A 144,179-nucleotide genomic window follows, 5' to 3' on the forward strand; every position below is an offset into this window, starting at 1 on the left:
CAGTATCTCAATTGTGCCGAAATTATGTCTGTGTAAACGTAAATCGAGGCAATCATAGAGATATTAATTTGTTACCGGTACCCGGTTGAACAATTAACGTTATGTTATAATAATTCAAAGTCGCTAGATGTCGAATTAATGTAAAACAAACGTAAATTTCTTCTTGGGCATTGTTACGCAGGCAGCAAAATTCGTTATTTTGCATTGACTTCACGTCTGTAGACGTTGAATCAATGTAAAAATAATGATTTTTGCTGTCTGGGTACGCAATGTAACCCGCCAGGAAAATTAAATAGATTTGCGCTGACTCGAACGTTGAATCAACCCAAAATTAACTTACTTTTTCCCCCTGAGTTATTCAACGTAACAGCGTGCGTATCGCTACTTTTGGTATTATTACATCACTACAAATCAAACAGTGCGGTCGTGACTCGTGGTAGACTACCGTACTCTAGTTAACAGTGCTCTTCAACCGGTGTGCACGGTGCACCCTAGGGTGCACCAAAATATGCATGGGGTGCACCACTACGAAAAGGTATACACGGGTGCATCACAAACTTGTCACACTAAACAGATACTTTTTACAAAAACTTTCTGTGAGCAAAAATGAACCATTAATATTTGACTTTCAGGATATTAAAAAAAAGATGTAGGTTTCAAGTCATTTTGCAGCAACTGAAGGACTATCAGCGGTCGGCAACCTGCGGCTCTTTTATCTCTGCGCTCTAGCTCACGTGATACTTTTTTGTACTAGTTCGTGTCACAATTAAACCATTGTGGTGCAATAATCAAAAACCGAATAGTTGCGACAAGGAGACGCAACTACTCGGGAAGAAAGGGGATATTTTTGAAAGCATGTTCAAAGTCAATGCTATAAAGAAGAAACTACCACTGTGGCAGAACCGAGTTGCATCATACAATTTCTCTGATTTTCCGCTTTTCCTCGACTTCATGGAAGAACATGGAAGCAATTGTCAAGAGCAACTGTTGCCACTTATTCATGCCCATCTTAATTTGTTGCAAGAAAACTTTGAGAAATATTTCAATGCTAAACAGAATGCCACACTTAATGCCAGTTCTTGGATATTACAACCTTTCATTTATGACGGGCCTACTACAGAAATTGAAGATTTGATTGATCTCCAATCGGATTTTGGTATGAAAGTATTATTTAAAGAGACACCATACACTGACTTTTGGGTGCACCTGTTAAATGTGCCAGAATACAGAAGCATAGCAGAAAGGGCAATTTCCGTACTTATTCAAATGCCAACAACGTATTTATGCGAAAGCGGCTTTTCTTGTTTGTGTGAAATCAAATCTCGAAAGAGAAATTCAATCACACACATCGATCCATTGATGAGGGGAGCAATTGAAAAAGATATCATACCTCGTTTTGAGTTGTTAGTTAATAATGTGCAACAACAAAAGAGTCATTAAATAATGATTTTTTATATCGCTTTTACCTCAGTTTACCTTTTAAGTAAACAGGGTGCATGAGTTCGTCACAACAACTTTAAGGGTTCACCAAACCAAAAAAGGTTGAAGAGCACTGCTCTAGTATATTTTTCGCTTCTCGTTTTTTCGATTCCAACGTCTGCAGACGTTGAATCAATGTAAAAACGACGGGTTTTGCCAGCTGGGTTGTGTGCTTTTGTGAATGCAAATGCAAAATCGCCCATTACGTAATCACAGAAACTCTTTTAGTAGATGGAAGTCAAGTTGCAGCCGTGTTTATCTATCTACTATTCTTTATTCATAAACAGACATAACTCAGCAACAACACTACATTTAACATTATAAAAACAAAAAACAAAAAGCGAACGTTTTCGGCTAGTCATATAGCCCTTTTCAAGCCTATAAGAAAATACATTATTAAAATAATATTAATTATTATTAATTAAATACATTATAATGTTAAATGTAGTGTTGTTGCTGAGTTATGTCTGTTTATGGTTTAAAAGAGTTACCTCTCTACCCAAATTGTATTCTTTATTCACATTGCAAAACATTTCTGCAATCTTGGAACAACAAGTGCATAAGTCAGACATAAATCCTAACTTGCAAACACGTTGACAATTAAAGTAGCCTACTTCGGTTATTTTATCTATAAAAGAAACCCGTTGTGTCGAATAATACAAAACGTGTGTGGCGAAATGTTTGATGCCAGGCGTTGGAACTTCAATCAAAGCATTCTCCCGCAGTGTTGAAAATGGCGGCGCTGACGCCTTGGGAGTTTCTCGTGTGAAGCGTCGCTTTTAGACCTTGCTTTGAAGTACCTGGCGCAAGAAAGTTTACGTAAGTCAGCACTCTTATGATTGCATCACGTGATGCCCCCCCCCCCCCCCCGATTGTTCCTCGACCTGACGACGTTTAGTCCTCTCTCAGTTTTTTTTTTTTCTTTTTTTATTCTCCTTTTTTTTTTCGTTTTTTTTTTCGTAAGGCACGGCGTTTGTCGAATAGTGATGGCGCGTGTCGAGTGACCTCGTCACCGAAAAAGGCAAAAATCGCAGCCCTGCCGCTGGAGAAATTTTGGTCCGAAGGAGAAATTTTGGTCTCCTAAAACACCTTATAAAATACACTGCACGTATGTATGCACAGCAGTCACTGCTGAATGTTGAAGACCCTATTTTTTCATGTGAATTCTTTCGTAAAATCAATACAATTCACACCACTATAATATGTTTTTTTGCCCATATACTGAAATCTGTGCTACTCAGGAACACCATTCAGTGTTTGTTGTAAGGATTATGTGGTTTCAGTTCTTAACATATATGTTATCAGTGTACTGGGTCCTGCATGGCGATGCTGAAGGAGTGGCCGAAGAGTAAACATCAGCTTGTGTGATAAAGCTGATATGCAAACACTTTTCTCTTTCTGTTGGTTTTGTTTTTAACCTTTGTGGCAAGTTAATGTGTAATCCTTTTTATCTTTCTGTAGCTTAATTATCTTTTTGCGTCCATTTGAAATCTGTTGACATAGCTCCAATGTAAAACAATGCAAATTTGGTGTAAAATTTCAGAATTGATTTACGCAGTGTGGTTTGCAGCTATCCAATGCATTCAGATGCCATAAAGTCTTTATGGTTCTACTTTTTAATTTTCTTAAATATTTGAGACAAAGCGGATAACTGCAAACGAACAGCTTTTCTTTGATTCGATAAGCTCGGTTTGTTGAGTTGTAGTCACTGTGAGCTTGAAAACTAACTGTGCTTGATAGTTCGTCTTCTTAGATTTTTAGTAACTGGTTTTAGGTGATTGTCATTGAAACAGTTTGTTGAAGTTAATTTTCAACACAGATGCCACAGATTATTTTTACTCAAACACTTATAAGAAACATATTCTCATCATACACTTGTTGCTTTTGTCAACAAAGCAAATCTGTCAAGAGACGTTAATTTATTATTTAATATCACTATTTGTTCACCAACGAGTGTTTACTTTTGCCAGCCTATTTTGAAAAAGAAGTCAATTTTAACATCTCTGTCAAATTTCGGTGTTCTTGAGTCGACTATGTTCGATGTACGTTCAATCGCGCACGCTCGCAATGCAATCGTAAACTACTGAAACGAATTGGTAACTCAGATAGTAAACTTCGGTATTTATGATCAATGAAGCTAATTAGTTTTTACTTTGATGTATGAAAAGTCATCCATACAATGAACTGGAAGTTAAAGTCAGAATTTCCAAATTGCACGCTATTAAATTAATTGCAAACGGCGGAATAGAAATTTATGAGTTTAAGACAAGGTATATTTTTGTATAATGAGTGTGTGTATCGGTCTACATGAGCAGTTGGAACACATATTCTTAATTTTTGATTTGTGCTTGTTGTCAGCATGTCACAGTGATACTGCAGTGCATAAGGTGATTGGTCGCTTTACTCACGACTGCAGGTTACGCATACGTTACGTTTCACATAGGTTACGCACACGTTACGGTTACGTTACGCATACAGAAAAATACGAAGCCTGGGTTTCAAAATCACACAAAAATAACTAACATAAATTTTCTTCATTGAAATGCTCGTGTTTCCCTCACCGTTATGTAGGCTTTCATTTTCCTTGGAGTTCAAGTGAGTGACAATCAAAAGTCATTTGCTCAGAATCTGACTTGTATCGATCGTGAAATCATTGGGGAGATACCGTGAAATGACATTTATGATGGGATAATAATTAAGTTTTGAGACTTGATCTTCAGTTTAAATAACTGCACATCATCATCAAGTTTGTTTTCTAAGTCAATCAGGTTCTTTTCAATGCAATAGCCATGGCCACCTAGTACAGTAGAATTCTAGTATGGTCATTGGTCATGCAATAGCACATTTATCAATTGCATACGAAGTTTCATAACACTAATCAATGGCACTTTATTCAAAATTTTCTGCTTTCATGTTTTACATATCACTTTTTTATGAAGTTTTCTTGATGTTCGAACTCGTGTTGTTGCCAAGGAGTAGGCAAGGTTGGGTTAGGCAAGTGTTGGGAAAAATGTTACTGTGGCAGTTGTACTAAGTTTTTCCGTGGACGTCGCTATAATAGCATCTAGACTGGACGAAGATACTGTATGACGCCAGGCCTCATTTTTGCAGCAAACAGGATTGCCATATTGGCAGTTTTAATCCCAACTTTTAGAAATTTGACGTTTTTTTGGTAGATTCTCAGGTTAAAATATTTCACAGTCGCAACACCTTAGGGCTTAGGCTATGGTAGTAATCATGTTGACAAAATCAGCCCTAAATTCAATATTTATCAAGATTCGTGAGAAGTTGCTTTTTCAAATCTGATGTTTTGTAATAGTCTACTGCGCTTTGATAAAAGAGTTTTTAAAACTATTTCCAATGCTTAGAAAAAAAAAAAAAAAAAAAAACGCTAAAAGTATATCAAAATGCCAAAGTCAAAATATCCTGCCAAACGCATTAAAAAAACGCTAAAATTTCTAAAGTTTACAATCCTGTTTGCTTCCAAGATGAGATCTAGCGTTTTAGCTTTCAGTCGAGATGTTATTATAGCGATGTCCACAGTTTTTCCAAATACTTTTTCAAATCTAATAGTGTATTTGTATTCTGAAATACGTTTTGTGGTTTTTGCTTTAGAAAGAATAATGACGGATGATTTGCTTGTCTTTCAAAAGTTTTCTGTACATTTATCTTTTCTGTAATGTGGAAATCACATTTGCAACATAGAATTAGCGGAAACAGCGTAGTTTGCCGATTGTTTGACGTTAAGGAACGTCAAGTGGTGCTAGATTGAAGTTATGCAGCCAACTTGCTTCAGAATTTGTGTGTAGTTATTTTCACTTGGATGCGCATGGGTGATTCAATAGAATGGATATAATACAAGCATCTCGGCCATTCTCCGGTTCCAAGTATGTTATTTGACTTGATTTGTGTTGAAACAGTTTGGTTTTTGTGCAGTTGCAAGTATGTGGAAATATTTCATGAGGTTTTCTTCACCTAGACTTGAATGTTTTCCACGTAAATTTTGTATGCAGTTGAAAAAAGTTTCAGAAAGACAAAGCATTTCGAGTGAAAGCGCATTATCTTCTCCTTCGAGGGCTGGTCAGCGAAACACATTCTGTTTCTCGACATATGAGAGGACAGAGACAAAGCAAGCCAAGGGCATCGTAAGATATATGAACAACTTCCCATGGCAGTACTTTAACACAGTTATAAGTTTTAAACCTGTTTCAGTAAAGGTTTTGCATTATATTTTTTTCAAGTGTACTGTTAGTAACATATTTTTCGGCTGCAGTTTTTCTTGGCATCATTTTCGTTGTCATCAAAAACCAGAGGTTTGTCAACTAAGACCGTGATATATTATAGCTCAGACAATGATGTAAAAATGGATTGAGAAAGATGACGACTTGCGAAAATACTGTATCTAAAAAATAATCGGGTTTACTGACGTTTGCGTCATAAGTGGCTTAGCGCTCCCACGTTTGTAATAAAATATTTAATCTGCAGAACGTGGATTGTCACTGTTGCGACAACGTTAAAACTACATAAGAAGCTAAGCCAATGTACATTGTTTGTTATTAAGCCATGTGTTGAGTATGCGCGTCTTGGACTGTTTGCTCATTACTTAGTATTAGACGATATCAATCGTGTTTCCGACATTTTGGATCAATATTACAATACACGACTTGTATTTCACTTCCTGCGCTTTGAAGCTCCGCCCTAGTGGCCTCGTGGTTCAATCACACAATCTCTGCATCACTAGACTGGGGTTTGATACCTGTCTATTCATTATCAAAAGACTTGAAATTTTTGTAACTGCAGTTCACTGTAGACTTTTTGATTGTTTGAAAAAAGAAGTGCACAGAAGACCACTTTTTTACCGTGACGCATGACGTATACCGTGTTCTTTATGATACGTATTTTGCATCGGCCTGTGTGGCATTTGGGTAAAAAAATTGGAGAAGCGTTTTACTCCGCTCAATTGTCTAAACCACGAGGTTAATCCTTTTGATTAATCCTTGCATTGGTTCAACGTCTGCAGACGTTCTAAAAAAGGATTGATCCACTGGCTGGGTAGGCACAGGAAGAAGGCCTAGGTCGCTATAAACTGAACCGAGCAAGAGTATTTTCATAGTAGGATCACATTAAACACACAAAATGCTTTCACACTGTAAAACTGCTTTTTCTTTGGTTTGACATCGACGGATCGAGAACAAACGCGAGAATAGAGTTTTATTAAACATTTCACTTCGCTTGGTCATGGCTTGGTCTGTTTTCACAGCACTGTTTGTAGAAAATGACGTAATGAAGAATGTGCGGTATTTTTGTGGCCTGTGGTCTCATCTGTTACTCAGATTTAGCGAAGACTTGTGTTCTTTCAAACTGTGGTTTTGGTTGACTGGTCACGGATTTCTTCATTAACTTCGCTTAGCCAAGAAGTGACGCCCGATTTGAGCTTACACTTTTTACATCATTGACATGACTTAGCCCAAATGTGCACATATTAAAGCGGCTTAAAACATTTTTCAGGTGGAAACGAAGCGAAAGTTTTCACAAAGAACTTCGTTTCGAAATGAAACGAAACAAACTTTTCTGCTGAAATAAAATGTATTTGTGCTAAACAGTCGCACGCTTCATCAATTACCAAATCTTTCATATATGCTTCGTTTTTAGTTTGAGTCCAAATGAATCGCTTGTGATAAAAAAGTTCGAGTTAAAATGAAACGAAATTGTTTTGTTTCGAACAGTGCTATGATTGTATTCTTTATGTTATCAATCATTATTCAGTCAGCAAAGCTCATCATTTTTACATTGATTTAAAGTTTGCCGACGTTAGTGGCTGCCTGACTGGGTTAACCGATGTGAGTTTCATGGAAACTCAAAACGTTCGATCTCGGATTCAAAGCGTTTGTTCAATTTAAATAATTCTAATCTATGCAGGGCTACCCGGTTTTCATTCTATTTAGTTTAAAAAACGATTAATTAAACCAATTTTAGTTATCCTAAATGTTCAGATTTAGAAATGCCGTTTGCTGCTTCATTTGCTTTCAACCATTCTGCGTTTTTTGATGCATTTTTCTTTTAAATAAAAACGCTAGAAAAATGTACAAAAAATCAATTTAGATCTACCCAGAAGAGACCATGTAAAGCTTTACGACGCATAGTATTCTGAGCTATAAATACATGTTCTTGGTGCTATTCAAACTGCACGTTTTCTCATAGCTCTTTTATGTCGCCGTGGTGTCAGAAAAAGTACTATTGCTAAATATTTACGTTTGCGAAAGAAATGCTTAAACGAATAATCTTTAACATCGCAACACGAATAGGTTTTTAATTTTGTCGTTCCCGTCGAAAAAAGATAATAACCTACTTCTTCAAGATGCTAAGCCTAGCATCAGCATTTGTCGGCGATACATTGTAATTCAACATTATTTTTCTCCAACTACCATATTCAATTTATTTCTTTGTGATTTTGTATCGCCTCGGGCAGTGACAAGATTGAATTGCGCTTAACGAGCCAATTTTGCAAGCTTGTAAACGAGAATTTTGTCCAAACTGTATTTGCTACAAGTCAGCCCTTCTTTTAGTGTAGCAGCTGCTATCAGTACAGTGGTTTCTCGATGTTGCGGTTAGATAGAAATCAATGACAGCTATTTTGTTCTTCGCGCCGAATCGTATCTTTTTTTACAATTGATCTGAACCGCAACAATTTCGATTGGTCATTAAATCAACATCAAGAATGAAAGGAAGCTGTTATCACTTAAATTTTACTTAGTGAAACTTACACGCTTCTGTTTTAGTTTATTATCTAAGTTTAGTTATATTGGAGTAGGCTAGATGGAAATTAGCGCAGATTGAGCCTAGAAATTTTGTTGGATGTAGTCAGGTAGCTTTAGTCACACTCTTCCCTATCATTCAAGAAGCATGGGTAATGAGAATTATATATCTCAAGAGGTTGTCTGCTGAAGACTTCTCGTTTTGTTTTTAGATAGAGATTTACAAAGACAAAGAAATTGCTTCTTCCATCTGTAAGCCTTGATTTTAGAATTCTTTCATTCTTTATTCTATTCACTTTTTTAAAATGACATTAGCTGCCTCTATCACTAAAAATGATTTATTTTATTGCAAAACTTCATTGGAAGTGCAGTTTGCAACATTAAACTAGAACTAAAAACTCTCATTGTATAAGAATATCATTAGTAGCATGCCTTCTGTGTTACAGGAACCATATAGCTTTTCAAGAATATTTGTTACTATCATAGCATTAACGTAATTTGCTTTCTGTACATTTATCTTCATAAGAACTTTATCATTGAGTGTGCACTTGAACTGGGATAATTTTCGAGCCTAGATGGAACATGAGTCACTTGTCCAGCAATGCTGCCGATGTGACGAGAATTGAATTGACTCCAGAGCTTGTGTTTGAACGAATAAGCGAAGTTGGATCTCCCCCAAGTTCAACACTATCTGTAAGTACACTGTTGTGTCATGTTGTACTGCTACCCAGCCAGCTCATTAGTCTTTTGAAAAACGCTCTAATTGGTCTGTTAGTTATGTGTGTGATTTTTGATGATTTCTTGTCTAACATTGTTTGAGACTAGTTCTTCATCAAAATAGAAAGTGACCGATAATTAATTTTTATATATTTTTTTGTTATATCGGTATTTTGCTTTTGCACTTGTTAAATGTATAGCGTTAGAGATGAAGCTCTAATTTAGTCAACTTTTAATTGACGTATGCACCACCGCCAAGTACAAACTTGCAATTTCTGCCAGTTCTTGATACGATTCTTAGGCACCTGTCCTTGTCATTTCTCTTTAATTACAATTGATTCATCAGTCATCACTGCACTGTTTTGTCTTTGCAAATTGAAATCATGCTTAGGAAACTTTATGTTTTCATAGTAGCTTACCGTACTTTGTTGCTGGAAGATAGCTCAACAATTGATATTTTATCAATAAGTGGCTTTTGTTACTTTTTGCACTGCAGTGTGTGAGTTTTTAACCTTCAGATCTTTCTGTATTTTTTTTATTTTTATTTTCACCAATGTAGCCTATCAAGATAAATGTAGAAAGTTTTTTCTATTAAAGCTAGTTCGTGCAGCATGTCCATCTACAGTGCTGACAGTTCATTTGATAATATGGCAATTATATACAAATAAGAACTACAAATCACAAAACTATTGCTGAATTCTAACGTTTCACACTCCATGTCAATGCACATCCTCCGAGCAAATAGTTCGTCATTTCAACGTTTAGAATTTTAAGAAAAATTTTCACTGTATTTTCCTACGTTCAGTGACTAATCAGTCAGTTTTAACAATGATGTTTGAATAACTTCATGTGCTGAGATGATTAAAATATTTCATTCACACCACCGCAAACACTACACCCCAGCAATTGCACTTCTGCTATTCAGGTGAATAACAAAGTGGAACCTAATCTCAGACGGTGTCATTTTTAGATCTTTTAACGCCTGTTGGCATTAAAATGATGTAAAAATGAAAGTTTTTGCTGGCTGGGATATTGGCTCACAGCGGCTTAACTATGATTAACCGTTCAAAGTTTACAAAAGCCATATTTTTATCATTACCTCAAAGTTGCCACCAATCACATTGCTTTTACTCTTAATGACGTTGAACTAACGTTACTGGTATAACGCTAACTTCTATTTTGCTTGTTTTCCTTGTTTTTCAGGTTTGTCTCCGCAAGTAACTTTTTGTACCGAAGAATCAATTTATAAAGGCAAATTTTTAATCCATTTTAACTGCGATTACTAACTGTGGCTACAGCACATAAACCTTTGTTTCATCACTAATCTGAATCTGTAATTTGACTTGAAATGTTCATGTCAAATTTCAGGTTCAAATGGGCTAGATTCGTTGCATGTCATTACTAACCGCTAACTTTTATTAAGTGTTTCGGCATACCAAATGAACGTCATACATTTCTCAGTACGAAACGTTAATTTGGATGTGATTGTACGCGTTTAAAGTTTCAACCACCGTTGGTTTGTAAAGGGCCGGACAGAAGCGCTATGCAGCAGTAAATTTGTATGTTTGAAAAGTGAAAATTAGCTGCATCATTGCTTGCTCTATACTGCTTTCAATTATTTAAATTAAAGTTTTTTTACGAGCTTAGTTTGAATTTGGTCAATTTTCAATTGCATTTCTCGGGGAAATTATGGAACTAAACGGATTCCCTCATACACTATAAATGTATGTACCCAGAAAGCAAAATCCGTCGAGTAGTATCCGTCGGATTTTGCTGTCTATAGTTTTTTTCATCTTCTCTTAACTTTCTGCAAGAGCAGTTTGCATTAGGTTTTTAAAACGAAACCATTAACCATCGCCTTCTTATGCTTTAACGAAGTTATCCCCCTTCCAAAATTGTAAAACAAAAAACAGTTTCTATATTAGATCATAGACTATATACAATTAATCTTCCAAACAACTGGGGTGAAAGACAGCTGGTGTTTCCGCACCTAACATTGAGCGTTGATTGTATACCCCAGACGTGTGAGAACATACCTTTATCATTATTGTACACTAAATGTTTGGTATAAATTATTTATATGCCTTTATTATGAAAATTATTAAGGTTTAACCACTGTCAGCCTTTAAGTTCTTACATGGAAACAAATTGGTGCGCTAGCTTTACGAAGTGATTAAAGGATTGCTTGCAAACATTCATGAAGGGCCAGACAGGATTTGTTTAATCAGGCCAAGATAAGACCATGTCATTGAAATCGAGTTGTCAGAAGCCACTATCTCAAGTTTTGCATACTCAGCAATCGTTGTTATCAGCTACCCACAACTTTTCTGTACGACAGATTTGCACCTTCTTTGATTCAAAGAAGTTGAATCTGGTTTAAAACAGTTAGTTTGTTTTTGCCATGTTTTCTAATTAACTCACAACGCAAAAATACGAAAATGACCTTGCCAGTTGAATGAGCTTTCTTAGACATTTTTTGAGACATATTTCCTCTCAGAGTTTTTGTAGTTTTTAGACTTAACGCTAGAAGTACCGAGCTTTTTTCATCGAATAGTTAGCGGCTTTTCATGCCTTGCTGTCTAATGTCTATATGTTGCTTTAAAAGAGCTTATATTATATATAACATACATAACATGCAGTCAGTGTAGTTTTTAATTGTAAATTTTAGAATATTGATTCAAAATTATTCACGAGATATATTACTGAATAATTGGCACTAATATTTTTATCAAAATAACTACCGTAATGCATTTAAACTTAAAGCTGCTAACTTTGACTACACATCAGTTTTTAGTTATTTTTTACATCAAGAAAAAGGGCTAATTTATATTGGTTGGAGATTCGTGCTCATTTTACGAATTCATGAAGCTTTTACTAGAGCTGTAGTCAGGGTGTTTCAAAAGTCTTACTCACGTTTTCACATTAAATGTTTCGAAAACTATCAAGAACATAAAACGCATATACTTTGAAAGCCTGCTATTACGTATCTTTTTGTAATGGAATATTAAAAGGTGTTCCATAGGTCACATGGCACACGTCAAGCTGATAGTCTAATTCATTCCACACGCGTTCCACCATGGCGTTGTCGATGGTTGCAACAGCTTTCATTATTCAGACCTTCAATTCACCCACGTTTTTTTGGAAAATGAGGCACATAGAGCAGTTCTTTCACAAACTTCTACAAAGAGAAATCGCCGGGTTTCGCACCTGGGAAACCAAGGCATGGGAACGTAATGACCTCGCACAAACCGTCCAACTCCAACGCATCTGTCTGGCAGTGTTGTGTTCAGATACTGTCTAACTTGAGCCTGCAGTGCTGTGGCACCCTATCCAGTATTACAAAAAATTTATGAATTTATCTTTAAAATGGCACAACTTTCATTATGCTACCAATCATAGTCCAGCAGATATTATGACTTAAAATGTGCACACGACTTCTGTAACACCCCATACAGTGCAACACCTTTTTACATCAAACTACATGGTTATAACTATGCTTTATTAGAGCTGTTAGATTTGTAGCATGCTTTGTTGATGCTTTATTAATAATTGTTATAATGTGCTGCTGCAGATTCTAATGATTGCGCTACTGTTGTGTGTAAACAGATTGGTTTATTATATAACTGGGACACTTGTTACAATAGTAATGACTATTTCTAATGATCATTATTTTTGTGATTTATTTTTCGCTATCCGAATCAAAAAGATTAAATTCCAAAAAAAAGAATTGTAACCATTGACCACGCATTAATTTACCGTACATATTTTTGTATTTTTATTGTGTTTTTTAGGTTGAAATTGATGTAGACAGATGTTATTAGCCAAGCAGTTTATTTTTCATGAGATTCAAGCAATAGAGTGATGCAATTGCAAACAAAATATCATTATTGTAAAGCACAATGGTATTTGAAAACCTACTTCGATGTATTCGCTTCCCAGCCACCAAATCCGTTCTTTTCACAGCGATTCAACGTCTACAAACGATGAATCAGTGTGAAAAGAAATGAATGTGTTTGCTGGACTGAGGCGGATAAGCTTTTGCGTATTTCCTACAGAGTTTTTCTAAAGTTTAATTGTGCCTTTGCAGTTTAATCCACGTGGCCAAAGCTATTCAGGAGGAAACCCCACTCCTCGTCCTCGTACAACTCTTCCTCCATCTGGGATCTCTTCAGCATCCACGTTACCAAGGCAACGAAAGCTGACCTCGCCTGAGATTGCGAACAGTGATTTATCAAATAAAATGGATTCTCACAATGATATGGCGATTCGCCGAAATCGGGGATACTACTCCCTTGGATCAGGGGTCGCAAAAGCAGCCAAACAAAACAAGCTTCCACCTAATGCCAACATTTCTGACTATGGTGTTGCTATAAGCATTAAAGGCATCAAAGGCAAGTGCAGAAAATTTGAGTTGTTGCTAACTATATTCGACTTTTCTTTTTATTTTAATACAGTAGTTTAATTTTGAAGAGATGCAAAGCGTTCTACTTGCCATAATAGTCGATTTTTTCTTATCTTTGTTAGTTTATTTTTGAAAAGGTTTTAAGCGATGTATTGATGAATGAAGAGAAGAATTTTCTTTCTATTGGCTGGAGGGAGGGCCATGCTTTGCTACATAATGCAGAATTTTTATGTTCTGTCAGCTATGGTCACAAATTTTGATGAAGTTTTAAAAGGTTGTAGAATGTGCTTTTCTGATTAAAAGTAGAAAAATCGTAAAGTATTTTTCAAGTTTCGGCTCTTTAAGCATGGAGTGTTTTGTGATAACTCAAAAAACGAAATTGTTTGACAATTTGAAGTCAGATTTTCAAATTGATACAACACATGCGGTTGGGGTCTTAGAGCAGTCTTGTTGAATGTTGAGTGATGACAAAATCGCAGATCAGTCATATTTTTTATGATTGTTAGGTCTCCCATTTGTGATATTAGAAGATAAAGAGAATCACCGCCACATGGTGCCAGCTCCTGATCCGTCGGAAGGGAGCGATGTTTCTTCCGGCAATGACCGATTGCAAAATGGCACCACACAAACAGGTGAAACACTTGTTTTTCTAATAAAACTGGTTTTTAAAATTGAATAAAAACAACATTAACCAATAGCAATCCCCTCAACTGAGCACTCAAACTAAATTCTTGGTGGTCATAACAAATTGCATTAATGCTTCACGCTCTGATCATGTATAGTCTTAGTATGCAAAGTACTATACCGTGCAATGCGTTAACTGTAAATTTGATATAATTGTAGTAAAATGTGTGCATTGAGTAATGTCAAAACATTGTAAATGAAGTGGTGTATCAATACCATTAAGTTGTCAATATGTAAAACATCAGCATTCAGCATGACATCTTGTCGTATTCATCAGTCGACGTAGCTGTGGTTTCCCTAATCTAAACTAAAGGATGTATACTGTTGCACTGAGACATAGGAAGTCGACTAGCCATTAAGGAAGTAAATTGGCAATATTGCTTCCTAATTTTAACCGTTAATTGTAGTGTGACATTGGTGTAGTATAAAAGTTGTACGTCTGCTTCTGTAGCTCTTGTAGCTTTCAAGATTTCGTATGTTTTGAAATTTTGTTTCATCATTTAGATAACTTCCCTTCTCAAGCAAGTCCCAGAAAATCAGGAACTCTCAATAAAGACTGGAAGGAGCGGCAAAACGCTCCAGATGTCATTAAATCCTCCATTGCAAAAACGTCAAATGCTCCTCCAAACAGACGCTCGCTGAACGGGCCAAACTCAGGGCCCCAGAGTGAAACTTTAGTCAAGGTGAAGCTAAATAATAATAGATTGTATTTTTTTGCATTTATGTTTTTATTTTTGTTGGCATTTTATAAAAAAAGATTTCTTGTCAGATGAAAAAATTTTGTTAGCTTGAAGTTATCGAAGATTTGTATGAATTGTGACTTGTTTTAGCCCTCTGAGATCAAAGCTGCCCAAAAACCCTTTTCCTCCCCATCTGCTCTTCATATGCGCTCTCCGAGATCCCGAACTGCACACGAGCGCTCCCGAACACTTCCAGGAAGAAAATCCGACACAGCAGTCCGGTCAAGGAGTCTGTCTCCAAACAGAGCTCTTGCAAGTATAAAGCCGAACAGGTAGGGTTGCTTGGACAAAAATACGCTGTCTTTTTGACGCTGCCTCCTCGTTGAGAGATACAATTCAGAATCAGTGAAATGGCTTGTACTATTGGCCTGTGTACTGTAGTGAGCTTTGTAATCCCAACTTGCCGAATCTGCCGCTTGTGTATTGATTCAACGTCTGCAGACTAATTTGTGATCTACTGTGTTTATTTTCTCTATACAAGTTATTAAATTACTTAAATGTAAAAAGTAATTATTTCACAATCAATTTCAACAGGTTTAGTATGATGTCCAGTTTCAGATACTTCATGTCATCATTCTATACACTATTCATCATTATTTGCTAAACAATTTATTTTTTCCCACAAAATTTTGTCAATAAAATTACGTAATTGCCAATAAAAAGCTTTCTTGTCATTCCAAAGCACATAGGAATTTGTAAACTTTCATTGATGCATTTGTTCAACTGCCCCCCTCCCATCCGGTTGTCAAGTCCGTTCTACTTACATTGACCCCACGTTTGCCAACAATGAATCAATGTAAAATTTTCTGATTGTGATATGGAGTTTACTTTCCAGGTCGAGGAGTGTTTCTCCACCTAGAAAGAACAGAGCCACTCGCCGTGTTGATGATAACAGCATGCAGCCTGTGTCAAGTCTCATCGGCTTCTTCGAGGTCGGCCCAGATGAGTCCGCACCTTCTGTGAGTCTCAATCATGTGAAATCTTTCCTTTTTTCCATTAATTTGACAACGTTGTCATATGGCAGAGCATTTGATATTCTTGTTTATTGGTGATGTTACATCGAGAAAGTTTCCTTTAAACTTTTAGAAGCCTTAAATTTATTTGCCTTGATAACACCGGCCCCGAGTTGTGGAGAGGAAGACTTCGTTCTCTCGACTGACAGACAGGCCACACCTTCAACATAAGGATTAATTCATGGCGTGTATTATTGTATAATCAAAATTGGTTGACTTGATTATGATCAATACTAAGCATAAAATGTTCCATTTCAAACGTGGTAGCTAATAGGGAAATAAAGCGATCTATTTTACCAAATCTCCAATTTTATTTTCGATTCTTCTTCTCGTGTTGATTCAACCAAAAGCTTCCTCTTTTTCAGTTTCCAACTAATTGTTATACAAACCATGTTTTCTAGTCGAACTCATCTTTGTCTGGCAAGATACCACTTTCACAAAACCGATCAATGGAACGTGGTTTTTCTTCAAAAGCAAACACGCCTTCTTCTGTCAAGTCTCCTCGCAACTATACATTGCCAAAAGCAAGGTATTTCGAATTTCGAGGTATTTCAGTATGAAATAAAAAAAGAGTCAAAAGTCATGTAAATTTCACTTTCTGTGGAGCTACATGTACTTGAGAGGTTACTGTTATTTTTTTATTCACCTGTTAATTTATGCATATCAGTTTATATTCTCTTTGGATCCTTCTCTTATATCACTGGCTCATTGGCCAATCCTATAGATGTTTGCTGGTATACCCCTTCATTTTCTTTGATTATTTCGAATTTGGTTTGTAAATAGTTGATGGTTAGAAAAGATGTAACCACCCTTAAATGTAATCAAAAGATCCACTTTTTAACTTGAAAATTAGTTTTAGCATGACTTCGCTGGATACGTCGTTGATTTCTGGATATGTTTTTTTTTTTAAATTGCTGTGCTTCTTTCATTCAAATCTTTAAAACGCAGTGCTATGCCTCATTTCAATGATATGTTATTTGTTAATGCATAACTGCTACACTGGCTGTTTCAAAGCAACGCAAAGTAGACAAATGAGTTGTAGAGTGCACGTAAACGCAATTTATGCAACTTACCCATCAACGCTTGGGTGCAGTGAGCGACGTTCACGAAGCCCTGGACCTGTGCATAGACCCAGAAACGACAGCAAAGAGATTGAGGTGACTTTGGACTCCCGGAAGCCAAATCTGACCGTGACGACCGCAACTGTAGCCCCGAGAGCCGGGACTGCCCCTCCGGGAAGGTAGGCTTCATCGTTTACGAAGTAAACATTGTGATTTAAGTATGGCGGGTTGGATTGCAAACCTCTCGTTTCCGTAATCTTACGTTGTTTTCGTGTTTTTTCAAAGGTATTTTGCCATCACGTCTCCTGCAGCCACATCGCCGAAAAAATCTCCCAATTTTTATCAAACTTCTCGCTACACTCCTAAATTGGCTCCCGTTAAAAGCAAAGACTCTGATTCCTCATCATCTTCTGAAAGCGGAAGATCTACTGAAGAGAGAGAATCAAAAGTGAACAGAGTTGCTCCGACCAGGATTACTGGAAGATCGGTGGAGAGTGACGGAAGATCGGTTGAGCGTGACGAAAACCGTCGACTTCAACGAATCAAAACCAGTGGAGTAGCAGCTGAAGCTCTCGTGAAGCCAAGCTCTGGTTCTTCTATTTTTGGGCCTACAGAAAAGAAAGGTAATGAGATGGCATCCTTCATACATCAAATAAATGAGTATAGTTTGTACTGCGGATGTGGCACTATATACTTATATACTGTTTTTATAATTTTTATTAAATGGCTCGTAGCAATGTTTTACTGCATAGTCGCCCTCTTATCATCAAGCTTCGTCACAGTCTAAAGTAGCTGATGTTGTAACGTGAATGTAGAACTTGTTGTTATCTGCTTCTTACAAAGCCCCAAGTTGTTCGTGTGAAGTCAAATAGCTTTGTCAACAGTCGACACGCAAGTCCTAGTGTTACTGATGTAGTCCAATTGTTGGCTGAGACTTTCCATATTCTTATTGGGCCCATAAAAAATTGAGGGAAAATACTTTAAATTGTAAATTGCTGTTCACCGCTAAAGGTTAACATGTTTTAACCGAATTTTAGTTAGTGTAGTTTTATGATTGTTTACGTGGTTTTACTATCTTAGCAACAGAAGGACATTCCCAAGTCTTGTCCATTGCCGTCAGCGACAACAGGCCATGCAATTTTCAGCCCATACAAGTTATCATTGCGGCCGAGGCACTCAAGGGTAGCATAGGTATATAGCATACAAAGAAATGGTGACAAGTTGCAACGCTTGTTAACGGCAAGCCTCATTTTGAAGCTTGCATTACGAAAATTAAGACACATACTATGATTTTCGTGAGCTTGAGCCGTTTTAGCACCTGTTTTTATCTTATCTACGGGGTTCTTCTTTCAAAGATCGTGTTTGATGCGATTGACCGGACAACAGGCTTTGTATGTGCGAATGGTTTAAGTTTTAAAGTGAGGAATGTGTGTGTGGTTTGTCATCTATCGGCTTATGCGCTTTTTTGCGCTTATTTTGCTTTGGATTTGCGTAATATTTATACAAGGTTCTAAAAGATATTTTATATCTTTTGAAGGCATGTTAACACCCTCCCATGTGACTGAGTGACTGTTTTTTTTATTACTTAGTTGCGTAGGAAAAATAAGTCATAACTTCTAGAACAGCTTTTAGCAAAAAGGAAAACTTATTTAAGTTTAGTTAATACGAAACCAAGGAAGTTTCCAGAAATATTTGATAAACTACCATTTAACGTTTTATTGGCAGAGAAAACTTTTTCTCAAACCGTTGAAAATTCCATGATCGGATAACCGCTGCAATGGGTGATGAAAATTATTTAAGTTTATGAAATACGCAATGCGCAGTATCCAGCCAGTTTTAAATTATTGTTATAAACTGGTGAACCGCAGGTGAACACACCGCTATTACCAGAAGGTATTGCTATTACGCGTGTTCTACGTAAGTTCGTCAACGTTGAAAATGTTTGTTTGAGTGGAGGCTTTGATTGATGTGACTCACATAAATCAAATTTGTTTTACATTAATTTTAGTAACTAGGCACAATCCTCTCCTATGTACCTTTGCACTACTGCTGAATGTTTTCTATTGGTTTCAACATTTTTGCAATGGCAAGCTTTGTATCAATGATCTTGGTGCTGTACTTGTTACCAAAGTGAACGGATTTTGATGAAAGAGCTACGGTACATTTGAAAATCTATTCTTTCCAAGACAGGAATTTGCCTTCCATCTTTTTTTCATCTAAAACACCATCAACAGACGTTGATTCGACGATATTAGACGTCAGATTAACCTGTCGATTGGAGAGCTTCATCTCGAAGCAATTTCATTGTTTATTTGCTGCATTGTTGTAAACTCGAGGAATTCTCGTTTGCAAAAACTTGAATGAGATCACCCGGGTAAACTTATCCTTTTCAGATGTTGCTAAACAATCGACAAAACGCGACTGGCAGACCGTAGCGAATAGAGCTCTTGTCAGAGAAGAAGAAATCTTGCCTAAGCAAGTGAAGCGTGATCTTCACACAAAGGCAGATCCATTCAAAGGTGAAAGATAACACTGATGGATCAAATGATGGCCATTTTGTGCCATTTATATGCATTTATGCGTCATTTGCAGTTTCAATAGCCGAGTCAAAAGCCAAGGTTGGCGTAGGTATTGATACTGAATTACTAGAAGCTTTTTTTTAGCTTTTAACCAACTTGAAAAGCGTCTTCTTCGTTGAAGTGCGTGTGATGCAAAGAAAAACGGGATTTCATTATTTTCATCATTGATGTATTGACTGATTAGATTTGCGTAAAGCATTTGAAAATGGCCAGACCCTGGAGGAGCCCATCGTGCCGAAGGAAGCGAAGAAGGAAAGATATCTCTTCACATCTTTACAAGGTTTCTTGTCGCACCACTAACCTTTTTATTTTACTAAATGAATCTTCACAGAAAAAAAAACGTACCTTTATGTCTTTTCATAAATTCATTTTAAATGTCTTTTCAAACGTTAAAACAATTCATGATGTCTCAAGGCACTTTTGAAATTTACTCTTTGAAAGAGTAGACTCCAGTTTTTAATTGTGATCATTGCCATTACAAACATATTCTACTCGGAGCAACGTTGACAACTGCATTACCAGCAAGCATATGCGATGTCATGCATTGCTTCTACGGCTTGCACGAAAGTTAATGTAAGAATGACGTTTTTTTTTTTTGTCAAGATTTCAAACCTTTTTGTTCACTAACACCTGTTTTTGAAAATGGGTTTAGACAAGAAAAGGGGCTCTCCTGCTCTCAAGGATTTAGTGGATCAAATGACAACTGCCTCAAAACGAGAAAAAAAAGACCCAAAGCAGAAAAACGCATCAGCTTTCGCGTCTTTTCTTGTGTTAGGTGCAGCCACATTTATTGTTTGTAACCAGGTTTTGTAGTGTTTTTAAGTAGTTTGTTGATTGATTGGCTGGTTTGTTGTTGGTTGTCAAATGTAGTCTAATCGCTACTGTAATGTTCTGCAGAAGAACAGGTAATTAGAAATGATGTAGTTAAATGTGCAGTTTTAAAAACTAATCCAAAGGCCAATATTTGATTTATAATTGATCAATGATTTTGTTACTGTGGCATGTTATAGTAAAAGTACTAATCTTATAGTACCGTAATTCCAATTTATTCAGTAGATTAGTTGTGATGATGTTATTTATAAATAGTGAAAGTTACTATAATACACGTAGAAATACTGATATTGCATATCAACAGATAGAGAAAGTCCTGTGAGAAAAGATACGAAAAAAGGTGATGAGTGCTTATTTGGCTTTGTAAATTGTAGGTTATCATTTTGGCTATGTGACGGCTTTTAATTTATCAGCTGAAACAAAACATTCATAATTTTAAAGCTTCATGCGGGGGTTCATGCAGGAAGTTTGCTTTGTCTGCAATGCTCTTGACCGTCAATGCGCATTTCAACAATGACAGAATGTTATGTGATAAAGCTGTCTGCTACAGCAAAACACTGAGTATGCGTTTCAACTTCAATTTGTGTACGCGACAGTTGTTTTCAATGAACCCAGATAAGATGCACAACTTACATTTACACAGGTTTTTGTGGCGTAAATTTAACGTTACATTACGTCAACTTATAGACAACAACAAACCCAACCGCAGTGGTGTGGTACAGGAGGAACTAGTTAAACCGAAAAAGGCGAAAGCAAGCAGGATCAGTTACAAACCCAAAGGTTTGGCTTGAGAAATGTCTCAAATGCATTTGCCACTGAAATGTGCACTGTCAAGCAAACAGCTTCACAGCATCCCAACTAACATCTTCCTACCCAACAAAAGTTGCCTTTTTTTTTACATCGTTTCAACGTTGTTAGAAGGTACTTTTGCTGGCTGGGTCATTTTGTTTGTGGTAGCTTGAAACAAGGTTAAGTTGCGGCTACACTTCCCACAAACAGCAAAATCCGTCATTTTTACATTGATTCAACTCTTGCAGACTTTTAATCAATGTAAAATTGACGGATTTTGCGTCTTGCTCTTGTTTCTATGGCTTGTTGTACAATAGGTGATGACTAACATATCAACTCTTGTTTTCTTGGTGACGTCATGTCAACTAAGCTTGTATTGTAAACTTGATGCGTTTAGAACTTGTTTGCCAAGCGTTGTGTTTTCACAAATGACAGGCTGTTTGCTGTTCAAATAGGTGGTATCTTTGTATTGAACTAAAATATAGGTTTGTTCTCAATACTATCTCTTTGTTGACGTTGGTGAAATCTAGTAGATTTTTGCTCTGGAATGCTTTGATGGTGTCCTGAATATTTCCAAAGTCTGAACTGTCCTTTCTACAAATCGTTTCCTTCAATTTGTGAACTTGCAACGTGTTCAGTTAGTAAACGTTAAATCAATTAAAAATACTTTTTTTGTACTGGTTGGCGTAAGGCCATGGTAAGCTTTCTCAATGCTATTGGTACGCATGTTATGGTGCATTGGACCCCCGAGATCATCCACACTTACATTCATGAGTGGTTGCTTCTTTTTTTATCACGTAGTTGTTGTAATTGATGACATTTTAGAGAAGCTGGATAATGGAACGCCAATATTCGTTTCGATATTAACATATCTGACTTTTATAACTGTTTGTTAGTTTGAAAAAGTGAAGAAAGGTTGCTTTTGTTTGACATTTGCTGCAATGTGCCTCTGTGCCTAATGAACATACACGACAGCCTGCTCTACACCAAGCCAGCAAAAGCTGTCATTTTTACAATATTTCAATGTCGGCAAACGTTGAAATTGTGCAAAAATGGCAACTGTTCTTGGTTGGGTAGAAGACCAATTGGTAAGGGAGCAAACATGCTGCTAATGCATTATTTTTACTCCATTATTCGCTGCCTATAACCCAAGCGTGCACGTTTCATGCTTTTCTAACGCGGTGCACTGCTTTGCGAGACGTATCATGCTTGGAATGTTGCTTTTGGATTCTGCTGGCATAGGTTGGCTGCTACTTTTTTTAGATTACGTCACTAGTGTACGCTGCACAGAAACGTTTGTTGTTTGAAGGCGCTGAATCAACGTCGCTAAATGTTGACGCCTTTCAAAAATGTTGACTTTTTGTCCGTTTTAAAATCATTTTAGTGATCTTGCATTCTAAACTAATCTTTGTCTGCACGGGTGGGAATATGGATCACGTGACTTTCATGCAGACCAAACATTGGCATTCGGCCATTTAAGCCGAATGGAATGAGCTTGTGTTTAAAACAGCTCATATAGTAACGATACGGTACACTATCATTATATATTATAACATAACAATATTATATATAGTTATATACACAGTATGAGTATTAAGAAGTCCATGATACCATGCACCGAACAGTAATTTTGTCAACAAAATTTTCCTAACTTAGGTCAATCCTACATTTTTAAGATGCACAGTTTTTCTCACTCTTTGTTTAACTTTAAACCATTTTGCCTTGCTGGTAATATCTCGAGGCAGGTATTGAGACTTGGCTTTTGTGGTCTGTAAGAAATCTTAAGAGGTGGTTATAATTTACAGTTGTTTGGACTTGAACTAGCAGAAACTAGGGAAGGTAGATTCTGTTAGAAAGAGACAACTTTAACCTTAGTACTGTTAAACTTTTAGGGTTAAACTTGGTTACCGCGTACTCGAAGAGAAACATTTTGCAGAGATCGTATTTCACAGCAAAACGCCAAGTTAGTTTCTCTGTCAGCACTTCAGCACAACAGACTGTAAAAATGTTTAACTTTACCTACTTTTGACGTTAGTGTTGCATCAAAAGGCACTGATCGCTTGACTTGTTGTAAGTGCAAGGTTACTTATGTTGCTGTTGCAATGAAGGATTGTTAACTATGCTTGTCAGTCTTGGTGTTACAAACTTCACATTCAGCATGCAATAACAATTATTCCATTAAGTTCGTACATTGATTCAACGTATACTAAAATTGAATCGATGTCAATGCAATGGAAATGTCATCTGGGATACAATACCCGATGATGGTATGTTCGGCAAGGTGTTAATACTCCTAGTCCTAAACATACATTTTTGATTTGTATGGTGCCAACAACTGCTGCAGTTATAATTAATCTACATGCTTAATCGGCTGAAATAGTGCCGTCTGCGTGAAATATCATTGATTTTCTTGATCGCAAATTTCTACCGAATCCGCTGCAAGTTATGCGGCTACATAGCAATTTGCTTCACAGCCTAGGTTCAAATCTCAGGATGATTTGCTGCACGTATAAGGATCTTTGCATTGTAAACCTCTTTCCTTTTGAGACACTGTTTATTGGTACTATATTAAAATTGAGTTCATCTTTCGTAGGTTGCTTGTCCGCATTCTACTGAAAAACTACAAATTCTTAGAAAGGTCTTTGATTTATTTTAACAACGATTTGAAAAATACATTTCCCTTAATAAGCTGCTTTTTACGATGAAGACCATGTTAAATCCTCATTTGTTTTATGTGTCTGCCTCTGAGATGGAGTATTTTCATTACGATTCGTTTATAGACCCGGCTTCATCGCCCATGCAAGATAGTGGACTTTCTACTGTGGTCAGCAAGGCGAAGGTGATTGGACCAAGTCAGGAACTCCTGAGAAAGACGAGACGGAAACGAAATGCAAGAAAAATCTCCACTTCCAATCCTGGCAGCAGAGGTAAGTTATGGAAAAGTTTTGGATTTTTGTTTCAAAATGACCAGCTGTTCTGTAATTTTTATTGTTGTATGATGTAAGTTATTGATCTCAAAATGTATCGAACACGCTTTTTTGCAGCCGTGCGCCTTCTGGCCATCAATATACCGTGTCCAACTGTCCATGGTAGCAAGGGCCAAGTAACTATATGTTGCGACTATTGTGGCTCACAAATATTCGTCATGCAGTCGGTCACGCTTGAGTAGTCAGTAGTCACCGTTGTATTACATTGCTTGAAGAACATGCTGCGTGGGCATGTCCCAGACTGTAAATCAATCGTTTTTTTACATTGATTTGCTGTCTGAGGTTGAGATCCATTCACAATATTTAAGGTTATGTGAAGTCTCGTTTCTTGTCCGCGAACTGTTGCTTGGTTGTGAGCTTTCGTCGTCATAAAATTGTCGTTTTCAGCTGTGAGCGGAAGTGAGTGGAGCGAATCTGAATACTCGGACGCTGAGTCTCTTGGAATGACCATGCACACTACTGACGATGAGCATGAAAAGGTGGATATTATTGAACTTTTTCTGAGATCAGATGGCATTGTTTTAACATAGCAAAGATGTTATGGAAATGATTCAGTAATAACAAAAGTTATTGCAATTCATTTGGGTAAAATGTTTTGTTTTCTAAATGAGTAAAGTTGACGACACTTAATATCATACACTTCTCAGGGATAACTGGCCATAATCACTCTTATAATTACACAATTTTTATGCTGTCTTGCACTATCAACTTGCTGCACCAACTCATTATTCTACCAAGGGCTCTTGACAACTTCTTTATAAGCCTTCGGACTAAATTATCAGTCACAAATCGTGTGCAGCATGTTGTTCATCGTGCTATTACACTAGTACCCTGCTGTTGCAAAGTTACCGAGCGGTATCTGTATATTTCAAAGGAACGTTATTACTACGATGAAACCAACTCTCTGCCAGACATCTCTTCCCCAGTCAGGTATTGCATGATAATATGTGCACTTGCTGTTTGATGGTGTTTCCAACCTATATTTGTTTGATTGGTTGTTTTTCAAGTTCCATACGCAAAATTAAAAGGGTTTGAAAAGTTTTGAATGTCTCTTGTCTATTAATTTACTATTTTTACAAAGTTTGAATGATTTCATTAAATACGTTCGTTTATTATTTTTGGTTCATAATTCATTTAATTTTAAGCAAACAAAACCAAGCAACAACACCGCATTTAACATGATATGAAAGAAAACAAAACCAAAATCGCGAATGTTGGTGGTAGCGAATGACTGTGATGGTCTCAATTTTGAAGAGTTCTTGTCTGTTGACGCTTTGTCATAGCTATTAGCATTGAGATTTCAACAAATGCTTGACTTCGTAAATTCGTTGCTTAATATGTTATTCAATGAAAGACTCTGTTGTTTATGCATAAAACAGCTTCACCAACAGTGATGTTGATAATAATATTTCTTTTCGCCACATTTACGTTACCTGTGACTTTAGCTTTTATTTTTTCGGTTATGTATTGTAATAACAACGTTGAATTTTTGTGCAGTTTCTGCAGGCTACACACACAGCATTGTAAATATTTTTTGTAAATTTATCGCTAATCTCTCTGTCGCTTCATATAATCGCTTTGATTGGCTACTTGACAATTTGAATTGGCCAATTAACAGCCACTCACGGCTTCCACGACGCTTGGAAGAGCTCTTCAGTGTAGACAGTGATCTCTTTGTAAAGCGAACATTTGCTTCGTCAATCCACACCATGTTGACAACCATAGCTTGAAACAAGCTGTCTTTCTTATACCAATAACAGCATAAAAGTGCTTATTTAGTTTAACTATTAACATGACAGAGCACTGAAAGAAATATTAAAATCAAAACTCCAATTTTCTTATATTTCATATCAAGAATGTGAGAATTAATTCATTGTATTTGCGTGTTTGTCCCATCTGGAACAAACGTTTTACGTTTCGCCATGGTTGTAAGATTTAGACGTTTACTATAACGTAGTGCGGTGTTTCAATCAATTACCCGAACAGCAAAATCCGTCATTTTTACATTTATTCATGTAAAAATGACGGATTTTGCTGTGTGGGTAGTGGTGACATTAGTTCAAACATCAAAACTTGAATGAAAGATGCTAACATAGAATTCTGAAACAGATTGTAAACTCGCTCATGTGATTGCAAAGCACTCGACCCCTTTACACCGTCTCGAAGTTTTGTTTGAAATTGGTGTGGTCTGCATTGATAGTGTTGACTCTAATCTTTCCTTTCAGCACTGCTGGAAGTGATACAAGATCTCATAAGAAGATTGTGTTCGGGAAAATAGCAAGCCAAGACGTTACCAAAGTATAGTCTAAATATAAGACAAAAAATATATTATCCTAGATCTTTCACGTATTGACAGCAACATCGACCAGAAAATTTGTTATTTTGAAAGTTAATTGTATTTCTAAGTTTCATTAAAGTTTACTCAACATTACGTCAATCAGATGCAAATTTTATTGGCAAAACATATTTACTTACTTGTTTTTATCAAGTCCCACCATATCTCAAGGCTATTTTTTCCATACACATGTAGTTTCTGTTCCTTAAATACAACGTTGTATTTTCGAAACCAGATAAAACAAAGCTTTTTCAGCTTGAGTGATGTGACACGTGCATTGATAAGTTAAGCATCTTGACATATTACAGATTTATTTTACTCAACTAATGACTTCGTCTCAGCTAGTGACTTTTGAAGTCTATGGAGAGTGGCTGTTTTTGATTCCATGGCATTGAAATGACGTCAACGTAACGCGCGCTCTAAACCAAATGATAAAAAAATATCTGATATTTTCAAATCTCTTTAAAACTAAACGTTAAACAATTAAACATGCAACATGCAAGTAGATTTTTTTGTTTATTTTGACAATTTCTTTTACCTAGTGTGCTTTTTCTACATGCATACTGCATTGTCATTAGTGTTTCATCAAGTTATTGCATTGCTACTAACTTTATTAAACGTATGCTGGTCATTAAAAATTCATTTTTTTTGCTATTAAAATTGTAAGCGCTTCACATTAAATAAATTATGCAAGACGTAACCAATGTCGACTTTTGTAGATTAATTTTGTTTTTTTACGGTGGTTGCGTACCTATTTTTTGGGCATTCAGCAACAGAATTAAATTCTATGACGTCTGCAACAAATGGAGTTTGTTGTGAAAATACTTTGAATATGTGTATGGGCTATAACGGTGCAATGATGGTTCTATTTGCAATTGCATTATTCTAAATAAAAAGGAAGACTAGGACAAAGTTTTCCAAAAACCTACGTTTTGTTATCACCAGACACTGTTTTAATTTTTCAATAAAATTTTCTAACACTGTATTCTTTTCTGACATCGGTTTTCTGAAGTAGTGATATACTTTTATCATCTTTTGTATTAAAGGAACACATAGGCATCTAATTCAAATGCAAATCCTGATACGCGTGGGAATTAATTATGTTAACAACAGACTACACTTGCGATGGAGATACAATTCTAAATCCTACTCTTGCAAGATAATATTTTACAAATTTAATCATGTCGTGATACGTTTCTTTTACATTGTTATGCGTTCAGTTTGCAGCCAAGTTGACTCTTTCTTGACCAGGTAACACCTTCGAGACTTGATCATATGGATGGACCCGTCCAAGCACAAAACTTGCAGAGTTCTGCCGCACCCACAGTCTCCGAGCTGCAGGAACATATCAGCGATTTGAGAGCAACAGTCCAAGAGTTGCAGCAGACGACTGACGTAAGAAAGCTGTTCGTGTTGTTCTGGGATAGGCTAGCTTTGAGCTTCAAATATACTTGGGTCGAAACTGTTGTCGTTAAACGTTGTAGAATTTTTATGACAAAATCTGGCAGAAACATCAGCTTTCAGCAAAGGTTTGTCGAACTCTGTTTCATCATTTTGATAATTTAAAGTTAAAAAACTTTACGGGATCCTTTTTTTTCAACAGTTTTTCATCACATTAAAGGTATTCTGTAGCCACTGCTTCCACGAACTGGAGTTATGTTGTTTGATCACATTTCAGGATAATCTTCAAAACTATGAGCTCCTCAGTGAACTCCAGAACAAACTACAGGATGTTGAGAAGGAGAAAAACATGCTTGAAGAAGAGATTATTGCCGGGAGGAAGACACTTAAGGATTTAGAAAAGAAGTTGGACCTTGCCCAAGATCAAATCTCTGATCTAAGAAGGAAGTAAGTCAAGAAAGTAGAATCTCAGAATAATGTGTGTTGTGTGAGTGACTTTAATTTTTTTCACAAACTTTTATACCGTATTTATATCATGTTAGCTATTTACGTTTTTAATTTAACAAAATTGAGTTTTATGTTGTATGTTAGATTGTTTGTGGTCTTTTTAGTCTTGTCTGCGTCCATACGTTACACTCAGCAAATAGTTACTGCTACAACAAATGAAAGTATAGATATTAAAAAACGTTAGGAAAGGTTTATCCAAATTAAATCGCAATGAGTTTTAGCTTATCAATTACCTGCTGATCATCCTTTTTGAAGTAAAGTCAATTGAATAGATTGCATCTGACAATTTGCTGCATGCAAATAACATTCTGATTAAGCATAGCTTACATAATCTAAGTTAATATTTTGCTATTGTTAAATATGAAAGTTTTAACCAGATCATTTAAATTTACCATGACACAAGGCAACTCATGGCCATCTAGAGATGTAGCAAATCAGACCGCTTTTCTAGATCCGCATATTTAACTTCGGTTCTAATTATGTCACTTACATATGAATAAAACTGTAGGTTGTTTCACAGCTAGTACAAAACTTTAGTATAGTACATTTTTACATTTCTGCATTTATGGAGTTTTTTGTATAAAACTTATTTGAGATTCACATGAAAAGTATAGTCTTGCCTCGTGTGATTTCACCTCTGTTTTAAACTTCACTAAACTCGCTGCTTTATTGTCAGTTTTTATTCATTTCTTCTGGATAGACCCGTGACGTAAGTTGCAGTACGTACGCAAGGTGTATACATGTGTAGGGCGTTTCTACCACGTTGCAATGTTCTGTAGTTTTCATGTGAGTGCCATTTGTGTCGTGTTAGTGTTTCCTTTCTCATTTCATTCCATTTGTGGGTAAGAGTCTGTTATTTTTTCACTTGACATGCAATTCTACGGAGATGTGCTTCCAAGCATGCCTTGTGATCACGTATGTTGGTGTTTACAGCTTCTTTTCAAGTGTAACTTATATATGTCCTATTCTTTATTTTTCTGTTCATAGTACCTTTTATCGTTCTCCGTTAATTTACATTCTGATGGGCCAGTTGTAATTTTTTATTTTACAAGTTTTATTTCAAATCATCTTCCCGGAAAAGAGATCGATTTTAAACTATTCATCCCGTGACTGAGAAAGGCTCACCTGATGCTCCTCGCTAGGCATATTTGCTTTCCCCAAATTACTTTTTCAACCAATAGTAGTTTGTTGAAGGTGACAATTTGTTTCTATTGGTAGAAGTTTTGCTGCCACTATACTGCCAGGCATTGGCACACACCGAGACTTGAATCACTGCCTCTCGGTCGGATTAACTTTATGCGTGCAGCATGAATTTAATTTCAGAATAGATATAAAATGTAAAATGATACTTTTGTCAGTGAAAGATCTGATAGACGATTGAAAGAGCAACAAAACCAAGAGCTGGAGGATTTAAAGTCTCAATTAATGGAGATGAACGATGAGTTGGAGGGAGCAAAATCCACATCAGCTGTACTCGCTTCAAAATCCCAAGATGATTCCCATTTGTTAGAAGTAAGACTCAATTTATTTATTTTTTAAATCTACAAGCTATTTTAAAGAGTTTTCATGTATGACAATTGAGTTTCAAAGTTGCTAGCTATTATACTCACCTAAAATAAAAATCTTGACATGATAAAAACATACGTTTGTGTTGGTTAGTTTTGATCGTAAACCCTGCTACTAAAATGTATATTTTCTTTCACTTGAAACAAAGTCTCTCTACGTTGAAGTGAAATCCGCAAGTTTGGTTTGTAAATCTATCTAGGCCCACTTGGTGCAGAAAAGTTGCATAGGTTCGACTCTTACACTAGTATTTTTCTCAGAAACCAAATGCGATGTGAATATTGTATTACTGTACTATGATAAATTGAACCGAACCCGTCGATCAATTTGAGATCGTTCATGGGATATACTCCCAAGTACTTCTTATCTTACAATATGCAGGAAACTTGTACAATATTATCCAATTTCCAAATGCTATCTTGCCGCGTGCAAATTTTATTTCCTACTCTTTACAGGACTTGAATCATCTCAGAAATGAATATGATGAGCTCTTGTTAAATCAGAAAGAAAGAGAACAGCTCTTATTAAAGAGGGAAGAAGACCTCTTGTCCGCTAAAAAAGTAAGAAGCAATTGACTTTTGAGTTTTAACTTTAAATGATGTTATAATTATGCAAATTTTGTTACAAATTTTTGTTACACACTTGTCCCATGTTACTGCACTGACGCGAAATAACGCGAGTATTGGGTCTGATTTTATCCAACTTGTAATGCAGAACTTCTTTCATTTTTCAGTTACTCCGAGATGAAGCTGTGGGTCACGATGAAGAAGTCGACATGATGAGGAAGATGCATGAAGATGTTCTCGCCAGGCTACGTGATGAACTGGACACGCTGAGACAGGTTTGCCGGTGTTTTTCTTTGCTGTATTACTTTGATTGTCTTCGCCGGACGTGGTGTTTTATATTGTTGCTTTTAAAATAGATACCTTCTGAAAGCTTTCTCTTCTTTGATCTGAACAGTTTGACTCCTGTCCAGTACGTTTGCAATGCTTGTTTGATAAACGCCAATTTCACGCATAATATAATCATTTCCTAGCGCATTTCATCATTGAAAAAGTTGGCCAGGGAAAATTTGTTGCACTGAAAAGTGAAAAAAACTTGACTTGTTGCAAATTGCATTTGAACATTTCAATTCTAATTGTAGTAGTTTATTCATTTGATTTATGCACACACAATATCGAATTTTTCTCAACATTCTTTATTTTGAAAAGCCGTCTGAAGCTGTAAGAAAGTTGCAGCAAAGTATCCTAATGATCCACGCGAGACTATAACTTGATTGACGTTTCACGAGTTGTATCAACCTGCATCTTCACTGATAGTGAAATGAAGTTGAAAAGACAGCGATCTGTTTATTAAAGATACCGGTAGTAGTTTAAAACTCGCCGATATTTAGGACTTTTTATGAATGCTGTTTTACAATAAACTGTTATAGTTACAAACTACTGTTATATTTTTTGAAAGTGCTTTGCGTTATCCTCTTCCTTTATCCAGGAGAGTGTGAGTGCTGTGGAAGCCAGACCCCGACTGGAGGAGCAGATCGCTTCTTTAAAGAGCGAATTAAGCCGTTTAAAGGATCAAAGGAGCCAGGAAAAGTCTTGGGGGAGAAGATCATCAGGGTCGAGTTCTGATGAAGATTTTTCCTCTTCCGCTGCAACAAGAGCAAGAGAAGAAGCAGCGAAGAACAAAAAACTTCTCCTTGACGCTCAAGAAGAATTAAGAGTATGTTCCTCAAATATTATTATTTGTCATTCAGGCTTCATTAATAACATAGAAATGCTGTTAAGGTTCTATGATATATGGACTTTTTTACAATATTTTGATATTATACTGTATTTTTAGTTTTATAAAGTATGTGCTGCCTGGCTTCACTTTGTTTACAACTTAGCGTTATTCTTTATATTCGTTTATTCAATTAGTTGCAAAGTAAAATTCCAATAAAGTAATTAGATGTGTGGTCGAACTTATTAATTTAGCAATTAGAAATGTATTTAGCTGTGAAATCATTAGTGGTCAGTTGAAGTTGTAAATTAAAAAAACAAATATGACCGAAATATTAAATATGCTCATTAGGCAATTTTCTTTATTAATTTACAAAACTTTAATTTTCTCAGGCGTCGCGAGCTACTACGGAAGATCTTCGCAATGAAATTCGTTCATTGAGAAACAGGCTCAGCGGCTCCAGCATCAGAGATAATTATGAAGAAGAGAGACTGCAGCAGGTTGTCTCATCCCTTGACCAAGCCAAAGAGGTATGCAACTTGCACTGTACTGATTAAGATTTCAATTTGCCTTTTTCTTCAGTGTTGATGTTATTGCTAGGGGATACAAATATAGCCGCAGAATTGCCAACTTTAGCTAGACTGGTTGATCTTTTTTTTATATCGTCCTTTTGTGTCTCGTTGTAACTACTTTTGAAAGTTGCTGCAGTTCCACGTGATTGAAAATTAAGCCACGGACAAGCATTTTGAAATCCTACAAGTACAAGACTTAGATTTGTTAGAAATGCCATACGACTATACCTGGAAAATTCGAGAAAACATCTGAGCAATCAATAATGGATGTCAATAAACATTTTTTATTACGCAGCAAGCTTAGACTTTTCTGTTAAATTCAGGATAAGAAATCTTTGGAGTCCAACTTGAGCTCTCTGGAATTTCAACGCACAACATTAAGAGGACAAATCGCTGAGGCAAGAAGTGAAAGGGAGGATGGCGAGCGACAGGTAAAGTTTGTAGGGTTTACTATAAGGGTTTACTATAACATGTATAGTAAACTTGTAGGTTTACTAAACCCTACAAGTTTACTATACATGTTTGTTCCATGGCGACCTATGGCATGTATAGATATTTTGATATATGTTTTATATAGATATTTTGAGTAGTTGTTGATATAATGTAGTCTTTTCAAACAATAAGTAGTATTAATACTACAAAAAGTGCTCAATGCCAAGCAAAAAGCCAAGCAGAACGAATTACATCAAATATAGTTATTTCTTTCTAAAACCTCTACAGCCTGTTTCACCCTAAAAGGGGGACCATCAAAAGGCTGTAGACTTATAGAGTGTAGAGGTTTTAGAGAGTAATAATTATATTTGATATAGTCATTTTATATATTTTGTATGACTTTGAGCTACTTTTGTGTTGTTGTTGTTACCCTACAAATAATGGACTAGTTTTTGGCACGTCTGTCGAAAATCAGAAGAGCATATGGCAACACTGGAAACAGGGGAAAATGTTTATTTTTTGGTAGCCATTTTAACATCACAAAAGGATCGGTTACTTGCTCAAGAAAAATGGGCAGTTGACATTTTCATGCTCGATTTACATCTGAACTCATCGAAAAAAACATCTAAGTTGTGTAGACATTCAGTCTACATGCCGAACAATTTTTAGACAACCTTTTTCATTCAAGATTGATATGCACATTGCACAAGCATGGCTACCCGAAGATGTGGCATGATTTGTCACATTTTTCAAAATTGTGATACAAGTTGTGAGATATTTTTCCTTAACTTTTCCTACTTTCCGCATCAGATCCGTGGACTTGATACTGAAATTTCAAGGCTGAAAGGCCGAATCCTTGAATTAGAGAACGAAGTTGAAAGACTGAAAAAGGAATTGGTCAGGACAAGAAGACATTTGGAGGCAAGATTTTTTTTAGATTAAGTTTCGCTTTTAGCAGTATGATCGTTGCTTACTTCACAATGTAGTAGTACAGGGTGACCCAAAAAGATGCGTACCCATGTTTTATTTAATTTTTTCACATTTGGAACACATCTTGGGAAAGCCATAAATTGACTAAAAATTGATAGAAAAGCTGAAACTCTGGTCAAAGGTCTTCCAACTGAATAATGTGTGGTTGTAATTTAAAATATATAGCTTTTCAATCAAAGTCACAATTGAAATTTTCATGGGTACGCATCTTTTTGGGTCACCCTGTAGATACGAACGGCCTGTTTTAGCCTAATGCTGCGAGTTCGCTGTGGCAAAGCGATTTGCACTGACTTTCAAAACACAGTTCCCTAGTTTTTTTTTACTTTTGATTGTTTTTTTTTACTAATTCAAAGTATCCCTTTGGCCCATCGTTCCCCCGTGCTTGCGTGTAGGTGGTTTGAACCAATGGTGAGTAGTCAGTAGTCGCTGTAGTCACTTTGGTGGACAGCTTGAAGTTTCACTCATTGATAAATTGTTTGTCTCCCTTTGACTTAAGCTTGAGGTTGGTGTTATTTTTATGTTCTAGAAAGCTTGTTTATTGAGTTATAAAAACGAATTTAGTTTCTGGTCAAGAACTAATTGTAATCATTTGTAAAAATTAAAAAACCACAATTTTTAAAAAGTATATTCTCTAATATTGTCTATTTGACCGAAATACAACCATTTAACGTTACACCGTCGCTGCTGTGGTAAAAGTGCCTTGTTTACAATAAAACCTCATTAGGCTCAAGTGGTTGACCTGGAACATCAGACCAGCGATTCTGATAGGAAATTATCAGAGCTAACTGCAGCTAAAGCTAACTTGGAGAAAGAATTATCAGAAGCCAAGGTAGGTGCAGGCGTTGTGTTCGTTGTGCATGTATTGCTGCATGCTTTCATTCGCTTTATGTTGACAATTTTTCATTTAATTTGTCACCGGTTTTGGCTTCGTGCTGCTGAAGCACGTATTGTGTTTGAGTGGAAACTGCTTGCAGCAAATTTCTTTTTTCTTCTGGAAGTTTGGTTAAAAACAGAAACCCTGTGTCTTTCTCTATTCTTTGTTTTTCACGTCTTACTATTGTCTTCTATCATACAAACATAGGGGGCTTTGATTTTTTTATTGATTTCCTGTCAGAAGTTGATGTACCGATGAAAAGTCAAATCTTGTCTAAGAACCATTTAGCTTTAACAGTTTTGTGAAGAGTTTCTACATTTTTCTCCCTGTTTTCAGATAATGTGTCCTTACGTTGTATTTACGTGTTCTTGTTTGCATATACATCTTTTTTGGTTTCATCATTTCATATTTTCTCTTAATTTATCGCATTTTTAGTAATTTGTGTAACTGCGCCATTTTCTCGAAGCATGGCCTTTAGTAACCTCGACCTGCTTAGGTCATAACCTCAGGCCATTCTCTTCTAACCTCTTTGCATGACCTCGAGAAGCAAAAAAATGACCTCGAGTTACTTTTGCTGGAGGAAAAGGAGCGAGCTGCCGGACTGGAAGAGGAAATTGAAAGCCTGTCTGCTGAGGTAGCTTCTAGTGCAATTTCGGGATAAAAATGCATGCGTTAAAGCTTATAGAAAGTTTCTGAAAAAACTGCTTTGTTTTGCAAGAGTACAACAACAATAGAATTCTACTTTTGCAAAACAGAATAATTTTTCAGCAGGTTCAACAAAAAGAATTGACAATCTTGTTATTCTGCACTCTTCCTACCAGCTTAACTCTTTAAAATGTCACTGCATCACCGTTTAATTGATGCCATGCTTAATCGCTCAAACATAGACTGACTTGCTTTTATACTATCGTAGTAAGCTTATCTTTTTAATTGATTGATACGGTCTGTGCATGTATTGTATACTTATTACTTACAGTACTTCATACCTCACAGCGCAATTGAGCGTTGTTTTTGTCTTCGATTAGAATGTAATTTTACAAATTAACCAGTACTTCGTGTAAAAGTGTTTCATCAGCCGTATCATTGAAGTACTTTTATGTTTGATGAATATAATTTGGAGGTCGTTGAATTTTTGTAGCGAAGGTTGGTATTTGCTGGGTTCAAGTTTTTTGTGCTCAACTTCTGTTAGTGTTTGGCTTGCTATTAGTTTATGTACTGAAGAAACTATTGCTTCTTTTTTTTCTGAAATTGATATTACAAGATCTGTTGATTAATCAAACATGTTTCAACACATGAAATAGCATATTCCACACTAACAAATTTGGAATCACGCAGATTAGTCAATAGTCATTGCACATTTGCATAGTATATGTTTCAAACCAGTAGAATGCACGTTGAAAAATTTAATGGTCTTGTAATCAACCACTTTTCTTTATATTTTTGGTTGCTGAAATTATTTGACATCACGAGATTGGTGTTTTATTTTTTCTCATGTTTAACATTTCGTTCAGTTGTTTAACTCCCACTGTCTTCTTTACCATGTGTTTAAGTTTTTCCAACAATGTTTATAGTTAAAAGTTAAGATGCTTATTCCCTTTATAGCTTCTGTTTTGTGATGCTGCCAATTTCCAAAATACTTGTTGAATGAAACGGTTGATTTATTTTATGTAAACCTGCTGAATATATTGCTGGATTAATTATTTAATGTCATTAAATTTAAGTGCTATTTTGTTATCTTTTACCTGAATTAATCAATTCTTTTAGTCATTATTTTAATCACTTACACTTGAAGCTCCGACTTTAAAACAAAAAATAAAATGAAGTAAAAACGTCAAAAATGTTTTTCTTTAAAGAATAAAGTTTAATTTTTCTTAACATTCCTCCTGTACTTAGCTCCGGCGCATGTCTTCCTCAACTGCCGCTGACACCACCAACGAGACACTTCAGCAGTTGGAAGAGTACAAAAGAAAGTCAATGTCCGAAGTGGAGTCTCTCCGCCAGGATGGAGAGAGCAAAGCGAGAGCACTCCGGGAAGCCGAGAGGAACAACAGTAAATTGCAGGAGGAGGTGATGACGTGTGCGATGTTGAATCTTCTGTTCCACGATTTTTCATTGTGATGCAGATGTTGGACATGCATAAAAGAAAGAATCGATACCTTGTTAAAAATGAACACCTGCAACATTCTAGAATCTTGTTTAGTATTCTTAGCTTGTTACGATTTACGTTTTATTTCATTGTTGCCAACTTTGTTTTTAACAGTTTCATTTGCTTAACTTATTCAAAACATCTACCTGCGTTTTGAGTGGTTTGCACATTTTGCGGTTTTGCGAAACGTTCAACTAATTTTTACTTTTCAGCTCCGGAGAATGGATTTGGAGCTTGAGGAAGAGTTAAAAGAGAGAGAAACGACAATGGCGGAGTTTGCACAAGCCGAACGAACCATTCACGAACTGGAGACTAAAATATCGGAGGCGAAACGAGAGAAAGAAGATACAGAAAGAGAAATTGAGAAACTCCAAGTACGTCATGACCAGAACGTCTCTTAAGTTGCACACACTTGTAAAAGTTTTCATCTCTCGATGTTGGTCGTCTAATTAAGTTTAGAAGCATTGAGTTTTTGCTCCCAGTGCAAGTGGTGTTTGGAATTACCTATTTTCTATCTGGCTATACTAAATGCAGAAAAGTCTTCCTGCACTTATTTTGGTTAAAAATGTCGAGAAAATATATTCAAACTCCACATGCCTTGAGTAAGAAAACACAAAACAATTCTTAAAATTTTCTTGAATTATTATGACTTTTCATTGCTCAGGGCATGCTATCGCTAACGGAGGATGACAAGTTAAACTTGGAGGAGAAATTGGATACCTCTGAAAAAGAACGAATGGACATTGCGAGAAGTCTTCATCTGATGAAAGAGGACGTGAAAGACAAAGACATGGAAATGGAGGAGCTTAAATTCAAGGTAACTTTTCTGATGCGTTTAAATACTTTTTGATTTTTATAGGTGGTCAACTGCAACCCCATGCAATCAGTTAAGTTCATTGTCATTCAATACAATTCAGCAGTTAGGTTTTTGAGATGATATTGCTAAATAGTTGGTTTCGTTTGTTGGTACGTTTCAAATTAAGATGATAATGATGATCACAAAGATGCTGATGATGATCACGAAGATGATGATCATGGAAAGAAGTTTACATCATGTGTCCTGTCTTATTGCTTTTGCATTTATCTGTTTCTTTCATGTTTGCTATTCAACTGTTTACAGGTTAAGAACGTCCAATCAGAAGCTGACAGCGAAAGGTCAAAGGTTAGTGACTTGGAACATCACAAATACGTCACTGAGATGCAAGTGAGTGGTCTGAAGGAAGCCTTGGAAGCGAAGTATGAAGAGCTAGGTGAGGTGGAAGGACAACTGAAGAAGAAAACAGAAGAGGTAAACCTGCTTGTCGTTGTCCTATGTATCATAGCCGATCCACCTTTGACAAACTTACATCCCAGTCGTCAAAATTGGTCCTTTTCACATTGATTTAACGTCTGTTCTACAGATGTTGAATCAATGTAAATAGCACCTAATTGGGATAGTAAGCTTGAAAGTTTTACCCGCGATTCTGGTATGACTTTTCACAACAAAACCTGATACTGACGTTCAATTGATGTGTTTTCATTGACTTCAATATTTTGAAAATCAGAAACTCATTACACTGTTTTTATAGGTACTCTTACATTTAGTGCCATTTTTACTAGAATAAGGCTCGTCTGCTTCTGCCATGCAACGCATAATACCACAGCAACAAAAACTTACACGAGAATTCATCCAGGTAAAAGAAAGTGAAGAAAAAAATGAGGAAACCCTGAAAAAGCTCCGTGACATGGAGAAGCAGAGAAGATTAGCAGCCAAGGAGGCGGAGGATCTCACTATCGCGTTGAGTGAGAAGGTTGCTATGTTGGATGAAGCTCAGAGGAAACTGAGGCGATTGGAATCCCAGGTGAGCGAGGAAGATTGTCATTTTGACGTTTGTTTTCACTATTTTAACATTTTAAATCCAATGTTTTTCATTTTAAATCCAATCGCAGCTGATTGTGTACCAATCTTGGACCTAAAAGCTTTTTTTATTGACTTAAAATATATGAACAGAAGTCTTAAAATGCTCAATTTTAATTTAACTGATTTATTGGTCAAGTAAAGGTTATTTGGTAAAGGTCAAGTCAACAACTTTGTCAAAGTACAGTTGCCACTGAAGATGAAGGTCTGGTAAAACGGAGAGTGTGTGTTTTTAAACTGGAACGTCTAACTTATATGAATTGAATGATATTATTCAAAAACATTAAAATAAACTAACAAAATAGCATAACCTTTAACTCAAACTTTTTCGGCAAAACTCTATGCCCTTATCTAGACATAACAGACGATTTTATATATTGAACGTTTTCGTAATAGATTTGTTTATGTTCTGATCATCACAGCGAAAGCTATGATAACATACAGTGGCATAGATTAACGATCGTCCAAGCTAAATAACTCAGACAGCAAATCAATCGTTTTTTTACATTGATTCAACGTCTGTAGTGGAAGGTAAGGTCAACGGAAAAAGAATATGAGGCAGACCACCCAAACGATGGCATGAAAGCATCCAGGCATAGACCGAACTCAATTTGACGACACTGAACGAGCTAGTTCAAAACCTTGACTCATGGGGGCAGATTTCGTGTTGATGCGCAGTCTGCTTCAGGTGGAGATGGCAACTGAATATAACGTCTGCAGACGTTGAATCGATGTAAAAACGATTGATTTCTTGCTTGGGAAGTAGGTTTGCTTTGATTTTAAAGGACGGCAAGAAGTTTTTTTATTTATTTATTTTTTGCAGGTTTCGGACATGGACGAAGCATCCTCCTTAGCGACCAGCTTCCGTCTGGAACTGGATAAAGCCAAGAGATCACACGCTCAGGAGCTTGCCAGAGCTTGGGAGGAGGCGGAAGAGGCAAAAGTTGCTCTTGCCACTGCAGAAAGAAATGTGTCTGACCTTGAAAACGAGGTAAGGGAAGCGCATTTAATGTAAACAAAGTAGAGCAGCTAAATATTTTCCACGTTTGCTACGAATTTTTAGGTTTAATTTAATTAAAATAATTATTATAATGAATTCAATTTTTAAGAAAATTTGTAATTTTTTTTACTTGAGTGTTAGCAATTTTTCCCTTTGACAGTTTGAAAAAATTGTCTTCTAGGTCCGCACTTATGAGGAACGTTATGAAGCTTCCGCTATCGAGTCGCTCGAGCTCGAAAAACATCGGAGAAACTTGGCTCATCAAGCCGAAGAAGCACAAGCTGCCGCCCGCGCGAAAGAAAAAGCGCTCTCGAAAGCTGAAGAGAAAATCGCAAAGCTGGAAGAAGAGGTGCTGAAATCTTATGACGTTCAACTTCCCATTAATTTCAAATTGTGTATCAAAGGCACGGATCTGATATAGGCTTTGCTATAATTAACGACGTTTATAAATCTTACCAAGGAACCCACCGCTGGTAGTACATTCGAACAGAGCAATTCCAGATTTCGTAAATGTAATTGTCAATTTCGTAATCTGCTTCTTGGCCGATGGATGTAAGTTTGATATCCTGTTGGGTTTTACAAAAAAAAACTTGCAACATACAACCTGGCGTTTATGCTATGCACTCAACATTGAGAATATAAACTGCGCCGAAATTGTCTACTTAAAAACAACATGGCAGCATTTTTTTTCAAATTTTTCAGCTTGCTGACACTGAGAACAGAGTTGACCAGTTGTCGAGTCAGCTTCGAGAAGCAGAGAGAAGGAGGAAAGAAGCAGAACTCCATTGCGAAGATGCTCAGTCCGAACTGGCCGACAAGGAAAGAGACTTGAAGAACGCCGAGAAGAGAATACACCGCCTTCGAGATGACGTAATAAACCTGAAAGCGACAGTTGTCATGTTGCCATGCCAACGATAGAATGTTTTAAAGTTATTTTCAATTTCCAAAAATGCGTAATTTAAATTAATAAAACTTACAACAGCTATCGAAAGTTGTTTTTTTGAGACATTTGAAACAACCAATTTTTACCTAACTTTCTTTTGTATTATCTTGGCCTGTGTTTGAGATTTAACTTGATAAGATCTTGAAACAAGACAATCGTTATATGTGTGTTACAATCTTTCTTAAAAAATTTGGTGTCCATCATTAAGTTATTAGAGAAACTCTTTCTGATCTTAGAAAATCCTTTCTCCCTCTTGACGTCATGATTTCGTTCCTCTGCGGAGTTGAATCTGTTTTCCTCATTTCAAAATTAAATTTGTCTAGATGGAGAAGTCCAATGAAGTGGATGATGAAACGAAGCAGATCATTCTGGATCTCACGGAGTCCAAAAGGGAAGCGCAGGAGGATGTTTTAAAAGCAAAAGAAGAGTTGAAGAAATTGCAAGTGCGGTTGCATGAAGAAGAAGAAAAGGTGGAAGCGTTAGAAGATCGAGTAAGTATTTCCTTACTTAAAGTAATTTAATCTTTGATTTGATCACACGGCATGCAGTTGAATTCGTCTTTGATGTTGTCCGACTTTCAGTTGTTATTTTGTTCTGGAAAATTTTACCCTCGAATCAAGAAAGCTTCTTTCAGAGCTTAATCCTGGCAGATTCGCATTCTAGTAGAGGCTTTGACTCTCTGACGCAGGCCCTATGTTGTTATGTTGTTATATTCCATCCACTAGGTGCCGTTAAATGGAGAGCAGTCCTGAAATGCGTTGCTGAAGCTCACAGTGCTGAACTAGCGCTGCTTGATGTTGCATTTTTTTACACATGTATGATTGTATACGTTTCATGCATATTCAAGTTTAACTATTTCGTCAGTTGATTGAGAGCAACACAGCGTTGAGGAAGGAACTGGAAGACTCCCAAGAGGCGGATGATGAAAAAGAAAGACTCCTGGAAGAGATTGATGCTTTGAAAAGACAGCTGTCTGAGAAGAACAGGTCCTTGGACAACGCCCAAGTTGCTATTCAAAACATTGAGCAAAAGGTTTGTTTATCTTTTCAAGCTGTTTTGGGTCTATCTAGCTAGCAAAATTCGTCGTTTTTAAATTGATGACGTTTTTATATTATGTTTTAAAAGTCATCTTTTATCGGTGTTACAACATTTACAAACGTGTTTCAGTTGAAGAGATTTCATCTAAGTATTGTTTTTGTCGTTTATTTCAAGCGTTATACTTGGAGTCCTTCGTACTAAACATTTTTACGTTACTACGCAAGACATTCTTGACGCCTTTGACACAAAACGTAAGGTTTGATGCTTTTCTCAAAAATTTTATTTCTTAGGTAAAAGTATCGCATTGTGCGGTCTTCTGTTTCAGCTTTTTATTAATTTTCAAACCGTCTTCTCAGATGCAACTTTACGAGTCCAGTCACGATCAGAGCAGTGACCGATTGCAGAAACTCGAGTCGGACAAAAATGCCGCACAGCAAAAAGTCAACGATTTAGAAAAAGAGATCAGAGAAAACCAAAGAGAAATGGAGAACGCTGAAAGATCTTTATATGACTCAAGCCGCGAGGTAATCTTTTGATTTCTTTGACGTTTGCTTTCTCTTCATGCTTTAAGATTGAACTTTCCTTCCTTAGTACATAGCAACTGTTGACAATGGTGCACAAAACTTGTCACCACACGCGAAATTCAAATGTTCGTTTACATGAAAATGATGTTTCTACTGAAATACACAATTTGCATACTCTTGATTTTCATCTCCATCATGAACAGTTCAAAATTGTATCAATAGTTTTTTATACTCTTGCAACCAGTTGATTCATCGATCGGTTAAAGAACAACAGCTAACGCTGTGCTGGTTTATCGTTGTTAAGTATTTAAACTAACAAACCTCCTACCACAGAGCTCAAGTTCATCTTCTGAAGAAGAGGTATTGCCTTCATGCCTCTTAATTCACTTCTTGCTCGATTGAAAAATTGGTCTTTTTACGTCGCTTCAACATCGCCAAATGCTGAAATGGCGTAAAAAGAACAATTTGCAAATGTTAGGTATCTCCAACACAATCTGGAATGCCCTGTTAGTAGTTTCTGCATGTTGTCTGAACGGTATTTATTCTTGGGCAAGCGATGAATATTGAATACCTTTTGCTATTTAATTATCATAAAAAATCGCAAAATTTGATGCCTAAACTGGATTATTTAAAAATTCTGTTACCAGGGCAGGTCAAAGCAACAAAATCCTCCCTAACACCTAATTTTTAATCTGAAAACGGCAGCAACTTTTCCATCCTGTGTGGAAATGTAACTTTTCTTCCTAAACGTGAAGTTTAATTCCTGCACTGATGATTCGTCGATGAAAATTTTGAAGTCTTGTTTATTGTTTTCCAAATTTTTTCTGTTCCTATTTCTTGAATTTGTGTCTGCTTTAATAATGTTTTTGTCATTCTTGCTGTCCCATCTCAATCTATGAGGAAGATATCAATTTAATTCCATTTTTTGAATCTTTGGATTTGTATTTGTCATTACATAACCGCTAATATGGCTACTGATCAAGCCCCAAATATAAGCGATGTGTTTCAATTTTTTTTTGTCATTCGATAATTAAATGCCTTGCTTAAATGAAATCAGAAACAAAACACCGAGCATCTATTCTAGCGGAAACACATTTCAATGCAAACTCTTCTCTTTTCCACTATTGTAACGTCTTTCAACGTTGCTGGCATGTCTTGCCTGTGCTTGAGCACATGTTACCGATGCTCATCTTGTAGTATTTCTTTATTTATTAAAGCTTGTGGCAATGTTTTCAACATAATATTTGGATATTTTGCTCCCGGTTTAGCACATTTTCTTTTTGTGGCGACTTTAATGATTCTAATGTAAACTTTGCACTCATCCTGCACTTTTCAAAGGTTTCTACATTTAAATTATTATTTAATTTATTCTGAAAAATTTATTTTTGATAATGAAGATTGGTTAGTGTTGATGCAATTTTTGTTTTTGCATTCTCACGTTTTTTAAGTGTTTTAGTTTAAATGGATGCTGATTGCTGGTATGCAATGGAAGTTATTGAAATGAAAAGAAAAACATTAAAGTTTTCAAAGAATACCCCATTGATTCAACGATTCGGTTGAGTTAATTTTTGCAATGGATATATTTCATTCATTATTTTATAGAGTTATTTAACATTACCAAATTCCAATCTGGGAAATGTCAACGAATGCTTTTACGTCTTGTGCGTAGTCACGTGAAACGGAACTGTTCAGTTTCTTACAATAAAAGCAAAACATATATTGGTTTTGTCTTAAAAGAGGAAGGAACGACATCCTTTTTTTTTTCAATGTATTTTTTTTTGGAAAAAGAAAAACAGTACGTCGCTTTTCTTCCAATGTATCTCTTTTGGAAAAAAATACGTCTCTTTCCTTTTTAAAAATAACTTCCCGATTCAGGCAGAGGTCACTCAAAAGCGCTGCGAAGAGTTAGAGGAAGAGTTGCTCCAGAACAACAAAGAGATCGCAGAACTACAGAACCTCGTGGAAGATTTGAAAACAGAAGTTACTGTTAAAGCGCAGGATAAATCGAAAGCGGAAGAGAAATGTGATTCTTTACGGAAACAGGTGAAACAGCCTTTGGTTCACTGTAGATATGAAGATACTTTTACGCATTAAAACAAACTGACAAAATGTTAACAAATACTTACATCTTCGTAAGCCAGATTTGAAAAATATATTTTTTGTTTCACTCAAACTCAGCCAGCAAACCAGTCCTTCTAACATCGGTTCAACATCAGCATTTGTTTTAAAACATTAAACGAAGCATCCATTTGCTTCTGTTGTTTATCCTCCATTCGATCACCGATATTTTTTATAATTTCTGACTTGTGGCTCTGCAAGGTTGAACTACTTCAACTGGAGCTGAAGGAGCGCGGTGATTGGTCGAATAGAAAAGAGGCGGAGCTTCAAGAAGAAGTTCGTAGTCTCGAAGCAGAACTTAAGACCAGTGAAGAAGAATTGACAAAAGTTGAAGACGAAAAACTCGATGTTGAGAAAAAGGTTTGTAGAAATGTCAGTATCATTTCACTACTCTTATGACTATCATCATTGTCAGTTTCTATAACCTAGCCCTAGAGGTCACATGTGATCCAACTGTTGTGCAATCGTTTGTCTTAATTCACTGGGATTTCCAATACGCTTTCTCAGGTCGTGTATGTTTTGTTCATACTATTGGCTCTTGTCATTGAACCAAAGTGATCTTGATCTGTTTGAGCTCTTCTAACTGGCAGTCTGCCAAGTGTAATGTTCTTTGCTGCAGCAAGGCCCGTAGCGTGATCTGATTATCATGTTCGTGACATGATCATGTAACCGGATCATGAAATTCATTGAGAAAGAAAAATGATCCAAACTAGAGTGAATCTTAGACCTGACCAAATGTGCTGACAACGATATTTTGGTTGTTTGCAAACAATTGAATCTAATGTTTACAACAATCTTCAGCTATTTGACTTGGAATCTAGAGAGGCGGAGCAACAAAAAGAGTCAGACACCGCGTTGCGCAAAGAAATCCAACAATTGCGAGACACTCTTGACGAAAAAACTCAGCAAGTTTACGCTGCGGAAGACACCATCTACCGACAAAAAGAAGTGGTGAGTTTTATTTTCTAGATGTCGCAACCGCGCTGTACAATGTCACGAGTCACGACTGTCACGAACTTCTGTAGTTTGTCGGCTGGAAAGATAGAGCGGTTTAAATCCGGCCCTAGACGCTTTATTTGAAAAAAAAACATATATCCCATTCGCGGCAGCTTAGAGTATATAGCACCAACGTACAATCGACGTAACCAAATAGAAAAATTGTGAAAGTGGTTGGGAATCGATCATTTTGCCGCAGATTTCACAAACACACGTATTCTCTTTGTGCAACGGTGACATTAGTACCATCCATTCATAATGTTCAAGATTTATTTTGTTGTTGTTCAAATAACTTCTGCGTGATAGCGTGAAAGGTTTGTTTTTTTCCTTAGAACGATTGACGTGTAGAAAGTTCTTTCTCTTTGAAACCCAGCCTAACCTATTGCACAGTCGGTCATCATGTGACTTCATCTGTCAATGCCACCTCAATGAGAAAGGCTTTCATTGATAAGTTTTCTTTTCTTTGCTAAAAAGCCACAGTAGAACTGCCCAAAAAAAAGACGCTTTTTGTGATTCGTTTAGTTTAAGCAAACGTCTCACTTTTCTCAATAAACTCATCTTCTATAAATAATATAAGATTAATATGTTTCTCGGCAGCCGATTGTAGGAAGAATTGACAGCGATAAGTACCGTTTTTAGTGAGTGCTCAGCCTCATGGGCTTTTGAGGCTTTCGCATTTATTTGATTAAGTTTCAAAGTTGCCCCTGTTTTGCTATGGGGATGTAATTGCTTAATTCCCGAAACTCTTTTCCCTCCGAAATAACTTTAAAAAATCTAAATTTGTCCAGCTGTTGGTTGCTAATGGATAAGTTGGTTTTTTAACCTGAAGAGATGGGATGATTTTTGCAATTATCTCATGTTGAGCAATTCCCCAATTGATGAGTGACAAAGTTGATTTGTTTGTTTATTTTATTTATTTTGTTGTCTCTATGTTTTCGTCATGATATCTCCATTAACTTTTTTCACTGTCTTTTCTGCTTGCGGTTTTAGCTTGTTTGTTCCCTTTTGACCGGTTTGAACCGCTTTTTACCGGATTGAAATTTTCGCTTGTAATGGTAGATTTCCTAATCTTGCTTTTTCGTCGTAAAAACTTTCGACAAACAAGATGTTGAAGTCCGAGCTTACTCGTCGCTGTTTCAGTGTGTTAATATTTAGCAGAAGTTTCGAAGCTTTGCGTCCACATCCACACGACTTGGAGGAAAAACATGCCAGTCACTGTCTTGCCAGCATGCATCAGATTTATCACTAATCTAATAATTTGCTACGCAAAGTGGCAGTACCTTAGACGTAGTAATAACGTTGGAAGGTTTGTTGATCCTAAACTTACAGAAAGTAGTGAAGATCAATCTGAGTATGAGTTGACATGGTGCGCGCTATTTTCTTGATATAGTTTTAAATCTTATTCGATCTTGTGGAATTGTTGCTTGACATATACAGTATTTACAGTAGATGAAATCTTTCTTTATTTAAAATTTTTTTGTGGCTCTGCAAAATAAGATGTTAACGTGTGAAATACCACTCAATTCTGGGCATGATCGTGGACTGCTATGACAGTTTATGACGTCGTACTGCAGTTGGGATTTCCAGTAATTGTGTTGATGAGCAGTTTGTCCTCGTCTTGTAAGTTGTAAATTTTACAACACTCGCAGCCTGGTTGACGCAATTCGCAAAACCGTCCTTTTGACATTGATTCATTGTCTGTAGACTTGAAATCATGGCTATCTAGAAATGCGGTCTGACTTTGTTACATTTGGCAGACTTTTAAAGATTTTTTCTACTGTTTTAAGCATCCTGACAGAAATCATTTTTTCTCGTCTTTATTGTCGTCTCCAAGTAACACAACTCAGCCGGTTATAAGATGATGAAATAAACATTGGTTGATCAATATGATCATACATGTTCTGTATCTCGTAAATGAAGATATCCGTTTTCAAACCAATAAACAGCACATGTCTGCAAGATCACGAGGCGCAGTGACAACACTTTTGTCTAATTTATTTGTCACTATTTCCATTATTTCAATTCATTTTGGGGCTGCTCGTTTGTAGCTAGACAAGTTCTGGTGCTGATCTTGCTCTTCAGCAATACTTGTTAGTAGTGGCCTAGTTGAGAGAGTAGGCTAGTGGACATTGTACTTCAATGTGCCAATGCGTGGGTGTAGGTAGCCATGGGCGTATCTAGTCTTTGATGTAGTTAAACTAACTTTTAGTGACTTTTTGGTGTGGCAAAGGCCTGAGGAAGGAAGCGTTTTGCTTTGTAACATTTTGGTTTGTAACGTTTTGCTTTGTAACATATAGCATTAGTATAGGTATAAGCATTACGTTGACACAAGGATTTCTTTTGAGTATTGTGATTTGAAAAGAAAAGATAGATGTTTAACTTACGTAGAATGCTAGAAAGTAAAGATTATTGCGACTTCCGGAAAGGTAGGTTCATTGTAATCTATGTACAGTATATATATATAGATTTTATACTTTACACACAACCCATTCCATCTTCCATCAATGGTATTCATTTGTTATTTACTTTGATCTATGTTCTTTGACTTTGGTGTGGTATAATTGGTATATAGCCTTTTCTCAAAAGTATATATGCCTAAATGCAGAACTGGCGTCCTTTATAGTTATTGACAACATAGTCTGGATTTCAAAATCGCATTTGAATTTGATAAACTTCTCCGATGCTTGCAAGTTGTTCAGAGTGTTTGTCATGTTTGACTATATCTTCAACATATTTCTAGGTTGCATGAAGACTAAATCAGCTACGTTAAACTTTGTGTAATACCGTGCAAGTTCGATGCAATAATCACACACCTCTACTTTTACCAACTTAACCATTTTTAACGAAACGAAAACGTTTCGCTGCATCACAGGATCTAAAAATAGCTTAGTGTGTCAATAACCTTGTGCCTTCACAAACAACTTATCTTCTGAAAGGATGTTTGTTATGTGCGCAGGCTTCACCGTTGTACTGCTTTCATGCTTGGCTGGCCATTTGCACGGCGGCAACAGCATGTTTGTCACTATGTAGTATTTTTTGATGGCCGCAATAGAATCTATCAGTTAAAATCAACCTAGAGATAATTCTTTCAACTGTAAACGATTATTTCTATCACGAAAAGCTGTATCATATTCTCAAAGATAGACACGATTGAACAATGACCCATTTGTGACATCAACGTGCTTTTTGTTGTTTTCTTTCTGTAAATGGGTTATATGTTTCACTGAAGTCACGCTCTAGTTGAAATATGTTATTCAAAATAACAAAAAAGGGCAGTTTTATATGCAAATACTTAATTATGTCGTGTTCTAATTTCACTCTTGAAAGCTTCAAAACAGCCGATTATTTGTAATTCTATTTAGCGTCCACAAGCTTGACGTTTGTTTGTCAACTGTGTGTGAGTCATTGCCGATTTTTCACTGCAATGCAAACAGTCTTCATCTACCTAATAGTAAATTTAATCGCAAATTCCAGCTTTCACTTGGGTGATTTTCAATTAATTTTTATCAATCTCCTTTGTGTTTTTATCATTTCTTGTCAAAACTTCATGAAATGGGAATTTAAAGACTGAGTTCATAGTTTGAACATGGCAGAAAACTACCAAAATGGATGTTTTTGCATTTATTTAACGTCTGCAGACGAACAACAAGATGCAATTTGATCACATGTAGCTGTCGAAAATAAGGCTCTCATTGTGAGGAGCTTAAGAAGGATGCGGTTTGTGGTATTCTGCAAGGGCCTATAAACAGGACAATTACACTTGTACCCGCAGTTGGATTGAAGCTTTATGTGAATTGCTCCTTTTGTTATATTTTTTTTTGCTGATACAATTGCATCAACAATGGCGTGGCATTGCATAATTTGTTTGACAAGTTTTTGGTTGTCCGACACATAGCTACAATAGTGTTCTTGTGCCATATCGGTGTGAAAAATCTTTGACAACTGACACACTGTCATTACCAACTTAACATTGACCTTCGCATTATCTTAATCACTCAATCAAAGACTCTAGGTTTCCTATCTTGTTACCATCTGTCATCTTTCACATTAGTTGCTTGTTTCAGATTGTTCAAGGCTGTGATTATCTTGCCATTACTTCGAAAGCAGTTTCGACAACGTTTTCGCTGGCAGGTGTCAGAATGAGATTAAAGATCATTTGGTATTCAACGAAAAAATTCCGTGAGCTCATCCCTATCTTCACAGACAGGGATATCATGGCCTGGGGATATTCCCTTCTGTAGTCGAGGTCACGTATATACATAATATGTGTGTGAGGAGTGTTCTCCTATATGTAAGTAAGACTTGGCCCATCACCCTCGAAGAGCAAAGTCGACTATTTGCAAGGATATTTTCTCGTATTCTGGCTTAGCCCGGTAATTAAATATTTAAATTAAGTAGATGGGAAGTGATGGAAACCAATTTTGTGTCCACCTTCAGGTACACCTTTAAGTGCCTTGCCAAAGACATAGCCACATGCTCTTGAACGGTGTCGAACCGGCCTCCTTTCGAACGTCGAGCCAAGTCTCTCACCACTCATCTATGCAGCCGGATGAATTGCCCAGCTTTGGCAGCAATATTAATGCCCCATGGTACGATGGATTTGAACTAAATGCCTTTCTGACCGGGTGACGATGGAAGAGCTGAGATCCAGTCTTGGCATCCGTCAGCTTGAAGATGTCATGAGATGGAGAAAGTTGTGTTGTACGGACACGTGCAACGCATGGAAGTAGTCGCGTCGCCGAAGAAAATTCAGTCCTTTGCCATCCATAGGAATAATACTTGAGGACGTCCTAAAAAGCGATAGTTAGACCAGGGATTTCCAAACTTTTTGGACTAATGGCCACTATTTGTAAATCTGTTTTGTTGCTGGCCCTAATCATATTTCGCAGCAAGTTTTCCGTCTAACCAGCGTGGGAGAATACTCAAAAATGAAAAACAAATGTCACTAAAGGGAAGCATTCTAACATGTTTCCACATCGGTTTACAAATTAAACAGAATCATTAAATTATATTGATTAACAAGATTGGCAACATCAAACACAAACCGACGATGGATTATGATGATGATGATGAATGAGGTCAATATTCTTTGGGAAGCACAAGTTGTAAATGTGGACTGGAGCAAACGATGCAACATCTCCTCGAATACCCCGCCTGAAAGCACAGGATTTAGCCGAGTTCAACGATAGACCAAGAGCTTGCGTGATGCTCTGGGCTACGGCCGTGTGACACACGATGAAGAAAGATGAGGCCAATGGGGTTGTTTCTTATCATACAGTTTATCCATTCTCAGAGCTATTTGTGACGGGCAAACTCGTAAGTCCGCGGTAAGTTTGAACCTGTATTGTGTCTTCATATTGGCAGTTACCTTTGACAGCACACGTAGCTTTTTTGTACAATGCATGATTGCATGTTAGATTTTTTTTATTTTTTATAACGTCACGGATCACGGTTTGAGATACCCTGACAGCGTCCGTGAAGATCTATGGTAGGCAGACGCAGACCTCGTCTCGGTCGACCCTTAAGACCCCGATGGCATGGAAAAATGCCATCAAACAGAATAGACATTCGTTGGTGTCCAAATTTCGTAATACGGGAAACAGGAGACATTTAATCGTAAAGTTAGGCATGACTGTAAAGCATTCTTAAGATCTTTTGCGGAGTCGAATTGGTCATTTTTTTTCATTTTTTCAAATCATTTTTTCAAATCAGTTTTTATTCAAAACTTTCTATTTTAAATCTCGTTTGATGCTTTTGAAATCAGTTTCGTCGGTTTGGCCATCACGTTTACTATTTCTTTTTTTTAATAAAAAGTTTTATGATAGACCTCGTCCTAACCATTGCAAACAAACATTGGCTGAATTGGCTGACTAAACATTGGCTGAATTTGAAGCTTTGTTTACCAACATATTATCGCAATTTGAGAAAAATGTGAATACTATAATATTAACGACGACCTTAATTCAAACAGAAAAAGAAAATGATTTGTGGCTTTTAAGCCAGGACCTTTGAAATTCTTCCTTTGAAAGCTTTGAAATTTACGCGGATCCCCGATTGACTATACATTGATACGGGTTCAAAGTAATCGTCCCTTTTTTTAATATTATCGCAAGCCTACAAAAATTCCTTTCCTTGTGGCGGCGTAACTATGACCTACATGTTCACGTTTCGGCTAATTCATCCTCAACCGTCTACTTAATTCAGGATCATTTTTATTCTGTTTTTAGTCTGACGAAGTTGAAACAATGTAAGTGTGGCAATTTTTTTCAACTGGTTTGATGATTTCGTTAGATGATGATGTAATAAAATCCTACTTTACCGCAGCTGTCAGTGCCACCGCGGTTTGAGATCGGTTATTGCTTCCTCGACTATGTTTCTTTAAGTGGTATCACAGCTGGTTGTATAACTCCGGCACATTTTCCAAACCATGATCATTTCTTTGAGAACGTTTGTATTGATAAAGAGAAATTCACGTTCAAGACAATTCATAAAAAGTTAGAAAATTCATTTAGTTTAAGTTAGAAAACGCGTGCTATCCATGGCAAGCTATTTCATAATTTGCTGCGCTGAAAAGAGAAAATACTCAACAAAAAAGATGTCGTAAAACTCAAAATATGGCAACTATGTGACAATAAGTATTGATTGAAGAGCTCAACATTGATTGCAGCAAATTTTTCTCAAACAATTAGATACATTTTAACATTCAAAAGGTGTAAAAATGCTGAAAATGTAACATAAAGGTAAATGCCGGAAACTTGAAATTTGGTACATGAAGAGTTAAATACCTTCCATAACGTATAAACAGTGCAAAATATTCAAGGACGAGTGAGAACATTGTACGAATTTTTCTGTCAGTTTGACGTTTTACAACCTCAAATCGACTGAAACACTGTTCTATTTCACGCTTAGACTCTTCCACTACTGCATTTAGACACAGCTGTGAAGTAAATAACCACTGGCGAAAAGACAGTGATGAAATAAATACAGGAACAGGCAATTTTTGACTTTGTTCTATGATTTTGCTGACAGGCGACCTCTCTTTTGAAATTTGTCGTTCGCTGTACCGCTATTTCGGTTCATTGAATTTGTCCCCGGCGTTTTTACTTCTAAGTCATTGGCGAGACTGTTCGGACACTGCTTCGGTCGCATTTCGTCTTGATTGACCGCAAAAAACTGTAAGTTTGATGAAGTCCTTGGCGATGTGTAGCTGGATCTCTTAAAATCTGGAACGCCAGCAGTTTCTATAATGGACAGCCGGACCGAAGAGGCTTCAGTTCCGCTGCTTGTATAGCGACGACCTTCGATGTCATATTTTGATCGTTCGGAGTCAGAACAGCATTGATTAACAACATCATATTTATCTTTGCTTGAAGATAGCCGCCGTCGAAGCTTGACAATGTATATGAGACTGGCCACAACAATGCACACAAATCCAACTGTAGCTACTGCAATTACTGTAGTCATACGGGATAATTCATTTTTCATTTCTTCCATACTATCTTCATCTTTAGTGCTGGATGCTGTGATATCATCATCAATCTCCTCACAACGTTGTCCCATATATCCAGCTTGACACTCGCATGCCGGCTTGACTGCATCGTCAATGAACTGTCTGCATGTTCCTCCGTGCATGCAATACGATGGATCTTTACAAGGTTTAAAATAAGACTCTGATCTTGGCCCGATCACGGTGACTTCTGTTGAACCGATGGCCATTTGTCCGTCAGCGTTTCTTGCCACGCATTTATATCGGCCGTTGTGGATATGATTCGCTTCTTTGATGATAATGAAACTGTTGTCTTTTATATATGAGTTCACAATTAAGCCAGTTAGCCTGTGGCGTGTGCTGTCGGCATTCTGGTCATCTTTGTACCAAGTGACTTCCTGAACTTCAGAACTCGACTCCACTTTGCATGGGAGGAGCTTATTTGATCCTCTGTAGAAGATTGTTGTCGGAGGTAGGGTAATCCTCATCTCACATGTGCTCTTGTCAGCACCAACGGAACAGAGTCTCTCCCACACTTCTTGTCTGTGCTTCGCTCTTTTTGATGCTACAGGAGGAGCGATAGATCTGTATATCTTCTCCGCTGCATTAATCTCGGAAATCATCAGAATGTGATCATACTCAATGGTGAGCTTGCGGAAGCAGCTCCCAAATTCAGATTTTCCATCAACGCTGATATCGGAATACCGTGCCACTCCTCCGTTGTTTTTTTCCCAGATTTGCACAACTTGAAATCTAAACAAGAAGATTAATATTAATAATTGAAAAAACAACACAATTTTGTACAAAGGCAGTTCTACATCAGCTTCTATATTAGCCTAGGGATGTATGATTTTGCTGGAAAAGTATCCGACTACGATTAGTTTATTTGAAAAGTGTAACCGATTACGATCACGCATGTTGAGTGATTGCAGCATATTCATTCAAAATTATTTTAAACTTGTTTTGATGCAACTTTTTCTTTTTTAACAGCAACCTCATTATGAATTGATAATAATTTTTGTTATTTTGACCTTATATTAACAAGGTTTCCTGTATGCTGGCAGCCAAGTCATTAAAGTGTAGTTTAATGACCGATTTAAAACGAACAAGTCCACCGCCCGCTAACTTACAGCAATTATTAACCAATGTTTCCTCTTAACAACCTGCGTTGATATTGTCTTACCAAAGTTTTTTTTATAATAAAGATCAGCTTTATTAAAAATCTCAAGCCCAATCTTTGATTTTTTGTTCAAGATTGATTTTAGTTGCATCTAACTTTTCTACTAAAATGGTCGGAATGTGATGTATTAAAATATTATCACGACGGAATTTAAGTTGCGCAAGGATACTAACTTCATAACACGGTATGATTTATTGTCATTTATTTGTTATTTACAGGAACAGACTAATTTTGAACCTTATACTGGTTATATGAAGAACTTAGTATTGAAGGACGCATGATTTTGCAACTTGATGAAACTGCTTGTTTGTGTAGTTTCAGTCCTGTGGGGGGTCGGGGGCGTGTTCAGTAAATAATAATTACTCGATTTTACTGCCACATTGTCAACTTTTCTTTTAGGTCAAGTCTTTTGAGCAAGTTTGTCGTATTTTTAACTGTGTTCCATCACTGACCACTATGGTGTTAATATCGGCGAAAATTCTTCGAACAGAAGAGAACCTTCATCTTCCTTCCTGTTTGCGTTAACCAACGCTTTATGATCGTGTACGATCCATTGCAAACAAAGTTATTTGTGATGAACTTTTATGTTTTTTTTAAATAGCCTGCTTACGTCTTCGTAAATATCTCGCGCAACTGAAACACTTTGCGCTGTTTTATCATTTTCAAATGCCATAATTCGCCTTAAGTACGTCACTTTCAATGCTACCTGGAGAAATCCTACACTTATAGCACTTTGAGGACTCTTGACACTGTTGCCAACGGTCAAACTAAACCAACTATTTTGTCATAACATTACCAGGACTGTGAAAGATCAGAAAAATTAATTTTCCGAAATTTTTTATTTTTTCTGCTTGTTACAGATTTTATGTTGCATTTCGATTTTGCGTGACGTCGCTTTCACCAAAGTAATTTTTTTGCAAATTCAATATAAATTACCTGTACGTTCCTTCCAACTCTCCCATGTATGTCGCTTCTACGATCACGTAGCTCGGTTTCAACTCATTCAAAAGTGCTACTTGTCTCTTCCTGCTACTTTTTTGAGACGGACATTGTTGCCCGTGAACTTCACTAGCCAGAAGGAGCAACATTAAAGACGTGCTTACCACCAACACCAATAAATCTTTAAACGATTCCATACTCGCGACTCAAATGCGTTGTACGGCAGTTATTCAACCTTCAAGCTTTTCTCTATGTTTGCTTATTTCGTGCCTTTGCTCGGAATGAACTTTATATTTGCAGCTCAGACGGTAGACGCAATGTTTATATACAGGAGAGAGAATATCCTGAAAGCATCTTTCTTTTTTCACCTGCTTTCATATTATTTTCTGGATTCATACTGTACACTTTGGCGTCACAAGCATGTCTCGTTTATGATTTTCAAACGAACGTTTAACCTCAAGTTGGCAGAAGTTGTTGCGTAACTGCGTGATCACGTTTCTACGTAATACGTTGTTCTGATGCGTTTGGTTTTTATTGCGATTTTTGAGCATTGCAATTGCTGGAACAGAAGAAAACTTTTCTGGAATTACGGAGTTGGTGTTTCGCTTTTAATTTTTACTTATAAAGCTATTGAAAAAAAGTATTTTACGTAATTTGTTTGACGAAGGCACATTTGCAAATTTAAACTTGGAATTTTTTCACACATGTGATTTTTGCAACTCCGCCAAGCACAACCCAGTTAGCAACATCCGCTTTTTTCACATTGATTTAAAGGCTAAAAACGTTGAACCAATGTGCAAATTTTGAACTACGAGTACAAAGTAAATTTCCTGGTAAATGAAAACTCCTTCTTCACTGCTTGAACGCTACAAATTTCATATTCAAACAGTTCACTCAGTTATTCTATGTTGTGCCGATTTTTTTCAATCCAGATCATCAACAAGTTCTCGAATAACTAAAAGCTTAATTTTATTTCCTTTCAAAACTGAAGCAACAGTGCTTGCTATGTAGCCTACATTGTACAATTGCGCCATTTTGCAACCTCTGTATACAGGAGAAAGTGCCAGTGATGTCACACCTTGTACACGTTACGTTGTTATATTTACAAGATTAATCAACATGGTTGAAAGGATTAAATAGGCCACGGCAAAGATGAATTGTTCTAACATTGCTGGATTCAAAGGAAGGATTGTTCAGAATCAGATTTAAGGTGTCTGGGTTTTATCAAAGCGCTTACAATGCGGGGTACTCACACAATACAGTTAATGACTTTCAGGATCATTTAGCTTGGCTATTTTTGCTGACACATCTGCATAACGTGTGATTATTGAACCCCAACTCTTAGAAAAGCGACGGAGGATTAGGCCTTCTCTTGTCTTCCTTGGGTCGGGGCTGGTCAGTTTTTAATGGCTACTGACTAACTTTATGTACATATTTAAAATATTTCGAAGTTGCCATTTACTTTCAGCAGTCGTGTCTACAGACATTTCTTTCGACGATAATTATCCATTATCTTTTTAAGTACACAGGTCAAGTCGTTTCAGTTGACACAACTTTTTGGCGTCAAGCATTTTCATAGTTAAGGTCGCAGTAGAAGGGGATCGCCCCGTTAAAGATAAATCATTAAAAATATTAAAGCATTTTATGTCTGCAAACATTTTTTTAAATGAAGCTTACCGCTGATCTGAACCAGGCCACCATATTGGATTTGCTATATTTAGTCATTCATTGCGGGCGAGTATGCGCATCGTGGACATTCAATTCAATTTTTAAAAAAAAATTGTGGAATTCATTTTGTTTATCCTTGGGTGGCGCAAACCATAAAAAATTTCCAAACTTTACAAATATCATATTGAAAGAGGTTAAGTCCTAATGGCCACTTTTTCACCATAAGGAGAATTGTTCTGAAACTTGTTTCACAGCTTCATATTTCCGCATGTTTGATTCAGGCGCTGTAGACTTTCCCTTCCATCAATGATCATGCTATTGAAGAGTACTTTAACCTTATTTATTCACACACAACTGTTTTTGTTAACACAACATTTAAGTAAATGTGAATCTTACCGAATACGGGACGTTAAGTAGTGTAGCATTGATGTAGCAAACTCATGTTTACACAAAGACCTCATTTCTACTTCCACCCTTCCAGAACGGCTTACTTATCTAACGGATTATGCAGCTAAGCTGTGTCTAATCCCTTGTCCGTCTTATTGATTTGCCGTCGTTTTATCCCGGCTTTCTCACACCTCAACTGATCTTGAAATAACCCAGAAATAAATATCACTTTCCCAAGCGAAATGATGTTAATTGGTTGTTTAAACACAAAGAAGCAATGCCTATTGTGCGTCATGCGTATGCGTGTTTGCAGAAAGATAAAACAGATTTATATTATGAGGATAGTCGAAAATTATTTTTCCGCAGATTAACTTTTCTTCGAGAAAAATAGTTAAAAACTATCATCAAATGTGTTTTAAAGACAAAAGGTCTCATTATTCTATTTATATTCGGAAATTTGAGATTAAATTTTGTCAACAACTGTCTCCCTTTGATAGAAACGGAAAGCAAATTTATCGCTAAGGAATAAATACGATAAATCAAAGTGAAGAAATATATAATAGTTTAGCATTGATTTAAAATTAATTTCCCTGGCGATAGACGTATAGACAGTTTTGTCAGTTTCCATAGCCTAAGGAGCTCTTAAGTGCCCAGCTGTTATGCAATCATCTTCAACTCCCCTCGACCTGCTGTCAAAAAATAATGTTGAGGTATGTAAATTTTAATTGAGATTGAAACTTGTTTGTTGTTTTTTTTTAGACCAGAGTACAAAAGAAATCGCTTTATTTGATTGGTTTGATATTTCTGTTCAAATTTAGTTCCCTGATAAAACAATAAAACCCTTTTTTACTTCAACAAAATTATCCCTCTAATCATTATTGAAACTAAATATGTTTTGTTCATGTTGGTTTCAAGTTTTTGCTATATTTACGTTCCGGGTTCCAATCTTGCGTTTTGCTGGGAACATTACATTACGGGACTCACAGCTCCGCTTTTCCGGCTACATCAGAAGGGTCAATTGCCAACTTGACAATTTTTACGCCTCACTACAAACTTGTTATCAGCAAAAAATCTTAAATGAATTAATTGTTTAAAAATAAAGTTCACCACTCTTATTTCAATCAGGAAATACGTAACCCTTCCAGTGTGGACGATAAGCCCAAAGCGGATGTAGTTTCGCATCCCCATGATCTATAAGTCTTGTCCCTTGTTGTTGATCGTCTTCGTATCTTGCGGCAACGTCATCACTAAGAAAGGTCATTAGGTCAACACAACACGGCAGCACGTCATTGCTGGGTTGGACTTTGAACTTGTGATACTGATGTGGAAATCGGTTTGTTTTCAAACAGTAAACCAGTCGTTTTTTATTGATACAACGTTTGCAAACGTTACGTCAATGTAAATAAGAATTGTGATTCTCTCCCCCATGAACCGGACGAAACCACCGCATTGAAGTTTTTCAATTTTGTTCACATGCCACGTGTTCTGCGTTTTATTGGCGACAATGCAAGCAACTTGCGTAATATTCGGTATGCTATTCCACCAGCAAAATTGGTGCTTTTGGATTCTTTATGTTCTGTTTCCATTCTTTTGTAAAAAGGATCAGTTTTGCAAGCAGAAAATTGTATAAAATCCTTCAAAACAACAAATGTCTCATGTCAATTTTCTGAAAAGCTCTGGGTAAACGTTTGAAAACATTTTCAAAATCCATAGCCTGTTTGAAGAAGCAGTTTCATATCAAGATAATCTTATTTGATTAAATGTATCCTTTACACTCAAGTGACTTATTTTCATAAGCTTGTGGAACTTCTATAGTAGGTCACGTATCAAGTTGCCTGTTTCGTATGTACATGTACATGACACAGTTTCGCTGCATGTAGCCGATGCATAGATGTGCATTTCCGGTTGGATTTAGTCATGTCAATACACCTTCTTTTGAATTGCTTTGGTAAATATTTATCTGAAGCATCTTCCAACCAAGAAATGACCAAGCATATTTACTGGATGACTCGGCATAAACTTTTGTTAAATCTACAATACAAAAGCGTATGCCACGTGATATTATTTAGGTGATTATATGTTATTTTTTCTTTTTAAACTTGGCTCTACTTTCCATATAAATGTTGCAATGTTGCATCATTCGAAATACGCAGGGCTTGTTCTTTATAGCTCTTACTCTATGTTTCATTGGTACGACCAAGTACGTTAAAGTAGTGTTGCTCGCAGATTGATCAAGAAAATGAAATATCCTCTGACAGAAGTCAAACTCACAACAATGCTTGATTTGAACGACTCGGTTTTGGGTTACTTGTTTTGTAATGCGAAGAAGATATTTTCACACAGTCAATTCAAACATAAACAGCTAAAAGTCGATTTCGATCAGCTCGCAGCTAGATTATCATCAGTTAAACTTATTTAAACAGAAAAAACTTGAATACAATATTTTAGATACACACAGAAGTCACCACTATGAAGTTACACGCGTGTGCAGTACAATCATTTGTTTTATTCGGCAATGATAAAAGAGATTTATATTACCACTTTTCAAGTGAATTTGCAGTCAAATACAAGTAATTTGGTGTCAAAGCAGGTGCGAGTGCTTTCTTGCATGTCTGCTATTGACAAAGCAAACCATGCTGGCCTGCACTAACCAGTGACGCCAATTCAGCTTCTAAAAATAATAAGTAAATTTGAAGTTCGTGACTATTTTGAAAGTCAATGACCGAGCGGTTATTTCTGTGTTACGTTGCCTGTTATTTCATCGCTTTAACTTCGACATGATTCTTCAACTACTGTAAGAAGCTTAGCGAGGTTAACAAACTTCAAATTTCTTTATCGTATCATTTGTGTCAGAGACGAAAAAGGAAGCACTGTACTAGCTACAATATACGATGTAGCTTCACATACTTGATCAGAAAAAGAGGCAAAACATAGATTTTTAATTGGGAATGAATCGTGGCCTACGGAATGAATATATTTGTTTGAGGTGGAAGATATACATTATGTCTGTAGCCATCACGACCACCAAATGTTTACCTTTATATGAACCGTTCCCGCACTTTATCATTGAAATCTCTTTGTACAGATGACACTTTTTAAGCATCTGTTATTTCGATTCACATGTTTTTCAAATATTTTTTTAGCTTGACTTCCCCATTAGTCTGTTTCACGAGTCTTTTTATTCAGCCTGCAAAGTGTTTTCAGTGCAGCTGTTCATACTAAACAATAGCATGCTTATTGTGAATTGTCTATTTAACGCCAATGCAACATGTTGACAACCATAAAAAATAGTCTACCTTAGGAGTTGGCAAACAGACGAAATTAGAATCAACTATAAACAAGTTGAGGACTTTCGTGCACGAAATATTCGAGCTCTTGCGTTTTAACACGTTGCCGTGACCATTTTAAACTGTTTTGTCCGTTTTAAACATGGCAATGTAAAAAAAAAATGAAAATTGCAGAAAATGACAGTTTATAAAATAACTTTTTTTAACAAATTACACAAAATCATGAAGCAACTTTTTTTTTTGGAAAATCCAACATAATGTGCCAAAAACAAAAAGACTATCGTAATCAAGGTACGATAAAAAGAAAGTGCTAATCAACCCAGCGTGATTGCGAACTGCGGTTACAGGGATACAGTAGTTGGGTCTCATTGTTGTTGCTTTTTTTATTGTATATTATTTTCATGAATATTGTTTCTACGAAAGCGCTTTGTGGGTGTGTGTGACCATTGTTTTCAATGCACGGCAATTTTCAATTGCATGTGTCAAAAGGGTGGAGAGGCACTCGAGACAAAAGACCTCTTTAAAGACCAGTTTCCGCTTTACTGCGGCGTTTATAATCACGTAACTTGCTAACTTTATGATATCTCGTGACGAATTATCTACTCTTAACCTGCATTTGAACTCAAATTGTCGAAATTTCGCTCTTGAACACCCAGTTATAGCCTATAGTGCCGGTGAATACAGTGTATGATGTGTCAACGTGTAATTTTATGACCTAAATATTGCAAAAAGACACAAAGACGCTTTGAAGTTGAGAGTTAATATCACGAATAACGGTTTAATATCACAAAGAGCGGTTAATGTCCACCAAATAAAGCCTACGCATATTGATAACGAATCTTCTTTCCCTAGAATCCTTGTTCAGGTTATTCAAGATTAGTTGACCTGTCGTTTTTGTTGTTGTTCTTTGTCTGAAATTTTGTGCATTCCTCGTTATGTGACGCGCGTGTAATAATTTTTATAACCATAGCTATCATTCTTTTCTTTTGACTCACAATACAAGCAAGCATCAGTATTTATGTCATTTGTTCTTTACTCCAAGTGTCTGGACGGTCCACGATGACTCGTTGTGCCGTTCCGCAGCGTTCCTCTTCAAATGCTTGTATTAGACTTGTACCTTTAAAATTTTATCAAATATTAATCAAATCGAGACACTCTGTAAACGTCGTGATGGTTTAGAATTCAATTTCGTTTGTTATATAACAAAGGGTGAAACAGGAGCGAAGATATTCGCTGGCTGGAGAAAATCGGTTACCCCCACTGGTCGCAGACAAACACAGATTGCATAATGATGATCTTAGTGGATAAATAAAGAAAGATGCAATCCTAATTTATGAATTTCTTCCGATGAGTAGGAGAAGAGCCGTTTTGCAAACGATCTTCAAAAGATATATAATTTATAGTCGTATTTTTAACAAAATGAAGTTCCCACTACGCCGCAACCGCCATTTCAACAGAGGCTGCATTTAACCAATTTGTAACACCTTCGGTTGGTAGCGACTGGGTTCGAACAAAGATTGCGTGACCGAACCGTGTTGCTACTGAGTGTAATACATTTCAATTTTGCATTTAAATGCGTTTTATCAGAAATAAACTTATCCCTTTATATCCGTTTTTGGCTTGTCGCAACACTAGAAGGGTTACGTTTTTTTCTGATTTACGAAATAATGTACTTTATTGGGTATAAGTTGGTTTTTAGCAATTTAAGGTTTTTGTTGAAGGCAAGCTTGTAACGAGGTTTAAAAAATTGTCAAATCAGCATTTGAGCCAGCTGGAAAAGCGGAGCTGCGCATCCCGTCCTATAAATATCATTGGGAAGACCAAGAAACTTCTAAAATTAATTGTGGAGAAGATCGTATGCAGATGCGAGAAACTTTGCCGACAACACTTATCTTAAGATTTATTGCATCGTGTTGGTGCTCTGACGTCATTACTGCCCTGGCGATGGATAATGCCAATATTTTGGTCGGCATCGGAATGCAGAAATTCTGATCCCGTTGCCTGGGTGGCTTCGGTTCTTGCGTCGTCGCCAGCAAAAAATTTTTGGCCTACGTAATCCGTGGTTGTAAATCAGTAATTTTTGTTTGCTTTCGAGTAATCAAAAATTCTTCATTGACTTTGCTAAATTTCTATCAGGCTCGCTGAGGTTTCGGAACAGGTTTATCACTCATGAACGTAATGAGCACATTTGCGCTGGTAGCAGTCATCCCAGACGGCAAAAGCCGCCATGTTTACATTGTTTCAACGTCTGCAGACGTTGAAACAATGTAAAAATGACGGATTTAAAATTAATTTGCGTTCTTCTGGTGACTATTTACTAGGTTACCTCGTGATGTTAAAGATGATAACTAGCTTTTTTTTCCGACGTTTCGTCAGTCAGCACGACTGACTTTATCAAGGTGGCTAAAACAGGTTAATACAACCTGTTCAGCAACGATGGCACAACACAAAAACATACTGATAAAATGAGTAAAGTAAAGCAGCAAGAATCAGAATTAAAACACGCAACAAGATACCTAGAGGTTAAACTAAATGCAGTGAATGCCTAAAACCAGTAGGCTACTAAAAACTTTTAGGCATTCACTGCATTTAGTTTAACCTCTAGGTATCTTGTTGCGTGTTTTAATTCTGATTCTTGCTGCTTTACTTTACTCATTTTATCAGTATGTTTTTGTGTTGTGCCATCGTTGCTGAACAGGTTGTATTAACCTGTTTTAGCCACCTTGATAAAGTCAGTCGTGCTGACTGACGAAACGTCGGAAAAAAAAGCTAGTTATCATCTTTAACATCACGAGGTAACCTAGTAAATAGTCACCAGAAGAACGCAAATTAATTTTATTACCAAATGCCTGGTGAACAGTCTCTCTCTGTTTTTAATGACGGATTTGTTGTCTGGTCAGGTTCTGAACATTATGGTCTGGTCGCTCACAAAAACATCAATCATTTTTACATTGAAGCAACAATAACTGACGTAAGAATAATTTGTAGCCAGGTTAATCTTTTGGCGGTTTGAATTCTAAAAAGAGAATTGCCATGTGTTGTGTGTTGCTGAGCGAGGCTTTGGTTATTTTTTACGTTACGTACGTTTTGACGTTGCACAGAACGTAAGTCTCTCTTCGCTGATGCAATCAAAAAACAGCCAAGGACGTTTACGCTTCGGTTCAAGTTGAAAATTTATTTGTTTATGAACGAGCCATGGCATCATTTCTAAGAATCGCATGAATGAGATTCTATTTAATGGCTTGGTTGGTACTTGAGCAAATGGAACATACAACCTAAAACATGTTGATTTGTTTTTATACTTGAAACACGTATTACTAAATGCACAGGGGCGTAGGCAGCAAAACGTTTCGGGAGGAGTGAGCAAATTATTGCACATGAACCCGACAACGAGTTGGCTAAAGTGTAGCACCCAGTACATTTGAAGAAAAAAAATGCTTTAAAATTGAGCATTCTGAGAGTATTTTCAGCCTAAATTCATAGTAAAACTCTGTCAAATGATGCTTTAACAGAAGGTAAAATGTTTATTTAAAATATTTTTGGGGGGTGGAAATTGCTCCCCCCTGACTACGCCGATGTAAATACAGAATAAAACTGTTCATCAGGCATTTGATTATAAAATAATATCTTGTGTTCTTCTGGTGACTTGTGGCAGCTTAGCTTGCAGTCACCAGAAGAACTCAAGATTCTATTTTATAATGAAACTCCTATGTTGAGTTTGAGTAGATTAGATGACGCTGAAGCTAAATCACAAACTGACAGAATTTGTAGCAGCGACAAGTTTGAGGATGTGCTGTAGAATGATTTGTAGTACAGAACAATCGCTAACTTGTCCCTAACAGCAGCCCTGCTGAGAAACCATATCAAAACCAGTCATTTTGCATTGATTTAATATCTACAGACGTCGAGCCCTTGTAAAAATGACGGATTTTGTTGTCTGGATCTCATCACTCCTGCTTAATCACACGTTTTGCACGCGACCACGTAGTCTTTGATTGTATCCCCTTGCTTACTTATATGTGACTATTGTGATATAGCGAGGTGGAGCCTGCTTTTTACTTGTTTTTTTCTGACAAAATCGATAGGCTTATCATTTTCGAATGTTTTCATAAAAACATCTAAACACACGGCATAAATGGCAACATGAAATTATTAAAAAATTTCTGCGCATTCCTGCGACAGATATTGAACACAAGCTTTTTTTGAATTCCGGTCATTTTCTTTTATTACGTATCTTCAAAATAGCAGTACTATCTTTAACGTGATTTGACGTTTTTCTATCAAGTCCATGTTTCACGCAGCAAATAAATTTCATTTATTTGCTTTGAAATTTATTTTATTTGCCACGATCTGCTTTCAACCTCAAAGTCACAAATAACTCTTCAAATTTTTACAACATCGCGGAAATGAATTGCTATTGTCTGATTGACTTTATTTGCGCTGTTGGCTATTTGGCTGCGTTTCACCTTGAAAAGCACAATCTTTGTCTAAATGTCTGTCAACTTTACTTTTCCTTTATTTCAATGTTGATGTATGGTCAATAGTCATTAGTCATCTGGTAACGTAAAGGGAATTTTGTCAGTAGTGAAATGCATTTTTATTGTTGTTGCAGTGTTGATTTGAAAACGTAATTTAGCTTCCGCGATATCTTGTCATAAAGGTAATCCAGCTAGCAAACTCTTTCTAACCCTAACCCTTTTTGCATTAATTTTATGTTTACCAACGTTGAATTTACGTAAAAGCGCCGGTTTTATTGAGTCACAGCTCAATCTGCGGAACTTGATTCCATGATTCAATAAATGTTTCTTTGGTACTTTTGAGCATGGGAGGTGGAAAAATCCCAGACAGCAAATCAGTCGTTTTTTTACATTAATTCAACGTCTGCAGTAAATGTAATGTAAAAAAAAAAAACAATGTGAAAAACGATTTATCTGGTGTCTGAGATCATGAGCTTCACACAAGAAACGTTGCAAAACAACTTGTTAATGCTTTGAAAAATATTTTCTTGCTATTTCCGCAGCTTTAAGAGGCGAAGTGACTTTGTTTTTGTGGCAAAAGTCCGGACGTAAATGTTTTACAATAAGATGCCCTTTTCACTGTCATAACCTTCTAAATTTCCCAGCTCAAAGGAAGTCGTATTGCGTATTTCACGACCAAACATTCACTAAAATTTTTGAAGGCCCGCCCTGATAATAATTGTCTGTTCAGTATTTACTTTCTTGAAAATTCCGAAATTCCGAGGAAGTATTGTCGAAGCACTATCAATGTAATCACATTCTCATTTTCAGCTGAAATGGTCTTTTTTATCCGATTCAACGTTTACAGATGTTGAATCACAGTAAAAGGATTGATTTGCTAGCTACACTATCAGCTAAACGACAATCACGAATGTTGAACGTGAACATAACCAGACAGCAAATTCGCCTGCTTGAATCAATGTAAAAATGACCGATTTTACCGTCTGGATGCCTTGCATTTCCGTATCTACCTTTCATGATCATTCATCAGTAATTAGGGAAAAGTTAATACATTTGAACAATGTCATTTTAAAGTGTTAAAGTGATGAATAAACGTAAATTTCAATGTTAGTCAAAATATCCCTGTCTCCAAGTTGGTGACCAGTAACGCTGTTCATGGTAACAAGACACAACTGGTTTCTCGGAATAGCCGAAGTTGGTTGCTACTTTGATGACCAAATGCTCTTTCGGATTCTGTTCCAAAAAGATCTCGGCCGTGTCGTAAACACATTCTCTGACATCATATTGATGACGTTGCATTGAATATAGTTGCCTTATTTGGTGAAAAAAAAAATGATTATGTTTGACATGACAGCAATGGAACTGGGAAACTTCTATTTAAAGTGGAGGTATTTTTACAGCGTTTGTTTACCTGGTGATTAAGACTATTTTACGACTTCTTTGGTATGTGTAAAGATAAGTCGTTCGTGGATACGCAAAGCGGGTTAAACCATGTCCTTCCAACACCAAAACGACGTCACTTTTGATATTTTCAAGCTCCATTTTATTTCAAGTCTCATATTGGTCTTTGTTTGTACTAAATTCCTGTACGACACTTCTGATTTGAAATATGGTTCCTTGTGACAAGCAGTTACGTGATTTGATCTGTAACGTTTTGACGCATGGATGTTGATCTTGTGACGTAGCCAACGGATCTCATAACGTGAGATTTGGCATGTTCTCGAAACAATTTTGACATTTTCAGACATTCATAGAAGCAAAACTAGCTTTTTGCAAGTGGGTTACAGAAAAACCTCTTGAAAACCATAAGTGAAATATTTAAAATAAATCAACAACAAATTGCGTTGATACTACGCTTTTTTGCGTTGCTGAAAGATTAAAAACGTATAAACTGTTGTCATTCTTATCCCATTGACGTAACAAAATCGTAAAAATCCGCAAATACCAAACTGCTACCACCTCTTATCAAAATATCGTTTAAAGCAAAATGTTAAATAATGACTATACCTGATTCCAGACGTTGAATCAGTATAAAAATGACGAATTTTGCTGTCTGGGGTAGCAAAACAACCTTTTTCAAATGTCAAAAACAGAAGGTTTAGGGTGGAGTAACTAAACAAGGCTAAACAACAAGGCCTTTGCTATTTAGATATCACTGGTATCTCTTTCAAGTCTGTGTGCTTTAGCAGCCCACGCTATATTTCTTTTCGAGGCATTGAATTTCATTTGGAAGTGTAATTGACTGAGGATGCGATGCTTAGTATTACGTTATTTGTGTTAGAACCGAATGACTTGCGCGCTTGCTATGTTGAATGATGTCAATGAATATTATAAAGGTTCATATATTGGGTAAAAAAAAGATTTTCTAGAAAGACGATATTTCACAATTCGACCAGTGTAAAAGTGCACCTGGTCAAAATTTAGCTTCGCTAAATTCCTTTTTATTTCTCTGACGCTGGTTTGTAGACTTTGGAGAATGGTGCTTTTAAATATATTAGATTGTTTGGTTTTGCCAACTATTTATATACTGCAAGGGTGCTCAGAGTGTGGGAAAGTGCAAGTGTGAATCTACAGTATCTAAAAGTGCATGCCTTTATCGTAAACAAACTACTTATTTCATTTTTAACTTTCTTGAATTAGACATCAATTTTTTATGATGATATTCAGATCGAGGAGCTGACTGCCATCCAGCAAACGACGGAGAAATCTTCCCTGGAGCAAATGGACGCATACATGGCCGAAAGCGACAAGCAGTTTGAACAACTCAAGTCCCATCTTCAGGAGAAGAATGACGTCATCAAGTCACTCGAACATGAAAAAGAAGGCTTAGAAAGAGAGGTAGTGATTGTTTTACAAATTTCGTAATTGTGCAAATTTGCGCATGGTTTTAGCCGGTTTGATGCTGCATGGCTTGCTAGTTTCAACCGGTTTAAAGCAAGGAACTGCTTGCACTTACACGACCAATAGTTAGAAAAGTAAGGAGAATATGAAATTGTTTTTTAAGCTCAGTGGCACTACCATCTTGGGATGATAAAAATTTTAATCTGTTTACGACTTCAATATTTCACTTTCAATTTAAAACCAGTTTGGTTAATTTTACTTTGTTGATGAAATAAAAAAAAAATTCGCGATGAATACCATTCGTCGGCTCCAGCTCGTGTCCGAGCATTGGTTTGTCTTCAAATCGAATTTGGCTTTGGATGGTGATGTCGTATGTGGCTTTGGAGGCCCAGTCTGTGATGGAAAAGACGTAGGCAAAAGGCACATTGTATGGAGGGTGGGGACTGGGGAGCGTGGTAGTTTTAGCTTTTCTTTTCTAATGTTTCGTTTTTTTTTGGCTTTTTGTATCCTGTTTTTTTTTCGAAAATTTCTGTGCCTTCGTCCTTTTCTTGTCCGATAAATGAAACTATTGTTACAAACTGCACAATTAGCCGCAAAAATTGTTTTTTTTTATAGATTTTTGTCGATTTGTCATTTCTGCTTAACTGGCCAAGCCTGCAGCTTCAGATTCTCTATTTAATTTGTCACAAGTCATGGGTTACTGCCTTCAGGTTTTGGTAAAGAGTGTCCTACCAATGTTGTTCTGGCCTTCTGTTTTGTCTATCTGTTGCTCAGATTAAATTTAAACTCCAAAGTAATGATGAGAGCAGCAGAATGGTGTTCCACTGGGTCCTGTTTGGAAACCAAGAAGCCTAATTAGATTCACTGATGAGATATCAAATGCGTTGGATATTGTGATTTTTTGCCAGACTCATGCGCTTTCGGAAGAGCTTGAAAGAGCGCAAGGAGATGCCGAGAGAATCCGATCTACGTACGAGAAGGGAGAGCAAAGACTGGAAGAGCTGGAACACCTTCTGAAAGAGCTTCGGGCGAAATTGACTCAGGAACAGAAAGAAAAATCTGATCTTCTAGAGCAGGTAAAACGAGTTTTTATAGTGAAAAAAAATCGTTTAAAGCAAAATGTTAAATAATGACTATACTTTAAAAAAAAAAAACTTTATTAAACACGTTTTCCAATTAGGTTGCAGCAAATCTTCGAAACCAGTCCAGAAACGCAGACTCCAATGATGACGATGACAAATCTCGTCTCTATGATGTGGTTGAAGATTTAACATCCCGTCTCCAGCAAACGGAAGAAGACAAAGAAGAATCGTTGACCAAACTCAAAGTCTTGGAAGTAAGTGCTGACGTTTTGTCTAAACTTTGCATGGAAAAAAAGCAATAGCTGTATTTCGTGTCGTTTATTTTGCAAACGGTTTGATTTTGTCACACTAATAATTCACACAACATGGTTCAAAACTCGGTTTGCTATAGCTTTGCAGACGTTTAACATATTTTATTCTTGAAAACTCTTTTTTGTGACTTAAGTAGTTGTAACTAGGGGTGTTCAATTTCGATTTTCGATTCGATTTCGATTAAGGTGATATTCGAAATTCGTTTTTCGTATCGGACATATTCGAAATTATAGCCGCCCTTTCGGCTGAACGCGGTTGAAAGTAACGCGAGTGGCGCGAAATCTGTCTTGTCGCATTTTGCAAGCGAAAAAAGACTTCGACGCATGCGCATCGTCGATCACGTGACTATCACACGCTCTCGCGGGTCCAACGGCCAGTCCTGCACCAGGGATGCCAGGTTGGCATTTTTAATGCCAAATTTCTCTTAAGAATGAAGATAGCTAGGTTGTGCAATAGCAGAAAGTGTAGGCTGAGCTTTGTCGCAGTTTTATCCATTTTTACCGAATCCATAGGCGCCTAAGCCGTGGGGGCAGGGCCGTAGCCAGACCGCAGAGCAAGGGGTAGCCAAACCGCAGAGCAAGGGGGGCAACTTTTTTTAGGGGGGGGGCCGAAAAAATTTAAATTGGCAAAATCATTATCATTGTAGCTGTTGCCCGAGAATGTTGAGATTTTTCCAAGGGGGGGCAAAATTTTTTTCAGGGGGGGAGGCCCCCCTTGACCCCTGGCTGGCTACTTCGGCCTGCGCATATTTCTGTGTTGGGGCAAATTTTTATGCTGTATTGATACATAAAACAATAAATGAACTAGCGATCGGCAGCAGGAAAACACTTTTTGAATGCAAACCGCAACAGCTTCGTGATAAATATAATCACTAGAACGAGTTGCGATGCTACAATCCAACACCAGACAACAAAATCTGTCATTTTTACATTGATTTAATGTCTGCAGACGTTGAATCAATGTAAAAATGACTGATTTTGCTTCCTGGGACATAGCAAAAATCTACCATTTTGTGTCGATTCAATGTCATCAGATGTTGAATGCACCCAAAAACAACATAATTTGCTTACGTAGACGGAGCGTGCGTTTAGCTTTATGCGCTTGCAAACATACTCGATGTTGCTTTCGAGTCGAAACCTCTGCACTCTGCAGTGAAATGTCGCGTCAGTGAATCGCTCGCTGTGAAAATGAACTTGACGTGTTTGGGATCCCAGCGACCTCGGCTCCAGCGGAGCGATCGTTTTCAAAAGCTGGCCTGACCGTCACAAAGCTGAGATCCCGACTGACGGGTGATCATGTCGATCAGCTTGTGTTCATCAACACCAACTTGGGCCTGGAGCTGTAGACGTTATTTTGTGTTCTTTTTTTTGCAAATTTTCATGGCTTTTTTTAGCGTTTTCTAGCGAATTTTCATGTCGTTTCTTTCAATAAAATCACATTTTGCAGTTTGGTGAATAGTTGTGATATTCGAAATCGAAATTCGGAAATCGAAAATAAATTGAATTTCGAATATTGAAATAATCGAAATTGAACACCCCTAGTTGTAACTCATAATGCATTATATCAAGTTTGACATGATGCTGCATGATTGTCATTGTCTAGTCTAGAAACTTAGACATTTTTGAGAAACGCGAATGGCTTAAAGCAAGTTGCACTTTCTCAAATTGGAAGACAATGCTAAGACATTTCCAAGTCCAACTGGCAAGTCACTCCTTTTGTTACACTCAATGTCTGCAGACGTTGAATTAATGTAAAAAGGAGTGATTTGCTAGCCGAGTTGCTGCCTGCGTGACTTTTTGTCATGTTTCAATGGATGAATGTGGTTTCATTTGCTGTTTATTATAGCAGCAAGATATCAAACACCGCATTTTTTGCAATAGCCGCTGATGTAAATCGGCTTTATATGTACATTCCGTCGATCTATTGTTTCCAGAAAAGCTGGGTATTTTTGACAAACCGCTTTTCAAGCTACACGAACAATGGGAAAGTTCGTAGAATCCTTTTTTTAGAATTTGGTTTCATTTTAACTCATAGTCTGCGGTGGAGTTGAACCCGGAGATGTTGAATTCTACAGACGCAGTTTCGATCACGGAGGTTAGCAATTTATAGTTTTTTGGTTCCCAATAAAGCACTGAGGTTCATTTATTGCTTGCAGGACAAAATCGGACAACTTTATAACGAATTGGAAATGGAACGAAGCCAAGTAGAAGTACTTCAGACCGACAAAAGCTTGCAAAAACAAGAGGTATGTATTGTAATACAGTATATCCTTGTAATGATCCATGTCTCCATTTTGCTTCAAAGAAGCCTGGTCTTCGCCTGATAATATTAAATCCCATTCTTTGTATTTGACAGAAATATGAGCAATATCTTAATGCATTGATTATGTTTTTTTTTTGTTTTTTTTAACAACGGTTTTCTATCTCGCTTGAATTGTTTCTTCATGTCATTCCACAACCTTCCAGAAGTGTTGAATCTGGATTTTTTAAGCCAGAAATTAATTTGACGATGACATGTGCTGCCTTATCAGCTTAACACATTCGTCAGCGAAATCTCTTTCTAAACTTGTGAAATTGACAATCAAGCTGTGATTAATGACCTTGTAGTAACTAGTAGGTGTCACTGTTCATTGACCTCTTAAGACGCACGATTTAAAACGCGTTCCGCCCGTTATGCCAACTTGAAAACCCACATCGTTTTTATGCCACGTTGCTTAAACCGGAAGTATATTTGCAACCGTCAAATAACGTTTTTTGATGGTAAATCGACCAAATACAGCTCCTCGAATCACTCAAGCGAAAAGCGCCACCCAGTTTCACTCGATTAAAGCCGCAGAAATCAACCAAAACTACGTTTCATGGTAGGGTTGGTCAAAGCCATAAGTTATCATCACGTAACCACTAATGTAATTACAATACCAGGCATAAGAGGATCATCTTCATATTTTATAAAGGTTATTATGTCACCTGCTTCCGGCTTAAATCTTGACACGTCCCTGCGGCATCGTGGTAAAAACGCTAGCCCTCTTTGAAACGTCAATTCTTAGAATTAATCTTCGGCTGCCTGGCCGTTCTGCATAAGGGCGCTGTGCGGTGCTCGAGAGAACGTCGGTTTGACACTTATCGGGAACACGCTGCTGTGCCTCAGCAATGGCACGTTTGCAAGTGGACACAAATACAAACTTTCTTATTGATGTTTCTTTTTGATAAATCTTCGTCAAAATTTGTTTCTACCAATTAACGGATTAGGTTGAAGATGGAAAGTTTTGTCGTATCCAAGTTCTATGGTTGCAGATTTAGATTAAGTTATCCTTAACGCGAGGAAGCTAATTTTCATGTCCATCTCCAGATCGTTGGGTGATGAATTGGAAGCCCAAGTGGACAACCAATCCCCATAAAAACAGATTTTACGGCTAGGTGTGGTCGCCAAATTGAGACAATCATCAAACTTTAAATGTAGTTTGCAACATGCATTGCAGAACCCCAAGATTGTTAAGGAATTGTCCGCTTGCTTGTATTAATGCGGGTTAAACCTGGATTCCCGGTTGGGGTATGCCAAAAGCAAGGTTAAGCGTTGTAAACTTCAATGAAATGGTTTTCAATTGCCCTTGTACATTACAATTGCCCTTGTACATTACAATGCCCTGAAACTTTCTGCTTTGTGGTGCTCTGACAATAATTCTCGAGCAAGATGATTGTAATGTTAAATATGAACAAAAGATATGTTTATTTTTGTATTTTTGATGTCAGATTACTTAGCTAATGAATTTCAGTCTATAGAGAGAAATCAGTTACAATTTTTTTTTTGCAACGTCTTGATTTTTCATGATTAATTTATTAAAAAAAGTTCGTCTTTTATACATCGGTAGATTTAATGTTGGTTACCATTGTTTTTATAACAGATCGAAAGATTGAAGGGAGAATCCGGAAGCAGGAGAGGAAGTGGCAGCTCTTCCAGCTCATCGGAAGATAAAGATTTAGTGTCCTCACTCAAGTCGGAAATTGCATCTTTGGAAGAAAAACTTGAGCAGGAAGCTAAGTGAGTTCTGATTATTCACACTGAAGGTCATCAATTAAGGTAAATTGCACATACTAAAAAAGTGATGTTTAATGTTTCCTTACAAACATACTAACGAATAACAGATTCTGACTCGAACATAGATGGAGGGAGAATATTAATTTTCATCTAACGCTCACATTTTAAAGAAAACTTCGTGGTTTCCACAAGTTTTAGGGACCCTTAGAAAGTTTACGGGCCCCAAAAGTGTTCCATGGACCCCTCTGTAAACGCCACTGCCTAGAGACACAGTGTCTGCAACCAACGACATATGTTTGTTTCAGCGAACTTACTGCCATCAACACCCACCACCAACGTACCGAGAAGAAATTACGCGAAGTTTTGAAACAAGCGGAAACTGAAACGAACAAAGCAAACAGTGAAAAGGAAATGGTGGGGACACAAGTTGGTTTTATTTCACCGAGTTTGAACCTTCATTCTTTAAACCTGCCGGCAACGCTGTATCTTCATGATCTAACGTTGTCATTATTTCTTAAACAACATTGAGTTTCAAAGAAAACATTTTGTACTTGAACATCACATACATTTTTTCAATTTCTTTGATACATTTTGATATAAGAAGATGAGACTGGCGAAAGTCTGATATTGAATTTACTTGTAACATCCCTTTCTTTGTCGCAGATGAGTGTTCGTATGGCTTCCTTGAAGCAGCAGCTCCTGGATGCAGAAAATCAACTCTCGGTGGTTGAAGAAGATCGCCGACAACTCCAGGAAGAGCTTAGTGAGCAAACGGAGGTCAACTATGACCTCAAGCAGTCATTGGCGGCGTTGCGGTGAGCATGAAAGTACTTAAGCTTCCAATTCTAAGTTTTGTCTCACAGGCGGCACAGTTGCACGTGCATGCTGCCCCAACTGTTTGAAAACAAAAATCTTTGTGAGTTATTCCGGCGGTCATTTTATTTGTTTTATTTATAGTCCAAGGCAAAACGTGGTTTGTTCCATAGGTCTATATACAGTATACTGCAAAAGACAGCTCATAACCATGGCATGTCGCAGTATCAAGTTTCTTCACAAAACCTTTTAAATGCCTTGTTAAAATTAAAACTGCATTTTTCAACGTATTGTTTAAACTTTATCCTGTTGTAACCGTTTGCATTGTTTCATATCCTCAACAGGCACGGATCCAAAGCCGCCTCTTCGAACGGGAGTCTCTACACGTCCGTCTGACGCCATATCCTGGACGCCAAGCTGGCAGCTCTTGCTTTGTTTGTGCTATCGTGCGCGCTAAGCTTTTCCCTTTCAGGTCTTTTTATCTCACAAACGTAGTTTTGAGACAAGCACGTGTTTATTTTCAGTTTTATGGTCAAGATGCATTTATACGTTGTTTTTTTTTTAAACGCGTTCTAATCATGATCAAAATCTGGTGAACCTCTGCTAGCGGGGACAAACGTCAGGTCTTATCTACTGTAGAAGGGACAAATGGATGATGATGAATCATGATCACAACTGGATTTTGTAATTATTATTTTTGACTGCTCAAAACAATTTCTTCGATATCCCAAGTCTCAGAAGGTGTTGTCTTCAGCAATGTTTCCACTTTATGAGAAGGCAAGTTTTTATAATGGCTGAAGGAAGTCATCTGCCATCACATCGCACGCCTCACCCAATGACCCTGGATTACATGCTGCTCAAGCTTTGTTGTAACTTTGCCGATAAATTTTATTGTTACACTGACTGAAATCAACTTCCCATTCATTCACATTGTGTAATAGATTGCGTTAATACTTATTTTTGAAATTAATCTACATTGTGTGTCTGCTTTTTGTGTATGTGAAAAAAATGCAGTTATGTCGGGCCAAAGGCATTTAATGAATTCTTTTGTGTACATATATCTAAAATACATTACTGCTTTGCTCAGTGCATTGTGTGAAATAGCGCTCTCTAGCGGCTATGTGTACTGCCAATTATAACCGCCGATGGTGCTTTCGTGCAAAGCCATGTGTATATCCGCCCACTTGTTCATTGTGTTTACACTTTGTCCTTTGTTTGTTCGGTCGTGCTAATTCTTATAAACATCGAATGTTTCCTGGCTTAACCAATGAAATCTACCAATTTTACGTTTGTAAATGCAATGTTTTCACAATTTTCCTTTACTCACTTTGAAGTACCTAGCTAAAATTTTCGAAAATTCTGGATTTTGATGAAATACGTCGTGAAATCATTAAAAAAGCTTAAATGTCAAGTGTTTTAATGTTTTCTCGCTGGTTTTAAAAATTTTATGTCTGCCAAGTTAAACGCGGGGCAACGATATCAATTGATTGCTTTGTTAGGAATCTACCCTATTGCAGTAATGTGTTTTGCGCTACCACCCAGACATCAACGTTTATCATTTTTAGATTGATTCGACGTCTTCAGACGTTGAATAAATGTAAAAATGATAGATTTTTTTGCTGGCTGGGCGCAAGTTCTCCGTCTTTTCCAGAGAATTTTGCTTATTTTTGTTCAGATTCAAATCAACGAAAATTTAATCTGTTTTTTTTACTGCTATTGTCGTTGTGTTGAGCGCTCGCATGAAGTTTTGAGGTCGTATTGTGTTAATTATTATTGATTTAATTTTCATATAAATAATCTTTTATGGCGTCATTAACCTTGTTTAAACAACTAACCTAACTTGAAATACAAATGCAACACTTTTAAAACTTGTATGCGGTTATTGTCTTCTGTCTGAGCTAGCCATAACCAGCGTCTATCCTGGGACTACTGTCGAAAGTCTATGGATTCGCACAACGAACAAAATCATAATTGAATTCAAATACTTGAACCACCACCATTCGTTCGGACGTAAATTGTTTAATATATAGCTTTCTTTTAGTTTAAATATTCTTTTAGTTTAATATATAATATAACTTTCTTTAAATTTATTTTTGATACATTGGGAGTTTTTCAATTTGCTTTAAAATGTGTAAAGTGTTGCTTTATTGTCAACATTTTGACCACCTAAAATGTCAATAGTAACAGCATGAATAAAGGTCTACATTTGCTTCCATGTTAAAATATGGTAGGCTATTGCAGGTATATCACAATAGAAGGACGATGGAACACATCTTTCATTAAAAAAGCAAAAGTTATTTTAACCTACCATGTTGAAGACAAAGACTTTCAAATATTGTAAAGGGCTAATCATTATACAGCACCAACAGGCTTTTGAAGAAAGTTTTCTGTGAGAGTGACGTTAGAGATCAGCAGCTGCGTTTTTCAGCAATTCAAAAACGCTCGCTACTTCTTACCTTATTTTGTGGCTATCTGGTGATCGCCAATTTAATTCATCACAGAAACTTTGTGGTGAACTGGTTGATTCTCAAACCTGCAATTATTTTAAGGGCCTGCAATCGAATTTTGCACAGTAAGCCTACGTACAAGGCTAGTAGGTTAGAATTGAGTTTGTTTCCTAATTCGTCCAATAGCCTAACTGGCGTTAAATTGTTGTAGGTTATGTGAAAAGGAAATAAGCCTAGCCTACGTGAGTTTTTTTTTACTGCAATCTAGGCTGAGAAATAGCCTACAAGGGAAATTGCTCGTGGTTCGTAAGAAAAAACGATAGGAAATGCTCTGTTTGTTGTCGACTCTTCTAGAAAATCGTTCACTTGCACTTCCGAAGTTTTCGTCAGTAAAACGGAACTCGTCTTCTCAACAAAAAACACAAACGACTAGTGAATAGACCTACGATTGATATGTTTTCATTTGTATCTTGATAAGTTTCAAAAATCAATTTCGTATTTTTTATAAACATCTTCGCTAAGTTAGTCTATTTTTGTAATTTTATTTAAAATCTTCGCGAAAAGTTTTATTTAACATACGGAAACTACTTCCACAAATGGGAAAACGTCACACTGAGGTATATATCTCCGTAGCCATACCCAGTGTACCTACTGCACTGAAGAGGCTGGAAGGCCGAAACGGTGTGCACTGTCTGCAGTTAAAGTTGTACTTGAATGCTTTTAATGATTAGATGCATATTAGCGCTAGACATTTGAATTTTGTAGTGATTTTAAAGTGAAATAAGTGTTTTGCTTGTTGTTCAAATGTATTATTGTTTAAAATACTGTACATGAAAAAACTGGCATGCGAGTTGTTAATTACGTAAATTAGCATAAATTCGATGCCAAAAATAAAGTGATAAATTTCAAAAAATAAAGTCACATTTTTCAATTTTTTAGGTCATAAGACTTGCCCTACCAATAAGGCATTATTAACTGCAGACAAAGAGACCAACTGAAAAAAAGTTGGTTTGACTTGCTTTACTTTTTCATTTTTTGGATTGACTTGGCTTTAATTTTTGATTTTTCTGATTGGATAGTTGTTTTGGTGACGTAGGATAGTGATCAAAATGTAAAATGAGACGATTTTTAATTTTACATTTACTGCTTGGCACATGGTCTAGTACCGTACTCTAGTTTACAAAGCGTTTTTTAACATACAGTGTAGGGCGTAATTAATTGGAATTAAGTCACCCATTTGCTTATAACACTTAGATTCATTATGTGAAAAATATTAGCACTGCTGGCCCTACAAAGCTACATTTCACCAGCAAAAACCTGTAAGACTCTTGGTCAAGTGAGTATTTTGTACTCAACAACACCAAAAAACATTTTGTTTTTACCTAAGCTGCACTCATTGCTGTAATGGCAGGGATTTCACAAACACAACTGGAAACTGCTTTTGCTACAGTTTAGCACACCAATCCGCCAAATTACAGTCGTTAAAATTTTGTAGGTTGCGTAAAAATGAAACTAGCCTACAGGCTACAGTAGGCCTACGTGATTTTTTTGTTGAGAAATACATGCGAAACTACCCATAGCTCGTAAAAGAACCAACAGGAAATATTCTGTTTGTTGTGGAGTGTTCTAAACAGTCGTTCGTTCCGAGACGAAGGTTTTCGTCCGGGTTTCCGTTAGTAAAATACGGTATCGCTTAAAAACGGAACTCGTTTATACAACAAATCTACAAACGATTACTTGACTAATCATGCTTCCATTTTCACAATGAGCCTATCTCTTGTATTTGGCAGTTGTAGGTATCGGTGCCATCTTTCGTTTTCGAAACCATACCACAATGGTTAATTATATTTTCATGAGCAGTGAAACTATACGTTGGTTAATCACAATATTCTACATTGTAGATTACTACATCACCAAAAACAAAACTAAATTCGCTCAATAAAAATCAAGTAGGCTACCTCCAATTTTGGTTTTCAACATTTGCTTTTGAATTTCTTGAGGTGTTGCGATCGTGCAAAAAAATTGTATGGTACCTAGGTTACATCGTTTTTCTCTCGCGCACGCTTCAATATTTGCGTTTTCTCGCTTTCACCTTTTATCCAGACCCCTTCTGAAGTATTAATGGCTACTGATTTTTTAATGATATTTTTTTGCTTTGTGGATCGAAAATAAAATAAACACGAATGGATAAATCAATCCTGCGAAATTATTAAGCTTATAGAAAATAGACTACGATGTATAAAAGTAAGCTAAGCTTATTCAAGAGACGTAGCTAGTTTTTCTTAAAACTTAATCGATAGCCCAGGCATGTTGGCAGCGGCTGGTAGGAATGAAATGGTGGCCAGTTGTTTTTACCGTAGGCTACTAGTCAACCCAATAATTCACACTTCTACGGTGTTATGCTTACCACCATGGCGGCCTATATACAGGTAGTGTAGTGTACGGTAGATCGCTGCGCTTACAACAATATAGTTGTCATTTCATCAAAAGTGCACTTACTACTAATCATCTAAAAGTATAGAGCCTATAACCGAAGCCAACGAAGACTAGTGGGCTACTGTATTCTGAACTTGTTCTGCTATGGCAACACAGAACATACCTTCTGAAAGCAGACTCAGCCGCAAAAATAAAAGACCCGACCTCGAATGGCAAACATGATGTGGCCGTACTGCTCGTGCAACGAAATTATTTTCTGCATTTAAAGTTAAACTACTTAATAAAAAAGGGAGACGGTCTACCATTTGTAGCCTATATTTTTTTCTGTAAACTATAAAGCAAACAATAGTAATTGTAGTCTCTGATATAAATAACCAATCGGATGGGTGGCCATGCGTATGGTTTGACGTAGCCTACATCGCAAAAAATGCTGAATTAGCTTTATTTTTTTTATCATACGATTTTTTAAGCTCTCAAAATTGTCACTTTATGCATTTGCACAATGCACATCTTCAATTTAGACTCCGCATCCAAAAAATAAATGCATTCGCAAATTTTAACAACTCATTTTCGGTCTTTGCCCTTTAGCTTTAGCAAGGCCTTAGGTTACTCACGATATCCACAGTATGAGTGCTTGAAACGGAAATCTGCCGAAATGTAAACTCATCGATAAACTTATCGATTATAGCGCGATTTTTCTGTGATTATATTTATTTCTGTTGATGTTTTCCTAAACGATTTTTCGTTTTCTCGTCGAGAGATTGGTTTCCGCTAGAAGTCGTATATACGGAAGTAATTGCAGCTGTGCGATGAAATCTTTTACCAAACGCTCACGATTATGTTCAAATAAAATCATTAGCCTGCAATGACGATTAAAGTTTCGATCCTCAAAATTGATTTAATACAAACAGAAAAATACTAGGGAGTTTGAAAGAGATGGAAATTCAAAAATAAAGTCTACCAGACAAATAAAGCTACTAACATTTTATTGATTTCATCAATCAATACGATGGATGAAATTTTGATAAAGTTTTGATGTCCAATCAATAAGCTATCGTGAGACTTAGTTATATCGCATACAGACAGTGCTTTACTTACAAAACCTTCAACTTCCAAATTAATCCGGTTATCGTAACTTAGTTTCGCTTTGCATAACTTTTTTAAACTGTATTGCTAAGTTTTACTTTGATGAAGCTAGAAGAAAATGTCGTCGCAAACATTAAAAAAAAAACTCACTCAGCAAAGGGTAAGGTGTGATGATCACGATGGTGTAGCCTTAAACTTGCTTTGCAACAAATGGGAAGTAAAACTGACATGGAACTGGAATTGAGTTGATATTACAATCTGCTACTGTTCAGACCATGTTAATATATTGCAACGCAAAGGAAGTGTCTTGCGATAGTCCGTGCCTCGGGACTCGGGTAATGCAAGCCGCACTCTGGACCTTTTATGATTTGGATTAGACTCTAACAAGACCCCAGCCCCTTCAAATAAGACACTTCTAAAAAATAAATTAACTCAATGAATGGGAAATTCATGGTAAATATCAAGAAAAGCAATAAGTTTATTCCAACGAGCAGAAGTTTTAAAATAAAAAATGGATACGTGGAAGTATGGAATATACATTATAACCCAACAAGACTAAGAATACTTTACTCAATTTATTCCGGGCGCACCCCTGAAAGTTTTTGGTTCTTAAAGTTAACTCAAACCTGGGTCTAAAAACAATTTCTATGTCTTTCTGTCAACGCAGTAGCAGTAGCTCAACGCTGTAGGTATCTCAGCAGTAGCCTATAGATGAGGCAAGAAAATTTATTTTATTTGTTCATTGCAGAATCTAGAACAAAGTTTGTTGTAATTGCAACTAATGAAAGCTTTCCAATTATTTTTATACAATTTAAACATTATAGACCGTTGGGAGCCTACTAAAACATAACATAATGTCTACTTTTGGAACACGGTCTGCAGATTGCCCACTACGTGTAAGTTGCTGCAAAGTGATTATTGATTTTCAGTTCAAGTTACTGTTTATTGATGAAATATAATCTTTGAAAATTATTAGCTTTACAGTATGTTAGATAACCGAGATTCCGATTCAGCAAAACGCTAAGAGCGATTTATTGCAAACCATAATGTCAATTTCCTGTTCTAAATTGAATCAAAGCACTTACGACAACCGGTAGCGTAGCGTCTAAGAGGCACGGGGGAGCACGTGCCCCCCAATCATTTTGAAATTGAAATATTTTTTTAAATTTTAAAAAGAAACAAAAATTCTGAAACAAAAACGCATGAAACAAAAATTCTGTTTCTGTTAGATAATTCCTTTGCATTAATTTTCTTTTTACGTTAACTTTTCAAACGAAAAATGTCGTTGCCCAAATTGCTTCAAACACCTCAAGTTTATAGTGATTTAATCATGTTTCAACAAAAACAGTCAAACTTGGTTTTCTACAAAATAACCCAGACGGCCACTTTATCAGGTAGGAGACGTGTTTATCAGATCCGTACCTGATTTGATGAATATGTGTACCAGATCAAGTGACTGTCTTAAAGGCCTATACAACATGATAATAGAATAGCCTAGACTAGATCAATGTGGTTCAACCTTATTTTGTGCGTGGTTATTGGAAAATTTGTTTGCGAGTTGACGATGATGGCTCAAATTAGTGATGCTAAAACCATCAGTCTTTAAACAATTATGTTACAATGCTAAATAATAGGGCATTGTATGGTCGAACCGTTGTATCAACAAGGGTGCAAGGTATGTAAGATATCAATGCTAAACTTTCACGTCAAGTAAGATATTGGTAGATTTGGAGTGCCCTCCAAATCAAATGAGTCACGCTACGACACTGAAGACAACCAACGCATTAATGCGGCAATACGGAGAAAATATAAACCTAAACAGCTCTTCCGAGCGATATCGTGATCATCACATCCGTAAAATCATGATGAAAAATTCTATAAAAGCCCATGCGAAGATCACAATATTCACAATTCGTCAACACGAAGTGAAACAAAGAAACAAAAGATGAAGTTCTTTCTGTCATGCGTCATTCTTGCTGGTGCCCTTGTGGCCACTGATGGTAAGAATTCATCATTAACTTATTGCAATTTTTATATAGAGTAGTTATTGTTTTGTAGTTGCTTTTTTTACTACACTTTTGAAAGTTTGGTAACTTTTTTAAACTTAATTTTAAAACAATATTCTTCTTGTTTTAGCATACGTTTGTTCATAAAAAAGGGGCTCAGGACAAAAACTCCTAACCCTTTTTATGTTTTTTTAATAAGACTGACGAGATAATGACATCTGTGAAACAATGTCTTTGGTAACAGACTAATGAAAAAGTGATAGTTTTAATTCTTTAGGAAAACCTACATTAGTTTTGTTTTGTTCTTATTTAACTTCAATATTTTTATTTGTTAAATCTTACAAGCAATTTCATTTTACTTTAAGGCCCAGTTGTTGCTCAACAATGCCCCCAAGAAATTTATAAGCAAGTTTAAAAGTCTGTCAGTGGTTTTTGTGCAATGAATGTGCGTTGTTAGTCTTTTCAAATAATGAAAGTTTTTTTTTCAATGTTTCAGAAAAAATATTTCTTTGAAAGGACTTTGATTTGCTATTAAATCAAATTTTCTATTTAACCTAAATTTTATTTGCATTCATTTGCAAATTAAAAATGAACTTAAACAATAAGACAAAACAAACCTTTTTGTGGTTCGTCCAGTGTATCGATTTACAGCAAACTGTTAATAAATGTTTTAGGTCAAAGAATTTTTTTAAGTGGCCTTAGGTAAGTTAGGTCACCATACAGAACATTAAATTATGTTTTTTTTTTCAGCTTTGATGTGCTGGACCTGCGAAAATGTTCCAGACCTCGCAGCATGCCGTGAACGTGGCCAGCTAACGAGATGTAGATCGAATGAGGTCAGTTATTGCATGACTGGTCAATGGAATCCTAAGCTTACATCAAGTGCAAAGCATCAACCCATTATTTTTATAACGAACTGTTTACCTCAATAACAATGAACTGATTATTTTTAAAGCTAACACAGCCAACTCAACATAAACTTCCCACATGGTTCTTTACATACTCTACTATAGCCTACTGCAACGTTCTGGCAAAACAACTGAATTGAAATATTGTCTGCGTAGCCAAAGGAGTCACACTCATCTCACCCAAGAAGGACAATAACATTGTGGGTATCGGCTAATCACAACTGACTTCTGTGGTGAAAAAAGCCCAGAAAGCATAACTACCTACCTATTGGCGTAGCTGGAAAGAAAATTTTAAGGGGGTAATATGAACTGTTGGGGGAAAATGTCATTCAACATAAATTGCAATGGTATTTAAACATTGTAATACTATTAAAACATTTTAGGGGGGTACACGATAAAATTTTGGGGAGGTAATTTCCCCCCCCAACAACAACAAAAAAAAACACGTGCCTATGTCTCTGTATTCAACCACAGCAAAAGTTCTTCTATTTGAAATGGACTTCTATAGAATTTTTTACTTAAACTGGTCATTAGATTTAATTAATCTAATTAATCATTAGATCTAAATTGATCGTTTAGCTTTAGCCGAATCCATGGTATTTTTGCAGGAATCCTGCCAAGACGAGTTTAGACGTGGTAGTTATGGAACTTTGGTGTTCAAGAAATGCAAGGAACCACTCGCATGTGAAAATAACTTCGTTCAGGTGAAAAATTAATTTTGCATTTGTTGAAGGTCACGCCATTTACGTAGTAGACTTACATTAGAAGGGGCGTACGCAAGGGGGGTTTTGGGGGTCAACTCCCCTCCATTGAGCTTGATATTTGAAGTTTTTGTATTGTTTGAGGGCTTATTATGGCTTTATTTGAATGCGTTATCCTCTATTTTTCTTAGTTTTTTTTTTATGTACAGTAAATCTAGTTTTGTGAACACATACAGTATTTTTGTTATGATACAGCAATTATAGCCAAGAAACTATCTGCGACGAAATAAAAAAGTGAAAAATTGAGTAGCTGGTATAAAAATTTCTAAAATTTTCGCTTGCTTTTGTTGTTTATATAAGTTTATTACAGCTGCTTGAAGCTAAACTTTAGGCTATTTTGTACCCAGGCTCATCACCAGCTTAAATAACCGGTCTGTTTTTCGCTGATGGCTAACCTGTTTTTTAATAGGCAACAGTTTCCACCGCTTGATTGAACATCCTCTTGGTCCTAGCATGAGCAATTTTAATGTTACGTTGAAACGTTTTTAAAACAATGCTTTGTTTCATTTTGACGGAAATTTTTTATCTTCTTTGATTTCGATATCTCGGCAATTTGGTTTCGTTATGTACTGAAAAGAAATGTGAAATGCCAATGCATGAGAATCGTAGGCTACAAGGCAGAAAGCGTCAAGACAAAAATGCGTGGGGTTGCATAATAAATGTTTCTTTTAACCAACAAAACCTACGCTAATGTTCCTCAAGCTTTCTCGACCATCTTGTACCCCAAATCATCAGCACAATGACAAGTGTACGTTTAGTGACCTGTCATAGGCCCACTTTCGTTTCAGCCGTGAATTAAATGTTGGTTACGATTAGAATGGTCTCATGATTTTTTTTCAAAACCTCCCAATGAAAAATTCCTGCAAACTTCACTGTTAAAAGTATCTTAGGCCTACTGTATCTGCTATCCCCATTTATTATTAGGCAATAAGAAAGTATCGATAAACGGTTTAAACATAAGTAGGAATAATTTGAATTTAAATGTTGTGTTCACGAGTAGTTCACGTGTTTTGAAGATTAACAACTGATTCATTATAAGTCATCAAAACGTATGACTATAAAACGAGTTCTTCGATCCATTGTCATCTTTGAACAAAAACAAAACTTTGATAGCATGACCAAACAATTTTCAACAGTGCGGATGGTGATTTTTTGTTTTGTCGTTATGCACAACAAAATTGAAGGCAAGTCGAGTCAATATATAAATCTCAGAAGTGAATTGTCTTGCGATGGATATTGGATAACGGCTAAGTCATGTGCATTTTCTAGCTTCTAACGTGTCCTTTTATCAAACATCTACGACTTTTTAACCACTCTGCCACGCAGTCGATTACTTACCCGAAGAAATTAATAGAATAAAAAAATAACGTTTATTTCAATCTAGAATCCAAGGGATGCTGCAACACCGAGTCAATGTAATCCTGGTGCAGATACTTCAGTCTGTAGATGTTGCTGCTTCACAGATGGATGCAACTCTTTCACAACCGATTGCAGTAAGAAAGCTAATTTCAAATTATTTTCAAGACTGCGGAAATATGTATTTGACTGTTGAAATGATGTAAACAAATAAGTGGTTGACATAATTTATATTTTACAAAGTCAGTGCAAAGTTTTAGAAAACGATTTCTTTATTCATTGTCCTTACATTGTTGAACAAACAACTTATCCTATCAAAACATTATTTTGTAACTTTAATATGCTGGGCATCAACGATTCTTTGCATTTCAATGGTTTGTTTTATCACTTGTTTCCAAACCGCATGTCTACATTCCAGTTCCGCCAACTTTGCCACCAACTGCTGCCGATGTTTCTACCACGGCACCACCAGAAACTTGCAGAGCACCACGAGGCCCAAGGTATGGGTATGTGAATTGTGCAAATGCTGAAGGGAAAATTGACAATCGATTCTTAAGAGGAGCCGAATGCGTTTTTGGATGCAACCCAGGTATAGTTTGACAATATTTTAAGCCTACAGCCTGTTAGCCTCAATCAAAACCAAATTTAATTTAAACAACAAAGTAATACACCACCGCAGGAGTAGGCTAATGCGAAGTGACGTCACCGATGACTGATCTTGCATCTATCAATATAAATTTTAGGTCACCTACTCTACTGACTTATACATTAGGTCTTCCTTTTATATTTTTATGAAAACTAAACTTCACTATTTTTCGCTTTTGTTAGTCTTTTTTGTTGATAGATTAATTTTCACAAAAATAATATTTACAATAGGAAAGATGCCCCTCCAGGAAATAACTGCTTGTTGTGCTTGAAGTTGCGTTGTTTTATTTGAAGAGCCTCGTGAATTTTGGTTTCAAATTTTAATTGGCAGTGTCGAATTATTTCAAATGACTCTGATGTAAACAGGCACTTCAAATACAGTAAAACAACGCAACTCTGAGTTCAACAAGCAGTTATTCGCTGGAGGGGCATCTTTCCTACTGAATTTACATTAGATTACGTTTGCTTATAGTTAATGTGTAGAACTTTTCTAACTTTAGTGGACATTGAGTATATGAATTTATTTGCTGTTGTTTTTATCACCAGGTTTTGCTCTAATTGGCAGCAGAAGCACGATTTGTAGAAGAACTGAATATGGCGAAAGAAGGTTGCGTTTCATTCCTGAAGCACCAGAATGCAGAAGTAAGTTTGGCACAAACACTTCCACGGACAATACTTCAACAATACCTTAAGCCAGGGATGTGCAAACTCGCAGCACTGCTGGTCCAAATATACATGACCAGCGTGGTTCGCTGGCCACAACTGGAAATATCTATTATGCACTGTATTATGAGGAATGTGCTCATAATAAATCTTCTCTTAATGACTATGCAGCTACCTTCACCCTAACAACTGGTAGCAGACGCCAAAGCAGACAATGCCAAATTAAAAATGGCGTCCCACAGGGCTCAGTTCTGGCTCATAATCGAAAACAATGGCGCATTGTATCCAACTCTCAACACGGGGAAGGAACATAATAATGACACACGAGTTGCTGAATCAAAATGTACCCAATCGCCAATCCAGACAAATTTTCAAAGCTCATACACAATCATTTCTTCAAAAAGGCGGCATTTTGTTACTTTTATTTTTCAGGGTGCACCGTGATTGAAGAAACTAAATATCTCGTAGTTAACTGCGATAAACAGAACAACGTTGGATCTACTTGTGAGTTCAGTTGCAGAGGTGGTAGAGTTCTCTTTCCTCCTCGACGTACGGAATCACGTTGCCGAAAAGATGCTACCTGGACCATCGAACCTCCTTGCTGTTTAAGTAAGAAACCATAGATAAACTTCAAACGGATTCTGTAGTAGTTCTAGCCTACTGTCGTTTTATTTGGTAAAGCTGCAAAGGCGAATTTTCGTGTTCATAAGTGCGGCTCCTAGAAGTCATTTTGTTAAATGAGACTTTTACCCGTCAATAGGTCTCGGCTACGATTTGTTTGTTTGTCGTATCCAGGCTTACACCTAGTGATTGAAGATTTAGATTAAGTGGACGAGGAGGCAAGGAAGCCAATCTTCATTTCCACCTTCAGGTATGAGTGCAGAAGTGTCCTGCCAAAGATACAGCCGCGTGCTCTTGAGAGGTGTCAAACCGCGCCCTTTCGATTGCCGTTCCAGGGCTCTCACCACTCGGCTATGCAGCCGACCGGCTACGATTGATTTAATTGAATTGACTCTTCGAAGACATAAAAGAGGTTTAGCGACTGCTTTGAAGCTTTAAAAGCAGTTATCGACACTATAATTTTAAAAGAATAGTGAGAGCATTTGTTGAAAAGATTTCAGCTTATTTATATTAATTTTTTCTTTTCAAAGAACCATGCCCGACATTGGATTTGGGACTTATTCTTGACTCTTCATCTTCAGTTCGAGAGCGAAACTGGAGGACAATAGTTCAATTTGCCACACAAGTCATCGAGTAAGTATTTCGATCGAAACAATGTCCTAATGTCTTGTTTTGTTAGCTTTATCTCAACGCGATCAAAGTAGTGTTTCTATTATTACGCTATCTACTTCAAATTTAATTCTTAAAGGTCATTTTTTTATGGCTTGAGACAGCCTATTTCAATGCAATTGACAAAATTTCAGCATAACATTAACATCACAAAATGATCATGGTTTTAGAATAGTTGATGTGGAGCCAGTAGCGTTGACAAGAGGTCCCGGGAGTGCCATTGGACCCAGGCAGGAATGATTTAAGGGCCCGTGACCTATTTAAAATTCCAGAGAACTTGAAGAAACGTACTCGTATTCTTTTTTTGCAATGGGTATCTCTTGGATGCAGAGCTATGTTTACCGCCACACGTACCCTCCGGCCTGAAAAACCGCCGGTTAGGATAATTTGAGTCCAATACCAATAAGATCCTTCAGCTTCGAATCAAGACATTTCTAAAAAAACTCATTTACCCGAGGTACCGTAGTTGCTTCATTTTTTTAGGTTGATGGGCCCCTTTGAAAGGTTACTGGCCTCTAAAGTCATCCCTGCAGAGCCGTAGAAAGAGTAATTTGGGCTCGGTACCAATGAGACCTCGGATCCCAAATCAAGACACTTCTAAGATAAACGCACTATATCCAAAAGATAAGCAGTGGTTTATTCAAGTTCTCGCGCTCGATGGAAAGATTAAGTCCCTAGAATTATCTCGGGCCCAGGTCCAGAAGTACCCCCTGGATTAGCCATGTCAACGATACTGCCCCCTATTAACGCTACTGGCTTTTAACCCATTAAGCAAGACCGTACGTTCCGAAGATTTTCGACACGTCCATATGATGTAATAGGCTACCGCCTACCGATAACGTATTTTTAATCTATAGGTTGCTGCAGCAGACGGAATGTTGCATGCACCTGATACTGATGTAAAGTAGCCTAAATCAAGTGAACTTTTCGCCATCGACAACCTGGCGTAGCGGTTTGAGGGTTAGCGGAGGAAGTCATTAGGATGATCTAAGTTCAATCTCCACCCTTGCCATCATTTTCTGTTTTATTTCTCATTTTTTAATTACCAAACAAACTTTAAATCAAGAATCAAATCTCTGGCTGAGTGTAGAAGGATCACAATGCTGCAGTCAGCTGGTTTACAGGAAAATTGTCCTTTGTTTGAAGTGTCTACATCAGTGGTTCCCAACCTGGGGGTCGCGACCCCCAAAGGGGTCGCAAAGCATTTTATAGGGGGTCGCGAAGCTGTTGCTCATGCAACAACAAACGTGAATGTAATGTTAGTAGGACGAGGAATATTTAATAAACGTACAAATTAGATAAAAAAATAAATCGAAAAATTTCAACAGACCGTTGTGGCCTCCTCAGCAATAATAAATATAAGCCTATAGCTAATTCAGCATTTATAGGTAGCCTAATTTAGATTTTACCAGTCATTTTTTAGATATTGGCTACGGTAGCCTATTTTGTGTGTTTAATTGTTAAATAAATAGGTTGAAACCGTTTTGTGCTGCTGCTGGCGCTAGCCAGTAGCCTATGCTTGGAGTAGGCCTACATCAAAGTTACCGTAACTCTTTACCAAAGCTGTATTTTCTTATAACTTTTATCAATGGGAACTTTTTAGCTTATTCGAAATTGGACCAGACAAAGGAAGAGCAGGAGTTTTCAGATTCAACTCAAGAGTTGATGAGAATACAGCCATCCCATTGAACCGATACATCAACAATAAGGATGCGCTGCTGCGAGCTGTGGAAAGGATTCCTTACGATGGCGTCGGTAAAAAAACTTAGGCGACACCATTTCAATAATTATGACATTTTTCGATCCAAGTTACTCTTGACAATATTTTACCTTTTTATGGTTTACCTTTTTGAAACCGACACTTCTTTTCTTATAGCTCATGGTTCTCTTTCTTCCTTATCAATTGTATGGTCACGTGTAAGGGTTGACCGTTTGAGTCGTTTTTATTGCAATGTCTGTACAATTTGTAATTTATGCTGTAAAAATCTAAATAGCGTAAGTTTATAAACACCATTAGGCCGACAATAATAATAATGTATTTTTGGTCGTGTCCGGTTTACACGTAGTTGATAAATTCATAAGAGATCACTTTGGATTAACTTTTACAGATTTTTAAATTTTGGGCTGGGTTTGACAGAAAAATGTTGGTTCACTTTCGAGCTAGGGGATTAAAATATAAGCTACCCCTTTTTCTGAAAATGTGGCAACGCTTTTGCATAACACACCCTACTCTCAGAACCAAGATAATGTAAGTTACGCTTTCCGGTAGCTACGCTTTTTATTTCCTTGGCTATTATAACCAATTTTTTTTCATCAAGCTCTCTCATATTCTTTCAGGCACCCAAACTGGAAGAGCACTTAGATATGCATATCAAACTTTCTTCCAAGAACGAAACGGCGATAGGCCAGGCTCTCCTAATGTTCTGTTAGTTGTTACTGATGGTCGGGGCAGCGACGACAATGTCATCAGACGCTTTGCAAGACTTTTGCAAGACGAAGGAGTAATTGTAAGTTGCTTCGTGTTGTTTCCCATACAGCCTGGCATATCTCGATATTTTTTGTTATAATATTTTTTTATTACTAAACTGCATTAAAACAATTTTCATTGAAAGTTTTTTTTTAATTTATAGGCCTAGTCCATTGTTCTACAAACGCTACGGAAATCAAAACCGGAACGTAGACAGAAATACAGTACCGACTTGGTTTTATCAACAATTACCTTGGCTTTGTATCAGTATAACAACAATGTTGGCCTAAAAATTTTTTTTATACAAACTATCCAGCAACCTAATTAAAAGTTTTAAAAGTTCGGATTAATGTTTTACTGAGCGGCAAACCTATAGATAGTGCTGCAAAGTCCGAAAGACTTTCGGGTACCCGGAGTCGGGTTGCCTGAATAAAGGTACAACTCCGACTTATTAGAAGGATAATTACCTTTGAAAATTAAACAATAAAATATGCAATAACCTATAGGCTATATTGTGCTCTGATGAAACTATCAATTAGATTAGAACATAACTACAATAACACTTGAAATTGGTCACAAATTGTATCTAATTGCGATTTTGGTCATTTAAAAACAAAATTGGCACCATGGAAAGAAAAAGAACAAAACTATAGGCACAGTGACACAGTCTACAATAAATGAAACGCGTAGCCTATGCTCGTTGTCAAGTAAAATCTTTCCAATAGGCTTATAGGCTACTAATACAATAGGCCAACTATTAATCTACTAAAAAAAATCCACTGTTTTCTCAGTGATGGATTTAGATAATTTGAGTCCAGCGCTTTTTTGAAGGTCGCCCTTTCTTAGCCAGTTTACGCACTTTTGACTCTTCGCTCGCCACTCCACTATTGTGTTTACTACACTTTCGAAATAAACCAAGTACGGTAACCTTCCATTTCACGCTAAATAATTCAGCTTTGAAATGCACTGACATGGTTGCTAGCTGATCGCCTAAAAAGGAAAAATGATAAACTGTGGCACATCATTGTTATGAAGATCTGCTATGAGATTGCGTTACTATAAACCATTTTATCTGTGGATAAAAGAGGAAAACCTGTCAACAGGCTGCAAATAATATCAACAATCAATTTAAGATGCAATTTATAACCTCAATATAAATTTTTGCTTTCACAGATCTACGCTGTTGCTGTTATTGCCGAAGGGGCGACTGCAGAAGATGAACTTGCAATCCAACAACAACTCCTGACAATCGCTGGAAGTCCAGACAATGTCATCAGGGTTGATCGCGGTTTCGAAGCCTTAGATGAATCGATTGCTGCCGCCATTGGAAGCCAGATCTGCTCCGAGCGTGCTTGCCCAGCCAGAGAAGAAGCTGTTCCAAGAAGATAATTTTTTTTGACACATCTGTTTTGATTTCAGCTAGCACAAACAATTTAAAGAAGTTTATTTTGTCATGATTCGCATATTATCTATATTCTAAATCATGTAAGTAACCAGTATAGTCTATAGCCTAACTATTTCATAACACATCGAGCTATAAAATTTTTCATTACTGTTATACAAATTAACATAAGTTATACTCTTTGAATTAACTTATTCGTATTAATTAATCAACTAATCACTTGTCGCTTCATCAAAATAGTTTACAACACAAATATATCCACATCTTCACTCATGCTTATATTCTTTTTCATAAAACATTATCGAATGAAGCATTTCGTCATAGTAGCATAGCATTTTATCATAAGCTATGTCATAAAGCATTTTTAAATCTGCATTATAAAATAAAACAATCTGATTAAAGTTAGTACATTTGTAGCGTATTTGCAACAGATGCAACAGTTATTGTACAGGGACGTAGCCAACAGAAAAATTTGGGAGAGGAGGACAAATAAGTATTATTGCACATATGTTAATGATTCCGGCAATGAGTCGCCGAAGGCAAAGCACCCAAAGGAGGTTCTGGAAGGCCTCCCCAAGAAATTAAAAAAAAAAAAATAACGTAAAAGTGCACATTTAGGCAGTACATTCAACCTACATTGATACTAAAACTCTGTCGAAAGGTGCTGTAATAGAGAGTGAAAGGTTTATTTAAAAAAATAATAAAAGGGAGGGGAGAATTGCCCTGTTACTATAAATTGTTTGTTGATTCGAACCCTCGTCTTAATATTGCAGTCAGAGCGCCCTACTTTATGTAGCTTACTAGGAAACGGCAAAACCAAGAAATGATAGTTTTACTCGATCTCTGAATGTGCGCAGCAGTAACACATTTTAAGAACAGCTCTCTAATTATCGTTGATCTTTGGTCAGCACTGTGTGCATAAAATAAATTACACATAGACAATGACAATTAGCAATGCTTCTGGTCGGTGTTTGCCAATCACACAACTGTGTAGTTTAACTAAACCACATGAAAGAGGCATGGGCTAATATTTTCAAAGAATACTAGGCTACAAGTGAAGCTGAAATGAAGTGTCAAAAGTTCCTTTGGATCGAAAAAATTGTTGGCAAAATTGTCAACTTTGTGCCAACATATAGCCAACAACAACACACTTGTTTATTTTGTGTAAACGTGTGAAGCGAACTTTAAACTGTTTCGGTAGCCTATATGAAGCACGTTATAGGCTAACATCGCATTTTGTCGCGTCTACCTTTTTCTAGACCAATGGTTCTCAACCGGGGGTCCGTGAAAGTTTCCGAGTTTTCAGCATGATTGATAAATTACGAAATTTAAAAATTGGTTGGTTGTGCTTTATTTGTGTATTAACCACGTCGGCTGCGTAGCCGAGTGGTGAGAACGTCTGCGCGACGTTCGAAAGGACTTGGGTTTGACACCGCTCCAGAGCACGCGGCTGTGTCTCGGCAAAGACACTTAATGGCAAGCCAAAATAAGGGGAACTCAAAGACTATATGCCACTTCGCTGCTTACTGTCACCTGTTGTAGCCTATCGCATATGTGATCGCAGTGTAGCCTACTCTATGTTATCGCAATGGGCGCAAATAAAAACACGGTTATTATTATTATAACCTACTGTGATTTTCAAACTGGAGCCTACTTCCCCACGAACTGGTATGATGTCCTTTGAACTTTCAAAGGATATTGCACAAAGGTTTGGATTCCTAATTAAAGCAAGATCATATAAATGAATTAATTTTTTAATAAGACAGCAATAATCTATTGTTCAATGCTTAATTGCTTAACTTAGAAATGCAAACGTTACTCAGCAGTCTCTCACCACTCACAGTTTTGCAATGACAAAGATTATAACGAATTAGGCCTAATATTGATCAGAAATGAAAAAAGGGGGAAATTCTTTGTAACGGTCGCAAAATTCTATTGATTTTTGATAAAATGTATTGAAAAACATCAAATCAACATAATTATTATAGATTACTGATTTTTGATGGCCTTTGCCAACATAAAGCTCATAACATAATTTCGTCAATGTCATCAATCTGCATAAGTGCGTCGCGACTCGCGAGTTCAGCAAATTCTTCTCAGTGCGTTGTTTCGAAACTTATGAAACATTTGGTTCCATTATAGGAGAAGCGATATACCAAAATTTCAAATAAAGATTTTTTAAGGGTCCGCGACCGCTTCGAAGGTACCAAAAGGGGTCCGTCGAAACAAAAAGATTGAGAAGCACTGTAAATCTAGACCTCTGCTCTGCTTAGCATAAACAAGCTGAACTGAAACAGCAGCTCACACTTTCGACATCACAAATTGCTTGGTTGGCAAAACGTTGGCTACACTTCTGACCAACGCTGGTCTTAAATATTCACAGTACCTGCATTGGTAGCCTACTGTAGGCTATCAGAAAAACAATAACAGCATTGATAGCCTATTATTAAAATTTGAAATTGTAGAAAATGATGGTATTGGCTTAATTTGATAATTTGAAGAAAAACTCTGAAATGGTTATAAATTGGCACAACTTTGGAAATGCTTCTGACCGATGTTTGCCAAACACGCACTGTGATTTTCAATTAAACCACATAAAAGTGTTGGTATTTTTAAAGATTAAAACACGTAGCCTAAACTTGAAATAAAATGTCTAAGGCCTTTTTGAACGCATCCTTAGAATTTTTTTTTATTGTTGGCATATAATATAGTTGGTAATGTTGGACAAAATTGCCAAGTTTATGCTAACACATCCAACAAATAGCCAACGCTGCCTAAAAACTTCACAACCCTACTGCTTCAGCTCTTAAAGAAATTGACGGCGTCAGCGTCAGTCTAATTTCTAGCGCTATTTTAGCCAGGGTGTCACAAAACGGAAGTATTTCGCCTTACCAAGTCCCGGTACCAAGTTTAGGCTAACAATAGTTATATGGCAGGCATGGCTCAAGCCATGGGCGCCAGCCAAAACTTTTTTTTAAACTTTTTTTTTTTAACAATTTATATGAGTAAAATCAAAGACAAAAAAGATAGTTTCTACGTTGATCGATCTTGTTGGGTTATCAAAACTGTTGATGGTCTTGAGGGGAACACTCTTGATGCGTCAGCTTATCACGAAAAGCAATTAAACCATTTTTTGTGTTACTTGGTGTGATACTGGTACTTGTTTGTAGTTATTTTTACAAACAGTTGAGTGAATGCATGGTTGCCAATCAGTCTGAAAGATGTAAAAAACTGGAAAAAACACTTATAATTTGGGACTGATGATCAAGCGCTTTGGAAGAATTTTGTATAATTGCCTATCTCTTTGCTTGGGCTCCATTTTAAAACCTTAAAAAAAATTGGGCTACTTTTTCCATAAGCTTGTGCTCTTTTTTATATTAACCTCTGGCAACTTTGCAGAGTTGCCATACGGCCGTTTTTGATGTTATGGTTTGTATTTGATGCGTTTGGCTGCTTTGGCCGGCTATTTGGTGCTCTTGCACAAGACGCCCTGTTGGCAAGACGATCTCTATAACAGGCCTGGACACCGCGCGCCTCCAGTCGAAAACTGGAGGCGGATGGTTCAAGCGAGGTTTTTAGTTATCACACAAAGAGCTTTTGATTTTTGCGAGTGCATTGTTATTCAGGGAGCTAAATATGCTTAATAACAATAAATTTAAACTAGGCACTGCAGTTTTTTTTTTAGAGAACTTGAGGTTTTTATGTGTGAAACTAGATTAGCCTGGCAGTAAAGCTGCAGAAGCCACCAACCAGCAGGCTAGTGTGTTAGATATGCTTAGTAGCCTACATGAGTTAAAATTGAATCCAAGCTAATTAGTCTAAATTGTGTGCTTTTGAAAGTAACATATATATTTTTTGTAGTTTAGAGACACCGCTAGCCCTAATGTGAGAAGTGATAATGGGCAGAAAGTGTTGTGTTACTGGATACAGATCTGGTTACGATGGAAATAAACAAATTTTAATGTATCATTTACCCAAGGATAGTGAAGAGAGAGAGTGCTCTTACTAGAATTGCGTCAAAAGTTAATAATATGCAAGGTTTTAACTTAAAAACTATTTTAGATACATTGCAGAATCGCCAGAAACAAGTACGGTACGGTATTTCTGTGATAAACGAAATATAGGCCTATGTCAAGCTTAGTATGTCTTACCAAGGAAGAAAGATTTTTTGGAAAGCTCAATATAATTCTAAACAATTAGCAACCACTGTTCTAGCTGTTATGGTTAAGTATTTTTTGGCGGTCCCAAATTCTTATTAAATAATGATACCGGTTCATCATTTAACCGCAGACTTTCAATATGATCAATCATCATTATTATCGATAAACTTGAGCAGTGCTGTTCACATATTGGTGATACAATCTGTGATTGAAACCAAGTCAATAGGTATTTTTTCAAACATTATGAAACAATTTCAAACAAACCTTGGTTGACAAAACACAAAAATAAGTTCATAAAAATGTTTTTTCGGTTTTGCAAGATTGTCAATGCAATTAAGAGTTTGGAGGCTAGGAGCTAATTTGTGCTTTAAGGATCCAGTCAGAGATGTTGTAAGATCTGACAATGACATTCAGCTGAAGATTTTAACACAGTTGGCTAATTCAGTTGAATGTATGGGTGGAGTACAAAGAAAACAAGTACAACAGTTGTCCAGTTTAACAAGCTCAGCTTTTCATCATACCTGCTTATGCTTAGGTTTAGTTGATCTTGTCGAAGCCTTTTATCAGCAGATCATAAGTTTGTTATGTTCAGTGAGTTTTCAACAGATCCTCTTGAGAAATTATTTGATAAGGTTGTGGGGGAACATATTTTATAAATGTTCAACAGGTCTCTGAAAAACTGTCAATAAGCAAGACCAAGCTTGCTTTGCGTTAGGGAATTGACATTTCTTTTGTATGTGCAGTGTGCACCAGCGGGGCATATTTGCAATCTATGCTCATGGGCTAAATCATTTGTTACACTACGAGACAAATGACAATTTTTTTTTATTTGACTTCATCATTATGATTCTTTATTAATAAATTCTAATTTAAAATCATTTTTGAAATCTGCTGGTGATAAACTTTGTTTTAATAAACGTTTTTCCACAAAAAGATCAATTTTAGTAATTGTTTTAACTAAAATTGTGACGTTACACTACGGGACACCTGAAACAACCATCAATTTACCCATTTTTCTGCGATCAGCATTTCTTCCTCAATTAGCCTTTAACATTAATTATTTAATCAGTAGTTTGATGATTTGTTGACGAGAGATAATTTAGAATTGGTTTTTGCTGTTCCAATGTTATTTGATGGGCTTTTCTAATTCCATCCAAAGCAAGTTCTGCATCAAATTTTCTTTTCCACTCTTCTTTCTTTATTGTTTCTGTAATTTCATCTTTAGTAGTTTTTATGATTTTGATTTTAGAATCTTTATTGACCTGGGCAGCAATCACAAAAGAATCTGGATATGACAAGATCATAAACCGCCCGCTTCACACTACCACCAAGTTCTTGTAATTTTCTTTTTCTTGGTGATTGCGGAAGTGCTTTTCTTGTTCTTGAAATAGCCTTATTCCTTGCAGAATCTGTCTTATATTGCGATGTTGGTGTTATTGGTATTGCCGTGTTTTCTGCATTATGCTCATTAGAATTTTCTGCTTTCCTCTGTTTTGCTTTCCTTATCCTTTTATACTCTCTCCTATGTTCTCTCAGTTTATGCTGTTCATCCATATCAAGTGTTGATTCCTTTATTTTTCTCTTGTTCCTGTATTTCTGGACTTTCAATTTCTAGTCTTTTTTAAACTATTCTAGGTCTGCAGCCTTCTTCTTTTCACGACATTTTTTTTTATCCTATCTGCCCTTGAAGTAGGCATTGTTGTCTAAAACATGGTTAATTTACTGATTCTGATTTAAGGTATTGAGGTATGAAGTTTGTTGTTGAGGTACGTGTTTGAGGTACAAAGTTTGTTGCATTAATTAATAGGTGCTTGTGTACTTAAAAATTTGGTTGTTCCTGTTCTATGTGGAATGCAATAAGCTGAGTTACTGTAGTTTCAAGGTTTTGTGTTATTGTCTGTTTTTCTTGTGCTGCCAACAAGCAAGGCACATTCATTTACAAGGTATATATACAGTATATTATATAAATGCATCAATTAAACAAAATATTATAATCGTAATCTTCTATTATATAATATCATTATGATGTCACAAACAACCTGCATCATCCCAAATTGTTGCTATTGACCCATGCTTAGCAGAAAATATCTTGAACCAAACGTTTGTAGTCTTAATGAAAAAATGTGTATTTAAACCATCCGCCTCCAGTTTTTGACTGGAGGCGCGTGGTGTCCAGGCCTGTTATAGAGATCGCCTTGCCTGTTGGTCAACTGGACAAAATGATGACGTCAAAAAACGTCATACACATTGAAATATACTATTATGAAAGAGGAAGTGCGGGGTGGAAATGCAATGAAACACACCAGAAGGAAATTGTCTCCCATTTATTGATTTGTTGTTCAATTTAAACAAATATGCGATCGGTGAAAAGCACAAGCATAGATCTAACCAAAAAAGTTAATACCAAGTCCCACTATGCTACTAGCTCCATCTGGTGGCCACCCAAACTTGACCAAATTCAAACCATAACGAAAACATCATTTTAAATGATAAACAATCTAAATCAAATCCAATTAAAAGAACATGTTACTGTTTATTGAAGTGCTAACTTTCATTTTTATATCTTATTGAATATGCGCGCAATCGTTGTTCGAAGACAGCCCCCCAACGAAGCTTTTGCCCAATGCATTTCAATCTGTTTCAATGGCGAATCGATCGTCTTTCAGTTCACGCCCTGCGTGTTCACGATAATTAATTGTCTCCCATTTATTCATTTCTTGCTCAATTTCAACAGATTTGCTATCGTTGAAAAGCACAAGCATAGATCTAACCAACTAAGTTAATACCAAGTCCCAAAATACTACTAGCTCCATCTAGTGGCCACCTAAACTTGACCAAATTCAAACCATTATCAAAAGTTTATTTGCAATGATGAAAACATTAAACGACAACCAATTAAAAGAACATAGCCTATTACTGTTTTCCCAATGCATTTCAATGGCGGATCGATCGTCTTTCAGTTCACGCCCTGCGTGATCACGATAATTAATTGTCTCCCATTTATTCATTTCTTCCTCAATTTCAACAGATTTGCTATCGTTGAAAAGTACAAGCATAGATCTAACCAACTAAGTTAATACCAAGTCCCAAAATACTACTAGCTCCATCTAGTGGCCACCATCTAGTGACCAAATTCAAACCATTATCAAAAGTTTATTTAACTAAGTTTAACGATTGCGCGCATATTCAATAAGATATAAAAATGAAAGTTAGCACTTCAATAAACAGTAACATGTTCTTTTAATTGGATTTGATTTAGATTGTTTATCATTTAAAATGATGTTTTTGTTATGGTTTGAATTTGGTCAAGTTTAGGTGGCCACCAGATGGAGCTAGTAGCATAGTGGGACTTGGTATTAACTTTTTTGGTTAGATCTATGCTTGTGCTTTTCACCGATCGCATATTTGTTTAAATTGAACAACAAATCAATAAATGGGAGACAATTTCCTTCTGGTGTGTTTCATTGCATTTCCACCCCGCACTTTCTCTTTCATAATAGTATATTTCAATGTGTATGACGTTTTTTGACATCATCATTTTGCAAGAGCACCGAAAATTGTTCTACCTTTCTTAACCAATGCGCCGCGGCGCAATGGTGGTAGCTGGTTCGCACGGAAAACTGTCCTATGTTAAAGTGCCTACTAATGTAGGGAATGTAATATCCTACATAATCTGTTAGTCAAAAATACTGTCAATAATATAAAATACACATTTTTAAGATTAGAATTTTAATAATTAGAAATTATAACACTGCCGTTTTTAAGGATTGAACGATTACATATTAGTACGGTAGTGAATATTCAAGTGGCCCGGGCAATCATTCGCAAACCGCATGTGGCCCTTTGCCCAAACAAGTTGGACACCCATGCACTAAAGCATGGAGGGTAACATGATAAAGCGAAGTACGGTAACTGCGCTCATTTGATTACAGTTATTAAGATCCTTCTTGCACTCAGTTCAGTTGCAGAAGAAAAAAAAACATTAGCAGAGGGTGGGAATCGAACCCACGCAATTGAAATGACTATTCGAATTAATGTAAAACAAACATACAGTAAATTTCTTTTTGGGCATTGTTGTTACGCAATAGCCTATAACCCGTCGGGAAAATTAAATCGATTTGTGCTGAAACGTTGAATCAACCCAAAATTAACTTACTTTTCCTCCCCGTGAGTTATACGTGGAATTACCGTAACATCGTGCATATCGTGTATCGCAAATGTACATGATGTAAACTAATATGCATCGTTCATACATAGTCTCAATATTTTAGGGTGAGACATTAACATTTACAATTTTTTTTTTTTTTGGACCACCCTAATAGTTTACATCATGTACCGTACATGTAGCTTATTTACTGTCTTCTAAAGTTGTTATTGAATGTCAAATTTAGTCTGAATTTTAAACACAAGTATACAAAGTCGCAGCGGTAGGATAGTGCAGCGGGTAAGGCGCTCACTTTCCAATTATGCAATCCTGGTTCGACTCCCGGCTTATGCTGGTTGTTGACAAACACCGCTCACCTCTACCCAGGGTGTAATATATTGGGTGGGCGTAGTTGCTGAAGTAAAGGCAGCCGAGAGAAAGGAACTGGTCACCCTACTCTCATTAGTGCCAAAACCTTAGTATATTGAGAACTTTATCTTCTCATCCCCCGATGCTTGGATTCAAGTATGGGACTCACCTTTACCTTATATGTACAAAATCGCACATTTTGTATGTATAGACCAGTTAGTATAATTCCTAATACAGACACATGACATGAGTTTATAAACAGACTTTAGAGCAGTGGTTCTTAACCTTTACTAACCTGCCGAACCCTTACGCTAATCTGCAAGCTTTCGTTGAACCCCAAATTTTTGCTGAATCACAAAAACGAAAATCTACCACATTTAATAGTAATAAATCACTGTATCAATGAGACTTCTGTTGATGTTTTTCTGGGACCAATAGTGAGATTCAAAGCTTTGTCTCGGAAACAGCAAATTCTCATGTCATTTTCGCATGCAAGCCCAGGGTTCGATCTTAGCACTGGTCCTCTGGCCAATGTCTAGTGCAATTTCCCCACGGACCAGTACGAATCGTTTCGCACTGGTCCGACTGTCCAGTGCGAAACTATCATCGTATTATGTCGTTTGATCGTTTAGAGTACATGGTTCTCGTTTGCGCTTCTCTTCAAACAACAAAACACGTGATCCGTGCATGTTAAACCGTAAGAAAAATGCAATCACAACATCAGGTGTTAAATCGTAAGAAAAAAACAATTGCAACATCACGTGACGGTGTTAAATCGTAAAAAAAAGGGTAATTGCAACAACACGTGAGCTCCGGTAACCTAGTACAGTACTCAAGAGATTTGATGGATAAAAATGTTAAGATTGTGCTAGAGAGCATGTGAGTGATGAGACATCAAATTAACTTAATGCAAGGCCAAACAAACACACATCGGATTCCGATTATGACCCCGTGATCGTCCCGTCATCAGATTCCGATTATGACCCATCATCGGATTCAGAAATTGAAGAAGAGCCCCAAGTAGATTTGAAGACTCAACGTAGGTTGAATGTCTTGCCTAGATAAACTTTTGTTACTGTTATTGCCATTGTATATTTCCATGTTATTGCCACCATTCATTATTGTCGTTTTAAGGTGGTTTTCCCTGGGTTGGCCTCGTGCTTCCCACGACAATCTTGTTTTTATCAGTAAACGGGACGGACTAGTGCGATCTCCTGCGGACCAGTGTAAATGGTTAGCCACTGGTCTGATTGGCCAGTGCAAAAAAAAGTTAAGGTCGAACCCTGCAAGCCGGTTTCGTTTTTTAATTTACTTTAACATCCACCAGAATAGAAAACGCATGCTTGCATAAACAAATGGTTACGAATGGCATGAGAACTTCAAGGGCAACTTTTGTAATAAGATAACTTTCCATTTGTTGGCACCAAAACGTTTGAAGATTTGTTGTGTTGAGGTTTTTTTGCATCTTGCTTTCTTGAAACTCGATGATGTAATCCAAGTAGCCTATGGTCTGTTTATATCTGCTGTTGTTGAAAAAAATTGAAAATAGAACTAAATTTCCTTAAACTAAGGAAGTTTCCTCAAAAGTGAGAGCCCTGCTTTTGCAGTTCCATGCAAATAGCAAACGTGAGGAAATTCATGCTTTAAGAAAATAAAGTTTTTCATACAGGCCTCGAAATTCACGGCGGTCATGTCCGCCGTCACAGCATGTGACGTCCGCGGGAAGTACCATTTAGATCAGTCATATTTGTCCGCCGAGAAATAACACAGGAACTAGCGATACAAATCGTCATTGCATAGCACGAACAATTGTTTTGAGAATATAATTTCTTGCGCATTCTAGCGCGCATCTAGAAAACGTAAATACTGTATCGTATCCCTTAGTTTCCATTCAAGCAGGAAAACTTCCGATTTTTACGTTGCTTCAACGATTGATGACATTGAATCAGCGTAGCAAAGGTGAATTCTTCACCAAGAATCGATGGGAGTACCAGTCCAGTAGCCTGCTTCTACACTGATCACGCGCAACTTAGTTCAAGTCTTAAGTCACAACGTCTAGCTGTGATCTCTGAGTAAAATTGATAAGGCAAGGTTCATTCTATTTGTAAACAAGGTTTATGGATCGATAGGATTTTGATAAACTTGTACCTAAATACATTTACCATTAATAACTTTATAATAATCTGCATCTGATCACCTGTTTAAATAAAATGACACAAGAACAACTGAAGAACATTGTCAAAACAACACTAAAGGATGAAAATGTGTTGACAATAAAAAATTTAGCTGACAATTATACTTTCATAGACTCAATTGTAAATAAATTATATCAGCTCCTTTCTCAGGATGACAAGTTTAAACAATCAATATATGAAGCTGTAAAAATAGATTTTCAGAAAGACGTGGAAAAACAAAGTCAACAAATTAATAAAACTGCTAAAGACGTCAAAACTGACATCAACAAACTGAAAGAAGAGCAAGAAAAGATTGAGCAATATTCTAGAAGAAACTGTCTCCTTTTTCATGGTATTCAAGTCAGCGAAAACGAAGACACGGATAAAAAAATTGAAGACTTTTGCAGCAACAATCTTGATTTTGATCTCCGTAATCATGAGATTGACAGAAGCCACCGTCTGAAAGGCACACCAAAAAAAGTTGGAAAACCTCGCCCAATAATTGTAAAATTCACATCTCATAATGTGAAACATGAAATCTTTAGAAGAAAGAAAGCTCTTAAAGGAAAGCAACTACTAATTACTGAATCATTGACCCAGGAACGAATGAAAATAATCAATCAACTACAGAATGAAAAAATGAAAGGAAATATATATGCATATTGGACAATGGACGGAAATATTTTCTATTCAAAAGGTGAAGACAGAAGCAAAAGGTATTCTTTGTTGCCTTTTCAAACCCTTGCTCTCAATTAACTTTAATACTGTTACTGTATGCTACATTTAATCTTCGTATAATTATGTACTGTTTTAAAAGTTAAATGATGGTACAAGTTTTGATGAAATTGCCTTGACCAGTCCTATTGAAGGTGCCATGCCCTTAAAGTACCCATGTAGTAAATGTTTCAAACCCTGTAAATCTAACCAGAACTCTCTATGCTGTGATGTCTGTAATGAATGGATACACTTAAAATGTACCTATATGAAATATGAAGACTTTGTGTCCCTTGGGGCCTCCACTGATCCATATTTTTGCTGTCAATGCTATCCAAATATGTTTCCTTTTACTTCAGTACCTACCTGTGAACTAACTAGCTTATTTTCTGATCAATCTCATCCCGATGTAATTGATTCACTCAAAAGATTACCCCAAAAATTTGACTCTAATTACTGCAAACCAGATTGTCTAATAAAAACAGTTGATTTAAATTTGGAAAAAGCTTTTACACTACTGCATATAAACATTCGAAGCCTTTCAAAAAACTTTGCTAGTCTGGAAGAATTATTGCTTCAGCTGCAAGTAATGCCTGATGTGATTGCAATATCAGAAACAAAACTTCAGCAATCTACATTCTTTCAAATTTCGCTACCTGGATATAACTTTTTGCATAATGATTCCCCAACCTCAGCTGCAGGGGTAGGTTTGTTTATTAATAAAAATTTTGTCTTTAATATAAACAATGATATTAGGTTTGATGTAACTGGTTGTGAAAACCTATGGGTTGAGATCAGAGGTGGGCAGTAGCGCGCTACTTTTGTAGCGGCGCTACTAGCGGCGCTACTTTTTTGGTAAAAGTAGCGGTAGCAGCGCTACTTTTTAGTTGGAGTAGCGGATGCAGTAGCGGCGCTATTTTTATTCCAAAGTAGCGGTAGCGGGAGAGGCGCTACTTTTTTTCAGTCGCACTCCCGCTACCCGCTACTTTTTAATTTAAATTGAAAAAGATGCTTGTTTTTTTTGCAATAGACCTACTGGCGTGGTCAAGCAGCTATATAGCCTAATCGGCTTGGTTGCAAAGTTTCGGTCTTTTCTAGCTGACGTCAACTTCTTCGGCGAATATCTCCGTGTGATGAAACCTATCTGCCAGGCTTTAAACATTCTCCAGGGCGAGTCCAAGGCATATTACGGAGTCTTGCTTCCAACTATCACAATTTGCGGGAAGAAGTTGACCGAGATCAGTGACCTTGTGACCTGTGAGGAGTTGAAAGTGAAAGTCCTTGAAGGGGTGAAGAAACGATTCAACAAGTGCTTCAACAACATGAAATGCGTTATGGCATGTCTTCATCCCTCCTTCAAGACGTCGTGGCGACTATTTCTGCACTACGTTTCCACGGATGATGCTGACGCACTGCGAGAAAAAGTCAAGACAGATGTAATTCGACTGTTGCCGGAGACATCAAGCCAGGTTGATACCGAGTAGAGTGACACTAACACCAGTCATGGCTCCGAGGATGTATTTTTGGAGTGTTTGCGCCATCCCATGAAACGTCGCTGCAGAAGGAAGCAACAATTGTGGACGCCTTTTTTTCGGACAAGAGCAAGTCCTTGAGCTTTTCGGATAGGCTACCGAGTTAAAACATCTGTTCATTAAATACAACACCCCCATTCCTTCCAATGCTGCGGTGGAGAGACTTTTCTCTGTTGGAAAAGATGTGCTTAAGCGAAAGCGGGCAGGACTTAGTGACTCTCATTTTGAAATAACAATGAACTTCCCTTAGAATGTGTTTTCTATAACGACGTTAAAATGACAGCCTAAACGAATGATAACATTCGTTTTCAAGGTCATTTTTGCGTCAGTAGGGACTTGAGTGTTTCCTAGTGTCATTTTAGACAAAAGTAGCGGAAGAAGTAGCGGTAGCGTGCGCTACTTTGGCCCGAGTAGCGGTAGCGGGTAGCGCGCTACTTTTGTGAATTGGTAGCGGGTAGCGGTAGCCCGCGCTACTTTAGCCCAAGTAGCGGTAGCGGGTAGCGCGCTACTTTATAAGTAGCGGGTGCCCACCTCTGGTTGAGATACAACTGGCAAATCAAAAAAAGTTGGTCTGTGGTGTAATATACAGACATCCAACTTATGACTTTAGTGAATATCAACGTCACCTGTTAGCATCAATAGATAACTTGAATCAAAACAACAGCACCTATTACATATGTGGTGACATGAATATAGATCTACTAAAGATAGAACACAACTTAAAAGTTAAAAACTACTGGCAGTGCTTAGAAAGTGCTGGTTGTAGCTCCCTAATTAACAAACCAACAAGAATTTCATCTCACAGCTCCACTCTCATTGATCACATCTACACAAACGATGTAGTTCATAATAAGAAAGCTCGTATACTGCTAAGTGACATATCCGATCATCTTCCAATTATTACACTAATAAACTTGACTAAACCAAAATGTAATGCACACACTAGTCTCATTCGTGATATAAAAAAGTTTAATCCTGAACAGTTTCTGTGTGACCTTGATGAAAATCTGAATTGCACTTCTGTAAATACCTCTATGAGCAAATTCATTAGCATATTTGAAACAGTTTTACAAAAGCATGCACCACTAAGGAAACGTACTCGTAAAGAAAAAAAATTAACAGGAAAACCTTGGATTACTAAAGCAATCTTGGTGTCTATTAAGCACAAAAACAAACTATTTCAGTCAAGGTTAAAAGTAAACACTATCGAAACATTAAATGAATACAGAGTGTACAGAAACAAACTAACACATATTAAAGAACAAGCTAAAAAAATGCATTATAGCCAATTAATTCAAAGCACTCATCATAACACATCTAAGCTATGGCAAACAATAAATGACATAACAAAATTTAAAAAAGGTTGTAAACTACATACCCCTACAAGTATCAAAAAGGAAGATGATGAAATCATCTCCGACTCTACTGCTATTGCTAATTCGTTTAATGAATACTTTGCTAACATAGGCAATAAAATGGCATCAAAAATTTCTGCTCCACCTCAGGATTGTTATTATGACCCTGTCTCAGTTATTCCTAACCACCCTAAAACATTTTTTCTTAAACCTATTACCACTGAAGAAGTATCAAAACATTTAAAAAACTTGAATGCAAATAAAAGCACTGGGATGCATGGAATACCAATTAAGTTTTTAAAAATGTCCTCTCCAATTATTTCTCCAATCATAACTACCTTATTTAATGAATGTATTGTACAAACCACGTATCCAGACCAGCTTAAAGTAGCTCAAATTGTACCAGTTCACAAGTCTGGTTCATTTGAAACCTGTAAAAATTATAGACCTATATCACTTCTCTCCCCAATTTCTAAAATATTTGAAAAATGCCTCTATGAACGGATTTACAGTTATTTTGACAAATTAGATCTTCTGACTTCATGTCAACATGGTTTCAGGAGTGGTCATTCTACCTCACTCGCTGTCTCTCACATATACGATGAATTTATTTCAAATATAGATAAAAAAAACATAACTTGTTCAATAATTCTTGACCTTGCAAAAGCATTCGATACAGTAAATCATGATATCCTAATCAAGAAATTACAAAGATATGGAATACGTGGACTACCTTTGAAACTATTAGAAAGTTATCTCACAAACAGAAAGCAATACACAATAATTAATGGTATGGCATCAGGTCTGCGCAGTGTAACATGTGGTGTTCCACAGGGTTCCACTCTTGGACCGTTGTTATTCATTATTTACATAAACGATCTTCCTTCCATTTCTTCTTTCCAAGTGAGCCTTTTTGCGGATGACACCAATTTAACTATGTCCAACAAAAATCTTTCTTCTCTAGAACAAAACGTCAATACAGAATTGATCAAAATTGACAACTGGATGAAAATGAACAAGCTCTCCATTAACTACAACAAAACTGAGTACATGATACTAACTAAACAAAAGCTCGATGTAAGGATGCACGTTACGATAAACGGAATTAAATTGCAAAGAAAAAAGTGTATTAAATATCTTGGTGTATTAATTGATGACTCTCTCAACTGGAAATGTCACATTCAAAATGTTTGTAAAAAACTTGCTAGAGGCTCCTGGGCCATTCTTCAACTTAGAAATTATGTGGATACTAACACACTGAAGACTGTGTATTACAGTCTTATATATTCTCGTCTTCAATACTGCATATCCAGCTGGGGTGGAGCTTGTGACAATGCGCTGGATCAATTATTTAAGCTGCATAAAAGAGTTGTTAGAACCATGACATTCAGCAACTATACAGCTCACACATTGCAACTCTTCCGAAAACTACAACTGTTAAATATACAAGAAATTTATAAACTGGAGATAGCAAAATACATGCACAGAGTCCATTTAAATTTATTACCAGAAACGGAATGTAACATCTTCCACAGACTATCTGAATGCCACTCACACAATACGCGCCAATCATCCAGCAGTAACTATTTTGTTTCAAGGGTGCGTACTGAATTAGGTAAAAGGCAGATATTAATAAGGGGTCCTAAAGTGTGGCATGAGGTCCCAGGTGATCTCAAAGGTCTTTCTCCAACTTCTTTTAAAAGAAACTTTAAACACTACCTTCTTGATTTAAACGACACTGTTGAATAATAACTGTTTTGTCTATATAATTACATTATTCTATTCTATTTGCTCATCTCTTTGGTATATATATATAATTATATAAATCAAATGTAGTTATTACTATCTGAAGCCTTTACAAATTGTTTCACCTAACGGATCATCAGAAGGTCTTATTCAAATAGAATTCTATTTGAATAAGACCTTCTGATGATCCGTTAGGTGAAACAATTTGTAAAGGCTTCAGATAGTAATAACTACATTTGATTTAATTCGCTCTGCTTTGCCTTTTTGCTTGGTATTGAGCACTTTTTGTAGTATTAATAGTTTTCATTGTTTTTTTTATATAATTATATATGTTGCTTTTTATCTTTTTTTCTGATTAAAATTGTCGATTAATATCTCTTAAACTCCACTCACAATTAATTCATTCAGCAGCATGGTAAACCTGCTTAGTTTGTTTGCTTTTTTTTCTCTCCTTTTTTGCATAATGAAAACATGTGTATCTGTATCACCAAATGCTTGATTTTTTGTATATGTGTTTGTGTATTTACTGTATACGTATATGTTATTTAGGCCTACATCACCTAGCTTGAGGTGGCTGCTGACTAGATGACCGTTTGGTCTTTTCGCAGTCTCCTCGTCATATGACACACAACCGATTATTGTATACTTTGTATTCTTTTCATGTTTGTGTTTGTGACAAATAAATGAACTGACTGGTGACTGACTGGTGTTGGTTACAAAATTTGTTAAGCTTTGGTATTACAGTAAAAAAGAAAAGGCCCAGGAAAAATTCACTTTCGCTCACATGACACGCAAAAATGAACCTAAAGAAAAACAGCCCAGTGAAACTTTGCACAGCAGAAAATAGTAGCGTTAGTGCAGAAGTTTTTCCGACTCGTGCCCAGAGCATTATGATGTAAGAAGCCACACGACCTCGTTCGGTGCAAGTTCAGTTATGTGGCGTATTAAGCAGCTACACGGCGCTTTGACTCTTCAAGTGCACGTCGTTGATCTGATGAAAGCCTTTCAGAGTGACTTCACTGAAATTTTAAAAAGCCTTCTAAACCTTAGTTATAGTTCTCAAATGGCAAAGAATTATCAAGATAAAGTGATTAAGGTCGACGCTAAAGCTGGTGTGTCCGCCGTGAAACTTAATTTGTACGCCGAGATAGCTGCTCAGACCGGACACGTTTGTCCGCCGTCAACAAAAACGAATTTCGAGGCCTTTTCATACTGATTGTTTTTACAATGTTAGGTAAAAATATAGTTTTTTGCATTCTGTGTTATATGCAGATAGCATCATTACATCACATGTCAAACACACAGATGTTTATTTACCATCATGTAAGCCGCAATTAAGTTTCGGCTGGACAATATTTTGCAAAAATATTCTCTGATATACGATTCAGTAGGCCGTGTGTTAATGTTTCAGAGGACGTTCGCGCCAAACCCCTGAAACAGCTTCGTCAAACACCAGGGGTTCGATTGGAACCCTGGTTGGTTAAGAACCACTGCTTTAGAGTAATTATTAATATTACACTGTATTTTTCTTGCAATATATTATGGCACTGTACCTTATTTTTTACTGTACCGTATTATTATATATCTGTATCATATCCTCTTGAAACGTTAAAATAGGGGCAAACGACAAAGCTTTGAACTCCGGTAGCAACCTCTAAATATCAACCAATCTTTATGAAAATTCACATATATGTCATTTTCTCATCAATGCTAACAATATTTTAGGGTGAGACATTAACATTTACAAAAAAGTTTGTTTTGGACCACCCTAATATATATATATACAAGAAATTGACAAATCAATGTTTTAGATTCTATTTGAATAAGACCTTCTGATGATCCGTTAGGTGAAACAAATTGTAAAGGCTTCAGATAGTAATAACTATATGATATTTGATTTAATTCGCTCTGTTTTGCCTTTTTGCTTAGCATTGAGTACTTTTTTGTAATAGTTTTCATTGTTTTTATATATGTACTATATATTCTATTTGAATAAGACCTTCTGATGATCCGTTAGGTGAAACAATTTGTAAAGGCTTCAGATAGTAATAACTATATTTGATTTAATTTGCTCTGCTTTGCTTTTTTGCTTGGCATTGAGCACTTTTATATTCATATAGTAAAATATTTTTTTATTAAATTTTCAGGAGTATGGTGTGGTATAATTAGTTTAAATTTGTTTATTAGTATCTAAAAATTGTCAGATTTGGATCAGGATCTCAAAAAGCAAAAGTCTGGATACAGTGTCTTAAAAATCTTAGATTTGTACACATCTGTTGCATATTACGTACAATATCGACTACTCTGATGCATAAATGTAGATTCTGTGAGCAATTCCTTTTTACGAGAACCCAACTAAGCAAGCATATTGCTGAAAACCATGGCTCACCAATTGATGTTAAGACTCATGAAAAAGTTGATGCAACTAAAAAAATATTTGAAGTACCGGTATCATCTTTATGGGAAACGAGTTCAGAAGCAGTGACAAGTGATGTAACTGGAAGACAGGCTAATGATTGTATGGGACAGACTGCTGAAGCCTATGAATTAAATAATATATCAGAGAAGAAAAGTTTTTCATCTCAAAAGTTTTGTGGTTCTCATGTAAAATTTGTTTTAAAAAATCTGGAACATTTATGGCCACCAGGGGGTAATGGACATGGTCTCAGTCGACAGGCTGCACAAGAAGTTGGAAAACTTTGGCTTACTAAATTATGCTTCTTATTGAAAGGTGGGTTTGGCAAAAATACATTTTATCACTTGCACTCATGCAGTTTATAAAGCATCAATTTAATGAATTCACTTTGCCTTTAAATTTTAATCGTCAATTGGTGCTTATCAATTGCACACTTAAATTGTAGGTAAAGTGACATTGGCAATTATGGTTTGTCTGGCTCTATTAGATATTCTTCTATAAACCTGTGTTGAAGAGATACAAGTGTATGCCCAGTGTTGTACGCGTCAATGAAATAAATTGACGGCGTCAGCGCGAATTGCCTAAAAACTTCACGGCGTAAAGTACTGCGTAAGCTCTTAAAGAAATTGACGGCGGCAGCATCAGTCTAATTTCTAGCGCTATTTTAGCCAGTGTCTCGCAAAACGGAAGTATTTCATCCAAGTTTAGGCTAACAATAGCTGTAAATAAAGAACAGGTATTATGCTTTGAGACTGTATTGTAAGTAGCTGCTTAGCTTATTAGTTATTTCCTTGTAGAAATACAAGCATTTTAAAATGTTTGTCTGACAATCTGCTGCGTTTGGGACGCATAATGTCCTTTCCAAGTGAAAACATGCGTTCCACAGCCGCGCTGGATGATATTGGTGTGTTGTATTTCAAAAGCAAGCCTTGAAAACGTTCTCGGAAAGGTATCACTGTTCCAAGCGTGCTGTGATGGTTTAGCGTATATATATATATAAATCTTTTAGCGAGGTCCACTGCACCAACATCGCTCTTTTCAGGGGCATGGAGCTCTTGAAATATAAAGTACGGTATCTTCAACCTCCGCGATGACCTTCATTGAATTTTCGCTTTCCCTCTCTGATCTCTCGTTCTCGATACTGTTCACGATATGAGTGATCACCATTTAACGAACTTCTTCTGCTTGTATTCCAGGTAGCCATTCCAACCAACGCGAAAGCCGGTAATTCGGATAAGCCGCGCTGGCCAGAATACATTGTGAAACTAAATTTTCCATGAAAACATAAAACAACGCATAGCGCGTGACGCTTAAAATCGACAAAATAGTTGACGGCGCTATCACTTCCGCCAATTAAAAAATAAACTAACGGCGCTAGCCTCAGCGTCAACAAAAAGTTGACGGCGTCAACGTACAACACTGTGTACTGTATGCCAAATAATACTTCTGTCTAAATCTGATGAGTGCGTCAGTAATAGTGTGTGATGTCTGTTTTGGTAATTACAGTATTTGAATGATGAGCGTGTATTCTTCTTCCTATTTTACGTCTGATTTCCCAGAGTCGGGGTTGGACGGGCCTGACAAGGCACATTCTCAGTCATCACTCCTCACGATTTAGGGGGCTAATGTTGGTCATCTGCCACTGCTTCCTGTCATCATTTATTTTATTAGCCCACATTTTCTTGAGACGTCCAGGTTTGTTTGTGCTGGGAACTGGCACATCTCGGAATGATTTATCCATCTGCTACTCCTTTCAATATGTTCAAACCAGTGGAGACGATTAAAACGAAGGACATTTTCATTTATAAATATAACATTAATTATATAAAATATTTATCGTAAGTGCAGACAGGACGTCACCAGTTCGACGTCGAGGTCTCATCAGTATAGCAAACGTACACTAGACTTGAATGCCTTTTTACTATATATATATATATATATACAGGGTCATCAATATTTAGCGTTACAATCTATTTCATCCATCGAGGTTCTGGCTAAAGAGTCGAGAGTGTCGTATGGGACCATGTCAACTTTACTCCGAAAGGACCTGAAGATGTCTCCATTCAAGCATGTCAAGAAACAACAACTTTCTGCTCAAGTTGTTGATAAACAACTCCAAAGATCCCAGATTCGTCTTTCCTGCATTCAGGATGGCATGCTACCAAATCTCGTTTTCAGTGATGAGAAGAAATTTGATGTTGAACATCACTTTAACACCCAAAACGATCGGGTTTGGTCGAGGGATGGGATGAAGCATCTCGAGTGGTAACAAGGAAACAATGTGCCACCTCAGTGATGGTCTGGGCAGCCGTGACAGAGTCCGGTAAAAGACCCCTCTTTTTCGTTGACCAGGGGTGAAATTGAACCAGCAAAACTATCGAGATGACATCCTCGTTAGCGCATTGTTGCCCTGGGCCCACAAGCACTTCAAAAAACGTCCCTGGTCTTTTCAGCAGGACTCTACACCATCACATGGGGCTAAAAATACTCAGGAGTGGCTTTCCGAGAATGTCCCGCACTTCATTCTCAAAGAGGAATGGCCCCCATCTTCTCCCGATCTGAATCCCCTTGATTTTGGGATCTGGTCATACCTTGAGAGCAAGGTCTCGGCCACTCACCATCAAAGTTTGGAAGCTCTGAAGGTGAAACTGCAGAAGGAGTGGGCCAAAGTCCCTTAGAAAGTAATTCGTGACACATGCAAGGCTTTTCCTAAACGTCTTCAACTAGTTATTGACGCAGATGGAGGACATATTGAATAATATTTTGTGTATTAATTCTCTATTGCTTTTTCCACAATAATACATTTGCCAAAATTCTAAATTTTCTTTCATTTCATAAATATAACCAATTTGAGTTGTAACGATAAATACTGATGACCCTGTATATATATATAAGCAGGCCTCGAAATTCGTTTTTGTTGACGGCGGACAAACGTGTCCGGTCTGAGCAGCTATCTCGGCGGACAAATTAAGTTTCACGGTGGACCACTTTTAGGTTTGATCGTCATGCTTAATTACTCTATCTTGATAATTCTTCGCCATTTGAGAACTATAGGCTACAGTAGGTACGGTTTAGAAGGCTTTTTAAAATTTCAGCAAAGTCACTCTGAAAGGCTTTCATCAGACCAACGACGTGCGCTTGAAGAGTCAAAGCGTTGTGTAGCTGCTTAATACGCCACATAACTGATTAACTTCCACCGAACGAGGTCGTGTGGCTTCTTGCGTCACAATGCTGTGGACACGAGTCAGAAAACTTCTGCACTAACGCTACTATTTTCTGCCATGCAAAGTTTCACTAGGTTTTTTTCTTTAGGTTTATTTTTGCGTGTCATATGAGGGAAAGTGAATTTTCCCTGGGCCATTGTAATACCAAAACTTAACAAATTTTGCTGTAATAGCCTACTCGTATAATCTAATTTTGTAACCAACCTTACCTTATCAATATTACCGGTACTCGGAGATCAAAGCCATACATTGTGACGTAAGACTTGAACTAAGTTGCGCATGATTACGGTAGTGTAGAAGTACCGGTACTACCACCGATTCTTAGCGAAGAATTCACCTTTGTTACGCTGGTCATCAATCGTTGAAGCAACGTAAAAAGTAAACCGACAGTTTTCCTGCTTGAATGGAAGCTAAGGGATACAGTATTCACATTTTCTAGATGCGCGCTAGAATGCACGGAAAATTACATTCTCGCAACAATTATTGTTCGTGCTATGCAATGACGATTTGTATCGCTAGTTTCTGTGTTATTTCTCGGCGGACAAATATGACCGATCTAGATGGTACTTCCCGCGGACATCACATGCTGTGACGGCGGACATATCTGCCGTGATGTTCGAGGCCTGTATAAGTGTATAAGTAATTCAGCGTGGTGATTTTTCTATTTGTGGTACGTAAGCAACCACATTTGGATACTTTCACCCACCTTGCCAGAGTGTGCAAACTGCTGAAGCGGTGAGCTATGCTCAATGCAACAGCAAGGTGTCTACTAGCAGAGTGCTCAATTGGCGAACCAAGAGCATTATCGTAAATATACTATTAAATAGCTATATATAATAATATATATGCAGGAAAAAATTATCGTTCAAGCAAGCATTCTAAAGTGGATTTTATGGGTCTTCTTAATGAAGCATTCCATGTTGATCCATTTTTGTCTCGCCCAACTTTAAAGGAATTGCAACAAGAGACTGGTCTTTCCAGACTAGGAATCACTTTATGGTTCAAGTGGAGTAGAGAAAAGCTTCAGTACATTTCTCCAAAGCAAGTGAGAGGACTTATGGTATTTGCTGATATTCTGAGACATGCATCACAAAATTTTAGGTAGATTACATTGAAAGGTTTTCATGTTTGCAGGGATGTTATGTTTTGCATTGATTTTGAAACTGATTAATGATTGAAACCGTATGATAGTGTACTAACGGTCTGCTACTATTCAGAGAAACCGATTTGGAGAAATATTATACCAATTCAGACACAGCTTTTTTCGGAGAAAGCCTTTTTTGGAGTAAGCAAAAATCTCGTAGTTGCATCTGTTTATTCAAAGGAATTGATTTACAAAAGAGGTTATTCACAACAAATTATAGCCTCTTCCATTAAAGCGTAATTTTTTGCAGTTTAGTGTTTATGCATACAAATGTAAAAGTTTGGATAAAGACTGAGATACAGAGCGCATGTCAATTTAATGTGAGCAAATGTTTTAATTTAATAGTTCAAAAATAAATTTTAGTATGCTTTTTAGTTTTCGCTAAATTTCAATTCAATTGATTTTTCTTTGTGGGAATGCGGAAAAACGATATTGTGCCAAATAAAACACAGTGATAGAACAAACAAAAAGAAAAGGTGGCAAAGTTGTAATGGTTTAAGACGTGCATGCAAAGATCTAATTTCAAATTGCCCATCCAAAATTGTTTCGCATGAATCATTACCATGGTCAACACATCAGTGGCAAATCTGGCAATCGTTTCTTTGAAACATCATACATTAACTTTACTAACTTGTAGGTTAGTAAACTAGTAAAAAACTACTCTTCTTTATCAAATTTATGAAATCAGATCCCCTCAACGTTACTAGCATGGTCCCCCACTGTGACAGAATCGATTATTATAGGTTAGGTTAATTGCCTTAAAGCTATAAAATAAGTATTGCTAGATATCACTATAGCCTATACCAGTGGTTCTTAATCTTTTTTGTATGTTTTACCCTTTTAACAAAGAGGAATATCAGATTTACCCCCAATAGATAAAATGGTAGCCTACCGGTAATCATTTATTAAAAAAAGGAAAGTAACAAGTTCCATCAGTTATATTCAATGCGACCGCTGCCCTTGCTTTTTGGCAACGAGTTGTTCAATGTCTGATAAAATAGGAGATAATGCACAACAAATATCGGATTCAATATGAAGTTGGTTTCGTGCTTTAGATTTGATAGTAGGCTATAAGCAATGCAGAGAAGCCGCATTCGCATAGGTAAGTTGAAGAAAACGTGACCGTAACATTCAGAGCTTGAATACCTATCCTTGGATAGCAATGCTATATTTTAACCCAAAACTTTTCTAGGTTGCAAGAGTGAAACTCATCTTTTGCAAAAGAATCGTTTGTTAATTTTATAAATTCTTCTTGGATTACTTCAGGAACATCTTTCACTTTACATACAGAAGGATTTCTCGCTACTTTCATCAAAATGCTGCCAGTATTGATCTCGGGAAAATATCGTTCAAACTCCTCTTGCAAAGTTTGAAGATAGCTGATGATGTCATCCTTTAAGATTTGATTGAGATCATCTCCAGTTATCTCCGTCAAGCGGTGAAATGATATCTACAATACCTTCAGCTGGCACAATTTTTCTGTCCCGTCAACTGATGTGGATATTTTGATTGATAGCTCATTTACCCCCAAAACGAGGAAATTTACCCCCAGGGGTAAATTTACCCCAGTTTAAGAAATGCTGGCCTATACTCACAAGATATCAGCTAATTTACATCTACCTCACTGAAACAATAACCTTACCCAAATGATTCCTACAAATTTTGTAAATAAACAGAAGCCGCTACTGCAATTTCAAGAAATCATCAAATCGCTTTTCCCCGAGTTAGTATTTCTCCGAATCGGATTCTCTAAAACGGGCCATTCTAGTCTACTAAGCATGAGTTTTTAAGTTTTGTAAAAATACTTGATTTTTGCTTATTTGATTTCTACTGGTACGTGTCAAATTATATTTCCAGGTTCTAATTTCCCTTTGTTTGAAATGCGATTTTTTTTGTTCTCATAGCAATAAATAGGTTTTTAATTTTAGCCACATTGTAAAGTCCATTTCAAGGTCCCAAATCTTCAAATTTTGTCATTACAAGTCTTTTTTATTTCAGATAATGTTATCAACTTTCAATAAGGATCAATATCCTGGACCTGAATTAGTAGCAAAGCTTGAAAAATCAACTGGATTGAGCAAGTCAAAAATTGAATCGTGGTTTAGAGTGTCTCGTGCTTTATCAAACATATTCGATCCCAAATTAGCAGACAAAGAAGAAATGGTAGGCTATTTATGTGTTTTATGCCACTTCATGCCATTAGAAGGATTAGAGTGTCTACTTTATGCTAACATCATAATTTTGCATTTGAATCTCGCTTGTTTATTTTGGTTTGCCTTGTTTTATAAATATACAATTTGAATATTTGTTAAAGTTCCTTTTTGCATTTACTGAAGATATTGTGGAGAATGTTCAAGAGGAAAATCAAAGGCATATCCGATGAAGATGTTGATTTAATGGCTGAATTGTTGCAAATGGAAAAGGCGCATGTCTATAAGATATTTCTGACCTGGTGCCAACGTTATGAAGTGGATAATTACATGACTCCGGCGTTGGAATCCTCACAGCGACCAAACATTAATCTTTCATCGACGCTTTTTCTGAATTGTTGTACTGACGATTTTTTTAAACAAACTTGCAAGGGTAATGACTCAGTAACTTACAATCATAACTCAGTCATTCGGACACCGATCATACCTTCCCAGTTTTGCTCGAGTTTCACTTCCTCTTCAGAAGAGAGCATTGAAGCCAACAATATTGAAGATGAGTTCTCAAGTAGGTCTGAACTCGGAGCTATGAAGCATAACTGTAAGCCTACTTTTTCGCGAGCATTTGATGAAAGATTTCCTTGTAGCAAGTCGTCACATTATGATATTTCGTATGTGTGTTCACCTCGTATTGACAACGAAAACCAAGCGGCAGCTACCTCATCAAGAATAATTACAAATAAAGAAAACGACGGTTACTTGCCTACAGAAGACGAAAATGATGACTTCTTGTCTGAAGAAGAAAATAATGATTTAGGTGAAAATTGTTGCAACTTACCTGAAGAAAAAGAAGAGCCTAACATTAGGTTACCTGAAGAAGAAGGGCCTAACATTAGGTTACCTGAAGAAGAAGAAGGGCCTAACATTAGGTCACCTGAAGAAAAAGAAGAGCCTAACATTAGGTTATCTGAAGAAAAAGAAGAGCCTAACATTACGTTATCTGAAGAAGAAGAGCCTAACATTAGGTCACCTAAAGAAGAGCCTAACATTAGGTCTCCTGAAGAAGAGCCTAACATTAGGTTATCTGAAGAAAAAAAGGGTGACGGCAACTTTCCTGATAAAAATAATTTTGCTTGTTCTTCCAAACTAGAGGATAGTGGTATCTTATTCAACGAGAAGAACAACAGCAACAACTTATCCAAAGAAGAACGCATCAATCACAACTTAAGTACTGATGAAGAAGATGGAAGCTTTCCAGCAGAAAAAATGGATTTTGGAAAAATTCCAGCTGAAGAGGAGAGTAGTGGAAAATTATGCATAGTGGAAACAGACGTGGAAGGCATCAACAATCTACCTAAAAAAGCGGATTGTGAAATATTGCCCTCAAAAGATGGAAATACTTTTCACCTACCTGTCTTAGACTATAACAAATATCCTCTTGTTATTGTGGAAAAGATTGAGGTGAGTCCAGATTGCTTTAGTTGATACTTTTAGTGTTTTTTCGACTAGAGAGTTCGTGCGTTTTGTTTATCATTAAATTTGTGTTTGTTGGAACATTGCATCTGACCGCAGAGTAAAACGTACATAACATTTGGTAATTCAAAAAACAAACATCATACAAATTTGTGTTCAACGTTAAAGCGCTTTAGGTGAAGTACTTTTAGAAGTCACTTTTTAATCTTTCAAATACTGCATAAATAACGCTGGGATTGGAAGGACTTTGCATTAGGTTATATGAAATTTTTCCCACGGAAGTAATTTAGTTAAACACCGAATTTCATACCTTAATGCAGGGGTCACCAAATGGCGGCCCGCGGGCCGCATGCGGCCCGCCACGCTGTATCGCTGCGGCCCGCGAAAGGTATCAGCGTGCAAGTATAACCAAAAATACTTTTCTTGAGGAGTCAATGAGCATGAAGGTAAAAAATACTTTCCGGGAAGCATATTTTCGCTTTGCATACGATTCCACCGACGGACCATTCAGATTGTAGTTCTAAGTGGAGATCGCTTAACGTTATTCCAATGCGATGTCCAGCCACACTGTCCCAGTGGTTGATTAAAACGTCTGTTTTCAATGTTCTGTGAGCATAGGGTTGCTTATTTTAAGTTTGCAAATATCATGTAAACACTAGTGTGCGTTTCACCGTTATTGTGCTTCACGAGCAGTATTCTCTTTATGCAAGTTTTTGTTAGCAAAATAGGCCAGTGTGCCAACTCAATTTATAATAAATTGGCAAAATATTTTTTAAATTTAAAGACATTTTCTGGTTGTATCAAGAAAATGAAATATCTTCTGACAGGTGTTGGTTGTATTACTTCCGGTCGTAATATGGTTGTATTTTCATAAGACAACTTCTGGTTGCATTATGAAAATATTTAGTTTGGTACTCAACTGCAAAATGTTGTTAATCAACAATTTTTGTCATGCTGATAAGCACCGCAAGTGACAGTTGTCTAATAGTCAAGAAATACGGTTTTATAGACTCTCACAAAAAGATGAAAAACCAACTCATTGCTTTTTTAGAGGGAACACCGTTCATGAGTTACGACAGAAACGTTTTTTTCGGTGATTTCTACAAGCGTTTGTTTCATGGTGCCAAGTTTCTTTCTCCCTGTTATTGGAGCCTTTTTTTCGCTGATATGTTAGCAGCATAGAAGGTCACTGTTGTTGCCTGTATTGCGATGCGTCAAACATTTCTTTGGTTACTGAAACTGTTAATTGCAAGATATCTTTTGCGAAGCGAAGTGACAACACCACTCTTTGCTTGGCGATGAATATTCTAATGAAACCGTTCGCCTCGCTACAAGTGCGCAAAACAAGTGGCCTCGTTTATTAGATATTGTTAAAGAAGTCAAAAGTGTTGTTAAAGGAGCTTGGCCTGGCAGTAGCGTTGTTCGACTAATTTTGTTGCTGCGGTATTCTAAGATAAATAGTAACAACATGTAACGCTGAATACTGCGTACAAAATGCGTTCATTTCTAGCATAAGAGTCAACCTACCTAAAATTTTATTAGTGCGGCCCGCCACAGCTCTCCTTAGTGCCAAAGTGGCCCGCATGCAAAAAAGGTTGGTGACCCCTGCCTTAATGCATCTTGTTGTTCCAGCTTGTTCTGTGAACAAATAGATGATGCGACCATGTGATGCTTGTTTAATTTCTGGCTTTCGCAGTGAGCTAAGGAGTTTGATGGGCAATCCCACAAGTGACTGTATATACTTCAATGACAACATTTAAAAATATATACGAATTCTTCAAATCTCTTGCTTTGGTTGTCAAGTCTCCGACAGTGGTTTAAAGCTTTTGCAAGTGCAGCGTCCTACCAGTATCGGACTTGCAGTGAGACTTTTTCAGTCAGGCGATGCACTTTCTACAAATTATGAACTTCAAGATCTTTTGAAGGCGAGTCATTCCATACATTTTTTTTAACGTTAACTAGCTGGAAAGTACTTCGTTTCTTCCAAAAGGATCCGTTAAGTTTTTCTGTTGAATATAACAACCTGGATTTAGTATCTGACCAGTATAATATCGATTATTTTGTGGTCACCATTTCGCAGGACTTCACACACAACAACACACTTACGACAGGTTTTCCAACTGCATGTAGTAAGTTTTGTTTGGATATTTGTTATTAGCTTTGTACTTTGTGAGAAATTCCAATTCGTTTATGCTGCATTGTGGTCCTGCGAGACGCACCAGTTCAAACATATGATAATAAAAAAAAATAGCAAAAAACATGGTACACAGTAATAACTTATGACTTGATAGAAGTTAAACTAAATGGATTACAAATTACATTAAATGTATTAATCATTTTCTTTTGCATCCGTTGTGCTAACCTACAGTAACGTCGCCTACTTAATCCGTAGCCTACACTCTACAGTATAATAAAATAGTACATAAGCCATTACAACATTGTTGAAAGCAGCCAAAAGTCATGCAGTCAAGAAAACAGCTTCTCGCATTTTGAAATTTCATTACATGTTTTGCTATGATGTAACCGCCAGTGAGGCGTTGACTCCACTAGACCTGCCAATCTGTAATGCACACAATTAACTGTGTTTTGTGTGCAATACGAAATAACACGTTACAAGTGTTCATATTGACCAATTTCTTTAATTTCGAGTTATTCGTCCGATTCCCAGTACCATATTTTATTATAACTTTTTTTTCATTGTGACACATTTTATCACGACATTTTACACTTATAACTCACTGTCTATCATCTATTCAGATTCTTACGAAAAGCATCCGGCCACTACATCAACCAGTGTACAAACGTTCGTCAAAGCTCTGGAGAATGTCTTTGAAGCCAATGTCGATGGCCCGAGAAAGCCATCCAGCCATGGCTTATTGGACCAACTTTCAGACCACCAGTTGGTTCTAAATGTTCTCAAAAAGCTGAGACGCAAACAACTGAAACGAGGCATTCCCTGCAGGGTTAAAGTGGCAAACGTGAACATAGAAAAGGGTAAATTATACACTGCCAGCTACAGGCGGAAAACACGGGACCTGAAACGTATAAAGGTTGGTAGGCGTATGTTGTACTGAACTATGCTAAGGTTACTGTTCAAAAGAGACTACACTTTACTACTTTCTTCAATTTATGTTTTTTAATACGGTCAACTGTACTTATTCAGACCACAAAGGGAGTTAGTCGTTTGCTCTTCTGAGCGGGAGAGTTGCACACAAAATTAATTTTGAGATCAATAAGAAACTGTTGGGCTAATAACGAGGTTGACTTGGCAATTATTTAAAGAAAAAAAAAATTTGAGGTTATCAAAATTATAGCCACGGACAAATTTTACATTTGAGACATAATAATGCATTATTTTTTTGTATCAAAATGAGCTTCAGCAAACATTATGAAAGCTTCAACCGGCGCCAGTGAACATCACGTTTCAAAATCATGTACCCGATGGTCTACTCTACGACAATACAGCCGATTTCAGTGTGTTTTATTGAAAGCTTGCTAAATTGCGCTATTTATCCTACACCAAACAGTGTGCATTGTCTGCGCGAACTACTTGTACCAATCAACATAATAGCTGCTCGACACCTGCTAAAAATTTCTAGCCCGTCCCGAGTTATCTTCGCTGCGCAAGGGTGGTAAAAAACAGAGTTTTCGACCCCTGGAATTCCGAAAAATAAGGTTTCAAATCAAACGCAGAAAATTACAGCTTGTGCAAGAGCGTAATCTTGCAGCATATCCAGACGTTGAAATGATGAAAAATTTCAACAACCTAACACAGTGCTTTTGCAGAATCGTTGCTTTCCTTCATACCTCCCGAGAAGAAGTGTTCGTACAGTGAAGGACATGGACGTGGAGCACGAGGATGTCCACAAAATGAAGAAAAACCCCACTCAAGCTTCTGACTTTGCAGTTCTAAACGTGCTTTATAAGGATCAGCAGGTTGGCGCACCAACGCTCATAAAATTCATCAGTAGACTACAAGCAAGTCGATTATTTGAAACCAACAAATGTTTTTAGTGCATTTTAAAGTAAGGATAACATAGGAATGTGACCATAGGCGTCGATTTTTTCTTAGAAGAGAGGAATTCTGGGTGGGCGAGAGTTTTCAAACAGATTTCATTGAATGTGTATGTTTGCAAATTCGCAATGGTTCAGTCTTCGAAATTAGCATATTTTTACTTCGGCAAAAACATTGCCGAGGCCAAACGGCAAAAGTTGTAATTGACTCGGCAATTGCTGTGAACACTTAGTAGGAAAAGATTATACTAAAACATGTAAAACGAGAAACGAAAAATATACTAGAGTATTGCTGCGCGGAAACAATCGGCCACCCCCACTAGTGGGGAACAAACCGTCGATGGATTATGATGATACTAGAGTAGTCTATCACGAACGCATTGTTTGATTTGTTGTGATGTAATAATACCAAAAGTAGTGATAAAGCGAGCAACCCGATACGCACGCTGTTATGGTAATTCACGTTAAAAAACTCACGGGGAGGAGGAAAGTAAGTTAATAAGGGGTTGATTCAACGTTCGAGTCAGCACAAATCGATTTAATTTTCTCGGCGGGTGAGCCTTGCGTAACGTAACAATAACAGTGAGCCTTGCGTAACAACAATGCCCAATAAGAAATTTACGCTTGTTTTACATTAATTCGACATCTAGTACCGTTGAATTATCATAAAATAACGTTAATTGCTCAACCAGGTAGAGGTAACATCAAGAGCTCCCTGCGAGAAGATTGCCTCGATTTGCGTAAGCTTATAAGCCAACATAATTTCGGCACAATTAGGACACTGCGAGCAACACAAAGTCTGTGTGATAAACTAGTCAGAATCGGCATCATCAGATGCTGTATCAGCTGGACGAGATAACAGAAAGCGAGGCGCAACAAGGAGTAGATGCTTACAATAATTTGACGTAGAAATCAATGCAAATAGGGTGATATTTCTATAAAAGATTCTCCCAGCTGGGCACGTGTCTAAGAGCCGGCGAAGTAGGAAGTAACCCAAATAAAACATCCCGCAATAGTAAGATTGAATCAACATCCTAGTTTGGTGTAGTCTAAGAAAATTAGTTTTTTCTTGCAATCTTGTGGTCCTTACAATCACCTCGGCAATTACCGACGGTAATTTCGAAGAGTGTGGTTTACTGGTTAGTCTTTCTCACAAAGACTGCGTTTAGCGTCGCTGCAGCAATTATTATTGCAATATTGCTTTAATAGGTTGGATGTTTTCTTTCTTGCACCTTACGATCTTATGAGCGCTGCTAAACTAAACAAACTTCTCTTAAATGTTTTCCTTTGCGACCTAAAAAGCGCGTGACTCGTGACCTGTTATCTTTAAAGTGGCGCCTTCGGATTTGCCGCATTTTCATTTGTAAAAGCGATTGTTTCAGTACGTCTTTAGTTTGTGTCGGTTATTTTATTGTAATGTTCATTATGATGTCATATTAACATTCCCTTACGCTGACCGGGAACTGAAGTTTGATTGTGACGTAACGAAAGTGAGACCATTCGCAAAAAAGATCAATCGTGGCTTTCTCTCACTAGGAATTGCCAGCTGTGGCGGTTGCCGTAACAACAACATTGCAGTGAGTACCCATTTTTCCACGCAGCGTTGTTGCGGAATTGCTTTGTTCTGTCGGATACTTAGCGAGAGACATAGCGTAGGCACAAAAAGTTGCGCTGCTGTTGGTTAGATAATCCAGCGTTTAAGAAAAACGGAAATAATTGTAACAAACACTTCATAAGTGTCATGAAAACAGGGTGGGCGAAACATATTTTGCCCACCCTCGTTTCACGGCAGGGTGGGCGTCGCCCACCCTGCCCACCCTATTTCGACGCCTATGAATGTGACTATATCGGTTTTCAAGAATTGCTGTTTGACACATTATTTCATTGTAGTAGCTGTTTTGGTTGACTACCCTGTCATTTATTTAATTTCAATCGTTTGATAAATTTTGCTTTGTGTCGAAATGAACGTTGTGAGCTGTAATAACACTGGACTAGTCAACAAATTTTTATTAATTTTTTAATCAGAGATACAGATGATTTTTGTTGCACTGATGCCGAATCTGCGTTTGTTTTTCTTACATTAGGTTTTCAAAATACTTGCGCTTTAACATTTTGCAAATTTGCATATTTAATAATATTTATGAATTAAGTCAAACTGTGTTTCATATTATTTTTTTCAAAGTATCCTATAAATTCTCATTTGACAGCTTCACTGCACCCTTATCGTGTACTGTAGCAATGTTTTGAAACAAAAAACTACAGTTCTAATAAAAAAGGCAAAAAAATATCACAAATAACCAACTGCGTACATATCGTTTATCTTGAGGGTGGAATTGATACATATTGTATACGCTTGCGCAACTAGTATGCACTGGTCGTTCTAAACAATCCTCTTGAGCATTTTTGAGTCCCCTCACCAACAACAGAAAAAAAAACGGGTCTGCTACTATTCGGTGAGTCCGATTCGGTGAGTCCGATTCGGTGAGTCCGATTCGGTGAGTTCCTAACCTCTAACCCTAACCCCTAACCCTAAAACGGCAATGATAATTAGGCTACGGTACCCAATAATTAAAAAAAAAAAATTGAAAAAATCCTCCGTTAAGGGATCGGACTCACCGAAACGGGTCATTCCGTGCTATCAAACACATAAAATGCTTTGAATATGGGTTTCATTTGTACGAATGGCTCGGACCATCACGACACAGTATCCAGCAATAATCGCCCATCGGTTCTTCATTTCAAAAACCTTGGTAGCGTGCCTCCATTACTTGTATATCCTGATGAAAAATCGTTCACCTTGCTCATCACTGACTGTACCAAGGTTAGCAGGGAAGAAATCTAGATGTGAGTGAAGAAAATGTATCTTTAAAGACGTGCGACAGCCCATCTCTTTGTAAGCTTCAAGCAAGTTTTCAACTCCCTTCTTAAACAAACGTGACATTCTATTGCCTAAAACGTCTGCGCACAGCCACTGAAATGCTTTCTAAGTGCTCACGGAGTTAGTGCTTTCTCAAAATCTGAATCTTTCGAAACTTCTCCAATTTGTGAGCCAACTAAGATGTCTTCTTTGATTTTTGCTTTGCTTATTTTGGAAAACTTGTTGCAGAGAAAGGGGAAACCACTGGAATTGGTCTTGGTCTTACCCAGCTGTTTAACAAAATTCTTTATTAAACTCAGTTTTATATGAGGTGGTGGCAATAATTTATCGTTTGGCTCAACTTAAGTCCCGACACTTCTAATAATTGCGTTTCCTGTAATTATTAGACCCCGATCGAACAAAAATAGAAGGCGCCATACTTGAGTTTCACTCTTGTTTGGATCATCAGTGGTGCATATCCATGTGTCTTGAGCGAGGAGACGTGGTCGAGTGGTTAAAAACGGCATACTGGACAGTGGACACCGAAGTATACTACAGTCTCGACACTCAAGTCAGAGACTTCCACTACTGCTATCCAAGTTGGAAGATCGGTTCCCACTTGAGACACATAGAAATGCACCACTGATAGTTTCACACACCAAGGGTGAAACTCGAGTATGACGTCTTCCATTTTCGTTTGGTCGGGGTCTAATGTAAACTAATCTAATCTAAACCCTCACATCTCAGTTTCCTGGAATGTATAAGTCTCTTGGTGGTCAGTTCTGATATTGTCTTCTGAAGTAGCACGACTATCCCATAGGCAGAGAAAGCAGCAATGTTTATTGAACCCTCCTTACATTCCCATTAAAATGCCGATGATCTTAAGATCTCCACAATGTTTCAGTTGTATTCACTTTGCCGAATCGCACTGAGGGGTATTTCAATATTTTCTTAAGATTCCTTTAAACGCACAGAGTGTGCCACAGGAACATATGGTTTTATATTATCACTGTGGAGAAAAACTGATTTAAGGCTTCTTTTGGAGGAGTCCAAGAAGAGGCGCCACTCACTTGCCACATGCTCCTCTCTCAATTTTTCAAACAAACTTGTTATATCATGACAGTAGCACAGCGTTCCATCCACTTTGAATACTGTTGACGTCATAGTTATAAATTACAAGGCATGGTGAAATCCGCATTGAGCAAGCTTTTATAAATCAAGCTTTAAAAACAAAAAATGTAAATCTCAAAACCGTGATGAGCTAGAAAAAAAGTAAAGACAATTTTTGAAATTATCGTCACAAGTACGTTTAGGGACACATAAATCCATCTCTGATTAAAATTTGCTGTTGATCAGTATACTGTAATGTTCCAAAGACAAGCAAGGCATTATTAAGCATTATTAAGGTTTAAGCATTATTAATATATTTTATATATTTACAAATAAATTCAATTATTTTTAGGCTTTATTCTAAGCCTTCAAAAGGAATCTGAAAATTCACAAGGAATACAATAAACTTCAACTTCGTCTTATTAAATTTCAACTTGATATATTACACATCGCATCAGCAGAAATCGTTACAATTTTTACACTTTCCTCTGGACAATAATATGCACTTTTGAAGCGTAAGCTTGGCAGAACCTTATACACTGGAACTTTGTAAATTCAGAATCAACGATATCTTCAATTAACGAAGCCATGGCAACGTGGAAACACCAAACGAGTTGAATCCCCCACAGACGCCGAAAATGCTCTTTATAACGCAGTACAGGATCACCCCACTTCATCGGACGAATCTGTCATTCACGGTAGATATGTGCTTAGAAAATAGAAACTATAGTAGATGCACTTCATTAATATATCCGCAAACGTTCTGCTGTTTGTCAAGTGACGCTATGAACTTGTTGTGTTGTTAAGAACACAGGGAATTTTTTTTATTTTTTCTATTTGTGTAATTTTTGATGTACAGTATATATACGGTATATGAACATTTTGTGAAAAAAAAACGAATAAAATCTTGACGTTTTCTTGCTCAGAAATGAATCGTTAACATGAAATGAATGGTGTCCGACAAATTGTTTGTAAGCAATTGTTCGTAAAGCAATTGTTCGTAAGCAATTGTTCGTAAGCAATTGTTCGTAAAGCAATTGTTCGTAAGCAATTGTTCTTAAAACAATTGTTCGTAAAATTAATTCTTCGTAAAACAATTCTTCCTAAAGCATTTTTTCGTGCATGCAGTTAAAATTTGATGTATACGAAGAAATGCTTTACGAAGAATTGTTTTACGGATTTTATTTTACGAAAAACAGTTTACGAACAATTGTTTTACGAACAATTGCTTACGAACAATTTTCCTATAACCGAAATGAATATTGAATAGTGTTTCTCGACAGCTGATTGTCGCATGAATTGACAGCGATAGACACTGTGTTTCGCCCATGAAGCTGTGCTTGTCAGTATCGCACCACTAATTCTGCCACTGGCAATCAGCCACCACCTGTACCAGTCAGTTAACTCTTAGCCCTGTTTCTTTCCACAAAGATAACAACTGTTAAGTTATGACAGTTTAACAGCCAAAAACAGTTTTATTACCTAAAAAAATAACAAGCATTCTTCACCATTTTTTATTTGCATGCAGATTCAACACCCGATCGTAACGATGTCTCTTTCGGTAAAGACGAAGACTGTTTATGTGAGCGATTGCATTTTCATGATTTTGCAACATCACTTTAGACTTGATACTTTAGACTATTTCCATTTCAGTAAAAACATTCGGCTGTGACACCGCCGAAGTTGATAGTTAGTGTAAAATTGTTGTACGGTTGGAGAGAAACTTTAACGTTTTTCTTTCACGAATTAGAAAGGGATTTGTATATGTTCTACAGTTTACACACGCCACCCACGCTTATCTGCGCCATTATTGTTCGTTAAATTTGTTATTGATTTAAGTCAAAGTAGTTAACTCTGTCCGCCCCGATAGCTCAGTTGGTAAGCGCGTGACTTCTGGAACGAAGAAGCTGCAAGATCAAGCGGCGCATGTTCGACTGTTGGGGAGTTCGCTTGAGCAGCGCATTCGAAGAACTGCTCTACATTCATCGGCATCTAATGGACACTGGATGGAATAATTGCCTGGCAACAACACTTTAACAATCTGAAACTTTACTTGTCAATCTCAGAAATAACCTATCAAAGCTTTGTCAGTCCGAGGATAAAGATTCAAAACCAACCTACCTTTGGCACCAACTCCCAGGCTTATGCAAGTTATAGGCCTATCATCTAAACTATATTTCATGAAAGTCTGACACCGGTCTCAGGCGGATTTGCACTTCATATGTTTGTGTATATATTTAGAAAAAAATGACTCAGCCTACTTCTTTATGTTATTTTATTTTTTAATTTATAAACTGCCAATTTTAACTTTCAGACATCGTTGAAGATGTGAATAACGAAATGTCTTGTGATTATCTGCAAAGATCAACATGCCCTTGAAGCCAAATTGGATTTCTTCACCTTACTAGCTTATTTTTTTCAGTACCTTGTCGTGAGGGATTGTTTCCGTGCAGGCCACTGGCATGTTGCAATTTTGAACCGACATGATGCTTTCGCTTACCCAACATGGTGACTTGGATATTAGTGTTTAAGCAAAGGCACTGCCAAAATGATTAATGGCAACTTTCGTATCAGGTTGGTTGTCGTCGTGTTTTTGGTTGTTATGTTATCCTGGAGGATTTCGGACATGTCATGACGAATAGTAAAGCAATGTTTTATTTGTGATCCTGCACTTCGCTGATGTGACAGGAAATTAAACACCGACACAAAGAAATGTACGAATGATTTACTAGTCGTCGGACACAACAATTGGAATTTGGCCAATTTAGTGTATTTTTGTCCGAATTTTAGGCTGCCTGGCAAGTGGCAAACCTGATTGTTTTGGACCTTCAACACCAAATCTCAATTCATCGTGGCAAGTACAGTTTTATTGGAGGTATATTTTTCCCGTGCGTTTTATGTGCTTATACGCTCAAAACCAATCTTTTTGTATTGATATTATTTTTGTTGCATTTTTTCTTCCTTATTCCAGTTTTTGAGACGTATTGAATTAAACAGAACTTTGTCTCCAGTAATCTCTAAAATTGAGTTGAGTAGGGGAGATCGGTCACCAGTGGGACTCTACCGTTGTGTTTTTTTAAACGTGGTGAACGTAAATGACTGAAATTTTGCGTGTGCAAGTCTTCATCGTGTGTCACACGGCCGTAGCCCAGAGTATCACGCAAGCTCTTGCACTGTGCAGAACATCTCGCTGTTTGCACAGGGCATTCGAGGAGATGTTGCGTCGTTTGCTCCTATCCACATTACAACTTGTGCTTTCCAAAGAATATCCTCAGTACCGCATCAACGTCTTACATCTTCCAATACCAGTTCTTAAACGGTTGAGGCATCACCAATACTTCCAGGGTTCACGCTTTCCATAAGGAAGGCCTTTTGTAGGAGAAAGCTTCATATTAGCCGGTGTCAGCCCTACTGCCAGATCCTCCTTCCACAGTTGGACCCGCACTTTGGCGGCAACTTCATCTTGATCCAGTGGGACAACTGAAGCAAGGAAACTTTTTCTTGACTTTAATCGGCTGCGTGCTGGAGTTTGGCCATATAGTGGGTGTCTCAAATCGATGTCCTGACAAGATTTTTCTCTTCTGTTGGTCACGCCATCTGATGTTGGGAAAAGCAATTCCAAACAGAATGTGTAGCGACGTGATGTTGGTTGGTTTGAGACAGCCTGTAATCAAACGGCAGCTTTGGTTCAATATGGGATTAATTTTCTTTGCATGTGCCGAACGTTCCCAAACTGGGTAGGCGTATTTTGCGGCCGAATAGCATAAGACTAAAGCAGTTGACCGCATTGTGTCCGGAATGGCGCCCCAATCAGAGTTTCCTATTTTCTGTAAGATATTATTTCGAGAAGCCACACCTTCGCTACTTTTTCGACATGAGACTTGTATGTGAGGGACCTATCTAATTTGACACCAAGGTATGTGGGATAAAGTATTGGCAGTGCTGTATTCGTAAAAAAGCACAGGGTATACTGTCAGATTTGCCAAAATGATAAATAATACACAACTAGTAAAATACTAATCTTTATTCTACCATAACATGAATTATCAACATCAAAATTGGACGAGAGGTACAAAATCGCTTATTTTTCTATGAATAGCCTACATTCCAAACAGCCTGTCGAGAGGATTTATCCACTTTACAAATTTGGGATCTAGTAGCCTTAGCTGATCGGTAGTTCAGCAGCCAGGATCTTACATATTTTTTGACGGTAAATTGAGCCACGGATTGATTGATTGATTGACATTTTATTTGTTGCGAGTATAAACACACATATTCAACAAAATCGGATAAAACAAACGATAACGTAAAATGCATTATGTGTGGATACTGCAACGGGTGGCTGCGAAGTGACCTGGAAGGTCTTCTAGTCGAGCAGCCACCCTCAACAAAAGAAAAAGTAACAAATTAAACATCAATGAAGCGAGGCAAAAGAATCTAAAACATAAATTTACGGTATAATTGCTTGAATGAACACAAAATACATCATGTAATATAAGTTCTACATAGTCCTGAAGCCATCATCATTGGTAAAATGATAGTAGTAAATTTTTATAAATTTTTTTAAATGAATTAGGTGATTTTTTTCTTATTTCCAATGGGATTGAATTCCAAATTTCCACTCCTGTATACTTGAAACTACGTTGAAGTTTTGAAGATGAATATTGAGGAACATAAAAATTATCCTTGTCAATTGCATTTCTGGTATTGCGAGAATGTACATTTTTTGCTTTTTTAAAATAATTAGAAAAAGTACATGGTAGTGAATTGTTTTCATATTTGAGCATTAATTTTGAAGTTTCGAGTTTGAACAAATCTTTTATTTTAAGAACATTTAGTTGTTTAAAATATGGAGTCACGTGATCCGACCATCGACCTCCCGCGACTATTTTTATTGCTTTGTTTTGGAATGTTTGGAGTTTGTCGACATGCGTCTTAAAAGTGGAACCCCATATTGTTATTGCATATTGTATATGAGGATGCACAAGAGAGTGATATAATTGAAGTCTTGTTTTCGGAGGAATGAAAGATTTCAATTTATACAAGATGCCGACGGACCGAGCAAGTTTCAATTTTATATTATCAATGTGGGGTTTAAATGAAAGTTGATTGTCAATAGTTATTCCAAGATATTTAGCGTGGTCAACTATTTCTAATTTATCACCATTGTAGAGAACATTGATTTTATCAAGATTACTGTAGTTTTTTTTTGGCGGAATTACTAATAAGTTTGATTTGGAAGCATTGATAGTTAACTTGTTGGCATTTATCCAGCTATTGATTTCGACTAGATCCGAGTTGAGCTTGTTTTCTAACAGACGTAAGTTTTCAGCTTTGACAATGAGACACGTGTCATCCGCAAACAATCTTGGTATTGATGATATGCTATTGGACAAATCATTTATATATAACAAGAAGAGCAGTGGGCCTAGTGTGGATCCCTGCGGAACGCCGTACTCAATAAGCTGATGAGTGGAAGAGTAATTGTTAATCTCAACATATTGTTGACGGTCATTCAAATAGGATGCGACAAGGTCGTTTGCTACTCCCCGGATGCCATAGTGGTCAAGTTTGCGCAAGAGTCGTTTATGGCAAACAGTATCGAAAGCCTTTTTTAGATCCAAGAAAGCAAGCCCTGTAAAATCGTTGGTCTTCATTTGATCATAGGAAGTGCTGATGATATCGAGAGCGGCATGTGTTGTAGAGCGATTAGTACGGAATCCATATTGCGTAGGAATGAGTACAGAATTTTTACCAATAAAACAGGAAATCCGTTTAAATATTATCTTTTCGAATACTTTTGAGAAGCACGATAACAACGAGATAGGTCGATAGTTAGATACATCTTGTTTGTTACCTGACTTATAAACTGGTATAACTTTGGCAACTTTTAACTTGTCTGGAAAAATGCCATATGAGAATGAATAGTTGATCAAAGCTGTCAAAGGAGGTGCGATAATGCTTGTTACAGGCCGGATAAAATATGGCGATATATTATCATAACCAGACGCTTTATTAGTATCTAGAAGACGTAATTCATTGTCTACTTCAGTTTCATCCGTTGGTTCGAAATAGATGGAAGATTTGACTCGATTATTTAGGTAGCCTACCTGAGATAATCATCATCATTACTGGGTTCAACATTATCGGCCAAGTGTTTTCCAATTTTACAGAAATGATTATTGAAATTATCAGCTATGATATTTGGTTGGGAGATCTGTGTTCCTTCTACATTAATAATACCAACAGTGGCTTGGGATGATTTTTTATTTGGTAAAAGCGAGTTAATAGTTTGCCATGTTTTCCTGGCATCATTACGATTTGTATATAGTTTTTGTTCGAAGTAATGCTTTTTTGCTAAAGATTTTACTTTTGTTAGTTTATTAGAGTACTTTTTGTAAAGGAACCTACTTATGTCATTGCCCTTTAAGAAATGAGTTTTATATACATCTTTTGCTTATTTTTAATGGACACATAAATTCCTTTAGATATCCAGGGTTTTCTATACAATTTAGCCTTTTTACGCGAGATTTTTCTAAGGGGTGCATGATTATCTATTACATTTTTGATTATTTCAATTAGCTCGGAGAATTTATCGTTTAGACTTACAGATGATATAGCCGTAAGGCAAGGCATGAATTTTTCCACACAATCAGAAATTTCTTGGCAATAACTTTCCAATTCAAAACTTCGTTTGTCGCGTGAGTAGGTTGTTGAATACTTAGATGAGGAATTGCAACTCGTGATGAGACAGAAAACTGGATAATGGTCAGTCATATCGTAATTAATAACTCCCGGCGTTAAACAATGAGAGATGTCATTGGTAAGGATATGATCGATGATGGTCGAAGATTGTTCAGTAACTCTCGTGGGTTTAGTTATTAAGGGATAAACTCCGTTGCTTGCAAGCATTGTAAGATAATTGTTTGCAAGGGGACATCTGTTTAAGTCAGAAATGTTTATATTAAAATCTCCGAGTATGAAGTATTTTTTCTTCGAGTTGTTTAGTTTGGACAAAGTAGCATCAACAGCTTCAACAAAGTTAGTTTGACTAGTTCTAGGATGGCGATAAACTGCTCCAATTATAAGCTTACATTGAGAAGAGTCTATATCAATGCTAACCCATAGGTTTTCACAGTCGTTACTTTCAATTTGGTATTCTGTTACAATGTTAAATTTATAATTATTCGAAATATAAATCAATACTCCTCCTGCCGAAGTATGAGAATTTTTAAACACATAATCATAACCAGTTAGTGATATGTTTACACATGTGACATGGCACATCTCTAATCCGTGTTTCACTTATACAGATGACGTCAGGGGCTTTCTTAAAGGATTCAAGAAATTCATGTAGTAAATCAATGTTTTTTTGTATGGATCGGATATTAACGTGCAATACCAGTAGCGATTTTTGTCGGTTATTACTGAAGGTAGGAGTATCAGGATCATAGTAATTGCACAATTTAATATTAGAAGTCAATGAGGACGTAAGTGAATCATTCAAGTTAAATCTATTAGGAGTTCGTGGAGTTGCGTTAGCAATTTTAGTAGAGTCTAGGTACATGCGGCGCTCACGCAGAGTGCCTGAAAGTGTTACAAAACAGAAATAAAAATTGGTGCCTCGAGCGCTAGGCTCATTTATGTCAGTTAGCTCGACATGGTAAGAAACAAACAGAACGTTACACAAGGAAAAAAATAACAATAATAGCAAACTTGTCAGCTTTCACCACAGCACCCATGTGGTCCAGGCCGGTATAAAAATGTTCTATTGCAATTACAGTACTAAATATCAAACAGCTCACATTATTATCAATGAGCAAAGATGCTCTCAAACCTGTGACAATATTGTTCATTAAACTGAAAACACGTTCACATTCTGCTATAGAACAAGGTAAAGTTGAAATAGCTGTCAAGAGAGGCTTCAAATTATTGGGCACAATTTCAACTTTTTTAAAGTCTCTTAATCCTTGGATTGACTGAATTTCATTAATGTCAAAGCGTCTACAAATTTGAAGACCAATGGTATACGCCTACACCCGTGTACCATATGTCCTCAAACGGTTAAGTAGTTGTGAAGAATCAGTAGGGATAGCATAGGCAGTAGTAGGGACGGTACATTACGGGACGCGCAACTCCGTTGTTCCTTCAACATTAGAAGGGTCAATTGCCAATTTGACATTTTTTTTACGCTTTACTGCAGACTTGCTTTCAACTAAAAACCTTAAATTACTTTAAAACCAACTTAACTCTTCTTATATAACCCATAAAAACTAAAATATTTTGTAAATTAGAAAAAAACGTAACCCTTCTAGTGTTGCGGATAAGCCAAAAGCGGATGAAGTTTCGCATCCCTATGATCTACAATCCCTAGCAGTAGGCACTCTCTTTGGAAAACCAGAATATATAGCCAGGGATATCTAGAGAAGGGGATACGAAGGCTTTTATTACGTCTGACAATAGAAGGGCTTCTATTTATCTCAAATAATCTTTGTTTATGGTAAAATGACAATTGGCACATATAGTAATTTAATAAACTTTGTTATGACAACCTGCATTGCACAATTACAACCAGGTATGGCTATTCAATGAATGCTCATAATGACTTACTAATTCAACTACCCGTATACTTGCTTTACACCTAGCCAACTGCAAAGGTTTTGTCAAAAAAACAGCTAAACTGGTAACCTTTCAACTGTCTTTTCAAACAAGTAGGATTCGTTAAATATGTTCTACGTAACACTTGCTAACTGTTTTGTGTAGCTGAGTGTACCAGCTGCACTACAAACCTTTCTGCAATTTTAAAAAGAACCGCATGTTTAACGGTGTACCAACTACCGCCCTTCTAGTGTCATGAGAATAAGGCAATCGCTCTGAGCCTTCGTATTCCCTTCTTTAGATATCCCTGTATATAGCCTACTATAATTGCTCGAAAAAGCAGAGAGTATAGGCGACTGCGTATACCCTCGAATAAAGCACTGCTGCACTGGGTATTGGTCAATGTCGTTTGACATAGTTAGATGGTAAATTTTTTTTGTAATTTCAGCATTACATTGATTGATTGAATCTTTATCCTCGGACTGGAAAAGCTTTTTGCAGAGCCTAATCCTGGCAGTTTCGCATACTTGCAGAGGCTTTGAATCACTGACGCAGGCGTGGTCACGAGACTGACAGAGTGAAGTTTCCGATTGTTAAAGTCTTGTTGCCGGGGAATTATTCCATCCAGAAGATGCCGCTGAATGGAGAGCAGTCCTTAACGTGCGTTGCTCAAGTGCACACCCCAAGAGTCGAACCAGCACCGGTTGATTTTGAAGCTTATTCGTTCCAGATGTCACGCGCTAACCAACTAAGCTATCAGGGCGGAAGTTGTTACAAAGAATTTTTTTGCTTGTTGAAGTAAACATGAGTGGTCAGATTTCTTTTGTGTTTTTATTTTGTCTATAAAATAGCTTAGCAGAAAGTAGTTTTTAAGTTTAGTAAGTCCTTAAAACAAAAACCGCAAAGTTAATGCTTTTCAAGTTTTGGACTGAGATGCAAAAATATTTGAAAATGGGGTTCAGGCACCATTGAGACATTTTGTTGAAGGACCTGTGGGACAGTATAAACGTTTACATATTATACAACATATATAACCCAATATGACGGTGTTCACAAATCTTTTTTTTTTCAAAAAAATTGTGGAACTCTTAAACAACTCCATTGTGTAGCCCAGTGATTCCCAACCGGTGTGTCGCGAAGCTATTTCAGGTGGGTCGCAAAGCATTTCTAAATGTTACTGAATGTTAAAATTTTCCAAAAAAATGCCGACATTACTATGGATCTCACCAGCCGCAGTTTGGTCTACTTTAGAACAGTACTTCGCCATCGCAACTCTTGTCTTCACTTTATTTGTTGACTTTCCATTTTCATGAATTGTGCACCCTGTTTTCTATCAGATCGGGAAATTATCATTATGTAACAATTATACAACAATGTAACAAATAGATATGTTGTGTCGCATTAACTATTTCAGTAGGCCTACGTAGCTACGCCAGTAGTAAAGATGCCAATGCCATAATAAAGATGTCATATCTCATTGTGGGTAGCACAATAAAACTTGCATTAAAAGTGGGTCGCAAACTGAAAAAGGTTGGGAAGCACTTGTGTAGTCTACTGTATTCTATTTTGCAGAGATGTAGGCCTGCGTATACGCCGCAAAATCTACGCCGTAGACTTGCGGCGTAGACTTTTTGTTTACGCTAACGCTTACGGCCACATTTTTATGGATAGTTGTCGCTTGAGGCTACGCCGTAAAGTTTTCGCGGTTTTTTAGCGCATAGCATCAACGCATGCTTTTTAATGTCTTTTTTTCGCTACAATATGCCAATCATTTCTAGTGCTGCAGTTAAAAGAATGTTTTCAATGGGCATCAAAGACATATTGAAACCAAAACGCAGCAAAATGTCAGATGAACACTTTCAGATGCTTGTGTTTCTTCGTGGAAATTCAAAATAAAACTTGTTTGTTTCGAGTAGTTTATACCGTGTGAATGTTTGACACTTACCAAACAAAATGAGTTTTCGGTAGTGTATGCGCTTACTCTGACGCCGCCAACTTTTTTTACAAGTTACGTTGACGCATACGGCGTATGATTTTTCGAACGTTTGCATTTACGCTAACGGCGTCAATATTTTTTGTATGCGCGTACATCACTGCTATTTTGTTTTCAGTAGTGTTTGTTCTGTAAGTTTGAGAGGTGTGTTGAGTCATTCCAATAAAACTATTTATTTCAACGTTTCTTTGATGTAAAGTGTCTCAACAACGCCTTGTGATACACAACTGCATGCACAAAAGCAATGTAAAATCTCTATTTTTTATTTGCAACTAGTTTCTTGTTGGACTAAGTGCATTTTTAAAGCGTCTCACGGCTGTCTTAGGTTAGGCAATAGGCAGCAGTGGGTTATAGTTTAGTGCGCATTTAAAACTTGAAAATAAACATCAAATTTTTTTTGCTGAAATGTTTTAAAGATGTGGGGAAAAGGTAAATCTTTATAAAAAATGTGTTTGGTACACAATGTTCGTCAATTATTTGAGGTAAGAAAAACCTATTTTGTCCCCCTGGTCCCTGAAATCCCCTATATATTTGAACTTGCCAAGGTTTTAGGTAATATTTGATTATGTGAGAATAACTCACTATCGTTCAGCACAGGGGTGTCCAAATTTTTTCTCAGGCGAACCAAATTTGATAATGCAGAAATGCTCGCGGGCCAACAGCCTCTTTCCGTAAAGAAAGATGCATATACTGTATTGTATACTGTAATTATATAGCAATGTTGTATTATTTAATGTCATTTTCATACATCAAAGCAATATGCAGGTTTAAGTATTTCATTGTACACATATCATAGCCTACTGTAAGTTAGGCTGTATAAGTTATCTGCTTTTCTATCAGAAATTAACACATCAAAAACTAAGTCTAGTTCGAGGTTAATGATAGACAAGCGTAAAATATCACATAAGAGAGTCGCTTAGCTCTCAAGCGGTTCTTGTTCAAGTTTATGACCGAGAACGTCTGCTCACACAAATATGTTGAACAGAACAAGCTTAACATTTTTTTTTGCATTTCTGGAAATTTCGTTTTGCTGCTGATGAAAAGACGCGAGAGAAAGATGTCGGTTTCGCAGAGAAGATCAATTAGCAACGGTTGTTGAATTTGCTAGCTAGAAATGAACGAATAATGTTAAAGTGCCTCTGACAGGAAAATAAATTTGCTAAATTTACCTAAGATACCAAAGAGATGACACTAACAAACTTCCCTGACCAGCAAATCGTAAAAAATATCAACAGGCTACTAAGTTACACGCTTGCAAACTTTCGTTCATTTTCGGCAAATCTGGCAATCAGTCAATTACGAAAATAAAAACGGCAACACCGCTGTGACGTCACCGTGGGTGGGAAGGATACACTCTTTCTCTGTGGTGAGTTGGTAAGGTATGGTACGACTGCTCCAAAACGTCAATGTGTGGGGCTCTATTGGTCTAAAGCATGTGCAAAATGAGAATTACCGAAATGAAAAAGTCAACTTATTATTACTATCAGGTTTAGATCAAATAGATTGAGTTTATTTTTATCAAACAGCATCTCAATTCAATTGAAATTGCAGTTTTTCTAAACTCTTGTAGGGCTACAATTTGGATAAATTTTTTGGTTGTCCTAATCTGGCTATAGCCATTTGCAGTGTAACAGCAGTATCTCACAGACAGTACCCTTAATTTATGGTTGAGGTAATGCCTGGAAATTGCTGTTTATGTGACAGAGTCACTGACAAAGACGTGTGCTATATTTTCATGCTTTCAAACAAAACAAGGTGCTGAGAAGAAAATAGTCAAAGTTTTCTTCAAGTCTTCGAAAGTGGGATGGACCATACAAAACTAGTCGTATATGTTCTCTTTACTTCAATGGAGATGATTTTGTTAACACCACAAACCCGATTTGGATCTTCTCAGCAATGAGTGGCGTGCTGGGAACTGTAGGTGGTGCGTTTGCCACAAGTGCGAGTCTATGTCCCAGCCCAATGAATGTGTATGTTGCCATTAAGTGCCACAGACGAAAGCACTTTTGAAGAAAGACCCATCTAGCTGTGTTACCAATTTGACCCATTTTGAGGCACACTTACATCCTGCAGTTCTGAGGACTTTTTTTATGAGGAGCAGGAAGAACTGGAGAAAAAGCAATAAACCGAAAGGAGAAAACGGAGACCTATCGAAAGAGTAAGGATGCTACATTAGGCTAAAAATACCCTAAACGCTAAAGAATGCACACTAAACAAAGTGATTTTATTTCCTTGCAGGCAGTATCGGTAATTAGTCGCTTACAGGTATGTATTGGAGTGGATACTACAAGGTGGTACTCTCGGAAGCAACAATCGGATTGTGCTGCCATCATGCATTGTTTGGCAAATCCGAAACAATTTTAAAGTCCAGATGGCTATTACACCGGTTTTCAATGGCCAACTGAAGGCACATTATGAGAGAGAGAGAGAACTTTTATTTATTTATGAATAGTGATGATGAAATAAATATGAATGATGATTCGTACGATTTCTTCATTTTTCACTTCAAGTATATTTTAGGTTTTGTAGGAACGTATCCAGTACAGTTTTATTAAACTGCAAAAAAGAATAAATATTCGAAAAAAGCAACCGCTTGTACCAACTCCGACCAAACTGTGATCCACCAATTACATCTAGAAAGCATTTGTTTTATTCGTCGCTAACGACGCCCACCCACGATGACGTAATACCACCAAAGTCGTCGCAGAGCAGTGAAATATGGAGTTTCGCCTGTGGTGGCGCTGTGGAGCTGTCATTTTGTATAAATTTCGCCCTTACCAGTCGAGCTTCGAGGTTAAGATTAAAAAGTTCGTTAAGCATAATTCTGCGCTAGAAAATGCTTAGAAAAGTTACTATACCTGGGTCCAACCTGTCAGGGGCACTTTAAGGGTGAGACTTACACGGGTTTTAGCAAAAAATTCATGCTCTAATAAGCTGAAAATATGGACCATGATATGACAATTCCAACAAGCCCAAGTTTATGTCTGGACCGTCATTTACCCCCTGACGATGACCACTTGTTGATTACAGATATTTTCATGCAGTGTTGCCATACAAAACAACATCACTTTTAAACCTTTTTTGTCTTACAAAATTAACTAATTCATTGATATGAAGATTATCACACGCCAACAAAAACAATAAAAAATTTTGTGTCTGCTATGTAAGATGTGATTTGGGGTATATTGAGGTTGAGGCTGCTGATTTCAAAAATCACATCAGATTTTACCCATCACATCAGGTTTTTGAGATTTTTGCATGATATGTTTTCTCATAATAGGGGAGACCGGGACTAGTTGTAACATTTTTTGAATTATTTGTTATATGTCTGTAAAAACAAGTCTGAGCGAATTTTTTTGAGATTAGTTGTATAGGTAGACTACTTACGCATATTATTCCACCTAAAGCCCTGTGATATGTATTAAGGATTTTGAGAAAATTGGCCTAGAAAAACTTCAATCGGGCGTTACAACTTGCTCCGGATCTGGGGCAAGTTGTAATACAGGCAGAGGCAAGTTGTAACAGAATATTTTTGCTGCTAATAAATAGCAAACACTTTACTGAACATTCACTTTTGCTCAAGAAAGGTTTATTCACTCTTCAAGGTCAGAAAATGTTCACCAGAAGGTACACACTGACGCAAAACTGCACACAATATAATAGGCATTTCAAAAATTCACATTTTTCCTTTACTCCTCACAAAGGTGACAATAATACTTTGGCAATCCCTCGGTACATTGAGAATGCGACCAACCATGGCACTTTTCACACCTGACCCAGTTTTCTCCCGGTCTACTGTTCGAATACGCTCGAAAGACATAGGCCTACAGGTGTTCAATGTTTTTTCTTACAATCAGTAAGCTATCTTAGGTAGGCTAGTTAAATTTACCTTTAACTTTCTTAACCAGTCTGAACAAAGTCACATGGCATATGTTGTAATCTTTGGCAATTTTTCAAATAGACTCATTTCCAGTGATGGCTTCCTCAGCAGCACGTTTTAATACAGCAGGTGGAATCTTCCCACGTTCACTTTTTCTTTTATAATTACGCATAATTGTAACAGTTACCAAGTAATCTAGCTCATTTAGGCTACTGCCAAGAACATAACACAGCTCTTGTTACAACTTGCCCCAATAGCAGTTAGCCATAAACTGTTCGATATTTCACCAATAAAATGTCACATATTTTTGGTCACCTTTAATTTTTTAAATACCTAAGTAAATGGTTATATCAAAAAAAAAAAGACCAGCCCTCTAGCTTACTTTTTCTTGTCGTAGTAACTACAAGTTTATTTTTCTAAAATTTTACGTTCAGTAGGCAAAAAATGCTTTTCGTTATAACTCAACTGTACGGAGAGATATTGAAACGAGGGTTTCTCTGTAACTTAGCTACAATACACTTGATAGAGGGCGCAATAGAGAAATACATTTTTCTGTTTAGTTGGGTAGAAAATGATAGTGTTACAACTTACCCCTGTTACTTTTAGCCTCGGTCTCCCTTATTGGCTTTTTGGCCGAATTTTCTCTAACTGTTACAGCTTTATAAAGACCTTATGAGCCAATAGTGTTTGAAAATTTGTCATAATCATGAAAACGATTTTATTTTGTAACATTTGGAGATGTATGATGACACCATGACCATTGGAGTGACCGACCTATCTTCAGAAGGTACACTAGTCAGAAGGCCCCCTAGCTAGATGGTCCACTGGTCAAAAACGTCACCTAGACCATCTGTCTATGGTAGACCATCCAACTTATGTACCTTCTGAGAACTGTCCTTACATTCACTTCGCCTGAATGTTTAGTAACCTACCACTCCACTTTTTTATATATAACATCGGTTTTATCTTTTTCGCTGAACGTGGAGATTTAAATGTGAAACTTGTCTATAACTCATTTTTATTTGAATTTTCATGTATTCAGATTTTTTCATATTAGCAAAGTGTTAATTCTGTTTGTGGTGTGAATAAGTAGCAGGATGGCACCTTCAAGGAGAAAGTGACAAAATGTGTTGCCTTGCAATAATTGGGAATAAAAGCCTAATGATTTTGCATTTTTGAAGTGTGTTTAGCAAGGCTTTGCAGTTTAACAAAGAAATGGTCGGTACACGTGTCAGCAGGCGTGGATTTATGGGGGGGGCCAGGGGCCCGGGCCCCCCCGAATTTTTGTGAAAAATTGTAGATATTGTATGTTTCCGCATCAAATGGTTTGATAAGCTTCTAAACAGCTGATATTAGTCCCTCGGCATCACAATTGATGAAAATGGTTCTTTTAATGTCTATTTTATAGCATATCGTATATGTCGTAGTATCATTGTTCATATCTGTTTAGCCTTTTCTTTCTTTTTAACTGATTTTCAAATTTTCTGGCCCCCCCCCCGAAAAAAACTCTTAGATTCGCGCCTGCGTGTCAGCCATCTTGTTTGGCACAAAGTGTGCAAGCTAGGAGGTTTAAAGCCTCTATAAGTATGCAAAATTGTCAAAATTGATCGGCTTCGGATATAATCTAGGTCTGGTCACAGATGAAATTTACCAAACTGGAACGCACTCTGCTGCTTCTTGTGTAAAGCAATGAGAATAAGAGGAGTAACCACTTAGTCATACAATAAATATGATACAAAGTCCAAGAAAGTAGAGCCGCTAAAGTAACCTTTGCAGAATGTCTATAAGGAAAGTTTGTAGTCACTAGTAGGCTACTACCCTAAACACGTTAAGAAGCTTTAAAATACATCTGTCGAAGTGCAATTCAGGCTGCTGCCCAAATACTTTCACACTGATTTCTTGATCTAGAGCTCAAAGTCAGACTGCATTTAGTTGCACCCTTAAACAAATAAAATCAATGCTTTGCCACGTGAGATGAATCAGACTAGCGGAGCAAATTTGTCCGGCCGATCAGGACTTCGATATCTTGCAATAATGCAATGCATACAAGGATATGACGGAAAAAATCATGAAGGTGACGGTAAACTGGTTTGCTGGACGATATCGGAAATATAAATATTATGAGTTTAAGTGCACAGGAATATCAGCGTGATATGATCAGGTGTGCACGCGCCGGATGTGCCAAGTGGATGTTGCGGACGAGATCCATCACTTTTTGTAAACATCTTTTTCAAATATCAAATTTTCTCAAAATTTTTTGATGAAAATTGTCAGAGTGAATTTCAAAATCTGAATAAAGAATCTTAAGATATTTTTTTTTAAACATAAATTTGTTTCAAGAGATGAACTGACATAAACTTTCAGACCTGACCTAAGTGGGTTTGAAAAAATAAAAATCTTTCATAGTGCAACTTTTCTTGCGTTGTTTCTGAGTGTTCACTGACAAGACGATGAGTGATGTTTTGGTTTAATTTATGAAGGTACGGTGCAGCATAAGACTTATTTTATTTCTAAACTACGCTTTATTAAGCAATGCACGAGTCATGCAACTTCTTTTTACATGAGCGTAACCAGGGGACTTGGAGAACAATCGCTTCCCCCCAAAAAATGGGTTTTTAATGCAATTACAACGTTTTAATAACATTGTATTACATGTTGAATGACGTTTCATAAGTGCTTAGTTTGTCCCGTTACAATATTCTTTCTAGCTAAGTCACTGTTTTTTCATCTACTTGCCCAAGTTCAAAATTTTCTTTCACATGGCACTAGTCATGTCATTCCATTCAAGCGCTGGTCTACAGTATGTTACTACCGCGCTATAAGAAATCACAGTATGCCTGCCTTGACGTCAATAAAATATGCAGCAATGTGCACCGTGGAGATTCGGCCAGGCCATTGAAACATATTATTCCAAACTTTAACCTTGGTGATTCACACGCCGGAGGTTTAAAGCCTCTATAAGTATGCAAAATTGTCAAAATTGGTCGGCCTCGGATATAATCTAGGTCTGGTCACAGATGAAATTTACCAAACTGGAACGCACTCTGCTGCTTCTTGCATAAAGCAATGAGAATAGGAGGAGTAACCACTTAGTCATACAGTTAATTTGATACAAAGTCCAAGAAAGTAGAGCCGCTAAAGCAACCTTTGCAAAATGTATATAAGGAAATTTTGTAGTCACTAGTACTACCCTAAACACGTTAAGAAGCTTTAAAATACATCTGTCGAAGTGCAATTCAGGCTGCTGCCCAAATACTTTCACACTGATTTCTTGATCTAGACTTCAGAGTCAGACTGCATTTAGTTGCACCCTTAAACAAATAAAATCAATGCTTTGCCACGTGAGATGAATCAGACTAGCGGAGCAAATTTGTCCGGCCGATCAGGACTTCGATATCTTGCAATAATGCAATACATACAAGGATATGACGGAAAAAATCATGAAAGTGACGGTAAACTGGTTTGCTGGACGATATCGGAAATATAAATATTATGAGTTTAAGTGCACAGGAATATCAGCGTGATATGATCAGGCGTGCACGCGCCGGATGTGCCAAGTGGATGTTGCGGACGAGATCCATCACTTTTTGTAAACATCTTTTTCAAATATCAAATTTTCTCAAAATTTTTTGATGAAAATTGTCGGAGTAAATTTAAAAATCTGAATAAAGAATCTTAAGATATTTTTTTTAAATACGAATTTGTTTCAAGAGATGAACTGACATGAACTTTCAGACCTGACCTAAGTGGGTTTGAAAAAATAAAAATCTTTTATAGTGCAACTTTTCTTGCGTTGTTTCTGAGTGTTCACTGACAAGACGATGAGTGATGTTTTGGTTTAATTTATGAAGGTACGGTGCAGCATAAGACTTATTTTATTTCTAAACTACGCTTTATTAAGCAATGCACAAATCATGCAACTTCTTTTTAATGGAGCGTAACCAGGGGACTTGGGGAACAATCGCCCCCCCCCAAAAATGGGTTTTTAATGCAATTACAACGTTTTAATAACATTGAATTACATGTTGAATGACTTTTTAAAAGTGCTTAGTCTGCCCCCCC

The 144,179-nt window shown here is 36.9% G+C and overlaps 5 protein-coding genes across 9 annotated transcripts; 4 read left to right on the forward strand and 1 right to left on the reverse strand.

Moving 5' to 3' along the window:
• Positions 1 to 8,760: 8,760 nt before the first annotated feature.
• LOC145771738 (uncharacterized) lies at positions 8,761 to 75,779 on the forward strand. The gene is made up of 46 exons (XM_082583468.1): positions 8,761 to 8,927; positions 13,039 to 13,342; positions 13,860 to 13,985; positions 14,542 to 14,720; positions 14,868 to 15,049; positions 15,613 to 15,736; positions 16,192 to 16,319; positions 16,884 to 17,030; positions 17,137 to 17,474; positions 23,831 to 23,977; positions 24,425 to 24,516; positions 24,912 to 24,967; positions 26,263 to 26,335; positions 27,624 to 27,767; positions 28,051 to 28,220; positions 29,639 to 29,792; positions 30,299 to 30,403; positions 30,577 to 30,684; positions 31,335 to 31,562; positions 31,955 to 32,092; positions 32,458 to 32,565; positions 33,377 to 33,487; positions 34,281 to 34,385; positions 34,927 to 35,064; positions 36,324 to 36,497; positions 36,789 to 36,950; positions 37,241 to 37,393; positions 37,697 to 37,864; positions 38,250 to 38,417; positions 39,297 to 39,464; positions 39,655 to 39,822; positions 40,176 to 40,343; positions 40,740 to 40,907; positions 41,281 to 41,448; positions 41,811 to 41,978; positions 43,854 to 44,021; positions 44,298 to 44,456; positions 44,898 to 45,047; positions 67,185 to 67,355; positions 68,267 to 68,434; positions 68,539 to 68,694; positions 70,908 to 70,997; positions 72,654 to 72,790; positions 73,093 to 73,201; positions 73,451 to 73,602; positions 73,945 to 75,779. The coding sequence occupies exons 1-46, from the start codon at positions 8,817 to 8,819 to the stop codon at positions 73,994 to 73,996; spliced, it is 6,861 nt and encodes a 2,286-aa protein (XP_082439594.1). The 5' UTR covers positions 8,761 to 8,816; the 3' UTR covers positions 73,997 to 75,779.
• Positions 17,483 to 19,730, forward strand: LOC145771686 (uncharacterized). The gene is made up of 4 exons (XM_082583418.1): positions 17,483 to 17,516; positions 17,932 to 18,042; positions 19,245 to 19,370; positions 19,615 to 19,730. The coding sequence occupies exons 1-4, from the start codon at positions 17,483 to 17,485 to the stop codon at positions 19,728 to 19,730; spliced, it is 387 nt and encodes a 128-aa protein (XP_082439544.1).
• On the reverse strand, positions 51,536 to 54,964 carry LOC145772222 (uncharacterized). Its single transcript, XM_082584074.1, has 2 exons — positions 54,695 to 54,964; positions 51,536 to 53,331 (listed from the first exon to the last, which is right to left on the reverse strand). Exons 1-2 carry the CDS (start codon positions 54,892 to 54,894, stop codon positions 52,104 to 52,106), a joined length of 1,428 nt encoding a protein of 475 aa, XP_082440200.1. The 5' UTR covers positions 54,895 to 54,964; the 3' UTR covers positions 51,536 to 52,103.
• Positions 75,780 to 81,493: 5,714 nt separating the features above from the next.
• LOC145772181 (collagen alpha-1(XII) chain-like) lies at positions 81,494 to 91,466 on the forward strand. The gene is made up of 11 exons (XM_082584029.1): positions 81,494 to 81,569; positions 82,326 to 82,411; positions 83,092 to 83,187; positions 84,629 to 84,737; positions 85,019 to 85,189; positions 85,792 to 85,887; positions 86,341 to 86,517; positions 87,060 to 87,162; positions 88,802 to 88,953; positions 89,536 to 89,705; positions 90,839 to 91,466. Exons 1-11 carry the CDS (start codon positions 81,515 to 81,517, stop codon positions 91,052 to 91,054), a joined length of 1,431 nt encoding a protein of 476 aa, XP_082440155.1. The 5' UTR covers positions 81,494 to 81,514; the 3' UTR covers positions 91,055 to 91,466.
• Positions 91,467 to 102,503: 11,037 nt separating this feature from the next.
• Positions 102,504 to 128,660, forward strand: LOC145772114 (uncharacterized). Of its 5 annotated transcripts, XR_014289280.1 has the most exons (11): positions 109,422 to 109,992; positions 113,753 to 113,946; positions 116,044 to 116,208; positions 116,382 to 117,653; positions 119,746 to 119,794; positions 120,423 to 120,715; positions 121,452 to 121,601; positions 126,206 to 126,344; positions 127,175 to 127,228; positions 127,961 to 128,220; positions 128,437 to 128,660. XR_014289280.1 is itself a non-coding variant. In XM_082583951.1 (10 exons), exons 1-10 carry the CDS (start codon positions 102,570 to 102,572, stop codon positions 128,023 to 128,025), a joined length of 2,442 nt encoding a protein of 813 aa, XP_082440077.1. In that variant the 5' UTR covers positions 102,504 to 102,569; the 3' UTR covers positions 128,026 to 128,660. The 5 variants fall into 5 exon arrangements, 4 of the variants coding, with proteins under 4 accessions (XP_082440077.1, XP_082440076.1, XP_082440079.1 ...); XM_082583951.1 differs by lacking the exon at positions 109,422 to 109,992 and adding an exon at positions 102,504 to 102,630 and having other exon boundaries at positions 127,961 to 128,660; XM_082583950.1 differs by having other exon boundaries at positions 127,961 to 128,660.
• The last annotated feature ends 15,519 nt before the right edge of the window (positions 128,661 to 144,179 follow it).

The sequence above is a fragment of the Aplidium turbinatum genome, chromosome 6 (genome assembly GCF_918807975.1).
Source record: "Aplidium turbinatum chromosome 6, kaAplTurb1.1, whole genome shotgun sequence".
NCBI lineage: Eukaryota > Metazoa > Chordata > Ascidiacea > Aplousobranchia > Polyclinidae > Aplidium > Aplidium turbinatum.

Coding starts and splice junctions, on each gene's coding strand:
- LOC145771738 (XM_082583468.1), top strand. CDS start 8,817: ATGAGTCACTTGTCCAGCAATGCTGCCGATGTGACGAGAATTGAATTG. Junction 13,343..13,859: donor AAGCATTAAAGGCATCAAAG/GCAAGTGCAGAA, acceptor TATGATTGTTAG/GTCTCCCATTTGTGATATTA. Junction 67,356..68,266: donor AAGAAGGCTTAGAAAGAGAG/GTAGTGATTGTT, acceptor ATTTTTTGCCAG/ACTCATGCGCTTTCGGAAGA.
- LOC145771686 (XM_082583418.1), top strand. CDS start 17,483: ATGGCATCCTTCATACATCAAATAAATGAGTATA. Junction 17,517..17,931: donor ACATCAAATAAATGAGTATA/GTTTGTACTGCG, acceptor TTACTATCTTAG/CAACAGAAGGACATTCCCAA. Junction 18,043..19,244: donor GGCACTCAAGGGTAGCATAG/GTATATAGCATA, acceptor TATCCTTTTCAG/ATGTTGCTAAACAATCGACA.
- LOC145772222 (XM_082584074.1), bottom strand. CDS start 54,894: ATGGAATCGTTTAAAGATTTATTGGTGTTGGTGGTAAGCACGTCTTTA. Junction 53,332..54,694: donor GAGTTGGAAGGAACGTACAG/GTAATTTATATT, acceptor CTTCTTGTTTAG/ATTTCAAGTTGTGCAAATCT.
- LOC145772181 (XM_082584029.1), top strand. CDS start 81,515: ATGAAGTTCTTTCTGTCATGCGTCATTCTTGCTGGTGCCCTTGTGGCC. Junction 83,188..84,628: donor GTGAAAATAACTTCGTTCAG/GTGAAAAATTAA, acceptor ATTTCAATCTAG/AATCCAAGGGATGCTGCAAC. Junction 84,738..85,018: donor CTCTTTCACAACCGATTGCA/GTAAGAAAGCTA, acceptor TCTACATTCCAG/TTCCGCCAACTTTGCCACCA.
- LOC145772114 (XM_082583950.1), top strand. CDS start 109,569: ATGCATAAATGTAGATTCTGTGAGCAATTCCTTTTTACGAGAACCCAA. Junction 116,209..116,381: donor TAGCAGACAAAGAAGAAATG/GTAGGCTATTTA, acceptor CATTTACTGAAG/ATATTGTGGAGAATGTTCAA. Junction 120,716..121,451: donor GGGACCTGAAACGTATAAAG/GTTGGTAGGCGT, acceptor GTGCTTTTGCAG/AATCGTTGCTTTCCTTCATA.